At 30.7% G+C, this 144,179-nt stretch overlaps 4 protein-coding genes across 5 annotated transcripts; 2 read left to right on the plus strand and 2 right to left on the minus strand.

Moving 5' to 3' along the window:
* Positions 1-12,157: 12,157 nt before the first annotated feature.
* LOC135961200 (uncharacterized) lies at positions 12,158-12,877 on the plus strand. The gene has a single exon (XM_065512697.1). The coding sequence runs from the start codon at positions 12,158-12,160 to the stop codon at positions 12,875-12,877; it is 720 nt and encodes a 239-aa protein (XP_065368769.1).
* Positions 12,878-15,287: 2,410 nt separating this feature from the next.
* LOC135960424 (uncharacterized) lies at positions 15,288-15,785 on the minus strand. The gene is made up of 2 exons (XM_065511713.1): positions 15,609-15,785; positions 15,288-15,539 (listed from the first exon to the last, which is right to left on the minus strand). Exons 1-2 carry the CDS (start codon positions 15,783-15,785, stop codon positions 15,288-15,290), a joined length of 429 nt encoding a protein of 142 aa, XP_065367785.1.
* A 22,354-nt stretch (positions 15,786-38,139) lies between these two features.
* Positions 38,140-116,108, plus strand: GrlHz (Gustatory receptor-like Holozoa). 2 transcript variants are annotated; one of them, XM_065513736.1, is made up of 6 exons: positions 38,140-38,619; positions 66,903-66,965; positions 67,060-67,217; positions 67,300-67,678; positions 97,382-97,534; positions 115,246-116,108. In XM_065513736.1, the coding sequence occupies exons 1-6, from the start codon at positions 38,212-38,214 to the stop codon at positions 115,723-115,725; spliced, it is 1,641 nt and encodes a 546-aa protein (XP_065369808.1). In that variant the 5' UTR covers positions 38,140-38,211; the 3' UTR covers positions 115,726-116,108. The 2 variants fall into 2 exon arrangements, with proteins under 2 accessions (XP_065369808.1, XP_065369809.1); XM_065513737.1 differs by lacking the exon at positions 38,140-38,619 and having other exon boundaries at positions 66,843-66,965; positions 115,246-116,072.
* Positions 59,087-60,048, minus strand: LOC135959716 (putative nuclease HARBI1). The gene is made up of 2 exons (XM_065510744.1): positions 59,689-60,048; positions 59,087-59,602 (listed from the first exon to the last, which is right to left on the minus strand). Exons 1-2 carry the CDS (start codon positions 60,046-60,048, stop codon positions 59,087-59,089), a joined length of 876 nt encoding a protein of 291 aa, XP_065366816.1.
* Positions 116,109-144,179: the final 28,071 nt, after the last annotated feature.

A 144,179-nucleotide genomic window follows, 5' to 3' on the forward strand; every position in this document is an offset into this window, starting at 1 on the left:
GATCGAAGGTAGTCAACGCTTCTGGTGGGTAAAATAAACTGCAGTACAAAAAAAAGTTTGAAGTGATTTCACCATAGGTTACTAAGAGACACTAAAGTGAGTATTGACTTCATGCTATGTTACATGCGATATCAGTATACTTAAGCAAAAATAAAAATAAACTGTATGAGAATTATATTAACACAATTTGTAAAAAAACAGTTTGTTCGAATTACTCACAAAACGTTTAAAGTGACTACACTCTCGATTACTGAGAGACACTTAAGTGACAATTGTCTTCACGCTAGATTACTTGGGATGCATAAAGTAACCAATTGTCTTCTCTCTGCACTAAAAAGTACACACACGTGTCAAATGACCAAAATATATAAAATGGAGTCAGCCAAGTGATAAGACATTTGTGACAATTACTGTCTTTAAGGGATACATTGACTACTTGCTTAACTGCTGGGATATGTAAGTAGATATTTATATATGTATGTATGTAGGATTGCTCATGCTGAGATTTACACTCTAAAACTTAATGTTTTTTTGATCGCATTTTTTGCCTTTCTCCAACTTCTAATATATATGTAAGTTTGTAAGCTCTGAGAATTTAACATTTTTGTTTGGTAATATTATTGTCTTTTTTCTACTTAGACAATTTAATACTACTTCCAATGTCATTCAAATCTCCTTGATGAAAGTGCGTAATTTATTAAATGTGAGCAATTGACTTGCAACGCCAAAATTATTGCTTAACGATTACGCTTTGATCATATCAAAGAAAAGTGTCCATGAGTAAAGTAATTAGCTCGCATTCTTAATAAACAGTGTTATATAATTAGTTCTACATTAGTTTTCTTGATTAACATTTGATCAAACTATTTGAATTTAATAGAAAACAAAAATTCGGTTAATGTTCCTATATAGTGTTATCAAGAGGATAAAATTACTGAACAATTTATAAGCTCTAACTACACTCTAAACTACATTTTGCAAACTTTCTGGAGGGAAACACAGTCAGTTTCGAAAGAAGACCACACAATTAAAGTGGCTCTCAATGTCACCTTCAGTACCCAATAACATTACATAAAAATATATGAAAGAGCCTACACACGTGTCTGGAAAACATATAAGTGTCACAATTGTATGCCGGCGATAATTTAAGACCACATGCCTGAGATATTAAGTCTCACTAAAGCGCAGAAACCACGTGCCTAAACATCCAAATTGTATATAATTTTTCATCAAATCCATCGAAACCAAACATCACTACAACATCTATATTTTCGAAATAACCAAAATCAAACCTAAACTCATTAATTAAATCCTTAGCTAAATTTCCTAATTAAAACTATTAAAAATATGCAACACCTAACCTAAATTCGCTAATTCAAACTATTTAAAAGTAATTAAAACTTATTCTAAATTCACTAATTAAAACTATATACATTTTCTAATTAAAACTATATTATTAAAACCCTATTTTAAAATTGCTTATCGAACTACTTCAAATATTTACAAAATTTTTCTAAATTAAACTAATGAAATTTCAAAAAAATTATAAGTAAAACTACTTACTTATTATCAGGGAAACCGGAAATATGCTCTAAAAAAAGCGTTTTAAGCGCTTTAAATATGCGGTAAAAACTTTAAAATATGCTCTTAAAATTTAAAAAATATGCTCTTAAAAAAACAAACTTTTACATCATTTTTAACCAAAAAATATACTTTTATTTAAAAAAATCAATACAATTCATTTCTAAAATGGTAAAGTAACATAAAATAAACAAAAATAACATGAACTAAAACAAGTATAACAAAAAATAAATACAACATAAAAACAATAAGCTATGAAAAGGCCTCAGACGTATTTTTTGATGATATTTTATATAAATATAAAGTCACTTCTTCAATTAAGGTTATTATTGCAATAAATTACAAAATATTGACTTAAATTTTCAAATAAAAATCGTTGTCTATTGGATCTGAAAACATTTTTATACATAGAAAATGTTCTTTCGACATCAACTGATGTTGTAGGAGAAAATTTATAAAACAATATTTCATTAACACTTAGAACGGTTAAGTTTGAATTAGAATTAAAATTTGATATTTAGATGGCGCTATTATTAAAATAGTGCTTATTTTAATAAAATTCAATTTTGAATTTCAAACAAAGGAAGTAAAAATAAGTATGACAAAATTTGTTTTTGATTAAGTCAAAATATGCTATTAAACAGTAAAATATGCTCCAAAAACGCAAGAATATGACATAAATATGCACTAACAAATCGATGCCAAAATTCTTAAATAGTTCTGAAACGTGTAAATATCTTATCCAAGTGCTCGTTAGACTCACCAGAAAAAACATGCATTTGCATATTTTGGTTTCCCTGCTTATTATACTACATATATTATAATTTTCCTAATTTTAAAACCTCAATCAAATTGAATTACACAAAACATTTTTCATTATTATAATTTACTAACTTTTTTTTCCTAGTGTATATAATATACATACCTTATAAGAATATGAATACCTAATATATGAATTGAATTCTAACTAAACAAACTTTCTTTTCCCAAATTAAAGATTAAAGATTTTATAATAACATTATGTATTATAAAATCTAAAACAAATTGAATCAATAATCGTTATTCACATGTAGCAGAGATCAACAAAATTACAACAACACTCTTTGAACTGCTGGGCCCAACATCTCAACAGAAGTGGAACATGAAACATTGTAAGTGATTATGATTCTCTTTATTTAATTTCTTTTTAAGTATTTTTTTTTGTTTATTAAATTTATTTTGCATTTGCTTGTTGGTCCGATTCCCAATTGTACCTACTGTCCGAATTTTAAAAATATGTAAAACAAAAAACCAAAACAGTTCTCATTATAAATATTTTAAGTATAGATTAGTAGAGTAACTTCGGGTATTGTGGACTATGCGTCTAATGTGGACCAGTGTCTTTTTTCAGAAACTATTGAAGGTATGATAAAACTGATTTATCGTACATTTACAATTTGTTTGAAACGACAATTGCACATTTGCTTTCATGAGTAATTGTTATGTTGGCTTTTTATTCTTGTATTGAAATTAATGCGCGTGCTCAACATTTTTTTCGGCTCAAGTAAGAAACAAAATTTGGTACAGTTACTTGACAGAATTTAATGTTTGGTTGTTTTATATAGTTAAAGTTGACACGTAGTTTTGCATATATTTGGTAAGAATTTAAGCACATTTAGATTAATAGGTAAAAATCATTTTTTACCACTGTAACCCAAGTTCGTGTAATGTGGACCACTTAAATTACTTGATTATGTACTACTGGTCCATATTACCCGACAATAATTATGTACTTTGTAAGCAATCTATCTAAGCCAAGAACGCGACTTTTTAGTTTGTATTAATAAAAATATATTGAAATTAAATTTTTTAATCATTCATGATTAGCTGGTTCATGAATTTTATGTATTAAATACTAGTCCACATTACCCTCATATAGTGGTCCATATTACCCTCCAATTTTTTTAATGCTGGTTTTTTGGTTCCTTATAATATTTTCACATAAATTTTTTATCCTTTGACGGAAAAAATTTTCAACTTGCAAAAACAATTAGAGAATACATTAGCTAATTTATTGCTTCACATCTTTTTTAATATCCATATATATTGTGGCCAAAATTTAGAAAAAACAAAACGGTAGTCCACATTACCCGAAGTTACTCTATGTATAAAGCTCTCACTGAGTAATGATCATTTCTTTCTATTATGTTTTATTATCATTTTTCTCTTTTGTTTTAATAAACTTTTGTTAATATTGAATTTACGAATATGAAGATTTAAATTTTTTTATTATGGGAAGGATAGTTATAATAGATATGTGAGTATGAATTAAAAATAGTGTCAAATATAGGGACAGATTTAAATTGTAGGGTATCCAGTCTGTCGTAGGTGTCTGTGTAAACAGTAGGGAGGGAAGAATGTACCCTATATGGCATACAACCTAGCCATCGATTCATTTGTTTGAAATTGATTTTTTTATGTAATTTGCTTCTGTTTTTTTATCATACTCCATGGATATGGGAGTATGATATATGCTTACGCGGCCAAACACGGGTTAAGAATCATCATGTAGAGCTAGCGGGTCATCATTTTTCATGCCCCTTAATCTCGTTGTTGGTATGATCATGTATTTTTCCACATACTACAAATTTCAACAATTTTTATTATTCGAAAGAAACTTGACGGCGCGTAACAAGGCCCTATATATTAAGACGAGTCATACTTCTACAAGTGGTTTTGTTTCACTAAACTAAATTTGCACTTGTAGAATTGTAGAAAAAAGCTTAGGGTCGACGGAGACGCTCAGAAAAATTTTACAAGTTACAAGTGAATGATAAATTGAAATAAAATTTGATTTTTAACTATTTTTTAATAAAAATTAGTTAAAATAAACACAAAATCCAAAAATTTTAATATTAATTAGGATGTGGTTACATTAATATATATGTACAAGAACTTGTAATTGTAGAAATTGTAGTTTACAAGTGCAAAAAGCTACAAGTGTTGTGAATATCTTAATGAAACACAAACTAACTTTTTTTCAAAATGGGCCCTTTTTTAATTTTTTTTTTTTTTGCTCAAAAGAAAGCTTAGGCTCGTTCCTATAAGACATTTTTATCCCTTAGTGGGATGCGAGTGGGATATCTATCAAAATAAATGTTTTGTAACTCAAGACATACAATTTAAAATTAGAAATTTTATGTTTCTCCATATTTATGTCTGTTTATTTGTTTTTTTATTTGTTTGTTTATAAGGGAAAATACCACTGGACCGATCTTCCGATCCAGTTTGTACCGTATATTCCTCTATATTTGGAAGGAACAATAAGCGGCTTCATTATCGAAATTCGTATAAATTTTTTATCACTGCATGAAGTTTAACCGAAAATGGGACGTATCGGAAAAGGTGGTATGACACCTCCCACCACAACTATAATTGTGGAAGACTTCAAACTTTGTCCGAATGGCTAACTTATCATTTTACATACATAGTTTGGCTGAAAATGTTCGAGATTGACACCTCCCATACAAAGTAAATAGTAATTTTAAATATCTGGAAAACTGTAATTATGAAAGTCTTAAAATTTTACGTGATTCTGTTCATTATAAGTGCATGAGGTCTGACCAAAAATGGGAGAGATCGGAACTAGGGTTCTATAAGTCGATTGTTCGAATAATCGCAATTTTCCTGAAAAAAGTCGAAATCGACTTTTTGATCGGAAAAAAGTCGAACAATCGATTATGTTATCCCAAAGTCGAAAATAGTCGATAAAAGTCGACTTTTTCAATTGTTAAAAAAAAAAATGTTTAATTGCAACATTATACTAAAACTATTGCAATTTGGTACATTTGCATTTTTTTTAGTGTTTGCTAATATACCCAGAGGGAAAAAATTATAGGACTTCAGTTTTTAGGCCTTCTAAAAGGCATATTTACTCATTCTAAAAGATCCGATACTCATTCCACACTGCCTGCTCTTAGAAGGCGTTCAAGAAGCCCTATGAATTCCCTTCTAATAACAAGTGAGTAAATGAAAATAGCCTACATCAAAAATTAAAATACTCTGCATCTCTTTGATTAACTCTCTGTACAAATTTACAAAAATAAATTGCTTGTTGGCTACCAGCAGCCAGTGTTACCGTTGGAAAATTTCAGAAAGTCGCACAAAAACGGGATTTCTTAAAAAAAAGTCGCACAAAGGGGGATTTTGCCATTAAAAAGGGGCATCACTTTCAAAAAGAAGAAAAATAAAATAAAAATCAAAAAGTTTAAATGTTGTTTATATATTATAGTTACTTCTTGATAAGCCCATCACTTGGCACCCAGTTTTCCAAATCTTCATTCAACAAATTTTGTGCTGAAAGCATGAACTCACATGTGTCCACTTTTAGCCTATTTATTTTTCATTAAAGTTAATTTTGAAAATACTCTTTCAGTGGACGCACTACGTACGTAATAAAATAATATATGTAATTCATTTAAATTTTTTGTTGAGCCTATTTTGAAATTTCCTATTCTGTGCCTAAATTCTTCCAAATTAGAAATTCTAAATACATCCTCTATTTTTATTATACATATCATTGTAGTCCGAAATCAATTCAGAAAAGTTTATTTCCTTATTGGAATGAATTGCTGAGTTTGTGATAAAAATTTAATATCGCACTGGTTCCTCTAAAGAGCGTCAACTCAAAATTTTCCAATTATCACTATTTGCAAGAAATCGATATGCAGTGGTCACATCTACCCCCTGTAAAAATCTGCTATCATTTTCTCTACTCTTTCGCGAAAAAATTCAGTTGTATCCGGACAGTTGTTTAATTGTAATGTATTGAAAAAAAGTTTTTTGCTCTTTAGAGGAACCAGTGCGATATATTGGTTTTTATATCAATACTACAAGAAATGGAACATATCTCCGTTTCTTCCTCATGTCCAATATATATTTTTATTAGTTCTTTAACGTGTGAATCGCCCATAAAATCAATTTCTTCTATATTTATATTTATAATTTGAAAGTCAATTTTTTAATTAGGCTTAAGTTCATTTTTATTATAATTTATTTGTAATAATTCAAAGAATATCACTGAATACTAAAATTTTAGACAATTGGCAAATTGGAATGCATTTTCTACCCTGCCAAGGGCGTCATCAACAATCTTCATTGTCAAGGTCTATTTGTAAATATCATCTATTTAACTTACTATTATTAGGAATTAAAGTGGACTTTAGGTCTATCATAGACAAGTTAAAGTATACTTCTGACGCTGAAGTCGACTCTAAATATAAAACTAGCTGAAGTTGTTTTTCACTAGTTTAACAACAGCATCAGCTGTTCTTCGCCGAGTAAAAAAGTTCGTCACAAAGTAAAAAATGTTTAAGTTACAAGATATTGGTAGAGATTTTGCAATTATTGAACAGTTATCAATATATAAAAAAATTAGTACCAAAATATCGTAATTATTATTAATTAATCTTATCTTTTCCATTTTTCCACAACAAACCACTTTCTTTAGATGTCCCAGTTACTTTTATTGTTTACGTTTTTTGTATTTTTTTTTAATTTTGTATGTCAGCTGTTCAGCGTTGCCACTTTTCTGTTTTTTGTTGTATATTGTATGAAAACATTTTCTACATTTGCGGTGGCACCCAGTTAAAGTCGGTTCAATTTAAAACATACTTTAATTTTGACTACACAGAGCGAAAACTGCCTAGTAGAATCAAGAAGATGTTCTCTATGAAACGCTTTTGGGGTGAGGAGTATTCCGGCAGAAAGAAACGAAGATTTTTTAAAGAGATTCCTTATTATTTTCATGGTATAAACTTTTTTAATTTTTTCAATAAGTAAAACACATAAAATTAAGAAGAAAAGCTTGTTATTTACAATGTTTTTACTCAAATTCCGTTATTTTTGGCAACAAAAACACAATCCATAGAGAACAACTTTTTGATTCTATTAGGTTTTCTTATGAATTGCATGAAAAAAGATTTTCTTATTAATTTCATTAGTCTACCTAATAATTTTTTTCCAATAGGTACTTCTTATAGATTCCATTAGGCTACTTAATAAGCTGTTTTTTATTAGGTATTCTTTGTACAAGTGTTGCGGCGAACAACTTTTAGTTGAAAGTTGACAAGTGACAAGTAAAGAAGTGGAAAGAGATAATAAAACAATTTTTCTAAAAAATGTAATTAAATTTAAATAAAAAATTGAATTATTGACAGTGGATGTGGTTTAAATAATTAAAAATTATTTTTGTTTATTTATTGAAAAGTGTTACATTTGAATGTATTGTCAACAAAAAAAAAATACATAAAAAAACATAAACAATAATATTTTGAATAATGGGAGATCACAAAAGCTTAACGGAAAATATAGACATTTTTCCAATTTATAAATCCTGGGAACTATGTGATGAAACGTGTGACATTCTTTTAAATTTTGGAATTACATCAACAACCATATTAAAAAAAATGGAAATTGAAGACGTTGAAAATATATTCAAGAAACTGGACAAACAATATACTGGGGAGTTGATTAAATTTAAAGCAGGCCTAAGGGAATGGAGAAGAAATATTGTTCGTGCAAAATAATGTTCATAAAAAAAATATTTTAATTTAGGCATCTTTTCAGAACCTACCGTTCATATGTGAAAAAGAAACTTTATCTGCAAATAGTCGGATATTGGATTGGTTGGAAAAAATTTCAGAGAAACTCAGTAACTCAGGATATTCTGACTGCCCACTCAGTACACAAACGTCAGGAGACAATTCTATATGTGGTACTAGCCTTACAAACCTCCTTAGAAATACCGTGAAAGGACAGCTAGTACTAACTTTTAATGAAAAAAATAATTATCTTGACTCAAAAAATCAGAAGACTTTAGTGCACTGTATTATTGAGAAATATATTGGCACAAGATCCAAATTTACATACGCAGAAATGCAGCAATGGTCTTATGCTATCTGTGATGTATTTCCTAAAGAAAAACCGGTAAGAAATCTAAACCAAATTTTATTTAATGTACATATATTTTTATTAACAGTTTATGCTATCTGTGATGTATTTCCTAAAGAAAAACCGGTAAGAAATCTAAACCAAATTTTATTTAATGTACATATATTTTTATTAACAGTTTTGGCTATTCTAGGAAACATACTTTTTGAAACGGAAAGACGGGAAGAAAAATCCAACAGGAAAATTATTTTCTCGTTGGACTAATGTTGGCAGTACTGCGGAGGAAACTTTTAAAGATTTTGATAGCGGTATGGATATATAAAATTTCTTAAAGTAATATAGATATGTATGTAAATCTTTAAACATCTATCTTTCTCCCTCAAAGATAAATATTTCGAGCAAAAGTGCTGGCTGCAGCACAATTGCAGTCCAAGGGATCAGGTACTTTCATTCTGGAGGGAAACAAGGAAAATTAGAATGGATGAAATAAAAAATACCAGTTCTTTGACGAATATTTTTAAAGAATGGCCACGATACAATGATTTCTTGGGTTATGATCTTGTAAATATTGAAATTTATTTGTTCTGATTTAACTTAACTTTTAATATCTACTTTGTTTTGAAAAGGTCGATATAGATTTTGATTTTTTGTACCCAGACAAAGTAAATAAGTTATTCCTAAAGTTGGAAACTTTTTATAAAAAGCTGGTTAAAGTCTTTGACAATGAAATTAAAGACCGTGCATCAAGAGAATTTTACCTACAATATCTACGGAATGAAAATATTAATAAAGGTAAAATATTCTTTCAAATATTGACATATGTAAAATTTCGCATTTACTAATTTTTATAATTCTATTCAGATTGTAAGTATTGTATATGTACAATACTGCTTCACGCTTTGTTACAGCCACAACGTCTTAATAAAGAACATAAGCCTTCGATAGCCGATGCTCAAACAGACTTCGGCACGTTAGTACCAACTCTTAATGATATTGAACCAAGAATCCTGCAAATTGTTGAAATGTATGCAGAAAGAAAAGAAAGACTTCAGCCAAGAGTAATGGTTGTTGGACCAGATTTTTCTAAAATCTCTGATTTTTTCATATTTTGTGATGGCCTAAAGTAGAAGTGTCCTTCTTACATGAAATGTATAGACATTATTATAAAGTTATCCTACGTTTTTAATACTGAATATTCCCCGAAAAGCAAGCAAGTATGGTCATTTTTAGAGCAGTATTTTTTTGATTTGAAGTCTGAGGATTTTTCTTCTGTTGCAAATTTATTAAGCAAATTACAGTAATATTACATTCGTTTTTTCAAAAATGACTTTACTTGCTTGCTTTATTTGTACAAAAAGTTATTCAACTTCAAATGATCTTATAAAACATTTAAAATCAATTCATGGGACACCAGCAATATATGAATTTCGATGCGTTCAACAAAACTGCGATCAGATTTTTCTTAATATATATAGATACCAGAACCATTTAAAAAAACATAGTAAACAATTTGTTAACTTATCACTTTCGAGTTGTGAAACTGAAGCAATTTCTGAAAATCAACTACAACTTTTGTTGATTTTCCAGCTTTGACCAGCTTTGACGAATTCTGAATCTAATACATTTTCTGACAATCAAATGCAACTTGTACAAAACTTCACTTCTTCCTATCAAGAATCAATAATATCATTTCTATTAAAGCTTCACTCTAACAAAAATTTTTCTCGTAAGGACATAATTGATATTCAAAATTCAGTTACCAGTGTATTACAACACCAGTTTATAATTTCATAACAACATCTCTTAAAATCGATGATGGGAATTCTTCGCTAGTCGAAGCCATCTCTAGTGTAAATATTGAATACAATTTTTTAAAAAAACTAGAAAATCTTAATCTCTATAAACACCCACAAAAATATATTCTTAGCGAAGAACTTTCTGAAGTCGTTGTAAACAACAATCCCACTTTGACATCAGCAAAAACAGAAATTACGCTTGCAGACATTCCTTTTCAAATAAAGAAATATTTTGAAAGCAAAGGAGTTCTTAAATCATCGCTTCTAAATATTACACAATATTTAAAAAGTAGTTCTTATTCACATTTTATTAATGGCGATTTCTGGCAAAATTCAAACAAGGGTAAATTCAATGAAACATTTCCATTATTTTTGTATCTTGACGATTTTGAAGTAAATTACCCTTTCGGTTCAAAGTCCGGACAACAAAAAATTTGTGGCATATACTACAGTTTTCCAATCGTACCACACTTTCAAATAAGTAAACTTGCAAATGTATTTGTTGCAGGATTTATAAAAAGTAAAGATTTACGTGATAATGGAATCACTATTTCTCTAACTCCCCTTATAAAAATATTGAAGACATTAGAAGTTGATGGCTTAGAAATCAATGTAGATGGAACTAATTATAGATTGCTTTTTAAGTTGGCACAAATATTAGGTGATAATCTTGGCCTTAATACTGCATTAGGTTATGTCAGTTCGTTTTCAGCAAATTATTTTTGTAGGGTATGCAAGAGGAACAAACATCACACTCGTACTGATTGCTTTCAAGTTCCTTCTTCTTTGCGCAATATAAGTAATTATAATCGCGATGTTTTATTAAATAGTCCAGATATTACTGGTATAAAAAATGTGTCAATTTTCAATTCCTTGCCATGTTTTACTGATAATATTGCCTGTGATATAATGCACGATATATTTCTTGGAGTTTGTAAATACAATCTCTCGCAAATTTTAAATTATTTTATTTATACCAAAAAAATTTTTTGTATAGATACCTTAAATTATAGAAAGCAGATGTGAAACTGAAATTGGAAATATAAGTCCACCCATTCAGAAACATCATATAGATAACGCTACTTTTAAAATGAACGCAAAGCAGATGAAAACATTTTTCCATCGCATTCTTTTAATGATAGGGGATCTAGTAGATCCTGAGGATATGGTAAATAAATTCTTAATTTTGTTTGTTAAATTGCTTGATCTTTTGCTATTACCGAATTACAATGATATAACCTTAAATAAGTTGGAATTGTTAATTAAACAACATAATGAAATGTATCAAGAGTTATTTAAAGAACATTTGAAACCAAAATACCACAATCTTGTCAATTATCCTACAATAATTAAAAAGTTAGGTCCTCTTAAATATTTATGGTCATTTAGGTTCGAGGCTGAACATCAATTGCACAAGCAATATGTACGTAACATTACTTCTAGAACAAATGTCCCACTAACCTTAGCTATAAAGTCCTCTCTAAAGGCCGGATCACACGATTGCCGCAATGCACCAATTATTGGTATATTTTATACGTCAATCGTGTGATTTCACAACTTATTGGCTCATATGTCAAACCACAACAATATTGTGCTTATTTGGCCCAATCAAATGCAACCCTGGTGCGACAATCATGTGAACGCTTGATAGGCAACCATGCACCAATAAAAACGTTAAAAAAACACCAATATTTATTGTGTTCTAGTGCGGCAATTAAAGACGACAATACGCGCCAATAATAATTTTTTAAATCAATGTTTTTTTGTTGCAGCATTTATTTTCGTAAGTAAAATAAGTTTTTATTCTTGTATATGTATATTAAAATTTATAATTTACTTGCAGTTTTATTATGGAGTTGGATGACTGCATAGAATTTGATGGCATGAGCAATGAATTGGTTTACTGCTCCCTCGCTCATGAACCACAAACACCTGTGCCAAAAAAAAGGAAAAAACCAAGTGTAACATCATCTTGGACCTACAGTACCATTAATGGTTTAATTCAAGCTGTAGAAGAACACCCTTGTGTTTGGGAATACTCTATCCCAGACTATAAAGATAGGAACAAACGGGAGCAGGCTTGGCGCGAAATTAAAAAAAATTGTCCGGAGCATACGGTGGAAGATTGTAAAGCCAAATGGGCCAATGTGAAAACGGCTTTTCAAAATGTTAAAAAAAAAAATAAAGCAAAGTCTGGCCAGGGAGCTGAAAACAACCAGCCACATTGGCCGCATTGGACTGCAATGCAATTTTATAATCAACACAACATATTAAAAACTTCTTCTTCAGTGTCAACGTTAGATGTAGAAGAAACTCAGCCAGGCTGTAGTACGTCGCAAAATATTTCCCTACCTGAGACGGCAAATTCTTCCCTACCTGTGACAGCCAACATAAATAAAACTGACATGTTGCAGCTTGCAGTCAAGTGCTTAGAGGCGGAAGAAGACAATTGGTATGCAATAGGAATGTATTTGGCGTCACAAATGCGGGAAATTGCCAAGAAAAACATGCACATGCAACTTGTTAAAACCGTAATGGAAGCAACTTTGGAAGCAGAAGATGAGACTTAAACCTGAATAAAAAACTATTTCCAAAACAGATTGAATTTATTAGATATTGAATTGGTTTTAATTATTTTGTAATTAAATCAAGTGTTTCATGTGCTCAAAAACAAAATTTTCCAATATTTTCTACAACAAACATTTTTTTTTTTTTAAATACAATTTTCGTAATTGATATTGTATTTTCTATAATATTAAAGATCAACGAAAATTCCGTATTCAATTATCAAATTAATAAAAATTTTAACTGAAAATTTAGTAGAAAATATATGAAAATTTTGTTTTTAAGCACCTGAATACTTGATCCAATTACGAAATAATTAAAACCAGTTCAATAACTAATAAATATTAGAATTCAATCTGTTTAGGAAATGGTTTTTTGTGTGCATTTATTCATGTGCTCAAAAACAAAATTGTCTAATATTTTCTACTGAATTTTCAGTTATGAATTTGATAATTTTGATAATTTAATATACAATTTTCGTTATTGGTTGAATTTTAATAAAAAAAGTTTTTAAAAAATACAGTTTTCGTAATTGAAAACACTAAACAAAACTAACGTGTATTTCAATTACGAAAACTGTATTTTTAATAACTTTTTTATTAAAATTCAACCAATAAGGAAAATGTATATTAAATTATCAAAATTATCAAATTCATAACTGAAAATTCAGTAGAAAATATTAGAAAATTTTGTTTTTGAGCACATCAATACTTGATTCAATTACGAAATAATTGAATCAATTTAAATATGTGATAAATATTTGAATGTTTTAGAAAATATTTTTGTTTGTGTATGTTACGTTAGTTTATTAATTTTTAAGATTGAAGTGTTTGTTTTTATTTTTTGTTTTTTTATTATATTATGTGATAATGATAAATTGAAGTACAATATAGATTTATTTAAAATAAATCAAAATTAATTTTAATAAATTAAATGTTTGGGTATATAACTAAACTTATATTTTATTTTATATACAGTTATAGAAAAATAATAAAGTTTTAAATTTCTGGTAGGTTTTGTCGAGTACAACAAGAATCTGGTTTTGTAATTTGTAAAACATCTCGAAAATCGTGAGTTATTGGTAAAACCCCGGTTTAGACACCTTTTAGAAATAAAACACTGAGGCTTTTCGAATGGTATGTACGTCATTTAAGTAGTCTTAAGAATTTAAGGTATACTTTTTCAACAAAAACAATATATTTGTATATTTAAGATATTTATTTAATATTTTCATATTTTCGTTTATTATAAAATAGTAAATTTTTAAATTCGGATATGTTTTTGGAAACTATTTTATAATAAACGGTAATATCTATGAAAATATTTATTCATGAGTAAAGTGCATCTTTTTTTTAAAAATTAGCCAAAAATTCACTAAGTTATTAAACTTTTTATTGAAACAAAATTTTGTAAAAATGTTTGCATAATGTTGTCAGAATTAAAATAAACATTTTTTTTAGCTTTTTGAAAAAGTGATTTCATAAAAAGTGTAATGACTCAATCGATTTCTAGCCGACTTTTAAAAATTAAGTTGCGTTTTATTCATAAGTAAAGGTTTTAAATGGTTTCATAATAGTACGGTTCCTTATAAAACAGTGTCCAAAAACATCTCCGAATTTAAAAATTTACTATTTTATAATAAACGAAAATATGAAAATATTAAATAAATATCTTAAATATACAAATATATTGTTTTTGTTGAAAAAGTATACCTTAAATTCTTAAGACTACTTAAATGACGTACATACCATTCGAAAAGCCTCAGTGTTTTATTTCTAAATCAGATTCTGATTCTACTAAACAAAACCTACAAAAAAAATGGTACCACTTCATATTTGTTGGTAAATCAGTGTTGTTATATATATTTATATTGCCAGGGCAATTCACCAGTTGCTGACATAAAATATTTTTCAAGTTCTTCACGAATAGCCTTTGCTTCATTACTTATGTAAGAGCTTGGAGTATTTTCTGTTCCACTCACTTCTGTCAGTGGAAAATCATTTCTCCATGTCCCCGGAATGAAAGCACCGTTATCATCATACCGATCTGTAAGCTGCGATGTTGTGTAATTTATCTTTTTTTTTAACAAAAAATTGTGCAGGGCACAGCAGGCTAACGTTGTAGAAGTAGTTTTTCCCCATTTAGTTTAGAAGGACATGAAAATACTTGAAAGCGCTTTGCCATAATACCAAATACATTCTCTACGATACGTCGAGCTCTGGATAACCTGTAATTAAATATTCTCTGCCCGGCAGATAAACTTTTACCAGGATATGGTTTCAGCAAATGCTTCTGCATGCGAAAAGCATCATCTGCAACAAGAACGAATGGTACGGTTGCTTGACGACCTGGTAATGGTTTTGGTAGTGGCAAATTAAGATCGTTGTTATCTAGAGAACGTTGAAAGGAACAGTTTCAGAAAACTCCACCATCCGATACACGGCCATTGCAACCAACATCAACATATAAAAAGTTGTATTCGGCATCAACAACAGCCATTAACACTATACTATGAGTGCCTTTATAATTATAAAACGTGCTTCCTGAATTCGGTGGTGCCACCATTTGAACATGTTTGCCGTCAACCGCCCCAATGCAATTCGGAAAATTCCACAGTTTGTTAAATTTAAAGGCTACTTCGTTCCATTCTTCTTGTGTGGATGGTACCTACATACATACATATAAAAGAAAACAACTAGTTCAAATAAAAAACATACATATTTAGAAATGTCATACCTTTAAGTATGCACCTTTCAATGCTTTATAAATTGCATCACAAACACTTGGTACAAATAGTGATATGGTGTTAGGGGCTATACGGAAGAATACCGAAAGACTTTTGTAGCTATCTCCAGAAGCCAGAAATCGGAGAGTCACAGCTAAGCGTTCTTCAGCTGGAATTGCCTTACGCATATTTGTGTCCTGTTTTGCAATATATGGTGACACTAGATGCAACAATTCCTTAAATGTTTCATCATCCATCCTTATAAAATTTTTGAACAAAAAGTTTTGGTTTTCTACTTCTCGAAACTCCATTAATGTTTTTATATGAGCCATCAGTACTTCTTTTTGTGAGCCACTCTCGGACCCACATACTTCTTTTACGATTTCTTTTTTTCATTTTTTTCGTCTTCAAGTGCACACACGATAATTACAGCCGACGCAATTTTCTTTTTTTTTAATGAACAACTCATTTTTCCACAAATATATTAAAATTATTTATATTTTTGTAAACAAAACAAATCTAGCACAACAGCTGTTTCTCAAAGTTGCCATATACTAGAACAATCGTGTGAATCGTGGAATGCGGCAATTATTACCACTAAGCCGTTTTGCGTCAATTTACGACAATCAACTTTATGTACGATGAGGCAATCATGTGACTGCAGAGAATTTCTTTATTGGGCATCAATTCAGCACAATAAAAATTGTATAAAATTGGTGCATTGCGGCAATCGTGTGATCCTACCTTAAGATTTGCAAATTTCATTTTAAATAACGAATTCTTTCAGCATGAATTCTATTTTGAAGAAGTGAAGAATATTAAACCAGTTAAGTATTCAGTAAATTTCACCGATCTTCATTTGTATAAAAGAACGAATAAAATAGTTTTTCGTGGAAAAACGTTTAAAGTTAATTATATAGTCACTGTAACTAAAGACGATACCCTAAATATTTATGAAATTGTCGACTTTTTATGCAAAGAAGACAATATAAAAATGGTTGGTAAGAAATTTATAAACCTGAACTTTTCTCAAAGATTTCAATCTTATTTAATAGGAAATGAAACAGAAACATTTCATGTCATTGACTTGCTCGATTTTCTCGACGGTCGACGGTCCACCTATCCATTTTTACTTACTGAACAATGGACTTAATGTTATTCGAGTAAAAAACTACTGGTAATAATATTAAATTTTTATTTTTATATTAAATTACTTTCTAAGTAAATATATTTTATTATATTTTTAAAATATACTGTTAATAATACTTAATTTTTATTTCTAAGTGAACATATGAATAAGTAAATATAAGTATGAATAAAAATTCAATTATAATATCAAACAAGATCAAGAAGTATTATTTAAATAAACAAAGAGATAGCCTTACAGAATCAAGAAGAAAATCTTTTTGTAAAAAACAATAAGAAAGCCTAGTAAAATCAAGAAGAAAACATTTTTGAAAAAAACAATAAGAAAGCCTAGTAAAAATCGTAAGTTTTCTTCTTGATTTTTAAAAAAGGTTTTCCTTATAAAAATAATAAGAATTTCTTCTTGAAAAAAAACCATAGAGAAATCTTATAAATGTTGTTCTATTTTACTATGTATTTATTAGGTACTGTTTTCTCTGTGTATGGTTGCAAATTAATAAAAATCAGGTTTTTATTTTAAAGTGGAGCAAATTTGTTGTATATCCATTTTTGCTAAAAATTTAATGTGTTATGATTAGAGATGCTAATCGGGACATATTTTTGAAAATCCCGGGGATCGGGATTTGGTAAAGAATCCCGACCCGGGGTTTCGGGATTTTCGGGAAATCTAATATCCCGAAAATTATACGAAAGAATCGTACATAATCATGTCTTTACAATTGAAAGTAAATTTTTTATTTAGCAATTAATTTTTATTAGACACTAAAAAGCATACTATTGCATCTATGGTTTCGTCTGCCATTCTGGAACGAATTTTGTTTCCGACTGCTGCCGAAAAACATCTTTCACATTAAATCTTTGACATTGGCAAAACCGTTTGCAAATATTTATAACAATTCTGCAAGTTTTTTCCTCTTGTTTCTTCAGAAATAAAGTGATCTATTTCTTTTGCAAGTTGCAAATCTACATTATAACTTGGTTTCGTTATTGTTATTTGGGTTTTTTACATTTATTAATAATATCTTTTAGCCTTTGAGCAATCGAAATAATTTCATTTCGTTCGAGCACCTCATCTGAGATGAAATCAATTTCGTTTGAAGAGGATTTAAATTGAGTTTTGTTATATAACTTACAAAAAAAGGTGAAGAATTGATTTTGCAGAGCCCCATTCAAGGAAAACCAAAAATACCGCTTTCCTTTATTAACTATGTTGTAGCAGGAGTTGAGCTTAACAACTTTTCTGAACATCGCTTTGCTATATTCGGGCATGTATAATGTCAAAATGCATGAAAAAGGCACACAAAAATTACAATTTCCCCTATTTATTGATGAAAAACGGGATTTAAAATTAAAAATCCCGCGCTTCGGGATTTAGTAAATCCCGAAAACCCCGGGATAGAGAGAGTTGTTTATAATGAGTTGTCATATGAGCAACTCTACCCAGCGGGAAAAAGATGCAGTAAAGAGGCCTTCCTAAAGGCCTTCTTTTGCAGACACAAGGACTTCTAGCAGCATTGCAAAATCATTTCAATTTTACACGGCGTGTCATTGCGAGCCAAGGCCTTGCACACTGCTGTTAGAGGGCTGAGAGAAGGCCTACTTAGGAAAGGCTACTAGAAGACCTACTTAGCAAGGGCTTCTAGAAAGCCTAATTGGGAAGAGCTATTAGAAGGTCTACTTTGGAAAGGCTATTTGCAGGGCTGCTATATGGTCTTATGCCTGTAGAGGAATGTCATCTGGAATGCCCAGAAAGGTAGGACTACTGCAAAGCCTGCAAAGTCTTATGGATGGTCTACATGAGAAGGCATAATAAAGTGCCTAAAAGAGAAAAAAAGCAGTAGAATAAAGCTGAATTCACCCATGAGTTTCTGAAACATTTTTTTTTCGGAACAATTTTTTTTTTATATGTAGTTTGACGTTCTATTTTTGAGAGAGACTTCAAACTACATATATATAAAAAAATTGTTCCGAACAAAAAATGTTTCAGAAACTCATGGGTGAATTCAGCTTAAGGCATCAAAGGACGGCCTATGGAAAGTCGTGCATTTTCAAGTTTTATAGAACGTCTACCATGGAAGACCTATTTAAAGTCTTATTAGAATATCTAAAATAAAAATAAGAATTAAAATGAAGTTGTTTGTTTAATTTTTTGAAACATGATAATTTCTGATTACGTACATACTTAAAAAACAACAAAAATAAATAAGAAGTCACGTCATGAATGAAATAAACAAGATTGCGCCTTCGCTCTCTTAAAAAATTCTCTTAAGCTCAGTGACGTCAACATTGACTAAAACTGATTGTATTATATGAAAATTGTATGTGATTTATAATGGAAAAGTCAATAATTATATTTAAAAGTTATTTATGTATAATAAAATAAAATGTATTTTAGGTTTTATGTTATTAGACATATTTTACTTTATTAATTTTCAATATTTTTGCTATATTTTAGTTCACGATTTTGATTTTTTATTATTATCTTATATATAAATAGGCCACACTTTTTTTGTGGTACACTTTTAAGTATGTTATTGTCCAACAATATTGATGAAACATATATGGTTTAAAAGGTTATTTTTTTCTCTAGATTTGCAGAACGTCATATTTTTTTAAATTCTTTTCATAAAAGTGGTAAAAGGCGTTTAAAAGTGGTCGAATTTCGGCCACCGGGCGATCCTAGTTATTATTATTATTGCAATTTTTACTGCACACCACATTTTAATTTTTAATTAATTTTTTTATTTATTTTTCACTATTTGTATTGCAATTTCATATAAAAAGTAAGTATTTTACATTCAAAACATAAGAAAACAATCATTGCTGACGTAACGAAAAAAGAGTAAAAGAGTACACTAAAATAACGGAATTGTCGATGTCGTAATCTTGTTTATTTCATTCATGAAGCCACACCAAGCAATTTATTGTTGTAAATTTTGTAAAGAGAGTTAATCAAAAAGATTTACAGCCCAATTCTAAATATTCCCAGGGAATTAATATTTCCCAAAAATAAAAATTGTTATAGAAAACAAAGAAGAAGACTTTAGTAATTTAAAGACACAAAAACATATTTTGAAGGTATTTTTTTTTTATTTTCAAACTCCCATATGCATAAACAGTTTTTAAAATTATCAAATTTTGTTTTATAAACCAAAATTTCCATTCAAAATTTGTTATATAAACCTTTCACAAATTTGAAAACTGTTTATACATATGGGTGTAAATATATAATTGTACCTACATAAGTAAACATGTAGTTATTTTATAATATGTGCAGAATTTCATATGAATCAATTAGTATAATTTTATAGTAATTATTATAATTCTAAAAGAATTTAAACTCTGTATCAATCAATTTATTACCATTATACGGAGGTTAGCTAAAAACGAATTTATTCCTGTTCCCTGTTCGAAGTTTGGCTAAGCATGATCGGCTTAGTAGGAATGACCCCTCCCTTATAAAGGTAAGTTAAAGTAAAGCTTATATTTACATAAAAGGTTTAAAAATGGGTGGGATCAAAGCAGTGGAGTGGTATCTCCCATACAAAATTAGTTAGTTATTTTTGAATGTCAAGTGAATTGAAATTCAGAGATTCTCAAATTTTGTATGTGTTATTTTCGTATTTCCATTCATATTTTTTTAATTTTACTAGGGTAGGGGTAGCGAAGTCCACCGGGTTATGTTAGTAAATATGAAGAAGCAAAGGATAGAAAGAGAAAGCTACGGGATGCCAGCAACCCACTTGTTTTGCCACAGACTTTGTAAGACTTTGACACATGTCCGCTTAATATAGCTATAGCTCATTTTAATAACAAACACTTATCCTGCAACAGAAAGGGTTGCTACAGTTTGAATGTGATGCTGGTAAGTTTATGTTCTTTTTAATGACGAATAACTGATTTTTAAACAGTGAATGTTTTGTACAGGTTTGTAGTCATGACTTGCGGATTCTGTGTGTTGATGCCCCCAACCATGTGCGTGCCACGACTCTTATATTTGGAATTTAAGCGAGTTGCGAGCTTATCTTGAGCAAGAATACCTTATAATCGGCAGCAATTATTGGCTTCTTGGTAAATTTTTTAGTTACATCAGACTGCATTCATAAATTATTAATGCAGACGTTCTCTGGAACCGTGGATTCTGACCACTCATAGACCTCAGGATGGGTCCGTGGAGATAAAATTCAATGAAGCTAACTCCAAATGCCGCAATGTGATTGAAAATTTAGATACTTTAGCGATGTGTTACCCTTAGCTTCGCCGCAATATTTGTCCGATGCCCAAAATATTAGAAATAATGTGTATTCTAAATAAAACTACACATGTGTATATATTTCTTTAAATTTGCACATTTTATTATAAAAAAAATTAAATACAAAACAAAAATTATTTAAAGGGAAATAAATCTGTAACTTCTAAACGGATAGTCCGCTTTGAATTAAATTTGACACGCCCAAAGAGAAAATGTTGTCGAGTATACACTTAGTCGCATAAGTTTGCGTACAAACTACTTTATATATTTTAACAGGCTATTTTAGTCGTAAGTAACATCGGTAATCATTTGAAATTGGTTTTTATGTATAGATAAACATTTGAAAATTATGATAGGTATCTTCTTTTTGCATTTGCAAAGTTTGGTAATAATTGACAGCTTAAAAACAATGGTATGCTAACTTTTCGTGTATGCAAAAGTATGCGTACATAAAAATTAAAGCTAATTTGTAACTGTTTTTGTTATTGTGTGATACTACAATACTGCAGATGTTGTTTCAAACTCATCATAAAAGTGATTTTTGAAATTTTTTTGTTTCAAATTGGAATAAATTCAAGAAATGGCAAACAGAAAATTAATTAATGTAGCGAACGTAATATTATTATACATTTACGGAAACAAGAGAAAACTTTGCGCGAAATCGATCAAGTAGTTACGTACTCACTCCTCCATCCAGAGAGTGATAAACAATTTTAAAAATACTTGAATTTTTGTCCCAAAGCCTCGTTCTGGTCGTCCACCAAAATTAACTGAACGCGAAAAAAGGGTTATAATGCAATCTGTGAAGGAAAACCCAAAATTTATTGTATCGAAAATGGCTGAAAACTTAAATTCACAATTTAATAAACATGTGTCCAAAGTCATGTGTCACCAATGTTTTGATAGTTAATAGACAAAAAGGAATTGCTTTCACTAATTAACACATAAATATGCCTCCAGAGTTCTGGAAAAATGTTCTGTTCACGGATGAATGCAAGTACTGCATCAATGGCATAAAAAACCGTCAGTTTGTTTGGAGAAAGCCTTGTACAGTGCTTAGTCCCAAAAATTTAATACTAACAGTTAAGCATGGTGGTGGTACAGTGATGGTACTGGGGTACATGACAAGTGAAGGCGTGGGAAATTTAGAATTTATTCCATCGACAATGGATCATAAGGTCTATTTAGACATTCTAATGAAAAATCTTACCGAAAGTGTTAGCAAATTTGGCATTGAAGATGATTATATATTCCTGCAAGACAATGACCCAAAGCATACTACACACAACACAAGGCTTTGGTAGTTGCTTAATAAAACAAAAACAATTGGAAACTTCTCCGCAGTCAAAAGACCTAAATCCTATAGAACATTTATGGGATTTGCGGGAGTGAAAAATACGAAACCATGTAATAACATTAAAGGAAATGCTTCAAACAGTATTAACTGAGGAATGGAGAAATATTAGTTCCAAATACACCGAAAAACTGGTTTCATCTATGACAAAACGCCTTCCTGATGTTCTTGGTTGTCGGGGTTTTCCAACTAATTATTAAAATACAGTTTAATTTATAAAAATCAGTAATATTTAATTTTTATTTTTATATATACGCAAACTTTTGCTTACATGCGGAATTGAATTTTTTTATGAATTGAATTCTTATAAGTTTTGTTGATTCTTAAATATGCATTTTACAATGCAGTTGTGTTCTTAAATATTTAACAGTTTTATATAAAAAATTTCAAATGAGTAGCGTTTATTTTTATATCCAAAATTAGAGTATACTTTTAATTTTCGTTCTTGTACACAAACTTATGCGGCCAAGTGTAAGTTGGACCTCACGGACCCAGGATTCCCAAAGTATGACACCTCGGGTATGTTAAATTTTTATAACGATCCTATTTCTTCATTTGTGTTCCGATTTCATATGTATGTTCATAGAATCTCCTATCCACGTTTAATAATTATATTTTAAAAAATGTACAAATCTATAAATTTTCTTAGAGTTGAATTTTTTTGCTTGCAAAAATTTACCACTGATTTTACTACAAATTTTTTAATTGTCCTACGTACAAAAATATTGGTCAAAATGTCATACAATAATTGACTATGACCACAAGGAATTTATTAATAGCAGAGGGGGAGAATTGGATTCCGTTATAAGAAAAATCATACCAGTCAAGATCACACAACATAGCGTTGCATTTTTTTGCTCGCAACTGTATGTATATAGAAAAAATTAGAAAACTAAAACAAACAAAAACAAAAATAACTACTATATCAAGTACAATTACATAGTTATCGAAAGAATTTCCATCTGCTTTCGGTTTGTGTTTTTCGACCTATAAGTAATGATAAATTACGATTGTTAACACATTTTTTTAAAAAAATGTTTAATACTTACATTTTGTGCTACAACTCCCTTTGAATTTTTTGGGGAGATTTTTCACAAATTTTTTCACCACATTCTCTGGTGAAAAACTTGCAACTTGTCCAACAAATTTTTTTGTAAATAAACATATTTTCTCACATTTATACCATTATATTTTTATTATTATAAAATATTAGGACCAAATTTCGTATTTTTAGTTCCATTAGTTTCGGTCATATCATGTTATTAACAGCGGATGTTCGCTGAGGTGGGTCAACATATTTCCACATATCTTTGTTCACATATGTTTTACCGATTTTTCCAAACATTTTTGAGAAACTATGGTATGGTATTCAGGCAGCCGTCCAAAACCTTAAGTTTGTTCAGCTCACTTGGGACCAATAAATGTTCCATTTGTGATACCTGAAAGGAGAATAGAAACAGAACGGATGAAAAAGGAAAATAGAAGTTAAAGAAAAGGGAAATCTATAGTTTGAGTTATAGTGAAGTTAACAAGAGTAGAGTGTAAAGAAAAAGAAGAGGAGGAGAGGAGTTAAGAATTCAAAGAATTCAAAGAAAACGCAGACCATCATGGGATGGTTGATGGGTCCCTAGGAGGTAAAGTTTGCGTGACCGGTCTTATCAACCATCCGCTTTCCCTGATAAAGGCTTTCCGCTTTCCTTAGTTCCTTTACAGATAACCCAGAAAGGGTACTGACGAATCTCTCACCTAAGAGCCTAGCACGTAGATCACCCAGTGCCGGGCAGTTACAAAAGAAGTGTACGATGGTTTCTTCCTCGTTCTGACAACTTCTACAGAAGTCATGATGAGGTAACCCAAGTCTTGCGGCATGGGTCCCGAAAGTGCAGTGATCATCGCCACCAAGTTGCTCAGACGTATTCGTTGTAATCATAGTAGATACGACGTGCGTTTATAGTCCAACGCAGGCCATATCATCTTCGTAGTGGTACAAGTGGGTTCATTACCCCACCTTGCTTGGGCAAGTTCGTAATACGCGTCTTGTATCAATTCCTTGCAGGCTGATAACGGGATTCCACAGAGGAAGTCTATTTCGTCGTCTGACATCAAGGCTCCTCTTCCCGCCAAGTAATCGGCAATACAATTGCCCTCATTGTCCCTGTGTCCACGTACCCATGTGAGTACAACTGTCGAATGTCTCGCCATCTCATTTAAGGATGTCCGGCATTCCTGGACCATATTCGATGTTGTATAACCACCTACCAGGGATTTAATTGCGGATTTACTGTCAGTATATATACGGATTTGCCGCTCTTCTAATGGCCGATATTTCAGCCTGAAGGATGCTGCATCCATTTGGGAGCCTAAAGGATATTCTTATTCCGAATTCACGAATGTATATGCCCCCGCCCACTCTATCCCCTTTTTTGGACCCATCCGTATAGATCGATAGCCTCATTTCATATACAGGGAGACCATCAACAAGCTCCATACTGGATGGGATTGAGAAACCGAAATTCCTCAGGAAGAAGGGTTTGGGGGTACAGTAATCAATAAGATCAGGAAGATTTTGTAAGTTTCCTATTATGCAAGCATGTCCATAGGACCTGAAATTCCATGCGTTGCAGGCGTTGAGCCTAAAGGCCGTGTTTAATGCCAGTTGCCTGGCCATTATATCTACTGGAATCCAATTGAGTAGAGTAAAAAGCGATTTTGTCGCCGTAGTTCGCAATGCCCCTGTTATCAGGATTGCCATACGTCTCAATACCCTTTCAAAGAGTATGCGATTGTATTGGTTTAGTAACCGTATCGACTAGCCAATTCATGTTCCAGGGTCTAATACCCCATCTCGTGCCTATGGAATTTTTGCAGATATACATAGCCGTCATGGCCTTAGCTGCTCTTGCCTCCACGTTGAGTTTCCAGGATAATTTCCTGTCAAGTATAATACCCAGGTATTTTGCATTATCCGAGAGCGACAGTTCAGTACCGCTTAGTCGGGGTAGCGTAAAGTTAGGAATCTTATTCCGTAAAGAGAACAGTACAAGTTCAGTTTTACTGGGATTTACACTCAAACCACTATCGATGCACCATCGATTTAAAATTTCGAGTGCCGTCCCCAGTCTTAGTGATATCGTGCCCAAATGAATCCGTGAGACCGCCACCGCTACATCATCCGCATAGGCAACAGTCTTGTAGTTCAGGGAATCTAGTTTTCTGAGCAGACAGTTTAAGGCCAAGTTCCACAGAAGTGGAGATAGGACACCCCCCTGGGGAGTGCCTCTTTTGGCAGATCTGGAGATCGTGGTCGTTCCAATTTTAGAATGGATGATCCTATAATTCAGAAGGTACCTAACGAACCTAACTACTGATTGTTCAAGTCCTAGTGAATCCAGGGCTGATATTATGGTTGCAGATTTCACATTGTTAAATGCCCCTTCTATATCCAGAAAGGCGACAAGTGTGTAATTGCGGAATTCGATAGATTTCTCGATATACCCTACTAGTGAGTGAAGTGCCGTCTCAACCGATTTTCCCTTAGTATAGGCGTGTTGAGAGGAAGATAGTTATCCCTGGCCAACTGACATTCTTATATGAGTGTCAATAATTCTTTCCAGGGTTTTAAGCAAAAAGGATGATAGACTTATTGGCCTAAAGTCCTTTGCCTTGGTATGTGAAGCCTTTCCACCCTTAGGTATAAAAGTCACATTGCATTCGGTCCAGAGATTGGGTATGTAGGACCATGAGAGACAGGCTTGAAATATTGTAATCAGCCATGGTGTAACTAATTCTGCATTGTTTTGCAGGTCAGCGGGTATGATACCATCAGGACCCGGAGATTTGTATGGATCAAAGCTCCGAATGGCCCAGAGTAGCTTATCCTCGTTAATCTCAATTGAGGATGAGATTCTATCATGCTGTAGGGATTCATATGCCGTGCTAACTGGCAGGCTTCCCGGGAAGTGAGTGTCCATGAGTACTTCAAGAGTCTCTTGTCCACTGGTGGTCCATTTACCGTCCTGTTTCTGGATATAACCCTGAACGGTTGGTGATTTAGACAGAATCTTGCGCAAACGGCTAGTTTCAGAGGAGCTTTCGACGCCGCTACAAAAGTCCCTCCATGTCTTCCGTTTTGCATTTCTGACCAGATTTTTGAATTTATTCAGTGATGACTTATAAGTTGACCAGTCCCCTGATCTTTTAGCATCATTGAAGAGTTTGCGACATCTCGTCCTGGTGTCCGCTATTTCTGGTGACCACCATGGTGGTCGCTTTTTGCCTCTTTGTACAGAGGATGCACAAGTGTGCTTAGTAGCCATATTAATGGAATTCGTAAGTGTATCTACAGCCCTTACAATGTCCTCAATATCGTTGATTGTGGGAGGTTGGGGTAGGAGTTCAGATAGAATACGTCGATGCTCATCCCATCTTGTCCTCCTCCTATTTAAAAAGAGTTCAACCCTATCTGATTTCCTATTGATGGAGAAAACTAAATAACGATGATCCGAGAAGGTACAGTCATTTGAAACCTTCCAGTCTCTGATCATGTAAGAATGGCTTGCACTGACAAGCGTGATATCAAGAACCTCTTGTCTATTTGCAACTACAAAAGTAGGTTCTGAACCTCTATTGGTTATCACTAGATTATAATCCAATATAAAGTCTAATAGAAACTCACCTCGAGCGTTTGTATCCGAGCTTCCCCAGATAGTGTGATGGGCATTAGCATCAGCCCCTATGACCACAGGAGTCCGGGAGCGATTTGCAGCACTCATCATTTTCCTCACCAAGTTGTTAGGTGGTGGGTCGGCCTGATCATGGGCCATGTAGCACGAGAGGAGCTATATATTATATGACCTCGTCTCCCATACAGCGGTTACTGTATCCTCATCGCTATAATCATTTAGAATGAAGATATTAAGATAGTTTTTAGCCAATATGCAAGATCTAATTTTACCTGTGCCTTTTTTGTACAAAAGCAAATAACACTATAATCATAAATATGTTAAAATCGTTCAGTTTTCGAGATTTTATTTTTTAGTCGATTTAACGATGTCCTTCCGTACGTCTGTCTGGCTGGTTGTCCATGTATTTCACATAGCCCCCATATAAATGTCATCCAGAAATAAGACATTATCCGTCATAAATGCTTGATTTATATAGATATTAAAAAACATTTTTACAAATAAATTACACCAAAAAATTCAATTCATAATTGATCATAGCTTTCATATAAGGCTCTCTTCCGAAAATTACTTAAACGAGCATAAAACTCCAAAAAGTGTTGGTATCCCGAAAAAATTCAACACAAATATGTTTCATATAGAAATAAATTACGTGTCCTAATTTCCATAATTGGACATTTAAAGTGTCAGATGAAACAGAAATATTGAAGCAGAGTTTAACAAATATTATTAGAAAATAAAAGTTTTGAGAGCCGTTTGGCATTTTTTGAACTTAACACTACTAAATAAATACACATTTACCTGACTAAACTAAATATTTAAGAAAATGCTATCTTCATATTTTGCAAATATGTAGTTTTATTATTTTGGCTTAACATAAGTAGTTTTTTCGTTATTATTTGAATTATTTTGTTCTTAAAAATACTTATGTATTCAGAAATATCGTAGCCTACCAAAATACGACAAATATCGGAACAAACCAACCAAACTACCAAAAGTCAATTTGTTAACTTCAAACTACCAATTTTGGTCCAATTGGACCAAAGCGGCAACGCTGTTTGTATTTAACATTTACAACTACTTATGATCTCAATTTGTTTTATGTTATTTATAGGCTTTTACTCTCAAATTATTATTTTAAAATCAATCACAATTTTTTTCAAAATAAATTAAACTTTATTTAAAACAAATTAAACTATTTCCAATGTAAATTAAATATTTTGCATGTCTAATACAATTTCTTTAATTACGTATTCATCCTTTTTAATTTCAAATTCATTTTTTTAATATCAAATTAAATTGTTTTTTAAAAGTTTTAAAGTTTAATTTATTTTGAAAAAAATTGTGTCTGACTTTAAAATAATTTAATTTGATCCGAAAAACAGTTAATTTGAGAGTAAAAACCTATATATAATTTTTGTTTTTATGAAATATGTCTATATGAATTATAAAAGAATATTTCATAAACAAAAATGTTATAATTATAATTAAACAGAACTGAATTAAATTTTAAGTTATTATTATTTCTATACTTTAAATTAATTTTTATACGTTTTTCTTGTTTTGTTTTAGTACCCGTTTTTCAGTAAAATATTTTGATACCGAAAGAAAAAATCATTTACCATCCCTGGTACCTATACAAGATAAAAGCGCAAAATCAGTTGCGAAAGCTATATTTGAACATTTTATTCTTACTTATGGTCCGATGAAGACTTTCATTACGGACATGGGTACAGAGTACAAAAAATCAGTACTTAATGAATTGTGTAACCTTTTAAAAATAGAAAATATTACATCGGCTGCTTATCATCATCAGACACTAGAAACTGTGGAAAGAAGTCATAGAACCTTCAACGAATATGTAAGATCATACATATCCGTTGACAAAAGCGATTGGGATGAATGGCTCAAGTATTTCACTTATTGTTTTAATACTACGCCATCTACGGTACATGACTACTGTCCTTATGAGTTAGTTTTTGGTAAGCTTCCTAATGGGTTTCAACAATTTAATGAGGTTCAATCATTAGCTCCTGTATATAATGTAGAAGATTATGCTAAGGAAGTTAGATATAGATTAGAAGTAGCACATAAGAGGGCTTGAGAAATAATTGATAGGTATAAGATAAAACAGAAATTAAATTATGGCCCTAATTTTGTAAATCACGTCACCAAAGTGATATTTATGTGCAAAGCAAAAACAACATTTAACACATTTCAAAAATTTGTTTTATGTACAAATTATGAACCAAACAAACGCATAAAAATTCAAGCGTTGATTTGCCTTTCATAAATTGAAAATTGTGTACACAAAACAAAAACAAATTTTTAAAATGTGTGAAATGTTGTTTTTGCTTTGCACATAAATATCACTTTGGTGACGTGATTTATAAAATTAGGGCCTATGATAAGACATTGTTAGATTATACATTTAAAACAGGATATTTAGTTTTAGTTAAAAATGAAGCAGGTCATAAATTAGATCCACAATATAAAGGACCTTTTGAAATTAAAAATATAGATTTAAGAAATAATGTAACAATAATATGTAGGTAAGAAAAATAACAAAGAGCAAATAGTTCATAAAAATAGACTTAAGATTTTTAACAATGAATAGAATTAAAATTTTCCATTATAAAGTCTACGTAGACATATTTTAAGTTACCTATATATATTAGGGTGGCCCTTAATAAACGAAAGTTGGATTTTGGCCATTCTCACCCTCCAGTTTGGTGAGCATTAGTAAAAAAATCATCCTGAAAAAATTTTAGGTAAATCGGTTGGGGTTAAGACGTGCCGCAAGCCCTCTGAAGTTTTGAGATGCATTTACAAGGGGAAAAAATGCATTTTTTTCAGGTTTTGTAAAACTTTTGCCATTAAAAAATTACTTTTGTAATTTAATTTCAAAGAATCGAAATGTGTACGTAATTGTCGTTCTAATGAGACATAAAAAACTGAAATTGGTCAAAAAATGTGAAAGTTATTAAAAATTCGCCAGGCCATTAACGTGTCTCAGGCCACTAGAACAAGAAATGTAGGAACAAAATTAACATATTTTGAGTAATATTAAAATAAAAGCTCATTTTTACTTAAAATATGTTCATATTTACTTGTATATGAGTTTTTATCTTCGTAGGATACCGTTAACCTATTCTTAGGTATGAACAAAAAAATAATTTTTTTTTAACGGCAGTTTCAAAACTCCATTTTCAAATTTTTAAAAATTTTGTTAAACAAATTTCAGAAGTTTTTGATCATCTCATTGGGATTTATTAAGAATATAATAGGGAATAAAAATAAAAAAAAATTATGAAAATATCTCTTATAGTTTTTCCGTACCTGCGATTTAAATTTTGAAATTTTCGAGAAAAACCAATTATTTGTCAATTTTTGAGCCAATGAGTTCTATTTCCTTACTCTTATGAATTTTAAGCCAAACTTATTCAGAATATTATAGTCCAGATAATTCTAAATATACTCTGAAACTTCTACTAAAATCGGAAAATGCTAACCCTTAAATCGTGAAGGTCAAAGATCAAATTTTTCAATATTTGGAATTTCTCTTGGAAAGATTCCGAAATGTTCGAAATGTTGTATATTTTTGGGTCGATTTTGATGAAATTTAACAAAAATATAACATAAACTCTAGGGTTTATAATAACAGCACAAGAATGGAAATTAACGTTTAATGGCACTTGGGGTTAAAATGACCCCCAACTTTTAAAATCATAATTTTTTTATGGTTTTAGATGTTTGGGGTCATTTTAACACCAAGTGCTATATAGGGATAATTTTAATTTTTCTGCTGTTTTTGTAAATACTAGGCTTTGTGATATATTTTTGTTAAATTTCATCTAAATCGGCCCAAAAATATACAACATTTCGAAATCTTTCCAAGAGAAATTCCAAATATTGAAAAATTTGACCTTTGACCTTCACGATTTAAGGGTTAGCGTCTTCCGATTTTAGTAAAACTTGCACACCATAAGTAAAATTACCAGGATTATAATATTATGAATAAGTTTTACTTAAAATTTATAACATTAAGGAAATTGGGCTCATTCGCCTAAATATGGACAAAAAATTAGTTTTTCTTGAAAATCGCTAAATTTAAATCGCAGGTACGAAAAAACTGTAAGAGGTATTGACATAATTTTTTCATATTTTTATTCCCTATTTTGATCTCAATAAATCCCAATGTGATGATCAAAAAATTCTGAAATTTGTTTAACAAAATTTTGAAAAATTTGAAAATGGAGATTTGAAACAGCCGTTAAAAAAAATATTTTTTTTTGGCCATACCTGCGAATAGGTTAACGGTATTCTACGAAAACAAAAACTCATACACAAGTAAATACGGATATATTTTAAATAAAAATTAGCTTTTATTTTAATTTTTCTCGAAATATGTTAATTTTTTTTCCTAAATTTTTTCTTCAAGTGGCCTGAAACACGTTAATGGTCTGGCGAATTTGTAATAACTTTATCATTTTTTAACCAAATTTTCTCATTTATATCTCATTACAACGATAATTTCGTACACATTTCAATTCTTTTGCATTCAATTGCAAATGTATTTATTTAGTAGCAAAATTTTTAAAATATCTGAAAAATTTGCATTTTTTTCGAATTTTGGCGATAATACTGTTTTTGGGTCATTTTGACCCAAAGGAGATGCAGGGTTAACTTCCAAAAAAAAATTTTAATGTAATATTCATTAATATAAATAAATCTATACATTTCTAGAAAACAATGCAGAAATTTAAGGAGTTTCACCTATTTATTCCATATAAATAGTATAATTTTACATATATCTGAACTTTGACCTCGATGCGCGTCCTGAAATCGTTGACCGATTTGGCTCAAATTTTCAGCACTTAACATTTAGGCCTAGTGTCACAATATTCCACCCGGCACTCTTCAAAATATTAACAAAAAAATTTTTCCATACAACTGATTGTCACTCTAATATATATATCACTATATATCACTATATATATATATATTGTAATAAAATTTATTATTAAGGTTATTGTAATCATTTGTTAAAGAATGTCCATACACTTAAAAACTGTATGAACATTCTTCCGTAAAAGAGAGGTGTAGCATAAACCATATGTCAATTATACCGACAGAATATTGAAATGCAAAAGAAATAATATCATATTACAGAAACGATAAAAACAGTAAACACTTTGTGTGGTGTATTGATCGTCACTTCATTTTAATGTGATTCTTGCGTTCAATGTTCTGTCCAACTGCTACATTCTCCACTTTAGGTTAAAATGCAATGTAAGCAATAATTTAGTATATAACACTATGCAACAAATGAAGACTTTTGGAAAAACACAAGATCATGACAGTATAGGTTCGACTCTACTACCAAGGGGTAGTAAAACCCTATACTCAGTTTGTCCATTTTGGTGACCGATTTTTTTTTATGGCCCCCCAAAGTTTCTGAAAATTAGTTGGGCCTCTAAAAAAGGTGCCATTAGTTTTTGGTTAACAGTTAATTCAGACTTTGCGATACGGCTTAACTTTATATGGCAATAATATAGCAAAGAGCCCGCCAAATAAATTTTGTTAAAATTTGTTTCCAAAAAATAGCTTTTTCGTGCACTTTTAATGAAAAAATATAGGAAGAAATTTTTTTTTTTTACTTTTTTTAGAATAACTTCCAGGGACTCCTAATTTTTCAATAACAATATTTTGCAAAGTTGTAGCTACGGTAAATCTGAATAACTCTTGTGAACATATCAACGCAATCCGAACATATCTAGGCATTCTAAATAGCTTTCAAAAACCATTTTGTAGCTTAAAAATTTTAGTTTTTTACTATTTTTTGACTATAAAACAAAATTTGTTTGTTAAAAATGTATGTTCGAGTGTATACTTGCGCTGGAATAACGAAGAATGGGCAAATCATTATCGGTATGATCCGGGCGCATCACTTTATCCAATCTGGATCACGCAAGACCGGCTTGATGCAAGATATGAAAAAACATCAAAATTTTTGAAACTGGGCAAGGTTTGTGGAGCTTCTGAAGAGTAAATATAAGCTTTTTATATAAGTTTTTGATATCGGTGGAAACCTTATGACTTGAAGATTGACATTTTAGTGAAATGAATTAATTTTGTGATTTTTCGGACGTCATTTACCTTAAACACTAACAATATTATAAAATGGTGATTTTCCATCAAGAAAAATAAAAACTTTGAATCAATGTAAAATTTGAACAGTTACAGACATCACAATAAAATTTGGAAGTAATATAGATCTAAATGTTCTTAAGTCAATGGCATCACTAATGTTGCCATTCTTTGAAATTCCTAAAGCGGGGAAAACGTGTTCGAAAAACTGAGTTTTTTTTTAAAAATAGCCCACTTTGACGTTATTTACAGTATGATAGTAAAAACGTTTTGTACGTATGTAAACAATATATAGGGGTATACAAATATGATGAGCTTTTGAGGATCGGTACTTTGCGTTTTTAGAATTTTTTACTCAAACCTAAAATTTTGTTTCAAAATTGGCACAAGTTTGGATAGGGCTGGGGGTACAATGTCCGCTTAAGTTAGTCAAGTTTTACTTTATACGTCTTTGCATTAAGTTATCTTTCCAGATCATAAAAAATGTGTATAGTCCCGAAGAAAATTAGTTTTTTATAAAAGAGAAAATATGGGGACTTTTTTGGGAAAAAACTTAAAAAACACAAGCATACAAAATTGAAATATATAAAAAGATTCAAGTTTTTATGCGTGTAACTTTTTATATTGTTATCAGGATTATTTTATTTTCTTTAGAAATTTATCGCAAATATACGTCATATATAGAAAACAAATTTCGACCTTTCGTAGTCCCATCATATATAAAATACAAAAAAAAGATCGAGCATAATAAAAAAAAAAAAAAATTAAACCTAAATATCTCTTGAACTAAAAGAGATACCTACAGTTAAAAGCATATTTTTGTAGACTATCTACATTTTAAATTTCAGCTCATTCGGATCATAAATGGCTTTTTGGCGATTTTTCTAAATGTGTGACATTGAGGGTCCACTCACTGATCCCCATTCTGAACACCTCAGCCGACTAAATAATACAGCACAACATAGAAGTATGGACTTGATCATACTATTTTAACAAAAAATCTTTGTTTTAGCGTCAAAAAGTAGTAAAAACGAAAATTGTTAAGGTACAAAGTGATCTTTATGTGCTATTTAGAGTGACTAGACACGTTCAGAATGCATTGATATGTTCTCAAGAGTTGTTCAGCTTTACCGTAGCTACAACTTTGCTAAATATTGCTAGTGAAAAATTAGGAGACCCTGGAAGTTATTCTAAAAAAAGTAAAAAAAAAAATTTTCTTCCTATATTTTTTCAACAAAAGTGCACGAAAAAGCTATTTTTTGGAAAAAAATTGTAACAACATTTATTTGGCGGAATCTCACCTATATTATTGCCATATAAAGTTAAGCCGTATCACAAAGTCTGAATTAGCTGTTAACCAAAAACTGATGACACCTTTTTTAGAGGCCCAACTGATTTTCAGAAACTTTGGGGGCCTATAAAAAAAAATCGGTCACCAAAATGGACAAACTGAGTATAGGGTTCTACTACCCTTTGGTAGTAGAGTCGAACCTATATAGTCATGATCGTGTGTTTTTTTCACTGTTGCACTGTGTAATCAATGAAATTTTAATAAATGGACGCATTACCAACTCTGAGTTGTAATTTAGCTAGAGCAAAGTGGAATAGAAATAAAATAACTTTTGTTTTTTCTTCTCCTACAGTATTCCGAATCATCAATTTGGATTTAGAAGAAAACACAGTACTATCGAACAAACCCATAGACTTGTAAAAGAGCAAAAACATTTTTCTTTTAAAATTTCAATCATTTATATTTTTGAGTGATTTTCGGAAGTGGGCCTTATATGGGGGCTATGACCACTTATGGACCGATCACCATGAAATTAGGTCGTGTGATTTATGTCTATAATAAAGTTAAGTATGTTGAATTTGTGTGTATACCAACATTTTTAAGCGATTTATGCACGTTAAAGTGATTTTCGGAAGCGGGTCTATATGGGAGCTATGACTAATTATGGACCGATCGTAACAAAATTTGGTGACATGAATTTTGTGTATATAAAACTTATGTGGAGCGGAATTTGTGGAGATACATATATAAATTTAACATTTATGACCGATAAAGTCCAATTTCGGGAGGACATTTGTATGGGGGCTAGGTGAAATAATGGACCAGTTTCAATAGGCTTGGTCCTTGAGCCGAAAAAATAGTATGTACCAAATTTCATTGAAATATCTTCAAAATTGCGACCTGTACTCTGAGCACAAGGTTTACATGGACAGCCAGCCAGCCGACCAGACGGACGGACGGACGGACATCGTTTAATCGACTCAGAAAGTGATTCTAAGTCGATCGGTATACTTTAAGGTGGGTGTTAGACTAATATTTTTGGGCGTTACAAACATCTGCACAAACGCAATATACCCTCCCCACTAAGGTGGTGTAGGGTATAAAAATTAAAATACGAAAGAAAACTTTCGTATGCATTTAGAGAAACAGGCAGATAAGGCATTCATTTCGGGTTACAACACAAAATATAAATTCGCTTTTTGTTAGTTCTAGTGCGAGTCCGAAGATGAAATGAAACACGACTCGTCGATATGCGGGTAATCGATTTGACCAAATACAGCTAGAAGGGACTATATATTTTTGTTAATTCCCGCTGTTTTATATGCTGCTCTAAGCGTACAAACTCCTTACATACATTCAACGTATACATTGATGTCAAAGTTGATGGTGATGAGTTTTCAATTACATTTAAAACCGATGACAATTTTCATCTCCATTGCAAGATCGGGAAACATTGTTCTCATACTGCATCGACAAAACCCCATCGCAACTATCAATTATGCATTAAACACATTCAAGGCAACAGGCTACACGACTACACGAACACAAATTCTGCTGGCTGCAGTTGTAGTCGTGTGGCAGCTACTGAATTTTTTTTAAAAATAAAAAATAACAGTACAAAATTCCAAAGTAATTAAGATTGAAACAATTATTTTGAGTAAAAATATATATGTACATATGGTTATAATTAATTATGTACCTGTTATTAATTTATTTCAATATGGTTATCAGAAACTTCTCTTAATTAAGTAAAAAAATATATTTTTTAAGCACTAATTTTATTTACATTTTTTGTTATATTAACAACAATATTTCTGTTTTGTAGTTGACAAAAATAGAGATTAGCCTAATTCGGCTACATCGACATGAGTAGTCGTGTGGCCGTGTAGCTGTGCTGTCGTCAAAATAATCGTCTTCATATAAACGTGTGCATTTTATTTTTGACAGATTGAAGTTGGTAGCCTGCTGTCTTGAATGTGTTTAATGCATTAAGTAAAGTTGACTTTAGTTCTCTTAAAGTATACTTTAACCCATTTCGCTCCGAGATAAAATTTTTATTTATTTAAAAAAAAAAATATGTGATGTCCCGCATTTGCATGTAAATCATGGTTTTTACGTTTTATGAAACAGTTAAGGCCCAACTATAATATGCATAAGCTAGCTTAAGTTAATGTCAAAACCGAAGGAAAAGACTGTCAAATGCTTAAGAAAGAAACTTTTAGGTGGCCATAATGTACTTATGTGCATTCAAAAAAATTTAGCCCCATTTGCACATTTATGTGCAACACGTTGCTTAAGCTGACTTAAACTAGTGTATGCATATTATAGTTGGGCCTTTACATATGTTGGCAGTAATTCCTCATGTTTATTATTTTAATTTTATTTTTTTTAAATTTTTTTTAAAAAATGTCTATTCTTAGACACTTTTTTTAATTTAATGTAGTTGTAGAAATTTGCCCCTAGCAACGAGGGGGATGTTCACGTCAAGATATAGTGTTTTATTAGCTAAAAGATGAGACTTAACATGCATACAAACATTTTTCAGAAATTTCACCTTTTTCACATATAAACATTTTTTTGAAAAATTTAATTTTTACTGTTCGAAAAATCGAACAGCGGAGCGAAATGGGTTAATTTTGACTATAATTATAGGCCATTCTAAACATTTAAATTTGTTTAATTTATGTATGTACGTTTTTAATATGTACTTTCCTTTGAAATTTATAATAGGGGGAGTACTCAATGTATCTCCTAAGATTCAAAAAATATTTATAAAAATATTTTTTTTTCGAAAATTACAGTACACAGTTATGTTTTAATCAAAATATTACATATCATACATTTTTTAAGCAAAATCCGCGTCTATGGGTGATTAAGGGTTAAAATTTACACTTTATTGTAATTAATAAAAATATTAAAATTAGGTTTTAAACCACAGATGGACTTAAAAATAACAAATGCGTATATTATAAGGGTTTATTTATTTAATTCGCTATAATGTTATTTTGTTCTCCTTCGCTAATATTTTAAAAATGAACTTTTACTTGCATGTGTTTATACATAAAATTTTACGATAATAATACGTATTCTCAGCATTCAACAATTCACTTGCATGTGTAAATGCAGGGTTACACAATAAAATAAAATATACATAAAAGCGATACTGAGAGACAAAAACCTAAGTCTTGCAACAAGAAAATACATTGATTAACATGTTTCGATTTGTCAGCCATAAAGTATGGCGGAGAGTAAATATTTTAAATATATTTTACTCTTAGTTGCGCCACTAGTTCTACCCTATGGGTAGGCGATCATTTTACAACACACTACTGGGAGAGTAAAAATAAATAAAAAGAAAGAAAGGCTGCGATTCGTATCTCATATCAAACAAAATATATTTACATATTTACTTATATTTTTATTTTAAAGATGCAGTAAGTTACTGTCCCAATAGTGTGTCGGCAAATGTGATAGTCTAAAGGGGATTTAAATGCGGACGTTTGCTGATAAGAGAGACTGCCGGGTTATCACATGTGTATGTGTATATGTTACATATAAATTCACTAATTCAGCTTAAAATTTAATGAGAGTGAAAACAAAATAATAAAAATGCATGCGAATTTCTTAATATACATATGTAGATTCAGTTGAAAACGGAACATCTGAAGCATTTAACACAAAAAAAAAACATAATAAATACAATATTAAAAAAATCGGTACAAATAGTGAAATAAACAAAATGTTACGGACTAATGCTATAGTTACAGATTGGGATGGACAAATAACAGTTCTCGAACGTCAAGATCTTCCTTTATTATATAGAGACAACATAAATGAACAACAAGTAGACTCCATACAAATAAGAAATGGTATTGAAAATATTTCACAAACAACTTCTAAACCGACAATAAACACAGAAAATAGTATTGAAAAACAACGAAACATTCACAAATCTAGTTCTTCTTGTAATCACAATACAATAGATCACAGAGACGCAATCATCTACGGAGCCATTTCCGAATCTCTAACAGGAAGATATGGGATTCATGGTGACTTAGGTCAACCCTCATCCGCAAGAATTGGACCTTATTACCAACAAGCAATAAGCGGTTCTTCAATGTTGGGCGATAGTATTTCAGAAATTATGGTAAAGTGAAAAAGTAATAAATTAAGTGTAAAAAAATATAAATTTTTTTTTAAGTTTTATATTAAAGATACGATAAAAAAATGATATATTAATAGGACTTAAAGTTCGTTTATATAAGTTTTTTGAAAATAAAAAAACTCGTACTTTAGTTAAGGATTTCGAAAGTAATTCAAGATGTTTTCTGAGCAGTTTTTAATACTTGACATGAAGTTGATTTTGAATTAACTTCATTTTAATATATTAAGTATTCTTAATTTGAAAAAAATACTGCATTTATATTGATAATATACATACAGTTGCGAGCATAAAATATGCAACGCTATGTGATTTTCAACAGCACTGATTTTGCTCAAAAAGGTATCCAATTGTCAACATCTGCTGTTTTTATATTCTTATTGATCATTGGCAATTATTGTATGACATTTTGTCCAATATTTTTGTACGTAAGGATAATTATAAAATTTTTAGTAAAAAGAGTGGTAAAATTGTGCGAGCAAAAAAAATGCAACTCTACTGAAATTTCCTTAATTTTTAAAATTTTGAAAAAAATTGCTAAAAACTCTAACAATGTTGCATTACCATCATTTACTATTAATACAAAGAAATTTAAGGACATTAAAATTCAAAAGGATAAACATTTTATCCAAAAAACGCCATGGTCCTATTCCGTTATAAAAATTTAGATATACAGTGAGCCTCAAAAGTGAGTAAACAGCAGCGAATTTTTTGATTTTTTAAGATCATGAAAATCATTATAGTCCGACTTAAATCTATATTTTTCACAACCAAAGATATTATTCAAGCCAATCTCTATCAAACCGAAACTTTAAAATTTTAATCATGGATAAATTTTAGAATTTTCATTATCTTAAAAAATATCCAATAATTTTTGGTGTATACTCACTTTTGCGGCTCACTGTACATAATTAAGAATTGTGCTATGATTAGAGAGCCGAAATAATTTAGATGTATAGTTTTGGAATAGATTTTATTAAAATAAAACTAAAATGTTAGACATTGACATAATCAAGGCTATGTTATCTGATCCATGGAAGGTTACATCATATATTTGATGCTACCCAAACGAACACATGTGGACATTAATGGCTATTGTAACCTCTAAATGATAATTTAATGATGTAAATATAATAAGAAGAATCCAATCCAATAAACCATATATTATTTACAAACATAAGTTAAGCGCCTATGTTTTTCGTAGGAGGTCCTTTATACTTAAAATAGTGCAGTCGTATGATATGATGAAAGATCAATTAACGTAATTTTAATTTATTGGAGTCTGATAGTTTAGATCTGTTACTCAGGCCGTCTAGTCAGAGATATTTCCTTAAATATTAAATTAAAATAGTGAAAAATTGCGATAGCTTAGTAATCACGTAAGCTAAATATAGGATTCTATGAAATAGGAACAGAGTTAAATTTAATATTATTTACAGTTGTCTTCCTCTGTGTTGGAATTCGTTTACTTACCAAAATAAATGGATATTTGACTATGATTACATTATTTATAATTTTTACAGACCACATGATGTCATATGATTCGTTAATTCTGTAATCCTTTGTAGATTTCATATCCTTGAATTTATTAGTATTAACAGTAAATTACTGTATTGAACAGTATTATAGTTTTTATTAAATTTTTATAATTGTTTTTTTCAAAATTTTAAAAATTTAGTCAATTTCATTAGAGTTGCATTTTTTTTGTTCGCACAAATTTACCACTGATTTTACTAAAAATTTTATAATTTTCCTTACGTACAAAAAAATTTGACAAAATGTCATACTATGGCCTCAAAGAATACAAAAATAGCAGATGGGGAGAATTGGATCCCGTTATAAGCAAAATCATACCAGTTGAAGAATACAAAGCATAGCGTTGCATTTTTTATGCTCGCAACTGTACATACATATATACAAAATTCAACAAAACAATTAAATTGAAATGTTAGCTTTGTTCGAAAACATTCCTAGTAAAATAAGAATAAAAACAAGTAAGGAAGTATGGTCGGTCAAGCCCGACCATATAATACCCTACACTATGTAAAAGAGCAAAAACATTTTTCTTTTAAAATTTCAATAATTTATATTTTTGAGTGATTTTCGGAAGTGGGCCTTATATGGGGGCTATGACCAATTATGGACCGATCACCATGAAATTAAGTCGTGTGATTTATGTCTATATTAAAGTTAACTATGTTGAATTTTGTGAGTGTACCAACATTTTTAAGCGATTTATGCACGTTAAAGTGATTTTCGGAAGCGGGTATATATGGGAGCTATGACTAATTATGGACCGATCGTAACAAAATTTGGTGACATGAATTTTGTATATATAAAACTTATTTGGAGCGCAATTTGTGGAGATACATTTATAAATTAAATATTTATGACAGATAAAGTCCAATTTCGGAAGGACATTTGAATGGGGGCTAGGTGAAATAATGAAATAACTTTAAGGTGGGTGTTAGACTAATATTTTTGGGAGTTACAAACATCTGCACAAACGCATAATACCCTCCCCACTATGGTGGTGTAGGGTATACAAATATCTACATACATACATACATACATATGTATTTACTTTTTTCGTAAAATATTTAATACAAATTAAAATTTTTAAAACGATCCTATTTCTTCGGCTGTGCTCCGATTTCAAAACCATTACTTATATAGAATCTCCTCATCGAGCACTACAAATGTGTGTCATCGACGTTCGACTAATGCACATAGAGTCCAGTGAAGATTGGTCTGTAGCGCAGATAAATACCCCATACTGGCGAAAATAATATTGGCAAAAGAAGAAGGTAGATGGCCAGACCGCAATGAAATATCCGCCAAAAGTCTACTGGTGAAATCATATTGGGCCCTATGGAATAGTCTACAGTTGTTAAATGGCTGCTTGTACCGCATATGGAAAGTGCTGATGGTAAAACAGTGACAAATCTATTTGTAGTACCATCCTCTACAATAAACGAAGTTCCATGACGGTTCCAGAGGTGGTCATCTTGGTGTGACAAACACTTTGAAAAAGTTATAACAACATTTTTATTGGGTTGGTTGTCAGGAAGCAGTAGCCGATTTGGTAGCCAATTGTCCACAAATCATAGCAGCGAAGGGCCCAGTAAGCAGAAGTCGTGGAAAACTTCAGCAGAATAACTAAGGTGCGCCATTCGAGCGGATTGCAATGGATGTCGCTATGCCGGGAATCGTTACGTTCTAGTGGTTATGGATTATTTCCGCAAATGGCCAGAGGTATGTGTATGACATATACAATCAGGAAGCTAAAACGGTTATAAGCGTATTTGTGAACAACTGGGTTTGCCGCTATGGTGTTCTACTGGAGTTGCACTCGGATCAGGGTAGAAATTTTGAATCTGCCATATTTATAAGGAAGAAGAAAAACCAGAACAACGCCACTGCATCCTTAATCTGATGGCATGGTCAAAATATTCAATCGAACTCTGGGGGAATATTTTAGAAAAGTGGTCAGTGCACACCAGATGGACTGGAACAAACACACCGAAATTTCGATTGGCATACAGATCAGCTGTTCACGACTCAACCTGTCAAACACCTGCAAAAATTGTCTTCGGGACAGAACTCAAATTTCCTTGTGATTTAGAATTCGGTATTAATCCCTCATCAACAAATAATGAAAACACTTCCGAAGAGCAAGATGACCTTAACGAACTTCATGAATTTCGTACCCGGACGAATTGACAAGCGACAAAATAAAAGCCATATATGACCGAGCAGCGAATTCTGAAGGATTTAACGAAGTCCAGCTTTTACTGCTGTATAACCCACTACATAAGAAAGGACTGTCTACCACACTACTAACCCATCGGGATGTACCATACAAGAAATTACATGGCGTAGTGTACAGAATTCGAAAAGAAAAGAGCCTGAGATCTAATCTAGAACGACTAGCTGCATATGGGGAAAGTGAATCTATGCTTATTTGGGACGAACAGGCTTAGCGGGGGTCAGTGTAACGTAATTGTACTTGAATTTAAAAATAACTGTTTTAACGGCTAGTTTAAAGTTGTATAATACCTCTGAAACGGCAGTGCTTTTCAAACTTTAACATATCTGTGTGTATTATTAACATTGATGTGGAACATATAACATTGAATAAAAGCTTTGAGTTGAGCATAGTTTGTAAGTATGGCAACACTAAATGATTAACATCGAAAGCTCTAGAATTCGAGTATTCAAGTTTGAAGATCATTGTAGAAATAGAGCTTTCTAGATGGTAATGCAGCGCATATAAATTGGCAGTGAGAACGCCAAACGATTGAATTTAATTTGAAGAATCATTATAAAGTGTGTGTATTTCTACGAATTTATAAACGAGTACAAAAACACTGAGTGACTATTTAATTATGTTGTTGAAAATTTGAATAAATAAAGAGTTGTTACAATTTTAAACTACTAAACTTTTTTTTATTTGAATCAAAAGTATCCGGTTTATTTAAATTAAATAAACCTCCGTTTTTAAAAGGTAAAAACGTAACAATATATAAAAATTAATGAATGTCTGTTTATTTATTTGTGACTAATAGCAGCCTAAACCACTAGACGGATCCTCTTGAAATTTTTACTGTATGTTCCTCTATATCTGGAAGGAACAATAGGATACTTTTTATTTTGAAATTCCATGTGGGCGTGGGAATTCCCATAAAAAGTAAATAGTTATTTAGGAATATCTGGTGAATATGGTGAACTATTATTGTGAAAGCCGCAAAACTTCTTCAGTACCATTGAGCGCTTTTTGCTTCCCATACCAAGTAAATAGTAATTTTCTAATATCTGCAGAACTATAATTGTGACAGTCTTCAAACTTTATACGAATGAATTTCTTATCAGTGCATGAATTTTACCCAAAAATGGGATGGATTGGAACAGGGGGTGAGGACCCTCCCATACAAAGTAAATAGTTATTTTCGAATATCTGGAGAACTATAATTGTGGAAGTCTTCAACTTTGTCCGAATAGCAGCCTTATATTATTACATGGTTTGGATGAAAATGGGCAATGGTAAATGGTTTATTTCTTATATGTATATGAAGAACTATAATTGCAAAAGTATTTAAACTTTGTACGCATTAATTTCTTATCACTATACATATTTAGTCTGAAAATAGGCGTGATTGTATTAGTGGGCATGGCACCTATCATACAATGTAAATAGTTATTTTCCAGTATCTCGATAACTAGAATTGTGAAAATCTTCAAACTTTATGTGAATCAATTTCGTATCACTGCATGAAGTTCGTCCAAAAAATAGGAGGAATCGGAACAGGGGACGAGTCACGTTCCATACAAAGTAAACAGTTATTTCTAAATATCTTGGGAAATATAATTACGAGATTATTCAGATTTTGTCCGAATAGCTCTCTTATTAATTTACATATTTTGGCTTAAAATAGTCGGGATTGTATTAGCGGGCGTTGCACCTCCCACACAAAGTAAATATGTACATAATTTGGAATATCTGGAGAACTATAATGGTAAAAGTATTTAAACTTTGTATGAACCAATTTCATAATTTTTAACTATCACTAATAGTTAGTGGTAGTGTAAAATAATTCTCTAATTTTTTTAATGTTTAGTGATGAGTTGAAAAATATAAGCCTCACTCAATAATAGTGATAATGTAGTTAACAACAAAGAAATGTTTTACTGTATTCGTAGTTTAATTTAAGGAAAAAACGTAAAAGCGGTATATAAATACACAAATTACAATAAAAAGAGAAATAAGCAATTACACAGAAAATAATTAGCGATTATTGGCTTTAACTAAAACAAGCTTTTCGAAATTCGAATCACTTAATTTATTTCTCCGAGGAGAATCCACCATTCCACTAAAAGAAAATAAATGCTCTACTGGAGCAGAAGAAGCCAAAGGCGTGTTAAATTTAAAAAACATTTGCCTTATTATTGGATATTTTTTGAGACTGCAAATATCAGTGTCCGAGCTTAAAAGGAACGCACGTATTTCACTTTTTATGCCATCTTTCTGCACAAAGGTTGAAGGTCCTAATATTGAAGATGTTAATAAAAGTAATTTCTTCAATAACTTTTTCACTTACTGTCAATTTCCCCAAAATCTAAGAATCCTACATTATCAGTGTTTTTTTGTGTTATTATTTCTTCGGATGCTGAAAAACACTATGAAGCTTGCTCAACAAACATCTGTATATTTAATATTCTAGTTTAAACTGGAATAACTTCATGATCACTAATTTTGATTATATTAGTGCAAAGAAAATTATTGAAGCTTTTTTTAGTTATTGTTAAATTTTTTAACTATTTGAGTTTAGTGTTTATTTCTACACTACCACTCAATTGATTTATAGTTAAAAAAATATCAATATCACTAAAAAATATTAGTGACAAAAATATAAGCTTCACTACCACTAAAGCTGATGAAAATTAGTTAAAAATATATTTTTTAAAATAATATTTAGTGCTAGTGAAATATTGATTGCACTCAACATTTAGTGCACTACCCCCAACTCTGACCAATTTGTTATAATCGTACGGAGTTTAGCTAAAATAAGTACGAAAGTATGGTCGGTCAAGTCCGACCATATAATACCATACACTAAGTAAAAGAGCAAACAAATTTTTCTTTTAAAATTTCAATAATTTATATTTTTGAGTGATTTTCGGAAGTGGGCCTTATATGGGGGCTATGACCAATTATGGACCGATCACCATGAAATTAGGTCGTGTGATTTATGTCTATATTAAAGTTAATTATGTTGAATTTTGTGTGTTTACCAAAATGTTTAAGCGATTTATGCACGTTAAAGTGATTTTCGGAAGCGGGTCTATATGGGAGCTATGACTACTTATGGACCGATCGTAACAAAATTTGGTGACATGAATTTTGTGTATATAAAACTTATTTGGAGCGCAATTTGTGGAAATACATATATAAATTAAACATTTATGACCGATAAAGTCCAACTTCAGGAGGACATTTGTATGGGGGCTAGGTGAAATAATGGACCGATTTCAACCAGTTTCAATAGGCTTGGTCCTTGAGCCGAAAAAATAATATGTATCAAATTTCATCGAAATATCTTCAAAATTGTGACCTGTACTCTGCGCACAAGGTTTACATGGCCAGCCAGCCAGCCGACCAGACGGACGGACATCGCACAGTGGTATGAGAATAAAAAAAGATGGAAATAAATCTGTAACTTCTAAACCCTTACGCCGATTTGAATGAAATTTCACATGCGCTAAGAGGAAGTGTAGTCGAGTTTAAGTTTTGAATTTAGACCTCATGAGCCCACCAGGAGCGGGACCAGGATTTCCAAAAGTAGGACACCTCGGGTATGTTCAATTTTTAAAATAATCCAATTTCTTCGTTTGTGTTCCGATTTAAAAAAAATTACACATATAGAATCTCCTTATCGAGCACATTTTTATGAATGTAAATAACCAAAAAACAGGAGTAGGGTGGGTAAAAATGTTGAAAATTAAATTTTCAAATGCGAATATCTCCTAAGCTATAAGAGATAATTGATAGCTACAACGAGGTTTTATGTAGTGCTCGATGAGTATGTTCATTTTAAAAATTGAACATACCCGAGGTGTCCTACTTTCGGAACCCCTGGGCCCGCTCCTGGTGGGCTCATGAGGTCCACATTCAAAACTTAAACTCGACTACACTTCCTCTTTGCGCATGTGAAATTTCATTCAAATCGGCGTAAGGGTTTAGAAGTTACAGATTTATTTCCCTCTTTTTTTATTCTCATACCACTGTGCATCGCTTAATCGACTCAGAAAGTGATTCTAAGTCGATCGGTATACTTTAAGGTGGGTGTTACAAACATCTGCACAATCGCATAATACCCTCCCCACTATGGTGGTGTAGGGTAAAAATAGTCGGCATCGGAACAGTGGGTGAGGACCCTCCTAATAGTAAATTTTGAATAACTGGATAACTAAAATTCCGAGAATCTTAAAACTTTGTAAATTTTGAATATCTGGATATTTAAATTTACAAGATTCTTCAAACTTTGTCTGAAATTTGTTTTATAATTTTACGTAATTTGTGGCCATGGAACCAAACATCTACATATACAAACATATTTTTTAAAATTAATATGGCTGCTTTAAATGTTTACATTATTGTTCCTGTATGTCTTTTTATACGCGCAATTCCACCGTTTGTTTAAATATTTGAGACAAAAAATGGGAGTAGTAGACACGTAGGGCGTGGCACTTCCCATATAAGATATAGAGTCCATAAATTTTGTACGGTTATTCTACCATCAATATTAATATTTAGGACAAGAATGGACGGACTATCAATAGTGGACGTGGCACCTTCTACTCAAACTAAATACTAGCAATTCAACAACAAAATACACAGAATTGCAATTGTCACATCATTGCTTTTGCGCAATATTAAAACTGTATAGCCCTTTTTGCAACATGCATTCATTGCTGACATTTCGTCGTCCCGAAGTTATCTTCACGTAAGCCCAAAATTTTTTTTTGGGAAATTGAATTTAAAGTTTTTTTTTTTATTTTTATATTATTATTTATTTTCAACAACCTAGCCTATTGGCCATAATCGGTTATAAATTTCTACTTAAAAAAAAGTGTTTGATATTTCTGTATTATGTAGTGCTTGAAATTCTACATCGATTAGTATAAAAATTGGAGGAAATTTTTCAAATTATTGGTATTTTTAGCTCCAAAAATAAATTTACCATTTAGTTGTATACGCACCTTTTTACGAAATATTTATTAATTTATGGCACATATGTACGTGAAAATGTACTGATAAAAACTGCACAAATTTTTTTTCTCCAAAATTATCTTCACGTATTTTTCTTTTTTCTAATAATGAAAATATTAATTAAATTATATTTGTTTAATTAATAATGCTATAATTTTATGTTTTTACTTACCTTTTTTATCCATTGCCAAATTACAAATTTAAAATTCGCACTAAACAAACAAAAAAAACAAAACATGTAAACAGAAGAAAAAAAAACAAGAAGAAGAAATAAATAAATGTCAAACTGAATTACGAATGTTGTCGTGTAAACAGGTTGATTCGCAATCGTAATTCAAAACCCGAATTAAGTAATTCAGACTGCCGTGGAAACATGGCATTAACGTATATATTTAGTAAATTAAATAAACCACCAATATTTGTTTTTGTGTTCGCTCTGGAAATGTTATGTTCTAAAGTGTGTTTTTAAGCCGGATAGAACTTGAAATTAAAAATTCAGAAAAAAAGTAAATTTTAAGAAAAAAATATGATGATTTCGGGGATATGTCACCATGGCTGTTTTTGATGAAGCGCATTGTGGACGTCCAATTTTGGACCACTTTGGAATTGAATTGATGGTATGTCACAAATAACACGAACAATGTTGGCCTGCAAGGCGTCAATTGATACTGGTTTATCAGCATAAACCAGTGACTTCACGTGGACCTAGAGGTAATAATCGAAAATGTCAAATCGCTCGTCCTTGGAGGCCAATAGAGAGGTGCATTTCAATAAATCAATGGTTGCGGTCTCCGTTCAAACAAAAAATCATGGATCTGCAATGATCTCCATTGACCGCAACACGAGCTCCGGCTTCATTTCTGAAGAAATAAGGTCGGATGATGCCACCAGCATGTAAACCGCACCAAACGCTGAATTTTTCTGGATGTAATTGTTATAATAAGTTTGTTGTGGATTGGTCTTACTCCATATGTGGCAATTTTGTTTATTAACAAACCAGTTAAGCCAAAAATGAGCCTTATCGCTAAATGTAATTTTGCGATAAAACAGTCGTCAATATGTTGCATGAATCAATAACTGATTTTCAAAGTACGTTTATAATGATCTATTTACAATGATTTGCCAGAGTATTTCATTTTATTTATTAAGTCAATGGAAATACAAATTCCTTAGAGACTACGATTAAGTATGAAAATAAAATTAACAATTGGGGGATTCAAATGGTCTCCTATTAGGTCGTATTGTCATAATGTCATAAATATTTTTTTTAGTTTAAAGAAATTTTTTTTGGGTTTCAAACAAAAAAGTTATATACTAATAAACTTTTTGAACTATGTGTGTTTATTTGTGTCATTAAATAACACTTTTTTTGTTTGCAGCACACCAAGAATTTGTTTAAACTAAACAAATATTTTACATTATGACAATACGACATAATAGCAGACCGCTTAAAAAACGCCATTCATTATTAAAATTTTGGAAAATTTATTGCATGATTTAATGTATAATGATTTTATGTATAATGGTATAACACTAAAACGCCACCAAAGTAAGATAATTAAATAAAGGTTGTTGGCTTGACTAAGGTGCCATCTCACCACCAGCGGCGCTGCAACCTGCACTAATAACAAACATAACCAGTGTTGCCACCGAGAGAATTATAAATTACACATTGGTCACACCAAAATTACACATTCGATAAAAAATTACACCTGCAATTTAAAATAATATCATATTACCTAAATCTGCACCATTATCTTCGAAATGGTACGTAGATGATTTAAAATTAATTACTTTTTGTGTCAATGGGCAAATAGACCACTGTATTTCAGACTATTTTCACTTCCGGTAAATTAAATATACATTAGAGTGCCTTGTTTGTATCAAATAAAGTTTAGAATGTTTTCAAATTATTTCCAAAATATTTCGATTAAATTTTTCCGTCTTTAAATTTATAATTTTTGGGCGTACTCAATATCTTATTTGTGTCAAAATATCTAGGAAAATGTTATAGAAAGTTGCAACCATAGAGAATAGACATAGAGCGGAAACTCTCCTGTCAAAGACCTAACTCAGTTGTCATAAACCTAAGTGGTGAGAATGTATTAGTTGAAAAAACTATGTGAAAACAAAAACAACACTTGTATGTGTGATTATTTTGAGTAATTTTTTTGTTTGAGTTTTTTTCTAGTTTCCGCTCTATGTTTCTCTATGGTTGCAACACCAAGGTCTATGGATTAAATTTAATTTAAACATTTCACTCGAGATATGATTTTATTACATATTTAAGCTCATTGCAAATTTTATTCCACACATTTTCGATTGAAAAATAAGAGATTTAAGATCAGTAGTGCGATTCACGAACTTTTAACGAACCGACAATCGTAATGTTTATCGACATAAATAATCTCTTGCAGTAACGATAGTGTGATTCAGTAATTTATTTTTAACGATTGTTTAAGATATGACATCTCTGTCTACAAAATATCAAAATAAGCGAAAAGTAGAAAACCATTATTTGACACACAATAAAATAATTAACCAGTGGTGTAGTGAGTACAACGTTGACTAGCAATCGGAAGGTTATTGGTTCGACACTTGGCTGCGACTTACTTTTTTTTATTTATTTTTTTTAGTAAATACATAATTTTATGAATAATTCTACTAACAAAACAACTTATTTCCTTCCAAAATGTAAAGGATTACTTTTGGGACATCGCGAACAAAAATAATTACTTCTTCCAGGTGAATAATTAGTAGTATAATCTTCAAATTCCCCTATTTTTCAACTTATTTTTTTATATTTTATTGTAAATATGAATAAGTTAAGTAAACAAAATTGTGTTTCCATTATTTTTACGATAGTTCCAGCTACAAAACATGAAGATGACGAAAAAAAAATTGCAAATACACTTTATCGATTAAATAAACACAACTTAAATTATTGTCGCTAACATAACGAAAAAAAAACTGCTTTAAGTAACAGCTGACTTCAACCGACAGCGAATGTCGTTAAAAATGTTACTGAATAGCAAATCCGATATCAGTCTTCCACATTTACGTATTCTATAAACCATGTCGTCCAATTTCTTAACTGCCCTATGTGGTCCTTTGCAGTGATTCCTTAATTTGGATGACAAACCCTTATTACTTTGTGAGCTATATCTGGTTTTCATTTGGTCATTTATCATTTTAATTCGGCTCCGAACGAGTTCATGCATTTCTTTTTCTGCTGAAGCACCTTCACCCATCTTGGAACCCGGCCTGATGATCTTTTCTCTGCGGGACAGACCAAGCAATCCAACAGTTCCAACACCAACAAACCATTGTCTATACAATCCTCCACTTCCTCACGGGCCCATACCAAATCCTCTGCCTCAGTGCTAGCTCTTTTTAAAGGTGGCTCCTGTAATGCTTGATGATTCGCCAGCTGGTTATTTCTTGATGGTGAAACATATCTGGTTCGCTTTCTTGGTGCTCTACAGATTCGCTGAATATGACCAATTTTACCACAGTTATAACATTTAATTTTGGTTTTACATTGCTTCTCAGTTAAAGCCTCTACAACTGCCTCTTCTTGACATTGAACATTATTCAAGTCCGACACCTTTTTATCAATGCCATCCACTCTGTTGTTAATAACATCAGACACTTCCTGAATTTTCTTATCTGTGGCTCCAGAAGATTCTTGAAGTTCTGTTAGAAGTTTATCGTGGTTTACTCTGAAAGTTTCTTTAACTTCAGCTAACAGCTTCTCGTTATTTACTTTAAAAATTTCTCGAACTTCTTTAAATTGTGCCATCATAGCAGCAAACATTGTGCTTAAATCCATGCTGCTCGTTGTTGAACGTGTAGAAACATCCATTTCTTCCTTATACTCGAATTCGTAAGCATCGATGTCAATATCACGCCGCTTGAATTCGTCTATCAGCCTCTTCTGCAATTCTGCCTTATTACCTGCTGTTGGTAGCTCCAACTTACTCAATTCTTTCTTGAGTTGTTCAACTTCTAGTTCCTCAAACTTCATGCTTATTATTTTGCAATCCCACTTCTGACACCAATTGTTACGCTTTAACCTTTTCAAAACGCTGGTTTATTTCCTTTAAATAAACCGGATACTTTTGATTGCAAATAAAAGCCGTTTAGTAGTTTGAATATTGTAACAACTCTTTATTTCTTTAAAATGTACAACAACAACAGAATTAAATAGCCACTCAATGTTTTTTATACACGTTTAAAAATTCTCAGAATTACAGACACAATTTATAATGTACACGAATTTACTTGAAAAACACAACACACTTTAAGGCACTCAGATGATGTTTATTCGAAAAGCGTCTCTGATAAACTTTCTCACGACTCCAACCTCTGCCACTATTTATAACACTGCATTACCATCTAGAAAGCTCTTTAACTGTCAAAGTTCGAATATTCTATATCATACGCCATCTGTGGTGTACTTTCTACAATGCTCTTTAACTGATTATTCGAACTCGAATACAGTGTTGCCAACTTACAATCAAATCAACTGAAAGCTTTTATTTAACAATGCCCACAGATATGTTACAGTTTTACAGCACTGTTACTTGAAAGCATTATGCTACTTTTAAATCAGCCGTTAAAATCGTTATATTTGAATTCAAGTACAATTTCGTAACAATATTTAAGCCGTCTTAATAACTTAATATGCTCATTAAAATTGGATATTGGTTCGCCGGATTCTTTTCTGCCATTGGAATCTATCGATTTTGGCACAGAATTTGGAACGGAATTACAAAATATAAAAATGGAGGAATATGATGTAGAAATTTTAAAAGAAAATGGTTTTTTGTACTTAAAAAACTTTTAAAAGAAGTGCTTAAACAGTTACCAGAAAATATAACTCTTTTTAAAGTATGTAATGAATTTTCAATATTAATATGTGGAAATTTTCGGTAGTTCAAAATTCATTCATTAACTTTATTTAAATCCAAAATTATCTGCAGAGGAATATGAATTGTAATGGTCAAAATTAGCATATATCAATTAAACTTAGATCTTTAAAGGTGAAATTTCAACAAATTTGTTAGATTTTTGGCCACAAGTTAAAATTATTGCGATGCAGCTGGAATTGTTAAAAGCAAACTGAAATCTGGGAGTGAATGAATGTTTTTGTGTATGTATTTCATTTAATACTCAAACTCAGACATTTTGGAAATTTTCGGTAGTTCAAAATTCATTAACTTTATTTAAATCCAAAAGTATCTGCAGGGGAATATGAATTGTAATGTTCATAATTAGCATATATCAATTAAACTTAGATGCGATGCAGCTGGAATTGTTAAAGGCTTAGCATTGGCCGTTCTAAACATGTTAATTTTACCAACCAAATATGTACAGTGGTGGCCACCAATTTAAGACAAATACTTGAATTTTTTTCATCAACTGAATTTTAAGTGCGATAGAGCCAAAATAAAAGGACCTCTAAGGGTATGAAATTTATTATTAATGTTTCTAGTTTCTGAAAAATGTTTGGAAAAATCGGTAAAACATATATGGACAAAGATATGTGGAAATACGTTGACCCACCTCAGCGAACATCCGCTGTTAATAACATGATATGACCGAAACTAATGGAACTAAAAATACTAAAAATTTGGTCCGAATATTTTATAATAATAAAAATATAATGATATAAATGTGAGAAAATATGTTTATTTAAAAAATTTTTTTTTTTGGTCAAGTTGTAGAAAAATTTTATGTGTTCGTGGTGAATATGTATGAATTGACACAGTCGAATAAAACACACTTGTGTGTTAAAACAATCCTCATGCATACATATTTGTTGAAATATTTGAAAAAATAATTGACAATTACATGGAATTTAGCAAACAATTTTTGTCTTAAATTCCTGGCCACCACTGTATGTAGAATTCCAAAAAAAATATTTTGGCGACTTTTGGCGATTTTTCGTTTAGCTTTTGGCGATGGAGGTAAAAAAAATCTGACAACCCTGGATACAATTGAAATTAAACATTTAGCTAATGAAAATATATGTATGTAATTTTTAGTAAAGGTATCGGACTAAAAAATTAATTAATATTTTAGTAAAATTGTTTTTATGCTAAATTTCCAATTTTATTGATAAATTCACTGAAATTTATTGTTGGGGGATAAGCTAGTTCCTATGCGCATTTCACTGGTTGTTTAGGCCAGATCATCAGGAAACCTTTTCCTAAAAGGCTTTAGAAAAACTAAAGATATTATACAGATAAAACCATAGAGTGATTGAGAATTACAGACTCTCCAGCTTTATTTTTAAAAATATCAAAGCTTAAACAAAACACCAACAATAAACAGTGATTTTATCTTTACTTACATTTCCTTACTACAATTGGTAGGTTTCTTACCGACACAAACTGTAGTGTGTAAGTGAGTAAAGAAAAAACTAAAATAAAACAACTTGCTTTATTGTTTTCGCAAGAAAATCAAAATAAATTTAATAAATTTATCGTTAAAAGGTTAAAATTAATGTTTTCTGACATTTCTAGAATTGACTGGAATTTTGTCTATACCTCATTCATCGGCTAATGTCGAAAGAGTATTTTCAATTCAAAACATTACAAAAACAAAAGAAGGGAACTAACTTCATTGCAAAACATTGTCTAATCTTATTCAAACCAAAGATTTACTTAAATCTTCAAATACTTGCTGTTTCAATTTAAATGTTTGCAACAAATTATTATCGAAAAATACAGTGGTGGCCAGGTAATTAAGACAAAAATTGTTTTCTTAATTTCATGTGATTGTCAATTATTTTTTCAAATATTTCCACAAATATGTATGCATGAGGACTGTTTTAACACACAAGTGTGTTTTATTCAACTGTGTCAATTCATACATATTCACCACGAACACATAAGCTTTTTCTGCAACTTGACCAAACAATTTTTTTTGTAAATAAACATATTTTCGCACATTTATACCATTATATTTTTATTATTATAAAATATTAGGACCAAATTTCGTATTTTTAGTTCCATTAGTTTCGGTCAGATCATGTTATTAACAGTGGATGTTCGCTGAGGTGGGTCAACATATTTCCTCATATGTTTTACCGATTTTTCCAAACATTTTTGAGAAACTAGAAACATTAATAATAAATTTCATACCATAGGAGGTCCTTTATTTTGGCTCTATAGCACTTAAAATTCAGTTGATGAAAAAAATTCAAGTATTTGTCTTAAATTGCTGGCCACCACTGTACATAAAAATTGTATAATTGTATTTAACATTTACAACTACTTATGATCTCAATTTGTTTTATGTTATTTATAGGCTTTTACTCTCAAATTATTATTTTAAACCCAATCACAATAAAATACCAAAATCAAAATAAATTAAACTTTATTTAAAACAAATTAAACTATTTCCAATGTAAATTAAATATTTTGCATGTCTAATACAATTTCTTTAATTACGTATTCATTCTTTTTAATTTCAAATTAATTTTTTTTAATATCAAATTAAATTGTTTTTTAACTAAGCTTAATTTTTCTAAAGAACTTAACATGTTTATTTCATATTTTATTATTTATAAAATTTACTTAATTCTTATCAATATAATATATATTGAATATATCTTATTTAAATACTATTAAAAAAGCGATATTTTTATACATATGACAATTTTTTAATGCAAATGCTCTCCAGAAGCAGCTAGCAGATTCATTGTCATGTAACATAATAATTATTGCAATCTGATGGTGTTACGGAACGTTTAACAATTGTAACTAAGTTATTATTATATTCGATATCCGAAAGCAAATTCCGAGCACAGAGTTTAGTTTTTGAAAAAAATTTTCTATTGGATTCAGCATAGGAGAGTATTGAGGAAGAAAAACTAAAATATGACCAGACTCCGAAATTTTATCTTTCACTGCCTGTGTTTTGTGTATTATCTAGTATAAGCCATGCATCTGTGATATTGGATTCCTCTAATTTGTCGAAAAGTTCATCAAGAAAAGATACAAAAATATTAGTATTAACTGCGGAGTTTGCAATTACTTTGTGGTGTAAAATGCCATGTATGTATGTTAATGGCTGCGATGAGGGAAATATTTCGTTCTCTAACAGTGGGAACAATGACATGTGCTGGAGTATTTCTTTTAGATCTCGCCTTGTTTTTTCGGAGGTGGTAATTGAAACCGGACTCGTCAATGAATATTATTTTTTCTCTTATTTCTGGAGCGTTTTTAGCGAAATTCATTGCATACGGAATGCGTCGTTGAATCGTAGATTCACTATTTAAACGATCCATATTAATTGTGGCAGTTTTTAGTGTAATTTTCAAAGTTTTTAATTCAGTGTGTATGCTTGTTGCACTTAACTTCACATTGTGTGTTTCGAATTTTTCACGAATGCCTTTTAATGTTATACAAGGGTTGCTTTCGATTATCACCTCAATTTTGTCCAATATTTCTGTAGTCAATTTGAAATGACGTCGACCACCACGGTTTTTTGTGACAATGCACGCATCCTTCTTATAGCGATTAATAATTGAAGTGGTAAGGTCATTCCAATGTTTCATTTATCAAGTCTCTTGCAATTGTAATGGACAATTTGTATATGCTAGAGGAGCAAAAATTTATGTAGGTACTTATTCCAGGGGAGAATCTTGGAAATATTTTCCAGTTCGGTATAAAAACAAGACAGTAAGAGAAAAGCAATCAAAAGTTAAAAAAAATAATTAATTCTTAAGCTTTAATATGCTTTCGGATCCATACGTATAAAAATGTCGCTTTTTTAATAGTATTTAAATAATCTATATTTATAAGAATTAAGTAAATTTTATAAATAATAAAATATGAAATAAACATTTTAAGTTCTTTAGAAAAATTAAGCTTAGTTAAACAAGAATTTAAATTGATATTAAAAAAAATGAATTTGAAATTAAAAAGGATGAATACGTAATTAAAGAAATTGTATTAGATATGCAAAATGGTGAATTTACATTGAAAATAGTTTAATTTGTTTTAAATAAAGTTTAATTTATTTTGAATTAAACTGACTTTAAAATAATTTAATTTGATCCGAAAAACAGTTAATTTGAGAGTAAAAACCTATATATAATTTTTGTTTTTATGAAATAAAAATATATATAATATAATAATTATAATTAAACAGAACTGAATTAAATTTTAAGTTATTATTATTTCTATACTTTAAATGAATTTTTATACGTTTTTCTTGTTGTTTTATTTTAGTACCCTGGGGTTCAAAAAAGTACTATCAGTAAAATATTTTGATACCGAAAGAAAAAATTATTTACCATCCCTGATATAGGCATATTAATTGCCTGAGTGTTACTTCTCTTTTAAAAAAAAATATATATATATGGAGCATAAGATACTTTAGAGCGACTCCTGTGGGCCACAAAACAGAAATAAAATAGTATCGTTACTTTCCTTGATATTTTTGTATAAAAGAACTAACTTGAAAACAATTGTTCAAAAATTTTCAGAGCCGGGATATTCTCAAATTCAAGAGATTTACTCTGTACATAGTGTAATAGACCGATTACTAAAATTAAAAGAAGTCATGCCTTTAGATTCGATAACAAAATCAACCCAAAAAGTTCATTTCAATATCTCAGAAATTATAAGAGATATAAACCTGTCGATCGAACAGATCGAAAGATCTAAGAATTTTACCCCAGAAAATGGTCCTAATTAATTTTTTTGGATTTTGTGATATACGTGAAGATAAATCGTCAAACAAAATTGAAGCTATGTCAGTGGGGAAATTAAAAAAAAAAGTGGAAATAAATCTGTAACTTCGTAACGAATAGCCCGGTAGGTAAATAAAATTAAATTTTACTTTTCAAATGCGAATAACTCGTAAACTATAATAGATACGCCCATGTTCTGAAAAGCGCATATCGCTTAAAAATTGCGTTTTCGATTTTAAAACGCCGAACAGGTGTTCCGAGAAACGAAAACGCTAGAAATTTGGCGTTTTCGATTTGAAACCGCCAAACAGGTGTTCTGACAAACGAAAACGCTAGAAATTTGGCGATTTCAAACCGCTAGTGTATACTGAAACGATTTGGTATATTTTATTTAAACTGCACTTTAAAGAGGGAATTAAATGATGCACAATTAAAATTTAATATGTTTTATTTTTATTTTAAGAATAACCCGTAACATTTTTTCTCGATTTTAATTAAAAATATGCAATTTAAAAATATGCCGTGAATTTGTCAATTGTCTGTCTCAATTGTTTACTTATGAACTGGCGATTTATGCAAACAGCTGATCAAATTGATGTTCGAAAAAATGTAATGCTAGTGGCGTTAAATTTAAAATAAAGTATTTGGTTATTTCTTTCATAAGTTTTGATATTAATATTTGGAATTTATTAAGTACACATATTTATATTAAAACGTAAAAATGAACCCTTAATAAAAGTTCAAAAATAATTTAAAACCTGTATAAGTACCTTAAAACATTTACGAGAGCTAAAATATCATACAAGAACATATTTTAAAACCGGTTACTCGTGTTGAAAATTACCAATTATTCGCATGTATTTATATGTAACATCTCTAAATACAAAGAAGCATTTGCCGCCAATACTCTATAAATAAAATAAAGTCAAAAATTGCCAGTCGCCGTTGGACAATAAAAATTTAAAAAAAAATAAAATTTTAAAATTCATAAATGTAAGTACATACATAAACAAATATTTGTAAGTTAAATAATAAATCTTATTTTAATTAAAGGGCGCCACAAAAATCCGTACAGCAGTGCAAAATATTTGTGGAGTTTATGGAAAAACATCCAGATATTGCTAAAGGTCTCTACAAAGGCGATAGGGTCAAACTAGACAAATTGTGGAGCGACTTAACGGATCAGCTCAATGCCAGTGGACCGCCCACTAGAAATATTGCAAATTGGAAAAAGGTAACAAACTGGAAAAAGGTAACAAGATATTTTTAAGCCATTTTAAATTGTGTTTTTATTTAGATTTGGTGTGACTGGAGACGCAGCATTAAAACTAGACTAGGGGAAAACAAGATGTCATTAAAAAAGACGGGAGGGGGAGATTTCCAGCAGCACTTTTTGTCGCCAGTTGAAGAGCAATTGGCCGTAATATGTAACATATTCCACCCAGTCGAAGGTATTGCAAAAGCAAACTCTTTTTGTTCTGAGCCAAACAATATTGAATTTGAAGAGGATATGCTAATGGAAAACTCCACAATATCTGATACAATAGTTTTGGAAAGTGAAAAGCCAACATCATCGAAGAAACAAAGAATTTCAAATGTATAGCTGAAGAAATGGAGGCAATGAACAATAACATGAAGGAATACACTAGATACTTAAGACATATAGATAAAAATATGGAAGAAATTTGTTCTTTAAAGAAAAAAGAACTCTCTGAAATAAAAAGACATCACCTGGAGTTGGAAAAAATTGCCATGAGTCGCAATGAAATGAAACTAGAATTTCTGAAATTAGAAAAAATGAAGATGGGCATAGAAGATTAATTTTAAATTTTTTTGTGATGTTAATGATCTCTTTAATGTATTTTATTTATAACAGTTAAGTTTTTTTTTAATAAATGAATTGTTTATTTTTGTTCTGTTTTTAAAAAATATGTATTTATGTATATATAAAAAAAGTATATAAATTATTTTGATTACAACAAAGTCCTTGCAATATTGTCTCTAATTTCCGCTCCTGCGATATTGCTTTGTAATTGATCCGGCTCTTCTTCCACTTCTTCATGTGTAGTGGGAACTAGTTGATCTTGATCTTCTATAGGAATGTTATAATGTTTGCAAATATTGTGCAGAGCGCAGCAAACATTTACAATTTTTACTACTTTCGGCGGACTATAGGGAAGACACATCTGAAGGCTTCTAAAACGACTTTTTAAGTTCCCTATAGTCCTCTCTACTATATTTCTAGCTGATGAATGTACTAAATTAAATTTATGTTGCATTGAACCAAACACCGCTGATTTGTACGGCACCAAAACATAAGGTTTTAATGCATATGCAGAGTCGGCCAACAACCATGAATTACTGTTCCCATGGGAATACATTTCCGCATAGTAGGTGCTTGCATTGCTTAAGTTCCAAACAAAAGCATCGTGACATGAGCCAGGCCTAGTTGAATCCACACCGCGAATTTTCATTTGGTAATCACAAATCTACATATTAAGAATAAAAATTGATTACACTATATTCCAAAGAATTATCACATACATATATGTATGTATTTAAACTACATATTTACAATCAACACATTTAAGCTGTAATATCCCTTTCTGCAATAGTAATGTTCAGAATCTTGCGCAGGCTTTATAAGTCGCACATGGGTGCCATCTACAGATCCAATGACGCCGGGTATTTTGAATTTTGAATAAAAATGTATTTTAGATTCTCTTGCTTCAGATTCTGTCATATTCAACTTAATCCAATGTGGACACAGCCTCTCCTCAAGAATATTGAGTACGTTCCATAAAACTTTACAGAAAGTGCTACGGCCCATACTTATATTAATGTCATTGGCGATCACACCTTGAAAAGACCCGACTGCCAAAAATCTTAAAACACCAGCCAATCGCACTATTTCTGGAATTGAACTTTTGCTCATATGCCGAGAAGTTCCTTTCAGAATCATCAAAAATGCAGTCTTGTTTAACCGGTAGAGAGCTACAAAACTTAAAGTGCATAAACATGCTATGAAACCTGAACGTTTTGTCTATGTACTTATATGTGTATGTATGTACTTACGCTTGGTCTGGAATGTCCAATGGATTGGAAGAATCCCTTAGTGTTTTTTTTTTTTTAATAAACACTTCTTTATTTGTAGCTTTTTTAAAGCCAATACAGAAAGCAAGAACGCTGTAGGCATTTTAATTTAAAATTTATTTGTTTGTGTTTTTTTTTTAAATTTATTTGTTTGTTTATGTTTTGTTATGATAAAACATATGATTTCATTGTTCGAACACAACTTCGAAAAATAGCAAAACGAAAGCAAATCGCGTGGATTTCAGAACATGCTGAAATGCGTTTTGCGTTTTTCAAACCGTAAGCGATTTGAAAACGCTGCGTTTTCCAGAACATGGGCGATAATATATGGCTAAAACAATGTTTTTTGTAGATGCCGTCTAGTAGATTCCATATATATGAAAATCTGAAAATTTTCACGACCAATAATTCAGTATATCAGCTGTTATTGCATTGCAATGTTGTTAAAATACCGCTCAGTGTCAATGACAAAAGTATTGCAATAACAAACACCAAACACTGAATACCGCTACTATAATTCATATCTATCTGTATAATTGTAGTATGTAAAGTAGGCTGGGTCGAATTGTATGGACGATCAAAAAGTAAAAATTCATATAGCAGAAACGAAATTTACGGAAAATTCTAAGAAATTTTCCTCAAAAAGCCATAGGTCTAAAATCAAATCCTATCGCATTTAGTCCTTTATCCAATAAAAAAAATAAATACTGAAATATCATTGGATAAAAGACGAAATGCGTAAGATAAGATTTGATTTTAGACCTGTGGTTTCTTGGGGAAAATTTCTTAGAATTTTCCGTAGAATTCGTTTCTGCTATATCCGAAGATATAAAAAACAGGATCTTGATTTTAAAAAATAAACTGGGCAGCCAAAAAAGCTTACCGAGATGGAAAAGCTCCGTCACAGAATATACAGAAGTGTCAAATTTGACGTTTAAAAAACGCCAAATCAGATGTTAGGGCAGTTCTCATAAAAAGAGATAGCAATATATTTTGTACTACAATATCAGTGATGTGTTAAAGCAAAACGCTATATACAACACGAATTTGGTAGACAAAGAAATGTGAACAAAACAAACAAATAATTTGTAAGACAATTTTTCGTAGTCTGTGGCACAAAATTTTTTAAAATGGAAAATTATAAAAATGTGTTAAATGAAACAAAATTCTTGGTTGTTTTTTACATTTACAAAATAAAACTCCACATGTACAATGGCAATTAAAAGTGAAATATTACAAAAATAAATGATTGCATCAAACTAAATCGGAAAGAAATTGAATTATTGAGGCAGAAAATTAAGACTAAAACAAAATGAAAAGGGCAGTTACTAAAAATTAAACAAATATAGAACTATATTATTTTCTGTCTCGTGACGCCTCTGTATACTTTGTGTCTCCGTTTTGTTAGAAAAATCAAGGCTAACCCGCGCCTAAAATTGTTACTGAAGTTAAGGCGGAATTTGGAAAGACAGTTTCAGAAGCAACAATAAGTCACGCCATTAAAAATTTAGGGTTCAACGACCGTATTGCCCGAAACAAACCTTTCGTGAATTTAATGGCATTTTTCGGGCAATACGGCCGTTGAATAATCGGTTAAAATTTACTAAGGAGCATATAAAAAAATGTAAATTGGTGGGAAGACGTAATTTTCTCGATAAAAGCAAATTTAACTTATTTGGAAATGATCGACCAGACGGCTCGTTTTTTCCACATTTGTATTCAATTTCACAAAAATCAATAAATTTTAATTTTTTCTTTATTTGAAAAGCCGCTGTCACTTACGTAGACAATTTTTGTTTTCAACAGGTTCGTCCGGAACAGAACGGAACAGCACAGAAAAACTAACTACTTATACATGTTTTTCATGTACAAAAGAGAAACAGCTGATTCGGAACATAACAGAACGTAAAGACTAATTCTGCCTTGAATTTTGTCCGCAACGTTAAGTGACAACTAAAACAGCTGATATAATATATAGACAAAAATGCTACGTGAGCCAAGATAGCGTCGACGAGATAGCGTCGATTTTGGGAATTTAAAAAACCGGGAAGTAAAAATACCCAATTAATTGGAATTAAAAACTCAGCGTCGAATTAAGAAAATCGGGAAATAAAAATACACAATTATAAATAATATGGGAAGTGGCTTGGTACAAGCCATATATATTATGAAAGTAGACAGTTTTTGGAACATAATGAACCAATCGTGCTAAAAATCGTGTGATTGGTTCCAGAGAAAAATGACTTCCTCCAAAATAGCCAAAAAATCGTTGCTGATTTATTACGGGACACATGGGAAGTGGCTTGGTACAAGCCGTATATATTATCAAAGTAGACAGTATTTGGAATATAATGAACCAATCGTGCTAAAAATCGTGTGAATGGTTCTAGAGAAAAATAGGTTCCTCCAAAATGGAAACATGTACTTGTACCAAGTCACTTCCCATATTATTTATAATTGTGTATTTTTACTTCCCGATTTTCTTAATTCGACGCTGAGTTAAAAATACCTATTAATTAGGTATTTTTACTTCCAGGTTTTTTAAATACCCAAAATCGACGGCTCACGATTTTTGAAAGAGAATATTTATTATTTACAAAAAAATAAAAAATATAAAATTTTCAAAAAACATTGAACATTTTATAAAATATATATAAGTTTGTACATACTACGTTTATACGCACGGATTATTCGCAAATAAAAATATTTCAATTAGACAAATTTGCCGCATAAACAGTGAATTAATTTTCTATTTGCGAATAGCTACCTCACGAAAACAATTCCTGATTAACTACTCTATTTGCAAATAAGATTTTAAACATTGCCATATGTTTCAACGTTTTTATTAATTGAATTGCTGGACAAATATGAATTTAAGATTTTCATTTTTGCATTTAAAAAAATAAAAAAAATTTATCATATTTTTTTCAAAAACATTACTACCAAACCATAAACCATCCTGCACACAGTGGTTTAGAAACTTTTTTTTTGGAAATAATTCGGTTTCTTGGGAACTATTAGAGATATTGTTACGAAATTTCACATAGTTTGAGCTGAGGTGATTTCGAGTTGATTTACGTTTGTTCAGCTTCCTAGCTATAATGGGGGCCAGTGCGTAGCCCCTCAAAGTTGGTCACCAAAAAATCGCCAAAAATCCATTTATGATCCGAATTTTCCTTGAGAAGGTCAAAATTTATTTTTAAAATATCAGCTATATTGGCGATAAAATTTTAAATAAAATAAAAATAAATTGCGAACAGTTATCTCTTCCCTATAAAAAGTTATACGCATCCAAATTTGGAACTTGTAAAAACAGCCATATTTTTTACTTTTTTTCGCAAAATTTTTTTCTTTTGTAGAAAATAATTTTCTTCGGGACTATATAGAATTTTTATATGATCCGGAAAAATAACTTAATGTAAAAGCGTGTAAAGAAAAATTTGGCTCACTTAAGCGAACATATCACCCCCAAGACCTATCCAAATTTGGCCAACTTTAAAAAAAATCGGTTTGAGTAAAAAATCCACGGAAAAGCTCCATATTTGTATAACCCCATATGTTTCTTAAATACTTACCCCTATATGCATAAACAGTTTATAAATTTATCAAAGGTTTATGAAACAGATTTTGTATGGAAATTTTGTTTTATAAACCTTTGATAAATTTATAAACTGTTTATGCATATGGGGGTTACTAAGTATTTTTACTGTCACACGATAAATAACGCCACAGTAGGCATTTTTCTGAAAAAACTCAGTTTTGGAACTCATTTTCCCCGTTTTAGGAATTTCGGTATTTGAAAATAAAAAATGTCAAAAATTCGAAAGCCATTGATTTAAGGACATTTGAGTCTAAATTGGTTCCAAATTTTGTTATGATATCTTTAACCAATAAAATTTTCATTAAGTCAAATTTTATATTTATATTCGTGGAAAATTACCATATTATATTTTTTTAGTTTTTAATGTAAATGAAGTCCCAAAATTTTATAATATTATGTAATTTTACTAAAATATCAATCCTCAAGTCATAATGTTTTTAACAGTATCAAATACTTATATAAAAAGCCTTTATTTACTCCTCAGAAGTTTCACAAACCTTGCCCCCTTTGACAAATTTGTACGTTTTTTCGTTTGGATCATAAATGAATTTTTTGGTGATTTTTTTAAAAAATTTGAGACCTTTGAGGGGCTACGGACTGGCCCCCATTTTCGCTAGGAACGTAAATCAACTCGAAGTCACCTCAGCTCAAACCATGTGAAATTTTACAACAATATATCCAATAATTCCCAAGATACCGAATTATTTCCAAAAAAAAGTTTCTAAACCACTGCGTCATCACATAAAAACAAAAATTTTCCGTAATCAAAGTGACTTATAAACAGTGAGTTAGTTAATTGGCAAATAATTTTTATTTGCGAATAGGCTACGTATAAACGTAGTAACAAATGTATGTAAAAAAATTAGTTTATGTTAATTTTGCAAATGAATTCATAAGAAACAATATACGTATTTATAAAAATGTTCACAATATTATATTGACAGTCTAAATACAATAAGCACTGAAAATAACACTGAATACTACATAGAGATGAATGATATTTTCAACTGTGATTTAAACACCGAGATTGAAAAATCACTGTTAACAACTGTCACTGAATATATAGCAAATAACAGGTACATTTAAGTTTATAAAAATGTTCACAATATTATATTGACAGTCTAAATACAATAAGCACTGAAAATAGTAACAAAATCACCAAGTTGGTTTTTTTTCAAAAACAGCTGATACGTTCTTACGGAAAAACTAACTACAAAAAACAGCCTACATAACGGTACAGAACAGAAACGTTATAGAACGCAAAGACTAATGGAGCCTTAAGAATTACTTTAACTTTGTAATGACACTCGACTTACAGTAAAGAAATTAACGAACAATCTAATCGAGGCGACCATTATAACTGGGAAGTATAAAGATATATTGCTGCCACGTATTCCAATGATAACTTCGAAAATGCCATTTGATTTTAAGCGATTGCAGTTTCCTATTTGCTTAGCATTTGCAATGACAATTGATAAAGCTGAAGGTCTGTCTTTGCAAGTTTGTAGACTAAATCTAGAAAATCCATGTTTTTCACATAGACAGCTTTCAGTTGCATGTTCACGAGTAGATAAACCTACTGACATATACATATATCTATGCACCAGATGGAAAAACCAAAAATATTGTATAACCTAGGGCATTAGAACTACAAATAATTAAAAAAAATTGTATTTATTAAACATTAAATACAAATATTTTTTATTCTAAACCTTTCTATTTTATTACAATTCAATATAAATAAATAATGTACTTTATATTACATTAAAAACTAGACTAATAAATATATTGTAAATCATTACGGTACGGGTAGCGAAGCACACCGGGTTTTAACTAGTTACATACATATACAAAATAAATAATATAGTGGTTGTCAAGGCGTATTCATTATAAGGTGTTGTCGACAGCACATCTGATTATTTTTTGCGAATACTACAAACATAAAAACAACAAAACCAACAGGCAGACTCTGACAGTTCCAACCAACATAAACAAAATCAAATTGCATGTGTTTTTGTAAATTTTGTATTAGTTGTAGAATCGACACCACCTTGATTAATGTGAGAACAAGAATAACACTGAATACTACATAGAGATGAGTGATATTTTCAACTGTGATTTAAACACCGTGATTGAAAAATCACTGTTAACAACTGTCACTGAATATATAGCAAATAACAGGTACATTTAAGTCGTGCTTTCTTATTTTTTAACATCTGATAAATGTCGTTCTTTTATATTTTTCAATATTCATTTTGAAAAATCACTGGAACAACTGTAAGTAAAAGATATTTTTAATGTCATTCTTTTCCAACATACTGTTAAATGTCATTCTTTTATATTTTTAAACATTCACTGGTAACGTTTTTGAAAAATTACTCGAAACAACTGGAGAAAATGACAAGTACTTTTAATGTAATTCTTTCACATATTTTAACAAACTGTTAAATATTCTTCTATATTTTTCAACATTCACTGGTAACAACTGTTACAAATATGTATAGCAAGTAGCAGATATTTTTAAAGTCGTTCTTTTACAGTTTTGCATAAAATGAAATGTTAAGTAACATATCAGTTCTCTTACAATTTGTTTGTCTTTGTTTTTGGTTAACTAACATAAGAGCAGATTTAAAAATGAAAATAATATGTATAATGTATTATTGTTGGTATTTTGCTTAACATAGACAGAACGTGATCACGGTCAATGTTTAAAAGAACAGTGATTTATAAATCACGTTCACTAGAACGACGTTCTACAAAAATTACGGGATCGCTCATCTCTACTGAATACTAGTATCATTGGGTAACATGGGGACGAGGCGAATTGCAACAACAAAATATCAGACATATGATTTGTTTTATTTTTGTTTGACAAAACGGAGTGTCTCGTCTCGAGACAATATAATTTCCTATGGTTTTTAGTTTTTTTTTAAAAAACTTACATTTGGGCATCAGATTTTCTTCTCTATGTATTCATATGTATATGTTTATATGTTATACTATTTAAATATTTTAAATAATTTTATAGTTGAAAAATGTTTCAAAATGATATGAACAGTTCTTTTTGTTTTATACATCGTTGGAATTTGGCGCAGACAGACGACTATCAAAATGATCACGAACCAACATCAGCAATTCTCGATTACTGTAAGAGAAAAGTAAGTAGTTACCCAAATAAGTATCAATATATGTATGTATGTACATAAATATAGCAATTTTAATAATGTTATTTATTCAAATTCTATTTGAAAGGTGTTGCGTCCATACGTTGCTATCCTGTCATTGGTGGGATTAAATCCGATCTCAACAGATACAACCAAATGTCGAACATACTTAAGCTATTTGCAATGCTGTATTTTGGTAATTGTTTTAGTATTTGGTTATTTTTTGCAGTATTTATCAGCGTATCGGTAAGAAAAAAGTCAAATACAATATACATGTACATATGTAAATCAGTAACGTCATCTTCTTCACTATTTAATATATTTTCAGAGGTGATCGTGGTTTTTCTACGAATCGTAAACATGAGGAATCGATATTTGAATCAAAAAACGTATCAGCCTATACAATTGGTGAGCTGTTTTTTGGTTTTATAATACCCTGTTTCTTGGATATTGCTGGATACATTTCAGCAGTAATAATATGCAAATTCATTGATCACGAACAATTGCAAAACCTCATTGAACGCACATTTCTTATGTCAATGCAGCCAAAAAAACTATCTAGGGTTGTCTGGCGGCACATAGCGGCTGCGTTCATTCTGAATTGCTGCTTGTATGCATACTATGTGCCAGTGGTTTTTTTACAGTCACCTATTATTCAATCCAACTGGTTCGGTGTTTTGGAAACGGAATGGGAATTACTTGTAAAGGTAAAGAAATTTAATAAGATGAATTGATAAAAATCCTATAGTTGTATTTATGTATGTATAAACAAAATTTAGCATGGATTTAACATACGAGTTAATTGTAATGTATTTCTTATCCACTCTGCTAAAAGCATATTAACGAACAATCAAAGACTTGCTAAGTTTTGTGTCAAAGTACTTTTCCTTTCGTATTTTATATTTTTGTTTAAATATACACAGAATAAAATTACGACAAAACAATTGTCATATTAATTACCAAATTCGTCAATACAATTCATTTTTTAATTAAAAAGACACCAACAATCGATTTTGTAAATATAAAAAATAAAATTGTTACTTAAAGTTGTTAACACTCAACAATATTTTTTAACTATAAAATTGTCTTATTGAACAATTAATTGGTTAACACTCAACTATTATATTTAAATATTAAGATAATCATATTAAACAATTTTGTTGTTAACAGTTAATTTTATTTTTCGTTAATGGATTTAAAAGAAATCATTACTATTTTATTGACCTTTCTATACTAAGAAAAACAATAAAGGGTTTACTTAAGTGGTTCTTTATTAATAAACAAGTATTAATCTTGAAAATTACATTGAAAAAGGAGTTTTTCTTGATATTTCATCCCAATCTTATTGGCTAAGTTCTATTACTTAAGTCGCACAATCGTGGATATAATCGAACATGCATTATACATCAGGTATGACTTTGAATTCGGAAGAGGAGAATGCATTGAAGCAACGACACATGTGGTCGATGTATAATTCTTAATAATGTTGGATGGAATCTTGCATTTTATACAGATTTATTCAATGATGATCAATCGTATTTGCTATATTTCTTGCGAAGGGCCATTATATGCTCTTTCAGATTTGCATGTGAACCCTGTGGAAAGAATATCTCTTTAAATGATTTTTGTCCAATGTTATTCGATTAAAAGTTTTACAACAACTTATTTCATAAACATACCTTGTATATTTTTCTTTAAGAATTCGCGAAAATTTTCATTAATAACAATTCATATTTTATTTATAGATTTTTATTTTAAAATGTACAAATTAATTTGTCTTTTTGACATTTTTTAATTTATTTAAATGAAATTCAACAAATGAATTCTTGATAAAAAAATAATAAAAAATTTTAATATAACAATTTACAAATAAATTAATTATAAAAATTGTTACAAAAGTTAACAAAGTGTTTACAATTCTTTTTAATTATTTAAGAACTATTGTCATTTTTTTTCTGTGTACTAACATTTTATTGAGCCTTTTAAGAAACTTGACTATGTTTGGGCTTTTTCGAAATGAAAGAAAGGCAGAAAAGATGAATCTTTGCAAATGGAGAAGGTTAACAATAAACTTCACCCGAGGATGGTTAAAAAAATCTGGTGGCATGTCACCAGTGTTGCCAAAACTTTAAGACCATATCCCACCAGATTGCACTTAAAATAAATCCTGAAACCACTAAATCTTAAAATAAAACCACTGAATAAAACCGCAAAATTTTTATTTAACGATTTATGAAGCTAAACTGCTTTAAAATGTGTGCCAAAAACGTTATATACTAAAATTAATTAAGATCAATACATTAGAAATTATCATTTTGAGTATATAACTGAGGTACTAATTAAATTTAAAAACTTTCTTGAAATTTCATAATCGTAGCAGCACTTTTCATGATGACAATGGCAATTTTTAATAAAAATTAATTTGATTAAATTAAAATACATATGTTTTGCAAACAAGTTCTTAAGTTTGATTTTAAAATAGTAAGCTGACTAAAAACTCGCTCCACTTCCGCATTTGACCATGACATACAACAGCGATATACAAAAATGTACAATACATCGTTTTCTTATTTCTGATTTTTTTTCCATTGCATTAGTATTTTCGTATTTCAGTTTCAAACTGATAACCTAAGTAACTATTAGGCTTACGGCCATTTTCACAATGTACGATTAAAAGTTAACGTGAACTTTAACCGCAAGTTAGGCTAATATGAATTTCACAATGTACGATTAATTCTTAATTGACACTATTTAACAACAAAGTTGCTGTTAAATATAACCGAATAAATTTCGCCGGTTAGCATCTTAATTGTAAGAAATATAATAAAAGAACATGGAAAAACATTTATATTTTTGTAATATTTATAATTTTTAAAAGTGTAAAGCGAAGAAAAGTAAATTTTGCACGAGGTGATCCATATACCACCCGGATATTGCACTTACAAACCAAACAACAAATGTGCACTTTTCCTTATTGGTTTTCAGTAATTGTTGTTCAGTTTGTTCTGTAAATTTTACAGTTAGGTACCTTAATATTTTTGAGTTTTATACGTTTTTTTATTATACCACTAAGAAAACACAAATTATTATTTTTTATGCCGACTTTTAGACAATTTTTTATATTTCAATCTTTCATTACACTATTTTTCGTAAACAAATGTATGCATTATTGCCATACTTTCTACTGAATGCTTTGGTTAAGTAATCAAATGATGGTGAAACGTAAATCGGTAACCGTTGGTTAAATGGTCCCCGTTAAACAAACCGACAGTTAGTTAATTTTCCGGTTAAAATGAAATAATCGTACATTGTGTAAATGGCCGTTAATGTAATTTTGAAAACATTCGATTTGGAACTGTCTTTTTGTTAAGTCATTAAGTCGCTTAAAACACCATTTATCGATAAAAAAAAATATTATAAAATTTTAATTTTTAGTTTCGTTTAAGTAAATACAAGATATAAAAAAGAGCTAAAAACCGCCAACTGAAAATATTTTGCAGCTAAAAAAACCACTTAGCGTTTTTTTCACAAAAATACCCGCTAACGTTGAAAAAATACCTCCAGATTACTACAAAATTTCTCATGGTTGGAGCTGAGGTATTTTCGAGTTGATTTGCAGTTGATCAGTTTCCTAGCGCTAATGGGGGCCAGTGAGTTGCCCCTCAAAGTTGGTCACCTCGGATCTCAATTTTTTTAATAAATCGGCAAAAATCCATTTATCCGAATGAGCTGAAATTAAAAATATAAATAGCGCTTAAGAAGAACTACAAAAAATACGCTTACATGTGCAGGTTATCTCCATTAGTTGAAGAGTTTATTTATTTTTAATTTTTCACGATTTTTTTTGGTTTTTTAGGTATGGCGGGCCTACGGAGGGTCGATTTTTTTTTCTGAAATATGTATATTGGCTATAAAATTCTAAATAAAATAAAAAAAAACTTGCTAACAATTAACTTGTCCCTATAAAAAGTTAAACGCATCCAATGTTGGAACATGTAAAAAGTGCCTTATTTTTGAAGTTTTTTCCCAATTTTTCTTTTGTAGAAAAAAATTTTCTTCCGGACTATATACAATTTTTATATGATCCGGAAATTTTTATATAATACAAAAGCGTGTAAAGTAAATTTTGGCTCACTTAAGCGGACTCAACACCGCCAAGACCTATCCAAACTTGGCCAATTTAAATAAAAAATTAGATTTGAGTAAAAAATTCTAAAAAGGCAAAGCACCGATCCTCGAAAAAGCTTCATACTTGTATAACCGTATATGCTTCTTAAATATCTACAAAGTTTTTTTTTCTATCACACGGTAAATAACGTTACAGTAGGCACTTTTCTAAAAAAATTATAATGTGGTTTATTTAAGGATAATTGAGTCTATATTAGTTCCAAATCTTGTTATGATATCTTTAACCGTTAAAATTTTACATTAATTCAAATTGCATATTTTTCTCCATGTAAAATCACCTTATTATATTTTTTTTAAGTTTTTAGGTAAATAACGTCCCAAAACAAAGTGTCATAATATCCATAAGCAAAGTGACATAGTGTCCATGGACATTATGACACTACCGAAATGACATAATGTCCATGGACATTATGTCAATGGACACTGTGACATGTCACCAAAAAATCTCATATCGTGGTTGTGCGACAACCTAAAACCGAGCTTTTGGGTCACAGTGGGGAAAATGAAAAAAAATGTGCAAATAAATCTGTAACTTCTAAACAGATAATCCGATTTTAATAAAAATTTCCAACGACTATAGAAGAGGTGTTGCTGAGCCCCACCTTAGTGTTGAAAGTCCAAATTTAAAACTTGAGCTCAGCAACACCTCCTCTATAGACGTTGGAAATTTTATTAAAATCGGATTATCGGTTTAGAAGTTACAGATTTATTTGCACATTTTTATATTTTCATTTCCCCCACTGTGACCCAAAAGCTCGGTTTTAGGTTCTCGCACAACCACGATATGAGATTTTTTTAACCATCCTCGGGTGAAGTTTATTGTTAATCTTCTCCATTTGCAAAGATTCATCTTTTCTGCCTTTCTTTCATTTCGAAAAAGCCCAAACATAGTCAAGTTTCTTAAAAGGCTCAATAAAATGTTAGTATATTTAAATAAAAATATAAAATACGAAAGGAAAATTATCGCGTTAACCTTGAACTTATGACGTGAAAATTTTTGACATAGTGACAGGTGTGGTGTAAATTTTACACCTTATAATTTTTGCAAAAAATATTACTTTAAAAAAAATGTTCGTTAATATTTTCTTTTTAACAGTAAGATACAACAATTTTAATTTAAAAAAAGAAAACAAAATGTTATTTGAAACAAAAAATCAGGCACTTTATTTCGGAAGACTTTTTGATAAAACTTTAAAAAAATGGAGAGAGGGTGTAAAATTTACCATCACCTCATAAGTTAAAGGTTAAAAATGGGAAGCTGGATTTTGATTTTAGACCCATGGTTTCTTCGCAAACATACTTAGAATTGGGCCTTATTTTTTTATTTTCGATTTTTCAAAAACGAAGTTCAGTTTTGTGTTTGAGCTCGATTGGTTAAAAATTGGCGTGCCGCACGAGGGTTAAAGTTCGTGAGAACATTTACAAGGTGAAAAATGCTATTTTTCAGTTTTTGTAAAAATTTTGCCATTAAATAATTACGTTTGCAATTTAGTATAAAATAATCGAAATGTGTACATAATTGTCGTTGTAATGAGATATATGTAAATGACAATAATTGGTTAAAAAATGTTAAAGTTATTAAAAATTCCCCAGGCCGTTAACATGAACAAAATGGTGGCATGTCACAGTGTCCATTGACATAATGTCCATAGACATTATGTCACTCCAAAAGATGACATTATGTCCATGGACATTATGTCATTTTGGTAGTGTCATAATGTCCATGTGTAAAGTGTCGTAAAGTCCATGGACATAATGACACTTTTGTAGTGACATAATATCCATGATATTTAAAAAATAATTTAAGTATTTATGTTTTAATTTAACTTCTATCGAATTTACCGTTGTAAATTTAAAGTAGTAATAAGACGATAGCTGCGATCTTTAGTTATCTGTTATCTCAATTTTGTGGAGTTCAGACGTCACAAAGTTTAAAAAAGTAAAAGTGTTAAAGAAGTTAAAATGGGTAATGTAAAATATAAATATGAATTTAGGAATGAATTTGACAAAAAAAAGAAAGTTCTATCAAAAATTTAAGAACTTTCACTACAAAAAAATACTTTTTAATAATTTATTTACAAGAAAGGCTTTAGTTAGCGAAGCCGCCTGCCGCGTTCTATGGAGGAGAAAGTCCATAAGAGCGGCCGTAGGCCGTCACGCAGAAAAACTTTATTTGCAAAGACAAGTTTTTTTGCACTCAGTAGAATGGCGAGCAACTATTCGGCAACGCAGAAAAAGGTTATTCTTATTAGCGGCCTGTGGCCGCTCTTAGATGCTTTCCCTCCATGGAACGCGGCAGGCGGCTTCGCTACATGAAGTTTTCTAATATATGAAAATATAAACACTAGGATCTTGATTTCTTCCAAAAATTTTATAAAAATTAGTTTTTCTAAAAAAAATTTGGACATTATGACACTTTAAAAAGTGTCATAATAAGCATAAGCAAAGTGACATAGTGTTCATGGACATTATGACACTACCGAAATGACATAATGTCCATGGACATATTGTCACTTTATGGGGTGTCATAATGTCCATGGACATTATGTCAATGGACACTGTGACATGCCACCAACAAAATTAACATATTTTGAGAAATATTAAAATAAAAGCTAATTTTTACTTAAAATTATCCATATTTACTTGTGTATGAGTTTTTGTCATCGTAGGATAACGTTAACCTATTTCCAGGTATGACCAAACAAATTTAAGTTTTTTAACGGCAGTTTCAAAACTCCATTTTCAAAATTTTAAAAATTTTGTTAAACAAATTTCAGAATTTTTTGATCATCACATACACATTTCGTTGATTTCAATTCATAACATTTATAAATAATTTCCTAAATATTAAGATTTTTTCATATTTTATGTTTTCAAATTAAATCTAAAAGGCTTGAAAATATAATGTCAATTTTCATTTATATTTTTATGTTGTTGAAAAATGTTTGAAATTTTCTTGGAAATTTTTTTATTTATTTTTATGATTTTCAGCTACAAAATGAGAAAATATGCTCGAAATTGATTAAATTTGTTTATGGCGATGATATGCTTATTATTTATGGATATTTTATTATACACAGAAAAAAGAAATTCATAATTGGAATGAATTTTGTAATAAATATTATTAATCGAACATGACTTTTTTTTCCCAAACTTTTTCATTCAGAATAAGAATATGTTCATAAATATTATAAAATTGTTCATGACGGAAATTTTTATATAAAATTTTATAATAAATTGCATTATCTAATGAATATTTTAAGATGAATCAACAATATCTGAAACTTAAAAATATCATTTAATATACAGAAAAAAGTTTCAACATAAATATTATGATTTGATTTCATTGATTTTAATTCATAACTTTTATAAATAATTTCCTAAATATTAAGAATTTTTTCATATTTTATGTTTTCAAATTAAATCTACACAGAAAAATGAAGGCTTGAAAAATATAATATCAATTTTGATTTAAATTTTTATGTTGTAGAAAAATTTTTTATTTATTTTTATGATTTTCAGCTGCAAAATGAGAAAATATACGCGAAATTGATTGAATTTGTTTAAGGGAATGATACGCTTAATGTTTATGGATATTTGATGATATTTTTTAAGTTTCAGATATTGTTGATTCATCTTAAAATATTGGCCAATATATGGCTATTATGCAAATAGTTATGAATTAATTCATTAGATAATGCAATTATAATGCAATTTATTATAAAATATTATTAAATTTATGCAAAAAAAGCTAAAATTTCCGTCATGAACAATTTTATAATATTTATGAACATATTCTTATTCTGAATGAAAAAGTTTGGGAAAAAAAGTCATGTTCGATTAATAATATTTATGTATTACAATATTAATTCCAATTATGAATATTTTTTCTGTGTAGGGATTTATTGAGAATATAATAGGAAATAAAAATATGAAAAAAAGATGTCCATTCCTCTTACAGTTCTTCCGTACCTGCGACTTAAATTTTAGCTATTTTCGGGAAAAACTAATTTGTTGGCCATATTTTGGCGAATGATACCAATTTTCTTACTGTTACAAATTTTAAGTAAAACCTATACAGAATATTATAGGACAGATAATTCTAAATATACTCCGAAAGTTTTACTAAAACTGGACAACGTTAACCCATAAATCGTGAAGGTCAAATGTAAAATTTAGCAATATTTGGAATTTCTAAATGAATGGTAGAGAAATATTATATATTCTTGTGCTGATTTTAATGAAAGTTGCGAAAAATATATCTCAAGGTCTTGGATTTACAATAACATTGCAAACATGGAAATTAACCCTTAATAGTACTAGGTGTCAAAATTACCCTCAATTTGACTGTGTTTTCCTTATTTTAAAAGTTGAGAGTCATTTGGACCCAAAGTGCGCTTAAGTGTTAATTTATATTTTCGAACTGTTATTGTATATCTAAGACCTTGGGTATATTTTTCGTAACTTTCATTAAAATTAGCACAAAACAATAAAATATTTCGCTATCCTTTCATTTAGATATTCCAAATATTGCAAAATTTTACATTTGTCCTTCACGATTTAAGGGTTATTGTTGTCCGGTTTTAGTAAAAGTTTCAGTGCAGATTTATAATTATCTGACTTATAAGATCCTGTAAAGGTTTTAATTAAAATTCGTAACAGTAAGGAAATTTGTATCCTTCGCCAATATATAGCAAACATTTAGTTTTTCCAGAAAATCCCAAAATTTAAATCGCAGGTAGGGAAAAACTATAGGAGGTGTTGATGATCCGAATGAAAGAAGTTTTTGGATTGAACCAACGGTATTAAATTGTTTATTCACTAAAATAGCGAGATATTAATAATTATGGTACATAACGTAAATGTAGAAAGAAAAAACTTACATTTGTTGAGAGACTTCTTTCTAATTCAACAATTATTTTTATTTTATTCAGTAATAAAAAGCCAATTTGACCAAAATAATATTACATAGTAATACAATAAACCAATTATACAAATTTATATAAAGTAAAATTTTTAAAAACTCAAAAAACATAAAAATTATAGGCTATTTGATTTGATATAAAAATATTTAAACAATTAAACAAGTAAAAAATCCACAATATCACACCCCCGTGAATTGACTTAGGGAAATTCACCATTAGGCATCGTCCAAGTTTAAAAGTGCTAGTTTTGATGCAGGTCTTTTGAAAATACCATCGATAGTTTTAATATCTGCTGATCGCACAGTGCCATCACTACCGCAATATGTTTTTAGGATTCGCCCACGTCTCCATTTTGATCTTGGTTGATCTATATCGCATACAAGAACTATTTCCCCAACTTCCAATGACCTTGTAGGCAAACACCACTTTACACGGCGAGTTAGGTCAGGCAAGTACTCTTTTATCCAACGTACCCAAAAACCATTCTTTAAATTCTGAAGTATTCGCCATTGTTTTCGCATATTTAGCAATCTTTTTTCGAATTCGCTTCGAGTTTGAGTAGAATTTGTTGTTTCTAACAAAAAATGGTTTGGTGTCAACGGTTCCGGATCTTGAGGACTTGTGGGAATATGAGCTAACGGTCTCGAATTAACTATATTTTCTGCTTCGATCAATAGGCTTTGGAAGATATCTAATTTAGGTGCTACCTCATTCATTAATACAGCCAATGTCTTTTTTATCGATTGTACCAATCGTTCCCATGCTCCACCGGAACTGGGGTCACAAGGGGTATTAAAAATCCATTTTATTCCTAAGGGTGTTAACAATCGCATGATTTCATCATGATCCAAAAAATTTGTTTCATTTCTTAGTTCCTTTCTTAAACCCACGAAATTTCTTCCATTATCGCTACGAATTTGCAATGGAACACCACGTCGATTAATAAAATTTCTAAGACAGAGAACAAATGAATCTGAAGATAAGCTATTCACCACTTCTAAATGAACAGCTCTTACTGTCAAACAAGTAAACAAGGCCACCCATCGCTTTTCTGTACATCTACGTATTTTGATATCGAATGGTCCGAAGAGGTCTACTCCGGTATATGAAAATGGACGAACGAAAGGTGTTATTCGATCTTTAGGTAGTGTACCCATTTGAGGTTGATGAGGTCTTGCCTTTCTTAATTTAAATAGAGAGCATTTTGCTTCAACATTCTTCACTAGTCCCTATGACCTTTGAAAAGTTTTGATGACAATTTTTTTGATGATAATGATCAACGATCAGACGAGAGAAACGATGAGATTTCGGAAGTAAAATAGGTCTTCTAGTATATTCGGGAAGAAATGTAGCGTTGTCAAGTCGACCACCAACTGTAATGATGCCATCGTTATCTAGGTATGGATTCAGGGTCAAGAGCTCACTTGACTTCGGGATTGCTACAGATGATTTCAAGCATGCGTATTCTTCGGGAAATTATTTCATCTGAATATGTGGAATAATTATTAATTCCGCACGCGATTCTTCATCGACCGTTAATTCTCCATTTCTTTTAAGGTGTTTTCGGTGAATGTTGTCTAAAAATCTTAATATCCAAGCAATATGTCTTCGAACCCTTTAATATTTTGAAGAACGATTAATAACGTTATCAATTACGTCTACATATATAGTTGAGACCATAGCGAAATATTTTGTCTTTAATTCGTCATTTGATTTATCTTCTTTAGTTAACGTGTCGCAATGGATTGGCCACATTTCCTCTCCATCCAAAAGAAATTTTGACCCTTTTTTCCACCTACCTTCCGGATTGTAATTAATAGGAAATATAAATCGAGTACCTTTATCTGCAGGATTATTCAAGGTTGAACACCAATGCCATTGAGTTTCATCGGAACTTTCAATATGTTTGCAACATATTGTTTATATTTTCGATGATCTGAATATATCCATCGAATTACAGTATGTGAGTCGGTCCAAAATATAATTTTGTTTACACATAGTTCATGATAATTTATAATATTTTCCTTTAGACGAACTGCCATCACTGCAGCTTGTAACTCCAATTTTGGTATTGAATGAAAACGGAGGGGAGCACATGATGTTTTTCCAATAATGAATAAAATTTTAACACCATTTGGATATTTAATTCTCCAATATGCTACGACCGCCATTGCTTGCTCACTAGCATCACAAAAGATGTGTAGTTGTACTGTTTTCCCAATACAATCTTCAAAGTAGAATCTTGAAATTTTAAATTCCCTTAAGTTATTCAAATTATCCATCCAATTTTTAAATTTCACATAAATTTCTTCGGGTAATTTCACATCCCAGCCAGTACAGCATTTCCAAACTTTTTGCATTAATAATTTTACAAAAATCATAAAATCTGCAACGAATCCAAATGGATCAAATACAGACATTGCGATATAAAGTAATTCCCGTTTTGTAGGAATCCTTCTCATCTCTAAAACATCTTGTGGGACTTTATGAAACTTTAGCACAAATATAAATGTATCCGAATTTGGCATCCAGTGCATACCCAGAATTCGTTCGACAGTTTTATCGACGTCTACGGTGTCATTGTTATTTTGAATGTTTAATTCTTTGGCTACGATACTTGAATTTGTTAACATGTTATGCATTTCAAAGCCCCCCAGTTTGTGAATTTGTTTTACAGCTCGTACGATTTCTATAGCTCCTTCCTCGGTGTCAAAACAATCTACATAGTCGTCGACGTAATGCTTTTCTATTATACCTTTTACAGATCGCGGGTAATTTTCAATAAATGCTTGAGCATTTATATTTTTTACATACTGAGCCATTGTTGGTGAGCAAGTAGCTCCGAATGTCATTCTTTGCATTACATATGTTTTAATCGGTTTTGAAGGATATCCATCTCTCCATAAGAATCTTTGAGCGTCTTGGTCTTCTTCAATTACAATGACTTGATGAAACATTTCTTTCAAATCACCGCAAACGGCAACTCTTGATTGCCTGAATTTCAGTAGTACGGATAGAAGAGGTTGATTAATATCTGGGCCAGATAAAAGAGCTTTATTTAAAGAAACTTTATCTACTTCGGCTGCTGCATCGAAGACGAGTCTAAGCTTATTCTTGTTGGGATTCATTACACCAAAGTGGGGCAAGTAAAATGTTTTATTGGACCGTATCATAGCATCCTCATCCGACATAATTTTAGCATATCCCTTTTCTACATATTCATTTATTTTCGCACAATATTCTTTCGCAAAGGTTGTGCCAGAATCAAATCTTTCTCCACATCGTTTTGTTGTTTTATTTAAAATATCCAACGCTCTTTGATCTTCCTTTGAAATTAACGTCTTTACGGGAGTTCGAATGCCTAAAGTTTCTATTCCAAAATAACCTTTCATAAGATTTTCTATCTCTATATACGATTCACATTCTTTTTCTGATTTAAATACATGACAAGATACAAATCTATGTAGGGGCTGTTTTACTGTTCCGTATAGTATACTTCCTAACCTTGTCTTAGTTAAGATAGGTCCAGTTGGTGATAACATAGTAGGCGATTCGACACCAACCGTTAAAAATGCATGAGCTAAGCTTATGATCATTTTAGGCTTTACGTTCTCATAATTACGGAGAGATGTATTTGAGAAATTGAAATCATTATTTTCCTGAGGAACCATGGACCAATTTAAGCTTTGTCTAGGCAAATCCAGTTTAGATGTTACATAGACATTGCTCATATTATATTTTTTCAAATTATCTTCCATATTACTTATAGTAATATTTGCAATTCGCGATTGTTCACGAGTGATTTGATTATTTATCCATTGAAGTTCTAAAATATCACTATTACCCGTTATTCCCAATTCTTGAACTACATTTTCGTCAATCATTGAAACATTTGCTCCGTCATCAATAAACGCATAAATAACGACGTTATTCTTAGGGCCGTATAGTCTTACTGGTACGATTTGAAAAAGAATAGTATTTTTGTCACTATTAATATCGGTAAGACAACTTCGAGCACGAGTAGCGTTATTTTGTAATGTGCTACTTAGGGCATTGTTTTCAGAAGCTTCGGTTATAATTGGCGGGGAAGGGAGATCTTTATGCAAGAGTTTATGATGGGTACTAGCACAGGAATTTTACCGCATAATTTTTTCGAAAAACATTTAGCGGCTTGATGACCCTCTTTGAGACACCTAAAACAAGTTTTTAGATTTCTCACTTTTTCCCATCTCGATGCCAAAGGAAGTTTACAAAATAGTTCACAAAAGGCTAATGATTTACAATTTTTATTGCACACTTTGCATTTTTTACTTCAAGTGATGTACATGCATAATTTATACTTCCATTACTAATAGGAAGGGAATCGGTTACCATATTCACGATCTTTCTTATACCACCAAGCCAATTTGAAAAATCAATAATTGTAGGCATTTGTCCCATGTTTAAACATTTATCAGCCCATTGAAGACGTCTTGACATGGGCAACTTTAAAACAAATTCGCTTAATACCATTGGGTTCATCAAGTGATAATTTCCTCCTACTGATTCTAAAAACGTAGTCATGTTTGTAACTTTGTTAGCGAATACGATCAGATAATTAAGATCCGTCTCTTCTACCGGATTCAAGGAACGAATTTTGTGTATTTGTGACTTAATTAATTGTTCTGGTCGTCCGTACGTTTCTGCCAGAATATCGATAATGGAGTTAACATTTTTTGAATTTGCTAGAAGTGACTCAACTGTGTCACGAGCATCTCCTTCTAAAGATTCTCTAAGTCGGATTATATTATGGAGATCGGAATATTCAAATTCAGATGTTGAACTTTTGAAAGATTCGTAGAATGTTTGCCAATCTTCAGGTAGACCCGAAAACTTTGGCAATGCATATATTTTCTTTTGACGATTTTGAACAACTGTATTTACTGGATATAGAGAAGTAGCATTAACAAAGGGGATATTAGTAGTGGGAGGTTGTAGCACAATTGGAGGTTCAGTTTCAAAAGTTACGTTTGAAGTCGATAATACGTTTGCCGAAGTAGAAGGTTGTAATGTAATGGGTGGGCTATTTCTAACGTTAAGGTTTGGATCTGATATAAAATTATTCGGCCTTGACGTTTGAGCATTTAGTGGAGAAATGTGTTGGTCATTGTTGTTATGCGTAGAAATATTTCTAATTTCATTTGTTAACGATAAGATGGACTTTTGGGTTTCTAAATTATTTGACAATACCATAGTTTGTATGGCACAAATTTGACGCTGCTTCATTTCCACACTTTTGTTTAAATTTAATGTTACCTGTTCTAAGCATTCGGGTAAATTTAGTGATGGGCTTGGTTGGGAAGGTGTTAGTTGGTTTGCCTTGCAAAGTGATGTTGGGTTCGCCTGGGGAAATTCGTCAGATACAACGTTACTAGTTTCAGATGTACTATCTTCTGGAATATTGACTATAGAGCTGCTGGCATCGTTTGTTTGATCGTTGTGTTGTCGCTGGGGGGATCGTGTTAGTAGCATAATGAGTCGATTTCTCAGTTGCATTCGATTATTAGGTATATTTAAATCAATGGACCTTGCGAACAAGAGTGAACAAGATTTCTTCAAAATATCCCACGTCCTCACAGAAAGCCAAAAGAGGACTTAACAAACAGATCGGGACCAGAAATAGGGATTTGACAATTTTCAAGCAAATTGAATAAAATTGTTGATGATCCGAATGAAAGAAGTTTTTGGATTGAACAAACGGTATTAAATTGTTTATTCACTAAAATAGCGAGATATTAATAATTATGGTACATAACGTAAATGTAGAAAGAAAAAACTTACATTTGTTGAGAGACTTCTTTCTAATTCAACAATTATACAAATTTATATAAAGTAAAATTTTTAAAAACTCAAAAAACACAAAAATTATAGGCTATTTGATTTGATATAAAAATATTTAAGTAAAAAATCCACAGGAGGTATTGACATTTTTTTCACATTTTTATTCAATATTATATTCTCAATAAATTCCTGTGTAATGATCCAAAAATTCTGAAATTTGTTTAACAAAACTTTTAAAAATTTGAAAACGGAGTTTTGAAACTGCTGTTAAAAAAAATAAATTTTTTTGGTCATACCTACGAATAGGTTAACGTTATGCTACGATGACAAAAACTCATATGTACATATACATATTTTAAGTAAAAATGAGCTTTTATTTTAATATTTCTCAAAATATGTCAATTTTGTTCATAAAGTTCTTGTTCCAGACACATGTTAATGGCCCGGGGAATTTTTAATAACTTTAAAATTTTTTAACCAATTTTTATATTATATACATATCTAATAACAACGACAATTACGTACACATTTCGATTATTTTATATTAAATTGCAAAAGTAACTATTTAATGGCAAAATTTTTACAAGGACTGAAAAGAGCATTTTTTCCCCATGTAAATGTTCTCATGAACTTTAACCCTCGTGCGGCACGCCAATTATTAACCGATCGAGCTCAAACTTTTGACAACATTTTATTTATCCTAACCTTCGTTTTGAAACAGATTCTTTTTTTTTCATCATTTATTTATTGTATCTTCATTATTTAATGAACTAACAATAAGTGGTTCAAATCTTATATCTAATATTATTATTTAATTAGTCCAGCCAGTGCCGGACGAAAAAATTTTGTGTTCATGGTTGCTTTGGTTAAATTGGCATTCTTCCTTCTAGATTAGGTCTGCTGTGTCCCCCCTTCTTAATCGAGTGTGGCCACGGTTATCTAATATGTTGCGGGCCAGCGGGTTTGGGTGAACTTCAAGTTTTTTTAAATATTTTTGTACGTTTTTCGAGATTTCAGTTTTTACAATGGGCACGTTTAGATCTTTGTGTATATTCGCGTTTTTGATATACCAGGGGGCAACTGTGATCATTCTTAGAAACTTGTTTTGGCGTCTGAGGCCGTGCCCCATAACTGTATGCCATAACACCATATCGGTTTTATGATCATGTTATAAAGTAGAAGTTTACAATCTAAACTAAGCGTGGAGTTTCTGCCAATAAGCCAATTAATTTGAATTGATTTCAATTTCATTTGAGTCAACTTTGCATCTATATGACTTTTCCATGTAAGGCGACGATCGAGATGTATTCCGAGGTATTTCACTTCCGATTGTTAAATTATTGTTTGGTTATTGATATGAATAGGGGGGCATGATTCTCTACGCAATGTAAATGTAATGTGTGTACATTTTTGCTCGTTGACTTTAATTTTCCATTGTTTTAACCATTTTTCTAATTCAAATATGTGGTTTTGTAAGTAACGAGACGCTTCTTGAGGGTTTTCATGAATGCTTAGAATAGCAGTATCATCAGCAGATGTTGATGTATGAGTGCGATTGTTAGTTGGCATGTCAGACGAATACATCAAATATAAAAAAGGTCCCAGGATACTGCCTTGGGGGACTCCAGCTTCAATGGGTTGTGCAGTACTTAAAAAGTTTCCCTCTTTAACCTTAAATGTTCGACCAGTTAAATAGCTTTCCAACAGCTTATGTGTGTTTGTCGGTAAATTTTGACTCAATTTGTATATTAATCCAGCATGCCATACCTTATCAAACGCTTGAGAGATGTCGATGAAGAGTGCAGAACAATATTTCTTTTCTTCAAACGCTTTTCTCACCAAACCCAAGTATGGGTTTGTTCGATAGTACTGTGTTTTCTTCTAAATCAAAATTGATGATTCGGAATACAATTGTTTTCAGTTAACATCGGGTACAACTTGTTCATAAGTATCTTCTCAAATAGCTTTGATATATTAGACAATAGGCTGATGGGTCTGTATGATTCTACTTTTGTGTGATCTTTTCCCGGCTTGGGTATCATGGTAACCAGTGAAACCTTCCATTCTGGAGGATAATATTCAAGTCGTAATATAGCATTAAAAATAAATAGAATTATTTTTATTGCTATCCGGGGTAGCTCCATAAGCATCTTGTTGCTGATCTTATCCATACCAGGCGCTTTCTTGGGATTTAAATCAGCAATAGCATTTTCGATCTCTCGAATCTCAAAACGTAGCGGTACGGCGCTCCAAAATAGGGTGCAACAGGTGGCAACTCAATTGCTTCGTTTGATGTGTTCGGTGTAAATACTTTTTTTAAATGATTAACAAACAGATTCCCTTTTTCAGTATCATTTCTTGCCCAACCACCACTTGAATTTCGCAAGGGGGACTTACATATAACGGGTCTTTTAAGATTTTTTGTTGCTCGCCATAATGAGTAATCCGATTGCGGGGTTGCGTCCAGGCTTTCTAAATATTTATTCAATGATTCCACTTTTCGAAATTCTGAGCTTTTTAAGTCTTTTTATACAATCTTTAGTTGGGGGATTTTAGTTGGGGGATCTGTGCAATTGCCACTCTCTTCGAAATCTTTTTTCATTTAAGAGCCGTTCGACATCTGCAGAATTAATTCTATTATATCTGAATTGTCGGGGGGTTTGGGTAGCATGTTGAGCAGCCATTCTGAGATTTTTATCGAAATTGATAAGAGAGTGATCGATGTTTTCTGGTGTTCTTAGCGGTATGTCTACTGAGGTATTTTTTATATTTGAGCCAATTTATTCTTGTGCCTGCCATCGCTAAATTACCAGTCGGGGATACAATTTCTAGGGGGCTCAATAAAGTAATAATACTGGGTGAGTGATCTGAAGATAGTTCCAGCGAGGATTCAATTTGAATCATTTCTCTAGGGATATTTTTCATTACGCTAAAATCAATAACATCCGGTATTTTTCGTGGGTCAGTAGGCCAGTAAGTAGGTTGGCCGCTCGAAAGCACATGCAAACCCATTTTAGAAATTGAGTCGAACAAAACACGACCTTTAGGGGTAATCAGTCGTGATCCCCATAATGTGTGCTTAGCATTATAATCGCCAGCAGCCAGGAAACGGGGGCCTAGTGATTTAAAAAATCTATTATATTGACTTTCTGTAATTGAGAATCTTGGGGGTGAGTATATCGATGAAATCACTAAGTTTCGATGAAAATCTTCAAGACAGATTGTAGTAGCTTGAAGATAATCTTCGCAAAAATCACACATTAAGTAGTGTTTTATTCGAGCTTTTATTAAAATTGCCGAGCCTCCGCATGCTCTACCTCTGGGATCTTTGGTGTCATATATTACATATCCATTTATTCGAAAGGAACTTCTGGACGTCAAATGAGTTTCAGAAACCAGCATTACATCAATTTGTTGGTTTCTTAAAAAATATTCGAGTTCGTTTTTGTGTTGGCGTATGCCGTTTGCATTCCAAAATCATATTCTTAGGCAGTTTATGGTCTGTTAAGCACAGCCTGCAATAACATTGATTGCATCTTAAGCATTTCTTGCATCATGTTACTCATTGAGTTTGTAAAGTTATTTACCGATTGCACAAGAGTTTCTATTGTAGATTCTAGTCGGGTAAAATTGAAAATTGGCGTTTGCTCTCTTACCTTTGGGTTCATATTTTCGTTTTGGAGTTGACGGACTTGCGGCTGAGTTTGGTTGTTTCTAAGTACATTTGCATATGTTACTTTGTTGTCATATGTCTGTTGCAACGGGGGGTAGTTCAAATTGATGTTATTTAATGGCTGAGCGGGGAAAATCTTTGGTTTCTGGCTTTGTGATTTTTTAACAATTGAGTAGACAGGACAACCCCTGTAGTTTGCAGTGTGGTTACCTCCGCAATTGCTGCATTTTTTTATTTTAGGATCATCTTTAGATTTGTTACATTGGGATGTGTTATGCAACTCCCCGCAAATGACACATACTGGTGGCAATTTGCAATATGCCTTGGTGTGTCCATATTCTTGGCAATTCATACATTGAACGGGGCCAAATCGTTTGTGTGCACTCTAATAAATTTTCATGTAATTTTACTCCATTTATAGTAGGTAACATTTCTCCTACTATAATTAGGGTAAAAATACATGTTGTGTCTAAACTCAAAAATTTAAGCACATTGTATGTAAAAAAATAAACAAAAAGTGTGTAAATTTACCTATTTTTGTGTGTAAAAAATGTTTAGCAACATACCAATTTCATTTAAATTTGTGTCTAAAAATACATTTAAAATATATAAACTTACGTGCAATATATGTATGTATATATTTTATAATTATACAACACTCCCAAATCAAACATTTTATTTAAAAGTAGATTTAGTTAAATTAAAGGATATATGTGACATATTTTTTAAATTTAATAAAAACTTAACACATTGACAGCCATTTTTACAATTGGGGATAAAAATTATGAATAAATTGATGATACAATACAATAATCTTCTAGAAAGCAATCTTGAGACAAACAAATCGCATTAACTTTGGATACGTTACCATTTGGTCATTCTTCACTCAAAGTAACATGGAAACTTCATTTGTTTGGAAATAATATTGGAGAACTCAGTCGTAGAAAACCTCATTGCCGTCACATTCATGTACTACCAACAAATTGAGCTGATAAATTATATAAAAAGTTGTGTAGACCATAGACATTACGATACCTTCAATTACAATTTGAGAGGGATATAAACACTATATTTAATGTTCTTGTCAAGTCTCGGAGAAATTGTATTGACCTTAATCCTTATTTTGTCCATAATAACGTTCTTTTTAGGTAGTGCATATTGTCAACTAGATATTTTGCTCATCATATTAGTTCCATCATATCAAAGGTATTTTGGATCTTTACTGAAATGAAATTGTAGAAATGTCATCTATCAAACCAAATATTCCAAACCTACTCTTATGGAAGACGAATTATTTTATATCGAATGAATCCTCCATTGAAATCAAGTACTATACCGTTTTTGCAAAACAAAATTGTATCTTTTATTGTAAATCCACATTTGAATGGATTTCTTTAATTTTTATTCAGCTTTTTCACACATTATTTTAAAAATATATGAACATATATTTTTTGTTATATTTTTATTTTTGAAACAAATTTTTGACAATTTGTATATTATTTGTTTTAAGTACGATTACATTCTTTGTATCTAAAACATAACATTTACCCACAATGTATGTAATTTTAAATTTTAAATGTTTATTTTATTATAAACATGTTTCCAACATTGAAAATACTTATGTTTGGGTGTATTTTGGCAGATAAAAGTGTTTAAATTAATTTGATAAACATATTGTGCTTAAATTTACGCATTTTCTGTAATATTACAGGAAAAGTTACTTATTTTATAATAGTAAATTTACATGCATTTTTTAGAGTGTGGTTCTTCTACCGTAATTTTACGATGCAATAAGTACTTCAAGTTATATATGGGATGTGTTTCATTTTTTTCAGGTTTATGTCACCGGGTTCAAGTTCAACACGGAAGAGTGGTTGGGGTATTTTTTCGCGATTTCTAATATTTATCACATTTTTTGTCTTATAGCCTTTATCTTCTAAGCTTTGCTTTATTTCGAGTGGTTCAACATTACAGTCAATACCCTTTATTACAACTTGTAGACCCTTGCTTCCTTTCAGCTGATAAGTGTAAAAACTTTTCTTTTGAGTTTCAAAATATGTGTTTTAAATTTTTCCATACATTGAAGGTCAACCTTAATATACAGCATTATTCGTCATTCACGCTCTCATTCGTCATTCAACCCCCAATTACGAACTGAATTACATGATTCGCCATACAAAATTTCAAGTGCGAATTACCTTGTTCGTACGTAATTCAGTTTGAATTACCTTACGAATTACGAACAAATCAGTCTCATCTCTAATCTTTATCGAGTGTTTTGTCAATGTCAGCTGTCAAAACAAAAAGAAGAAAAAAAATAATTTCATATAAACATATTTGTATTAAATAAATTATTTAATTCTTTTTTCTAATAATGAAAATATTAATTAAATTATTTATTTTGTTAATTGCTATTACAATTTTATATTTTTTCTTACCTTTTTTCTCCATTGCCAAAACACAAATTTAAAATTGGCACCAAAAAATCAGAAAAATCAAAAGAAAACAAGTAAACAATAATAAAACAAGAAGAAGAAATAAATGTCAAATTGAATTACGAATCTGTCGTGAGAACGGGTTGTTTCGCAATAGTAATTCAGATCGTGTATTAAGCAATTCAACCGCTCGTCAGAACATGGTATTAAAGTCCATTAAGTTGACTATTATTTTAAATTTCGTACCATAAAACAAATTTCTAATGTGATTAATTTGTTTTATTATTTAAAAAAAAAAAGCTTTTTGTTTTGAACTTTTATGTACATTTTGATTTTAATTTTTTGAAATTTATTTTTTTATTTACATTCATTGAAAAAATATTAAAAATAAAGTCGACTTTAACATAAATTAACTTTAAAATTTCATTCATAATTAGGATGGTTGATTTTTTTATTTATAGATTTTTGGTAATTATTCGAACTTTTTATTTTAAGAACATATTGCATCTATTTAATTCCACTTATTTCGGATATATGTATCATGTTATTAACAGCGGATGCACGTATTATTTACTTATCATTAAATAAAAAATTTTTTGGAAATTCGAAACCTTAAGAGATACAAATTATATTTATTTTTTGGTACTTCTTTCATAAAATAAGTTTTTCTATAAATTGACATAGACATACGAATATTTTATTATGAGCTCCCACCCCGATACAGAAATTTATTTGAATAAAATTTTACTACCGCAATGGGGATAAAAAAGGTACCAAAAGGGTGTAAAACGTGAAAAAACATTTTATTTTAAATTATTAAGCTAATTTTGAAAAAAATTTAGCATTGGTTTCTGGATTCATACAAAAATTAACTAACAGAGTGTGGCTGACTTCATAAACGCAGTTTGCAAAGCAACACTGTAAAGAAAATCGTTTACAAGGCAAAGCAATACTTTATGGCAATACGGCTTTATCAAAATATGCAATGACATTTCAGTACATTTATGAACGCATAAATGTTTTTTGTTTTGAATTTAACAATTTGTAACTTTCCGTGAAATTACATATTTACATAAACAAAAATTAAACTTACCATAAATCCGCCATTTCTACTAAAATATTAAATTCTTGCTTCCAAGATAATTTTATAAAGAACTCACAAAAATTATTAAAGAATCATAAATAAAAACAATGCTCAAATTTGACAAATGTTGCGCATTGAAAATCATTGTCATGCAATAATGAACATACTACATTGCCTAAACAAAATCTATTGAGTTTATGAACACTATGATTTGCAGTGTTGCTTTGCAAACTGTGTATATGAAGACAGCCTGTAATATGGAACACGAATGTCAAGGTGTATATTGGGCCAAATCTGGGTAAACTGTTTGGTACTTTTTTTAAAACATATTTTTTCTTGAGCACATTCATACTATGTTCACATTTACAGAGTTAATCATCTCAAACGTGATTAAGCTCTAATCACTTCAATATCGAGATGATTGTCCATACATTTAAATGATTTGTTAATCACTTCAAATTGACATGATTAATAATAACTTTATTAATCACATAGGCGCATATTCATAAACGATCACCAAGTGTTAACTTTTTTAAGTACCTATTTAAGTTATTCACAATTGGTTACTTTCAGCACAATTAGTTAGCACTTAATCATGGGTAAAGTTGTAACTAAATGCCAACTAACAATACATTCAAAAAAACAGCTGATTGATTTCATTTTAATACATCTCAGTCGTAAGTTTTTAAGTGCAATCAGGCCCGTTTTAGTTTTTTTGCCTTCGACAATTTTGCGTTTTACTCTGGCACGTGTGTGATGTAAGGCTTCGTATAACGGTTCCTGTTTTACGTCGTTTGCACCAACCGCGTGTCTTTTAATTTGATAAACCCTGGTGGAGACCATTAAAACTCTTCGTTACTGGTGGAGTACCAATTAAAACTCATATCGTGAAGTATTTTAAGCGTTCCAGCTTCCTATATGAAGATATAGGTCGACTAGGGACTTACTTAAATCGTGTGGTATACCCTGGCTTTTTGGTTACGTACCCTTGCCATCAATTTTGAGAATTCAAAAAAAAAAAAAATTTAATGCATCTATACAAAAAGAAAATAATCTAGAGATGTTTTTTTTTTTTGTCAACAACATTCTATTGAAAAATTTAATTTTACGTGCCCTTATTTTAATTGATTTACATACAAACTATAACTATAACTTTTGTATGTAATTTTTAGAGAACAAAAATTGTTTTTTAATAGCTTTTTAATTAATTACAGTATATATCGATCAAAATATTATCGACATTTTGGCTGACTTCCAAAATGTTAGGTTAGGTTAGGTTCCATGGGTAGCCACTCTTCAAGCAGCTCACTTGGGTCCATTCAAAACTGATCCCATTGTGATACCCAAGGGGTAAACATCTTGGTATTAATTATACGTCCGTTGTTTCCAGGCTAAACCAACCAGATTCTCTGATGAAAGAGTAGATTCGTCTAAGACTTATCCTTGATAGCTCATCTAAGCATGATAGGAATGGTGTTCCGAAGATGCGTTCCCTCAGATTTATCAGAGCCGGGCATTGACAGAATAGGTGTGACACCGTCTCATCCTCTTCTTCATAATGCAGCTCCTACAGTAGTCATTATACCGTAGGCCCAATCTCCTAGCATGTGTCCCAATTATACAGTGTCCTGTAATGAAGGAGACAATTAGCCTTATTTGCTCACGACGAAATTCCATAAGTAGATTCGTCCTGCTGGCATCATATACGGGCCAAGTAGACCTCGTTGTAACACAGGAAGACTCATTGGTCCACCTGCTTTGTGCAGATTCATATAGTGTCCGCTGAACAGCCATCTTGCATATAGCAAGGGAAATACCAGAAAAGGGGTCGATCTCATCATCATCCATCATCGCCCCCATTTTGGCCAGTTCGTCAGCTATACAATTACCCTGATTACCATCGTGGCCAGGGACCCATATAAGCGTTATCCTAGAATGTCTCGCTATCTCATTAAGGGATACCCGGCATTCCTCGGTTAACCTAGATGTCGTAAAGACACCCGCTATTCCTTTAACGGCAGCCTTGCTATCGGTAAATATACATATATCACCAGATATTTGATAAAACCTCAGCCAGTTGGATGCACGTTTAATGGCCATAATTTCCGCCTGAAGAGCCGTACAGAAGTTAGGTAGCCTGAAATAGGATTTAATCCCATAGTTCTCAATAAAGAAACCACCACCGACCCTATTGCCCCTCTTTGAGCCATCAGTAAATACCCTTATGACATCATCAGGGGGTAAGAGTCCGCGCTGCCATGAATCCCTATTCGGGATCTTAATATGGAAATGCATATCGAAAAATGGTTTTGCGATGCAGTAATCGACATTACTATGTAAGTACCCATAGTAGTTCAGTATCTTAGAGTGCCCATGATCTTTACCATACCACGAACATCCAGCATTTAGTCTCACAGCAGAGTTGAGAGCCATTTGTATCACCATCAAATCAACTGGTAACCAGTTCAGGATAGTAAAAAGTGCCTTAGAGGGGGTAGTCCTTATAGCGCCTGTAATCAGTATCGCAATAGTCCTGAGAACTCGTTCCACAGCCTTACGGTGAGTAGCATTATCCAAGGCGTGCCACCACACCAACACTCCATAGTACAAGATGGGTTTAACAACTGCTTTGAAGATCCAACTGATACCCTTCGGCATAATACCCCAGTTTGTACCAATTGCCTTCTTACAGGAGTAGATGGCTACATAAGCCTTGTTAATCCTGTTTTGAATATTCAAATTCCAGGACAATCTTTTATCTAGAATGATGCCAAGATACTTCGCATTATCTCTAATCTCAAGACTGATTCCATTCAGTCTAGGTGGTCTGAAGTCATCGATCTTATACCTCCTAGTGAAGAGAACCAGTTCCGTTTTTTGTGGGTTCACACTAAGTCCACATGAAATACTCCACTCACTCAGTGTACTTAATGCTGATTCCATACAACTGGATATTGTATCCAGAAATTTACCAGATATAAAAACTGCAACATCGTCAGCATATGCGACTGTCTTGATCCTTCTGTTGTCCATCCTGATCAACAGGGAATTCATAGCCAAATTCCACAGAAGTGGTGATAAAACACCCCCCTGCGGGGTTCCACGATTGGCCACTTTTAAAACACTTACACCACCTAAAGTAGCACAAATGACTCTATAACCGAGTATCTTTTCGACTAGTCGGCGAACACATAGATCAATTCCCAGTTCATCCATCGCAGATAGGATGGCATCGGGCCTGACATTATTAAAAGCTCCTTCAATATCGAGAAAGGCAACAAGTGAATACTCCTTATGTATTAGCGACTCCTCAATGGAGCCAACTAGCGAATGTAGAGCTGTTTCCACAGATCTGCCTTTGGTGTAGGCATGTTGGGATTTAGAGATGAGTTCCGACGGAATGGTCATTCTCAGATATACGTCAATCACCCTTTCTAGGGTTTTCGATGGAAATAACATCTGATAGCCGCCCCAGAGGAGAACAGACGCTATCAGACAAAGGGAGGGTAGTTCTTAGTATCATGCTCAACGCGTGCCCTTCTGGAATGGGAGACCCTGCCAGAGACAGCCAACTCAAGTTAAACTGTCCCCTCCAGCATGGCCAACGCGAATCATCGCACTTAAGCCTCTACATCGCGTCAAGATGACTACCCATCGTAGAGGGTAGTTAGTTGCTTTGTATTTGAACAAAGTATACTGTTTCATAATGCCGGCATACAAAATGCTTACTGTGTATACTATTTCAAAATGCCGCCAATGAGTATTTTGAACGCAGTAAAAAAGCAATCACGCATCGGTTTTATAGTTGATGCTTTCTTTTATAATTTTTTATTTACGCACACAAATAAAAAAAGAAAAGAATATACACTGTAGGAAATGTCAATATTAAAAATGTGCTGAATCGCTATTGATTTTGTCAACAGTACTAGTTTCGAATTATACCCCATACAAGGCTTAGTGCTATAGACATTTAACATGTGCGTGTCATTGAAAATCCTCTAGTAACACTATGACTATTGACTTCCTATTGACTAGGTACTTCTCATGGATCCATATGGTGACATTAGAACCAGGATTTTCCTAGTACATTTCTATAACTTATGGAACTTTTCTGTAAGCAATGTCAATAGTAAATAGATGGTGTCATACTAGCGACATTTTTTTTTTTTTGTAATTTTTTTTAATATTAAGGCCTTCAAGCCGGTACCCAAACCAAATAAATTAAATCGTATACTATGTTTTAATGAGAAGTTTATTTAACAAAAATAAAACTAATAAACTAATTCACATCTCAAATTACATATAAATATTTATATTACATACTATATAAATTAAAAAAATGTAGCACAGTTTCTGTAGAAAGTGGAACCTCCAGCCTTCATCTTTTAAAATCCATAAAAGTTTACCATTATTTTAATTTCTCGCATAAACTCAATTTTGGCACAGCGAGCATATCAACATTATAATTTTCTCCTTCCTCTATAGCTTCACTGAACACTATTTCATTTCTTCCACTCAAAACTGTTTCACTATTTACACTCCTATTTTTAAATTAAACCGTTTAATTTTTATATTTTTAAACAAAATAATAATAATTTTAATGATTAAACTAACATTTTCCAAATATTAATAAAACCACGCACACGCTGTTTTTTAGTCAACCGGCTTTTTAATACTGAAAAAGAGAGAGCTATTGCGCAGTAGAATTTTTACACATAAATAATCAAACATAAATAATGTCAACAGCAGAGACATTGTATGGTGTACAATTAGTCATCAATACTGTTGACCAAGTCAAGCGCGAGTCAATACAGTTTAACTATAGACATTTTCTTAAGGAATATTGACAGGTTGTTGACAATGTCACTAGATATACACCACATCTTTTGTCTCTGTACTTTTTATATTGACACAGAAATGAAAGATTGGAGACATTTGAACTAGTACTGTTGACAAAAAGACATATGGACCCAGTCTGACTGCAGGGTACTTTTTGAACTTTCTATAATAATGGACCTAGAAACATAAAAATTAGAATATATGGACATAAGTATGTGATAATTAAAGGGGGAGACTTCATGGTACTTTTTAATTTTTTGAATGGTACTTTTTATAATTTCTTAACTATTGAACCTAGAAATATAAAGTAAAGCTTATATGGACCCGAGTGAGAATGAATACATAAGTGGCTGCTTTTTGGTACTGTTTCTATATTCTAATGGTGAGAATTCAAGGGGGAGGATTTTGATACCTTTTCATTGTTCGTATGGTACATAGAAAGATGTATTGCTAAAATATTATTTTTTTTTGTCAAAGCCTTTGCAAAAATATGTGAATTGTATTTTTTTCTTTACTTTCCTATTTTCTTATTTGTAGTTTTTTTCTTCCTTATTTTCCTATTTTTGTTTTCTGACATTTTTATCTTTACTTTCCTATTTTCTTTCTTTATTTTCTTATTTGTAGTTTGTTTTCTTTATTTTCCTGTTTTTGTTTTCTTATAATTTTATTTTCTGACATTTTTATTTTTAACATATTTTTTTCATGGTCTATACCAATTTTGTTTAAAAACATTTTTTTTTGTACCAGACAAAAATTTTACTGTTTTAAACTAATTTTTGTTGGAAATTATGTTTTAAATCCAAACAACTTTTTTATTTAATATCATATTTTTGCAAAAGTTCATGTTTTGAATTTAGAAATTTTGTGATAGGTCCTAATTCAAATAAAATTTTGTCTGATTGAGCAAATTTGAGAAAATGTTGGAATTACATACATAAAATATTGATAAATTTTATTATCAAAAAATATTTTTTTTCCTATCTGTTTCCCTCCCTTTTGTTTTTCAACGTTTAATTTTTTTATATTAAATTTTTTTAATTTTGGTTGGGGGAAATTTCTTTATTCACACAGTATGACAAGTTATATTAAATAACTTGCATTGAAAATAAAAAAAATTTAAATGAGAAATAAAATGTGTTGTCTATTCTTATTAAAAATTGCATTAAATTTTTGGATTTTATTCATTTTTTACCTTCTCCTGTAAAGTAACAAAAAAATCGCGTTACGCCTTTTTTTATATTAAGCCATCGATATATTAGAAATGTTTCATTTTGGTCAGAAATATAAAATTTAGTATTGATTACATAGATTTTAATGTGTTTAATTGGATTTAGTAAAAAAAATCTAAAAACTTCAAAATACGAATACGAAGTTTTCACCAATATATTTTTCTTTATACTAAATGAATGGTATATGATTGGGCACATCTGTATTTTTTTTTTAGATTTCAAAGAGTGCCGGGTGGAATATTGTGACACTAGGCCTAAATGTTAAGTGCTGAAAATTTGAGCCAAATCGGGCAACGATTTCTGAACGCGCATCGAAGTCAAAGTTCAGATATATGCAAAATTATACTATTTATATGGAATAAATAGGTGAAACTCGTTAACTTTCTGCATTCTTTTCTAGAAATATGTAGATTTATTTATATTAATGAATATTACATTAAACATTTTTTTTTGGAACTTAACCCTGTATCTCCTTTTGTTCAAAATGACCCAAAAACTGTATTATCGCTAAAATAAGAGAAAAATGCAAATTTTTCAGTTTTTGAAAAAATTTTGCTACTAAATAAATACTTTTGCAATTGAATGCAAAAGAATCGAAATACATATGTACGTAATTATCGTTGTAATGAGATATAAATGACAAAATTTGGTTAAAAAATTTTAAAGTTATTACATTTTCGCCAGACCATTAACGTGTTTCAGGCCACTTGAACAAAAAATTTAGGAAAAAAAATTAACATATTTCGAGAAAAATTAAAATAAAGCTAATTTTTATTTAAAATATATTCGTATTTACTTGTGTATGAGTTTTTGTCTTCGTAGGATACCGTTAACCTATTCGCAGGTATGGCCAAAAAAAAATATTTTTTTTAACGGCTGTTTCAAATCTCCATTTTCAAATTATTAAAAATTTTGTTAAACAAATTTCAGAATTCATCACACTGGGATTTATTGAGATCAAAATAGGGAATAAAAATTATGTAAATACCTCTTACAGTTTTTCCGTACCTGCGATTTAAATTTTGCGATTTTCAAGAAAAACTAATTTTTTGTCCATATTTTGGCGAATGAGCCCAATTTCCTTACTGTTATAAATTTTAAGTAAAACTTATTCATAATATTATAATCCTGGTAATTTTACTTATGGTGTGCAAGTTTTACTAAAATCGGAAAACGATAACCTTTAAATCGTGAAGGTCAAAGGTCAAATTTTTCAATATGTGCAATTTCTAATGAAAAGATAGCGAAATGTTATATATTTTTGGGCCGATTTTAATGAAACTTGAGGAAAATATATATTGGGGTCTAGCATTTACAACAACAGTGCAAAAATGGATTTTAACTTTTAAGAGGACTTGGGGTCAGAATGGTTGTGTTTTTCGTGATTTTAAAAGTTGAGGGTAATTTGGACCGCAAGTGCTGCTAAGGGTTAATTTCCATTTTTGTGCTGTTATTTGAAATTCTGGACTTAATATTATATTTTCCTTAAGTTTCATTAAAATCGGCACAAAAATATATAACATTTCGCTATCTTTTCATTAGAAATTCCAAATATTGAAAAATTTGACCTTTGACCTTCACGATTCAAAGGTTATCGTTTTCCGATTAGTAAAACTTTTAGAGCATATTTAAAATTATAAGGACTATAATACTATGAATAGGTTTTGCTTAAAATTTATAACTTTAACATTTTTTAACCAAATTTTGTCATTTATATCTCATTACAACGATAATTACGTACATATGTATTTCGATTCTTTTGCAAAAGCATTTATTTAGTAGCAAATTTTTTTCAAAAACTGTAAAATTTGCATTTTTCTCTAATTTTGGCGATAATACAGTTTTTGGGTCATTTTGAACCAAAGGAGATACAGGGTTAAGTTCCAAAAAAAAATGTTTAATGTAATATTCATTAATATAAATAAATCTACATATTTCTAGAAAACAATGCAGAAAGTTAACGAGTTTCACCTATTTATTCCATATAAATAGTAAAATTTTACATATATCTGAACTTTGACCTCGATGCGCGTCCAGAAATCGTTGTCCGATTTGGCTCAAATTTTCAGAATTTAACTTTTAGGCCTAGTGTCACAATATTCCACCCGGCACTCTTAAAATTTTTAACAAAAATTTTTTTCCATACAACTGGATGTCACTCTACTGTATATAGTACTTTTATATGTTGCTTATAAAACTTATAACTATTTTTTTCAGATAGCCCTGTTGGTAACATTGTCAGTTCAAAATTTAATTGAGATAATCATCTTAAGCAGCTATTGTATTGAATGTTATTTGTTGAAGGTCCATTTATTAACATTGTCGCAGAAGCTGTTGCTGCATTCTATAGATTCAGTTGAATGGATGAGGGTAAGTATACAAATTGAAATAAAACTGCACATCATTTTGATACCATCCTCCCCCTAGAATTTTTCTGTGGATTCTTCTAAATATTAGGATGATATGAAGAACATTATGCCGTACCTCATATAGGGTTGCATATGGCATTGAATAAGTTTGAAATTGGTACTTTCGGAACTACTTCTACGTAAGTGTTCTTCAATTGTTACTTTCGGTGGTTATTTTACACAAAATTATCAATATCTTGTAATTTCTTCGACTCGTTTATAAAATAAGTCTTATATTTATTGAAGAATTACTGATTTCTCGATTTTTAAATTTAATAAAGAGTCAAATCATTTGTTTACACTGTGCTAGTTGAAAAAACTGTCAAGCGGGGCACCCAGTGGGTTATGCTAATTCGCATAGGGTAACATAGAGACCAGACGTAATTGTCAGAAACCTAAGCCTGTTGTCAAAAACCTATCTCTGGCAAGAACAAAATACATGCTAGTCAATGTATTTGGTTTTTGTATCAGACATATGATTTGTTGTATTTTTGTTTGACAAATGGGAGTGTCTCGTCTCTATATATAATTCTCTATGCTAATTCGGGTATGCTGAATTCATTGGTGCTAACCGTTTTTTAGGTTAGCTCGTATTTTCGAGATATACCGTTATTTTGAAAATGGAGGAGGTTGCATAACACATATTCGCGTAACTCAAAAATAAAGTTCTAAATAAAACAAGATCTAAATGATTAATATCTGTATACAACTTTTGATTTTAGAAACAAAAAAGATCAAGCAAATATCGGCTAATAACATTTTAAAATTTGTTCCCACATTTTTACAAAAATCTTCTATAAATTTTTTAATTTTTAAAAATTGTATACATTTTTGAAAAGAAGACACAATTTCCTATACTTTGAAATATAATATATATATGTACAGTGCCGGACTTAAATATTCACACAGCATCCAAATTTATCTTTAATCTTCCATATTTTTTAAACGAAGGCCACAACTTAAGTACGGGTTTCAAAAAAAATATTTATTTACGTATAACTTATTGAAATATATGGAAAAAATAAACATAAGTTGGCACATTTCAGAAAAAAAATTTAACTAATGTTTCGAAGTTCGATTTTAAGGGGACAAAAATATTCACACAGTTTCTAATTTTTAATAGGAAAATAGAAATAGTGGAGTAGCCTATCTTTTTAGTGACTTCTTTTAATCGTCTTGGCATTGAATCGACAAATTTTTGGTGACGTCAGCTCCAATATTTTGCCATTTATGTAACTTCTAAACATAAGATAATTATTTTTCTGAAATGTGCCACCTTATGTTTAGTTTTTCCATATATTTCCATAAGTTATATGTATGTAAATAAATATTTTTGTTGAAATCCGTACGAATGTTGGGGCCTTCGTTTAAAAAATATGGACGATTAAAGATAAATCTGTATGATGTGTGAATATTTAAGTCCGGCACTGTATCTTATCTTTTCCACTAGTCAAATTTATAGATTCAAAATCAACAACAAACTGAAAGGTTAAGGCTCCATTAGTCTTTGCGTTCTGCAACGTTTCTGTTCTGTGCCGTTCTGAATGTTGTTATATTGCAGTTAGTATTTCCGTAAGATCGTATCAGCTGTTTTTAAAATAATAACCAAAAAAACTTGGTAATTTTGTTACTATTTTTAGTGTTTTTATACTCTGCACCATGAGTGGCAAGGGTATATATAAGTTTGTCATTCCGTTTGTAATTACTACATTTTTCATTTGCGACCCCATAAAGTATATATATTCTGGATCGTTATAGATAGCGGAGTCGATATAGCCATGTCCGTCTGTGTGTTGAAATCAACTTTCCAAATCCCCTAAATAACTTACAAACATGATTGATACATCAAAATCTCCGGAATTCTTCCGGCTCGGTTGCTATTTAAAATCGAGAAAATTAGTCCACAAGTGGCCGAGATATAAGCAAAAAACCCCAAAAACCCATGTATTTTGTTAGTGTTTCATGAAATCATGTACATATATAATAGCATAATAAAAAGAAAACAAAAGTTTAGTTGTGTGTATATATGTATGTAGATCAGCGTTGCCACTCATAAAATATTTTTCCTACCAAATTTCTAATTAAAAACTACCAAAACCTACCAAATTTATAATATTTGAGAAATGCTATATGGATTCGTTTCAAAATTAATAGTTAACTTAAAATTATATTATTGCTGCTATAAAATTACCCACACAGAGAAACCAAATTCGTGATGGCAACCGAATTTGTTGCCAATCGAATGATTCTACCTTAGATACCGAATTTTACAGTTGTGGGTAAACAATTTTAGAAGGAGTAACAAAAATTTGGTTATTTCAACCGAATTTCTTCTATATTAACTGACTTTCTGTTGAAAGAACCGAAAAATTCTATGTGTGCAACCGAATCATTTGATTGACAACAAATTCGGTTGCTACTACGAATCTGTTTTCTCTGTGCAGAGGAAGAAAGTTATTTAATAACACTACAATCATAAATATGCTAAAATCGTTCAGTTTTCGAGATTTTATTTTTGAGTCGATTTAACGATGTCCTTCCGTACGTCTGTCTGGCTGGTTGTTCATGTATTTCACATAGCCGCCATATAAATGTCCTCCAGAAATAAGACATTATTCGTCATAAATGCTTGATTTATATAGATATTAAATAACATTTTTACAAATAAATTACACCTAAAAATTCAATTCATAATTGACCATAGCTCCCATATAAGGCCCGCTTCCGAAAATTACTTAAACGAGCATAAAACTCCTAAAAGTGTTGGTATCCCGAAAAAATTCAACACAAATAAGTTACATATAGAAATAAATTACGCGTCCTAATTTCCATAATTGGACATTTAAAGTGTCAGATGAAACTGAAATATTGAATAATAACACATATTATTAGAAAATAAAAGTTTTGAGAGCCCTTTGGCATTTTTTGAACTCAACACTACTAAATAAATACACTAAACTAAATATTTAAGAAAATGCTATCTTCATATTTTGCAAATATGTAGTTTTATTATTTTGGCTTAACATAAGTAGTTTTTTCGTTATTATTTTAATTATTTTGTTCTTAAAAATTCTTATGTATTCAGAAATATCGTAGCCTACCAAAATACGACAAATATCGGAACAAACCAACCAACCAACCAAACTACCAAAAGTCAATTTGTTAACTTGAAACTACCAATTTTGGACCAAAGCGGCAACGCTGTGTGTAATACACATTGAGTATGTTCACCAATTCTATTTTGTTTCTTTGTAAATCTTATTCTCTAACAAAATAGAGAGAGTTGTTTATAATGAGTTCTCATATGAGCAACTCTATCATACGTTAACAGCACAAACACCCAACAACAACATTCTACCAAAGAATATAAAGTATAAAGAATGTGCGTTTTAACATATATTGGAATATTTTTCAAAAATATTTCATATCGCGGAGGGAAAGATAGAAGGTCTAATTAGTTTGTACGTTCCGTTCCGTAACGAATCAGCTGTTTTGTTTTTAGCATAGGGAAAGTTGTGTATGTCGTTAGTTTTTCTGTAACGTTGCCGTTCTGTTGCGGATGAATCTGTTGAAAACAGAATTTTGTCCGCAACGTTAAGTGACAGCTAAAACAGCTGATATCACATACACACAAAAATGCTATCAGTATGAAAGCAGTGGTGCCAACAGTTTTGAAAGGGTAATATTTATTATTAACAAAAGAAAAAAAAATAATATTTTCAAAAAACATTGAAATTTAATAAAATAAATTTCTTCTAATGTATGTAAAACAAATTAGTTTAAATTAAATCATTAACAAACAATATATGTATGTATTTATAAAAATGTTCACAATAATATGTTGACGGTCTAAATACAAAAAACACTAAAAATAGTAACAAAATCACCAAGTTTTTTTGGTTATTATTTTAAAAACAGCTGATACGATCTTACGGAAAAACTAACTACAATATAACAACATTCAGAACAGAAACGTTACAGAACGCAAAGACTAATGCAGCCTAGAAGGCCTGGTTAGTTTGTACGTTCCGTTCCGAATCAGCTGTTTTGTTTTTAGCATAGGGAAAGTTGTGTATGTCGTTAGTTTTTCTGTAACGTTGCCGTTCTGTTGCTGATGAATCTGTTGAAAACAGAATTTTGTCCGCAACGTTAAGTGACAGCTAAAACAGTTGATATCATATATACACAAAAATGCCAACAATATGAAAGCAGTGGTGCCAACATTTTTGAAAGGGAAATATTTATTATTAACAAAAGAATAAAAAATATAATATTTTCAAAAAAACATTGAAATTTAATAAATAAATATAAATTTCTTTTAATATATGTACTATTTATGTAAAAAAATTAGTTTAAATTAAATCATTAACAAAAATTATATGTATGTATTTATAAAAATGTTCACAATAATATGTTGAAGGTCTAAATACAAAAAACACTAAAAATAGTAACAAAATCACCAAGATGGTTGTTTGGTTATTATTTTAAAAACAGCTGATACGATCTTACGGAAAAACTAACTGCAATAAAACAGCATTCAGAACGGCACAGACCAGAAACGTTACAGAACGCAAAGACTAATGGAGCCTAAAGTCATACACCAGTGCTCATGCGTATTCCTAGTTGTCTCGTTGAGTGGACAACGATTACTAAAATGTAAGAGCATAAGAATACGTGTGATTTTATTTTCCACAATTGTGGTATGGGCTGCGCCAAGGCGAATTTATACAAGGTGGAGTCAGTCAATCAGCTGATTACTCTTTTTTCGCTTGTTTGGTTCTAACTCCTGTCAAAGCTTGTTTTTATACTTCAATATCTACATATTCTAAGCAAATTAACAAAATATTTATATTTTGCATAAATAAGTAAAGCCCTCCCTATTCAATTATCTACACTATATTTAGTTTTAATACATATTTGTTTAATTTTTAATTTCTGTTTTTTGACATTTGTTAAGACCATTTGTTGTTTTTGTAGAACTACCACTACCTTGTATAAATTCGCCTTGGGCTGCGCATTACTGAACAAAAACCTAACAACAGAATTTTTGTTTCTTACAATTTTTGTGCAAATAACCTTCTTAAAGCAAATGTGACTGATTGTGTAATTGTAGGGCAAGATTATGTGTTTTATTGTTGTACAGATAAAACTATATCAATTCGCACCGAAATGAAGATGCTGTTTTTATCTAAAAATAAAGGATTATATTAATATAAAAAAAAATTTAGCTGATAACCTTCGTTGCTCTCGCTAACTTTTTTTAATATTAGTCTTATATTAATATAAGTTTTAATATCATGTACATAAATAAATAAAAAAAAAATAACAACATAAACTGCCTTGTTCATAAAAAATATTTTATGTTTATTAAATCGGCATGGCCACACAATGCTTTTGGGGTCTTTTGCAAACCATTTTGAATATTTATTTCACAGCTGTGCAGTACAAATATTCTTATTAAAGATATTTAAATAGAGATTAAAATAAAACATAAAATTATAAAATATAAAATTGTACTTGACCGACATTTTTGCTTTTTAACATAAATTTGTTGATATTTTATAATAAATTGCATTACAATTGCATTGGATAATGATTTTGTGCAAATATACAATAGCCCTATATTAACCAATCATTCAAGATTAATCAACAAAATCTGAAACGTAAAAATAAACATAATTAAATATGCATTAACATTAAAGCATTTCATCTGCTTCAAAAAATGCAGTAAATTTCGAGCATATGTTTACATTTTGTGGCTGATAATCATAAAATATAGAAAATTTTCCCAGGAAAATTACAAACATTTTGAAACAACATAATTGAAAATTTAATATTTTTTGTCATGCCTCCTTATTATTTCAAAACAAAATATATGAACAAAATCATATTATTTATGAAACTATTTATAAATGTTATGAATTGAAAATCAATGGAAATCAAATCATACTTTTTATGTAGGAACTATTTTACTGCAGCTTTGAAACTGTAATCTATATATATAAAAGAGTAACGTTACTGTCTCACTGACTGACTGATTCATCATCGCACAGCCCAAACGACTGAAGCTAGAATCATGAAATTTTAACTGTGGGTTCCTCCCTCCCCAAAACGATCCGATAAGAAGGAATTTTTGGAAATTCCAACGTTTAGGGGGTAAAAACTGGTAAAAAAGTGTTTTATAAAATAGATTTATTTTAATTTTTTTGAAAGGAAAATTGTTGAGTATGAGTTGTTTTTCTTATTGCATGTTCGCAATGAGTTGTTTTTCTTATTGTATGTTCGCAAAATTGGTCATTAAGATATTGTTTTTTTATAACCAATTCAAATAACTGAAAAATATATCATGCCTGTAAAAATTATTTAAAAATTAAATTTACATTGAAAAATTTTGAAAAAGAAAACATCTTGTTTATGATGAGAAACACACTCGCTTATTAGACAATAAAATACCACAAAATGTTGGGAAAACCTTAATTGCTTAAAAATCAGATGCACTATAATTTCACTGCCTGGTTTTGAAAATAAATATTTTCATTTGGAAACTTATATTGAAACAAAAACAAATTTTAGTTTTTTTATTGTCGTTTCAATGTAAATTCCCAAACGAAAATTTTTATTTTACTTTCAAAAAACATGCTTTCTGCATTCCTCAGTTGTAGATAATAATGTAAATAATATTGTGGAGAAAATACTTTTCACAGTTTTCTCTTTTAATGGTATTAATGCAGGTCACGACATTGTAAGTACATACATAACAAAATTGTCTAAAAAATGGAACTATAATTCGGTGCGAATCGATATAGTTTAATTTTTACAAAAATAAAACACATACTCTTGCCCTACAATTACACAATCGGTCGCATTAGCTCTTACGTTGATTATTTGCACATAAATTGTTTGAAAACAAAGCACATTCAAGTAGAAAAATATCAAAAACCTGTTTTTAGCAAAAAAACAAAAAACACACACTTTGTGGATTTTTGCTCTCTTCAGTTCCCTAAGTAAGAACATAAACCAACAACAAATTGTCGTTGCAAAATTCGTGAGAGAAATTATATGAGAGCGGGTCGTAATGATACAACCCGCCACAAAGTAAATTAATAAAGTAGACTCAGTAGAACAGCTGACCATTTTTTTTACTTTGGTCTGAACTGTCAATTCACTTGTGGTTGTTGTGGCAAAAAAATACAACAAGTCCAAAAGCAAAAACAACAACAGGCAACTTTGACAGCTCAGACCTTAAACCAAAAACAAAATTGCTTGTGGTTTTTGTAAATGTTGTATTTGTTGTAGTACTGTCGCTACTTTATTAATTTACTTTGACCCGCCATAAGAAATTTTGCTTCTACATGACGCGCATTCTATATTATTTATATTCTTTGATTCTACATTGTAGAATGTTGTTGTTGGGTAGAATCTACAATGTGGAATGAAATGATAATTACAAATCAAACACACGCGTGCATAATTTGTATGTATTTGTGTGCGTTTGGTTTATTTTTTTTTATTTTTGTTGTTATTTTTTTGTTTCAACATACAATTAAGGTATACTTTGGTGAAGGGTATATAAGATTCGGCACAGCCGAATATAGCTCTGTTACTTGTTTGTATTTAGAGTCTAAATTTTAGACCGTCAACATATTATTGTGAACATTTTTATAAACACATATGTACATATATTGTTTGTTAATGATTTAATTTAAACTATTTTTTTTTACATACATTAGAAGAAATTTATTTTATTAAATTTCAATGTTTTTTGAAAATATATTTTTTATTCTTTTGTTAATAATAAATATTACCCTTTCAAAAATGTTGGCACCACTGCTTTTATATTGATAGCATTTTTGTGTGTATGTGATATCAGCTGTTTTAGCTGTCACTTAACGTTGCGGACAAAATTCTGATTTCAACAGATTCATCCGCAACAGAACGGCAACGTTACAGAAAAACTAACGACATACACAACTTTCCCTATGCTAAAAACAAAACAGCTGATTCGTTACGGAACGGAACGTACAAACTAATTAGGCCTTTATTCTTTTTTTTCATTTTTTGAAACAAAAACAAATTAATGTAGAATATAAAGAAGTAATCAATAAGCTTCTCAGCTAAAAAAATTGTAACTCGCGTAAACGAAATATTAAGATGATCTCCGCTAAACGTCCGTCTTTCATGACAGTCACGATCGAACTCCGGGGCTCAATGGTATTATGATACCAAAAAAGGAGAACTAAACCATACTAAGGAGTACTTTTTCGTTCTTCAAAATGGTACTTTTTGAATTTGCTATAATATTGAAAATATAATCAGGTACTATAATAATTGGTACTTTTTTTCTCATGGTACTTTTTATTATATTAAATTATATGTATACATATATTAGTTGGCTGATATGCTTCTGAGTAAATAAAGAATCGAGCCATCTATCTGGCTTACGGCCATTTTCACAATGTACGATTATTTCATTTTAACCGGAAAATTAACTAACTGTCGGTTTGTTTAACGGGGACCATTTAACCAACGGTTACCGATTTACGTTTCACCATCATTTGATTACTTAACCAAAGCATTCAGTATGGCAATAATGCATACATTTGTTTACGAAAAATAGTGTAATGAAAGATTGAAATATAAAAAATTGTCTAAAAGACGGAATAAAAAATAATAATTTGTGTTTTCTTAGTGGTATAATAAAAAAACGTATAAAACTCAAAAATATTAAGGTACCTAACTGTAAAATTTACAGAACAAACTGAACAACAATTACTGAAAACCAACAAGGAAAAGTGCACATTTGTTGTTTGGTTTGTAAGTGCAATATCCGGGTGGTATATGGATCACCCCGTGCAAAATTTACTTTTCTTCGCTTTACACTTTTTAAAATTATAAATATTACAAAAATATAAATGTTTTTCCATGTTCTTTTATTATATTTCTTACAATTAAAATGCTAACCGGCGAAATTTTTTCGGTTATATTTAACAGCAACTTTGTTGTTAAATAGTGTCAATTAAGAATTAATCGTACATTGTGAAATTCAAATTAGCCTAACTTGCGGTTAAAGTTCACGTTAACTTTTAATCGTACATTGTGAGAATGACCGTTAATGACATTGATATATGTAACAAAAACTATTAGTATTTTTTCGATCTTCGAATGGTATTTTTTGAAATTTCAATAATAATGAACCTATAAGCAGAAAATTAAACACATATGATCCTGGCCGAGTTAGAATCTAAACAAGCGACTCAGATACTTTTCTCCAACTAATAATACTTTTTGACTATTTTTATTCTGAAGCCATTATTGTAATACAATTTAAAGAAATCTTAAGATATTTTAATGGATTTGTTTTTAGAGAAATTAGATGAATCATTGAATGAAAAAGTTTGTTTTTCATTTCTAAATTTTGAATTTTTCTACTGAAAATTAATTAAAAATAAAAACCCAAGAATAATTGTCGGTTTCGGTTTTAGGCCTTGAAAAACCGCGGTTTCGGTTTCGATTAAAACCGAACACGAAACTCTAGTTTAAATAGTCACTGTGTTTTTAATACACACACACCCACACTTAAATTACACTTTATAATGTGCAAGAATGCAGTTGATGTTAACTCTTGAAATGCTTTTGTTTTTGAGGACTACTGATATTAAGGAGTTTCAAAGGTAATTCGGTCATTGTAACCATCACTATGGAGCATATTTCTGATTGTTTGTGGATGCAGGCTTGTATGAGTTTTGTAACAATTTATCTCGTATTATAGTTACATAGGAGCCTATTTTTTTATCAGCTTTAAAATAGTTATTCTTGTTATGGCTTTTTTGAACGTATTTTCCTACAAGTTTCCATTATTAAAATACGGGTTTATAATAGTTTGTACGTTGGTGTGGGGTTTTCCAATAACTCAAATGTTCTATGAGTAATTGAAGTATTAATTTACTAATATAGGCGTTATTTTTAGTCATCACAGGTTTTTTTTATAAATATCGCTCTTCTCACGAAAGCAACGAGAACAAAGCAAGTTTTATTATGAAAATAAAGTACTCTTTAAACACTATTAATCAAAAAAGCACCGATTTGTTTAATGTGCTGTTTTTCTATAGGAAACGAGTACTTTGAGTGGAAATTTAACATGTGTTTTGTTATTGTAACAAAAACAAAATACATGTAAAATGTCCATGTAAAGCCCTAACTTACATTTTACTAATTTTACAGGAGAAGGAAAAAACATGATAAAATAAAAAAAATATTGAGGTTTTCAATGCGAATGTCTCCAATACAATAAAAAACTAATTCATTTCTGTACTAATTTTGTGTGTACACACAAAAAAATATTCGAGGTAATATTACCTTAGCTGGCAAAGATAAATTATTTTTATATGAAACTAAATAAATAAGTTGTATTACCTATGCCAATAGTTAATTAATACAATACATTTTAACTAAAAACTATAGGCCTGTTCATTTACTTTCCCAGTAAATACTTGCAACGAGAGAATAAAATCAAAATTTACAAAATTACTCTCTTAAATTCTCAAAAATAGTAAAAAGCATAGACTAACATAGACCCGAATCAGCTGTTTTTAGCAACATGGCGGAGGCAAACAAAAAAAATTTACGAAAAATTAACAAAAGAAAATGTATAATAAACCACGGTAGATTTAAAAGAGGGACAAACATATAAATTTATCTTTCTATATCTCGTCTCACACACTCATCGATTTTTTACTACATTTTATTTTTTCTCTCGCTCTAAGATCTGCCTTAATGGTGGAATTGGAAAAAATGTTAAAAAAAATGTAAACAAAACCATACGGTTCGAAATTACTTGTTTGACAGCTGTCAATGGTCTCTTATCTGTAATAATCTGTGGTAAAAAGTAAAGGCTGGGTTAGCCGACCGTTGATGTAATGTAACCGTAATGTTGACTTAACGTAACACTTTAGTGCGATTATAGAACATTAAAAACGTGTCATATTCGCAAATAAAAATTAGGGAAAACTAAACAACTCGCTGAGAATTTACCTAAAATAGAAATTCATAAAAAAGCATGTTGCCTACATAATAACATTTTTATGAATGTAAATAACAGTGCTAGGTAAATTCTCAGCGAGTTGTTAAGTTTTCCCTAATTTATTTGACACGTAAAAAACACAAGGTAGACATGTTATATATCAATGGATAGAGGATTTTGTCTACTTTTCAAAAATGTATATAACTTTTGACAATTAAAAAATTCATGGAATACTTTTTTGAAAAATATGACAAAAAATGCTTTTTATTGAATTTTGCATAGAAACGAATTTTTCAAATTGAAATAAAATTTTTATTTATGAATATTTTTTAATGAAATTTCACAGTTATGTAGATTTTTCTATTTAAAATGGAAAAATAAAAACAAATTTTGAAATTTGTAATCAAGTATCCCGCAATTCCCAAAAAAATCTTGAAAAATCCCAAAAATGGGATTTTTTCGTTTTTTGGCTATAATATCCATAATAGGGGCTAGGTTATCGGAACAAGATAATTAAGAACTTATTGGGCCATCTAAAATAGGTTACTATATTTTGATATCGAGTATGCGATTTGAGAATTTTTGCCCTAAAGTTTAATTTTACATAAAAATTATAATTTTTTTTTTTCATTTAAAATATTTGACATTAATTTAGCTTTTCAAAAAGTATAAATTCATTATACATCCTCCTAGTAATTTTGTAGATAACTGAAAAAGAATAAAAGTACTTTTTCTAAAAAAAATTGCGAAAAATCGCCTTTTTTAATTTTTTTATATTCAAATGCATGTAACTTTGGACTCAGTCATGATTTTTAAACACTTCTTTCTTTATTTGATATTGATATCCATTGTTAATCCTATAAAAGAAAAATGGATAAAATCGGAGAATATTTGGAACCGCGGTCACCAAAAAACTGGTGTAGGGTGGGTAAAAATTTTGAAAATTAAATTTTCAAATGCGAATATCTCCTAAGCTATAAGAGATAATTGATAGCTACGACGAGGTTTTTGTATATATATTTTTTTTAAATCGGAACACAAACGAAAAAAATAGGATCATTTTAAAAATTGAACATACCCGAGGTGTCCTATTTTGGGAACCCCTGGTCCCGCTCCTGGTGGGGTCATCAGGTCCAAATTCAAAACTTAAACTCGACTACACTTCCTCTTTACGCATGTGAAATTTCATTCAAATCTGCGTAAGGGTTTAGAAGTTACAGATTTATTTCCCTCTTTTTTTATTCTCATACCACTGTGCGCTCTTGATTTTTGCTCTACTTGAAAGTTTTTTGAGTTTTCCAGTAACAATTGTTACTAACTAGTAATAACTTTTAGTTATTGAACAAAGCTTATGTTAATTCTACTATTGTTGTTAGTTATCTTCTTCGAACTTTTTTTTGTGTGTTTTTTTTTTTAAATTATTGTCAATTTAAAAACATTTACAAAGAATAACAACATTTATGAAGAAAAAATGTTTGTACAAATTTTATTTAATAAAATTTATTTTAATAATTGTATATTTTAAGCCTTTCTTTGCCAATGGGTTGATTTTCTGTTCAGATGTAAATCTCAGAAGCTGCTAATGCTGGAAAAGAGTGATCTTAGAGTACTAACGGGGCTATTTGCCAGAAATTGTGGTCTTAGATAAAATCAATTCGTTTCTTGGTAATTTTGATTCGGAACAATGTAGATATTGCATGATACGCGACTAGATCACTGACATTCGGAAGGGCTTTAATATCAAAAATGGAAATTTTCGTTCTCTCAACAAACAGGAGAATTTGTATCATAAGACGGGCCTTTTGTGATGAATTTAAGGACTGCACAAAATAGCCAATACTTCACGGACCATAGACTTCCCTAACAATAATCTACATACTTATACATATATATAAAATAAAAGGTATTTATAAATGTAAATAGTTTCAGGATGCATACATGCGAAATCATATTCCAATGAGAGTAACATGATATTGAGGAAAATAAACCTGCACTGAGAATTCGACTGTGTTATATTGTTGTGAGGATAATAATAATAACCTGCATTATCATGCAATCAGATTTAATGTTTTGGTTCTTTCTTTTATAGAATCTTGAAAACTTGAAGGGGTAGCAAAACATTTCTGAAAGATTGGATGGATGACTAAACTATGAAGGCTGTCATCGTTAAAATAACATTAATGTTTTCTTTTTATGAATAAATAAAGATAAATTAAATAAAAAAACAATATCATTGTTATTAGTACAATAGCATAGAAAAATAGTTAATTTAACTAAACAGATTTTATTACATAGATAATTTACCAAAAACAAAAGTATAAATTAGCTTTGGTATCATTTGTAATTTTGAAAAGTTTATAAGAAAGTTTAACAACAATTTTTGTTGAATTTTCGAACAAGGAAATCAACTAAAATTTTAGGCATATTTACTAAATAACTTTGTAAATGCCATTCTACCCTTGCGCTTGGTTGAATTTATACTATGCTTAGTTTTTTCTGAAACCAAAAGCCCTATCTTCATTAAAAAATATTAAATTTATTGTTTTTGTTTCTTTAAATTGCGCTGATTAATAAATTTTAAATAAAACTATTTTAAATTCACATTTATTAGGAACTTTATAATAAAGGACGATATTAATGCATTTTATTAATGAATAAAACATTATTACTGGTATGTTGTCATGAAAGTAATGGCAGTCTGCAGATAGCACCTTTTTTAAATCCTGTAGACGTTGCAATCAGTTAGCCTAGAGAAAACATGCAGTCAGAATTCTCCAATTCTGTCTGCTTGTTTTGCATTCAGCAATAGCATTCATTGAGTGTTCAGACATATTTTAATTTTCGTATATAAGTAATTGTGAAATTGTAGCATTTATTTCTTCTACGAACTAATTTTACACACATTTTACGAAATACAAAGATTATATTATCTATATATAGATAATATAATATATATAATAATATATATATATAAAAAAGAGTAACGTTACTGACTGACTGACTGATTCATCATCGCACAGCCCAAACGGCTGAAGCTAGAATCACGAAATTTTAACTGTGGGTTCCTCCATCCCCAAAACGATCCGATAAGAAGGGATTTTTGGAAATTCGAACGTTTAGGGGGTAAAAAAGGGTAAAAACGGGTAAATTCGGTAACCTTATATCTTCAAAACTAATAAAGATAAAAAAAAACTTAAAATAGCATGTTACTCCATTTAAAAAATAAGCTGACAGGTGTTTCGTACTTTTTGGAAATTCGACACTTTTAGGGGAGAAAACGGGTAAAAACTGTATTTTGGTACTTTTTTTGCACCCTATGTATCTTTTAAACCAATAAACATAGAAACAAATTTTAAATCGTATTCTTTAATTAACAAAAAATAAAAAATATAAGTTTGGTACTTTTTGGAAATTCGAACCTTTAAGGGTAAACATTGTGTTAATTTTTGGTACTTTTTCATAAAATATGTTTTTCTATAATTTGACATAGACATACAAATATTTTATTATGAGCTCCCACCACGTTACAGAAATTTATTTGAATGAAATTGTACCACCTCAATGGGGATAAAAAAGGTACCAAAAAGGGGATAAAATCGGGAAAATACATTATATTTGAAATTATTAAGCCAATTTTCATAATTTTTTTAACGTTGGTTCCTGGATTCATACAAAAATTAACTAACAGGGTGTTATTTGGAACTCGAGTACCAAGGTATATTGGGCCAAATCCGGGTAAACAGTTTGGTACTTTTTTTAAAACATATTTATTCTTGGACACAGATTTTAATATTTTGATACATGGTTGTAGCATAAACAATTTTGACAAAATGGAATATTTTTAAATTTCAAACTTGAGGGGTGTTCAAGTAAGAAAAGGGAAATTGGTACTTTTCTCCTAATGGTACTTTTTTAACATTTTAAATTATTCCAGTTATCGACATTAAAGTTAGCTGATATGTATTTGAGTGAAGTTAGTGTTAGGAATAGGGAATAATATTTAGGTACCAAAATGTGTGAACTGTACTATGGTACTTTTTTGTTCTGCTAATGGTACTTTTTTGAAATTTCTATAATAATGGACTTAGAAACATGAAATCAAACATATATGGTCCTAAGTGAGTGAGAATTCTAGGGGAGACTTTTTGGTACTTTTTTTCTTTATTGGAATGGTACTTTTTGTAATTTCTTCACCAATGAACCTAGAAACATGAAATAAAGCTTATATATAAACCGAGTGAGTGGGAAACCACAAGTGTGGGTTTTTTGGTACTTTTTCTATATTCTAATAGTACTTTTTTTAATTTTCTATAACTATGGACTTAGAAACATGAAATTAAGCATATAATATATGCTTATAATATATGACCATATTATGGTCATAAGTGAGTGAGAATTCTAGGGGGAGACTTTTTGGTACTTTTTCTTTATTCTAATGGTACTTTTTGAATTTTCTATAACTATGGACTTAGAAACATGAAATTAAGCATATATGGTCCTAAGTAAGTAATAATTCTAGGGGGAGACTTTTTGGTACTTTTTCTTTATTCGATTGGTACTTTTTGTAATTTCTTCACCAATGAACCTAGAAACATGAAATAAAGCTTATATGGAACCGCGTGAGTGGGAAACCACAAGTGTGGGCTTTTTGGTACTTTTTCTATATTCTAATGTTACTTTTTTGAATTTTCTTTAACAATGGACTTAGAGACATGAAATTAAGCATATATGGTCCTAAGTGAGTGAGAATTCTAGGGGGAGACTTTTTGGTACTTTTTCTTTATTCGAATGGTACTTTTTGTAATTTCTTCACCAATGAACCTAAAAACATGAAATTAAGAGTGGGAATATACAAGTGACTGCTTTTTGGTACTTTTTCTATATTCTAATGGTACTTTTTGAATTTTCTGTAATAATGGACATAGAAATATGAAGTTAAGCATATATGGTCCTAAGTGAGTGAGAATTCTAGGGGGAGACTTTTTGGTACTTTTTGTTTATTCTAATAGTACTTTTTTGAATTTTCTATAACAATGAACTTAGAAATATGAAATTAAGCATATATGATCCTAAGTAAGTGAGAATTCTATGGGGAGACTTTGTGGTACTTTTTCTTTATTCTATTGGTACTTTTTGTAATTTCTTCACCAATGAACATAGAAACATGAAATAAAGCTTATATGGAATCGAGTGAGTGGGAAACTACAAGTGGGTGCTTTTTGGTACTTTTTCTATATTCTAATGGTACTTTTTGAATTTTCTATAATATAATAGACCTAGAAATATGAAATTAAGCGTATATGGTCCTAAGTGATTGAAAATTCAAGCGGATACTTCATGATACTTTTTGTTTATTCTAATGATACTTTTTTTAATTTTCTATAGCAATGGACTTAAAAACATGAAATTAAGCATACATGGTCCTAAGTGAGTTAGAATTCTAGGGGGCGACTTTTTGGTACTTTTTCTTTATTCGAATGGTACTTTTTGTAATTTCTTCACCAATGAACCTAGAATCATGAAATAAAGCTTATATGAACCCGAGTGACTGGAAAACCACAAGTGTATACTTTTTAGTACTTTTTCTATATTATAATAGTACTTTTTTTAATTTTCTATAGCAATGGACTTAAAAACATGAAATTAAGCATACATGGTCCTAAGTGAGTTAGAATTCTAGGGGGCGACTTTTTGGTACTTTTTCTTTATTCGAATGGTACTTTTTGTAATTTCTTCACCAATGAACCTAAAGCCATGAAATTAAGCTTATATGGACCCGATTGAGTGGGAAACCACAAGTGGGGGATTTTTGGTACTTTTTATATATTCTAATGGTACTTTTCCAGTTTCCAAAAAATCGAAGAATTTCAAAACCGCGGTTTCGGTTTTAAAAAATTAAAAACCGATCGGTTTCGGTTTTGTGATAATTTATTAAATCTTAAGTATTATAGAAACAAAATTAGTTGATAATATAGGAAATGATATACAAATCTCAAATTCAAATTTGACGGGTTATGGTTTAGTGAATGCGAATTTAAAAGTGATAATCAATGGTACTATTTCCTTATTGCAATGGTACTTTTTTTATATTTTATAATAATAAACCTAAAAATTTAAAATTAGGAACACATTTTGCATTTTCTATAATAATGGACCCAGAAATATGAAATTAGACATTTACAATTAGATTCACAAAGTGAGACTTGATAGTACTATTTCTTTCATCTAATTGGGGTGGCGAAGCGCACCGGGTCAGCTAGTGTTGTATAAAAAGGAAGTAGTAAAAGTCTTTTTGCGTTTTAAATGAAACCGATATTTTTGGTCCTGAAAGTCTGATTTTTTTTGTGATGGTGTACTTTGGTATGGTAATTTGTTGTCAGTTAATGCGTTTTGCTTTTTAGGTAACGATATATTGTTGCCAATATTTCAAAGTTTTAAGGATTGCATTCAGTTAAATTCACCATTAAACTTAAAAAAAGGTTCGCGTGTTCATTATCCATAATTTAACTGATTTAATATTCGTTTTGTTTTCATTTTTCATATGTTGTTGAAAATTTGAGATTTATATTATTTGTCTGTTATTTTTAATTTGAACAAATGTTACACACATTAATTGTATAGTTTTACATAATCAAATATTTCTTTATTTTTAGGAAATCCTTCAATTTCGGAAATTACTCGAACGACTTAACAACAATGTGTCGTTGCCAGTGTCGTTCTTTGTGATCATGAATTTAACCTATGCGTTCGCTGGATTTGTTTATATGTTCAAAGACTTTGACTTCAATTACTGTGCCATGAAAACCGTAATTTTAAACTTTACAAATGTTTTATTATGGTTAATATTGGGGTTATTGCCTTTTTTTACTGCCGCATCGTTAACTCAGGTATGCCAATCAGTAAGAAGCAATGGTCATCAGATACGAATAAGACCATTCGTTTACCATAATACATCTTCAGAGGACCTTAATTCGATGTTGATATTTTCATCGACCCTGGATATGTCGGCTAAACTGTTTCGCATGCCCATACAATTCAATTACATTTGTTTTGCAGTTCTTATTATATCAGTTGTTATTTTAACATTGGGAATGTGTTTTAATCTTTCATTATTCGGTATTCCCAAATTGTAAAACAGTAGTTTTGACTTACCTGCCTTTCACTTAAGAGCATTTTGCATATAAGTTTTATTTTGTATATTTATTTTACCAAACTCCATATAAATTCGTTAATTTAAGTGCATTGTACCTGTGCATATCTGTACATTTAAGATAAGTGCATAATAATCATTGAACCATGTAAAAAATTAAATCAAAAAGAAAAAAAAATGTTTTTGAATAAAAAATTATGTTGTAAAGTTCTTACTAATTTTAAAGCTTCATGTAAATTATTTGCTGTTAGCTGCTTTTTGGGCAGTAAACTTAAATTCACTTACCTGCGCAAAATATCGTGCAAAAGTTGGTTGTGCAGGTATGTAGGTCAAAATTACTGTATTATAAATATATATGGGGGATTCATGTCAAGTGAACCAACTTTTGAAACCGGTGACTTCCGATCGGGATGCAATTTATCAGCAAGGTTAGTCCTATTGTATAGTAATTAAGAATGTCTTCCCTATCGGAAGACATCGGTTTCAAAAGTTGGTTCACTTGACATGCAATCCCCCATATCTATACATACATATATACATATACATTTATATTATTTAATATTATAAAAAAATTATTTAATAAATAATTAAAATCTATTTTCTTTTTTTTCTGGGGTTTCCTTTGTAACACATACCCCCATTTTCTCAATCTCTGGTTATTTTTTATTGTGACGATAAATTGACAGTTTTCATACAAAAAAAAATGTTAATTGTAGGTTTATCGTTACGAAAAATGATAACCAGATATTGAGAAAATGGGGGATAGAGTATAGGGAAGACATTTTAAAATTCTTAGACGATGGCCATCTGTATGTCTCTTGAAGGCATGATCGGGCCTAGAAAAATGGAACAGCATTTGTGAAGTATATATATTTCATGTGAAGATTTAAGACATTTGGTCTATATAGCAAAAATAAAATGAGTCATAGCTAATATTTGGTAAAGTCTATAATTTAAAATAAAGGCTATTTTTTAAAATAAAGGTTATTTTTAATTTAAAATTGGCAGTACTGTTTTCTCTAACAGCTGATTTGACAGTTCTCGGTTGTTTTGGGGTTAGTTTGTTTAGCAATTTATCATGAATAGACTTACGCCAGAGCAACATTTGCCAATTGTTCAAATTTATTTTGAAAATCATGGTTCAACTCATCGGTCATTACGTGTATTTTATGGTGTTCATAATCTTCTATCAGAGCCATTAATTCGTTTTTTCAATACGTTAACTAATAACGACAATACGCATCCCGAAGGACTCTTTACACAGATCAAACGATTGATGGTGTGCAGGTAGTGTACAGGGCTGTCAGATGTGGCGATTTCTCGTCAAACGTGGCGATTTTTCATTGCCTTTGGCGACCAAAATTTCCAATTGGCGACATGGCGATTTACAGACTAGTTGGCGATTTTTTTTAACAAATTATTTGTTTTTCTTGAAATATATACGGATTCTTTGGAATCGGGAATCTATCGATTTTGGGACAGAATTTGAAATGAAATTACAAAATATAAAAATGGAGAAATATGATGTAGAAATTTTAAAAGAAAATTGTTTTTTGTACTTAAAAAGAAATGTTTAAACGGTTACCAGAAAATATAACTCTTTTTAAAGTATATAATGAATTTTCAATATTGAAATGAAATGGAAATTTTCGGTAGTTCAAAATTCATTAACTTTATTTTTCAATCCAAACGTATCTGCAGGTGAATATGACTTAGACTTAGCATTCATTGGCCGTTCTTAATATGTTAATTTTACCAACCAGCAACGCTTGCGTAGAAAGGGAATTTCAATATGAACTTTTAGATTCATTGATAAGAATAGTATGTTATATGAATGTTATAAATAACTAATTCACTAGATTCAAACCGAAATAAATTGACTTTATATTATATAAAATTAGTATGTATTTTACAATAAAAACTCAAAAAAATTTATTTTGGCGATTTTTCGTCAAGCCTTTGGCGATGGAGCTAAAAAAATCTGACAACCCTGGTAGTGTAGATGATGCAAATGTGTCAATTCGTTATCGTGATCAACAATTAAACTTGTGTCCATCCCCTTTATGGACAATTTTGCGTAAGGATCTTGGATTACGTGCTTAAAAAATTCAACACGTACAGGAATTGAAGTCTCACGATCATCACCCGCTCCATACATTTGGTTCAATTTATTTTTGTTCAGTAATGAAGCACACTTTTGGTAAAATGGGATTTCAAAAAAACAGAATTGTCGAATTTGGATCGAAACATCATTACATGCAGAAAAACTCACTGCTTGGAGCGCTTTATGGGCTAATGGTATCATGATCCGACTTAAATCTTTTTTTCAGAACCGAATGTATTATTCAACTCAATCTCCAACAAACCGAAACTTTTAAATTTGTATCGATGGATAGATTTTAGGATTTTCATTATCTAAAAATCATATAATTTTTGGTGTTTACTCACTTTGAGGCTCACTGTATGTCATCTGACATCTTTGCCTCTAAATACAAACATCGTGTTAATCTCGCAAAAAAAAAAACGTTAAAACTATTTTTATATACCCCTATCAAGGCGAATTTATACAAGGTGGAGTCAGTCAAACAACTGATAATTTTTGTTTCGCATTTTGGTTCTAACAACTGTCAAAGCTTGTTTTTATATTTAAATATCTACATATTCTAAGCATATTAACAAAATATTTATTGTTTACATAAATAAGTAAAGCCCTCACTATTCAATTATCTACACTATATTAAGTTTAAATACTTATTTGTTTAATTTTTCATTTTGGTTTTTTGACATTTGTTAAGACCAATTGTTGTTTTTGTAGAACTGACACCACCTTATATGAATTCGCCTTGCTAGACGAGACGTAATTGTCAAAAACCTAAGTCTGTTGTCAAAAACCTATCTCTCGCAACAACAAAATACATGCTAGTCAATGTATTTTGTTGTTGTATCAAACATATTTTTTGTTGTAGTTTTGTTTGACAAATCGTAGTGTCTCGTCTCTATGTATAATTCTCTATGACTAGACCCAAGGTGCATTTAATAAGGTGCCATCGGCAGCACAGCTGATTATAGAAATAGCACGCACAAATGTCAAACTACATATATTAAAAAATATTCGCCCGTACGTCCGTATGTATATATAAAAAATAAGTGAATTCGCCTGTATTTATTTCAATTCGCCACTGCTGTCACCTTGTTAAATACGCCCAAGGTATATTAATTATAAGGTAGTGTCATCGGCGAATTCAGAATACCGAGCGAATTGGTTATATTTTTTTATATGTAGTTTGACATTGAGCCTGCATTTGAAGGCGAATTGGCTGTAAGGGAAAAATGTCAAAAACAGCTGACAAATAAATCAAAGCGAATTTTTGTTAAACAAAAAATGTTTATAAATTTGAATCTGTTTGTAATTTAAGTTCATGTTTTTAAAAATAAAACTAATATCGTGTAGTATTATTATTGGTTTTAAAACATAAACGAATTTAACAGCAAAACTATGCCTTTAAATAACTCCAAAATATACCACAATCACACAATTCCACTTTAATCACAAATTTCACATATATAAAATGAAAACAAAGTTTGACATTTACAAAATGTAAACAAAGTTTGACATTGATAATGCATTACGGCGAAAAATGAACATAGTAGCAAAAAACGATCAGCTGGTCTGATAACACTACCTTATAATTAATATACCTTGAATACGCCTTGACTAGACCTTTTTCATGGTAGTTGTAGTAAGTGTTGCCAATTTAGCCCTTTTTGGGCTAAATTTAGCCCTTTTCAATCTTGTTTTGCCACAAAAAAATTAATTTAGCCTTTAGCCATTTTTTTAGCCTTTTTATACCCCTCACCTTCGTGAGAAGGGTATATATAAGTTTGTCATTCCGTTTGTAATTTCTACATTTTTCATTTCCGACCCTATAAAGTATATATATTCTGGATCCTTATAGATAGCGGAGTCGATTAAGCCATGTCCGTCTGTCTGTCTGTTGAAATCAGTTTCTGAAGACCCCAGATATCGTCGGGATCCAAATCTTCAATAATTCTGTCAGACATGCTTTCGAGAATTTTGCTATTTAAAATCAGCAAAATCGGTCCACAAATGGCTGAGATATGAGGAAAAAACCAAGACAACCTCGATTTTTGACCTATTTATGGATATCTAATGATAGATATTTCAAAGACATTTGCAACGACGTATATAAGTTGGACCTACAATGGGTCAAAATCGGAAAAAAAAAATGTTTAACCCGAATTTTTTTTCAAAAAAAAAAAATTTAAAAAACCAAAAAAAAATTTTTTTAAAATTTAAAAAAAAAAAATTTAAATTTAAAAAAAAAAAAATTTAAAATAACAATCGAAAAATTTTTTTTCCACAAAATGAAAAAAACAACTAAAAAAAAATTAAATTTTGTTTACCTAAAAATATTTAAAATTTTGAAGTATAATTTGGTGAAGGGTATATAAGATTCGGCACAGCCGAATATAGCACTCGTACTTGTTTATTTTCATTTAGCCATATATATTTTGTAACAGTCGGGCTTAAGGTTGGGTGTTAAAAGAGACAGTTCGGTGTTCTTGTGCACCGGCTCCAGCTCAGATGGTGTGGGAACTTGTCTATACCTTGAAATTTGCCGAGTTACAAAAAAAATAATAAATAACACCGAAAATAATAAATAACAAACAAACAAAATAATCGGAAAAATAAATAATTTTCTGGTTGAGAGCACCAGCGAGTAGATCGAATAATCTCGCTGTTGAGGCCTATCTTACCCTCCCGCCTGTTAATACCCAAAAGGCCATATAAAAAAAATCGGATATTCCCTAATACAACAAATGTTCCTATAATTTATTTACCCCATTATTAATAAATATTCTATTCCATCACGAAATAAATACAAATTAAATTACAATTAACATTAACATTTTTAATTGGTTCATTTTTAGATGCAAATTTTAACAAAGAAAATAACTACTATATTATTTTTTTAATAGAAATATTAATTAAAATTGAAAATAGTCAAAAAAAAAAAAAAGTACCATAAAAAAAATTGTTTGTATAACGATATTAAGAAAAAAAAATTTCTTTATTACTCACCCTTTATCCGGACGATGAACAGAGCTCTCTTCACTTCAGGATCAGGATTTTATCAGTTGAAAAGTTAGAAACAATTATTATATACAATCTCTTTTTTTTATGGTATTACAGTAGAAATTAAATAAAACTAATTTAAAAAAAATTATTAAAAAGTATTTACGTTAAAAAAAAAAATAAACAAAAATCGATTAAGTTTGATTTCAAAAGATGAAATATTAAAAAAAAATTTGTCTTTAAAAAGACAGATTGAACAAACAAAAATGTGTCTTTAAGAAGACAGTTTAAACAGGAAACAAAACAAAAATGTGTCTTTAAGAAGACAGTTTAAACAGGTAACAAAACAAAAAATTTTGTCTTTAAAAAGACAGATTTTATCTTTAAAAATATAGTTATTTCAAGAACAATTCGTAAATTCAGCCTTCTATTCGATTCTCAATGTTTAGTGTTGTAGAATTCCTTTATCAAACATTTGAATTGGTATAATAGTCAAGGAATAAAAAATTTTAACGGCTAAACCAAGAAAATTTCACAATTAGACACTTCCTACAATTTCCAAAATATTCGTAATACCTACCAACAAAATTTGTTGCCGTTAGCTTTTTAAAATAGTACTATTGAAGGAAAGTATATAAATATACAAATTTCTTCTGTACTCAATCACCAAGAACAAAGTTTATTTTCTTATACTGCTCACTTTTTTTTAAAAATATTGTTTGTTTTATTTTCTTTATATTTTTTTTTTATTTAAATATTTAAACTCACACAACACAATTGAAACAAGACTGATAAATTTTCCAAATTTTCCTACGCCTTATATACACTAAAATTTACAACCAAGCCTGCTACCAAAAATTAAAAATTTAAAAATTCAAATTCAAAATAGAAAAGTAGAAAATACTACAAGTAGAAAAACTATATAGAACTAAAAATTTGGCTTAAATTAAAAAGGAACTGTTCTGGCGTCACAATTTACTCTAATGAAAATTATATATTTACTCTAATACTCTAACAAATTGGCAGGGATATTATGACAAAAATTAACTAAAAATGTTAAACAATTTAAGCACATACAAATTGTTGGACCTTCCATACATTAAAAAAATGCCATAACTAATATAGAGAAAATGGAAGTTATTTGAATAAAAATTGTTAATAAATATGTTAATGTTTTACGCGCGGGTCCGTGTGTTTATAAAATCATATATAGGGTTAAAGAGAATACATTTAACTTTATCTGGGCGATGTATTGACGTAAATATAGTACTTTAACAAATATTTTATAACACATGCCATGTAGTATACCGTTTTCAAAGACTGCAATGCAGCCAATTTAGAAAGAAAAATTTAGTTCATTATCGATAATAATTTAGCTATGATAATTTTTATCTGATGAAATATAAAAAATTAACTTTTTTCCAAATTTAAATTAAATATTTATGTTTACATATTTTGGCTACCTTAGTTTTGATATGATTACTAACTAAAATTTATGTTTTTGCCAATGAAAATCAATTCTGTCCGGCGACGTGTATAATTTTTAGAATATTTTTTTTTCTGCATTACATGAAAGGCATATTTGCCATATATTCACTTATTAAAATATTCTCCATCGATTTAGAAGTTATCACAAAGGATTACTTTATAAATAACTCTTATTTTCTTGCATTTGAACGTGTGTTATATTCATACATTTTTGTTTGTCTATTCGGCATAGCCAAATGTAACATTCTAAGTTGTTTTTTTGTGTCAAATGTATGTATTTTTTAATTAAAAATGTTAGCCCTTTTTTAGACTTTTTTCTAAGTATTTAGCCTTTTTGTTCACCATGAATTGGCAACACTGGTTGTAGTACAGAGATATAAATTTAAAATAAATATATTTTCTTGTTGCGTTGATGTAAATAGTATTATTTATAATACACCTACCATTCCACAGTGGGGCAGAATTAAAATTTTTTGCAAATAAATATGGCATTTCTAAACGGTTGGTCCGATCGGGACGTGGGTGTAGCCACGGAGTATTCGAGTTTAAGATATTAAAATGGCATTTCAAAATTGAAATTTTAAAATTTTGCCATACATTGGTCCGCTTTTTTAAAAATATAGGTCGTACTTTTGGACCGAATGGACTCGAATTTTTTATTAGTTATACAACTAAATTACGAATAACATACAAAAGATTTCAAAGCAATATCAATTATGGATCCAAAACTAAACGATTTTCAATTTAAATATTGAAAAAATAGTAGATTTTTGCTGTTTTTTGGGCGAAAAGGTGACTTAACTCTTTTTTTATTAAAAAAAACTTTCTTTAAGAACATATAACAATTTTATGTTTTTCTGAAAGACTTTACGGAGAACATTTTAATATAAATAACATGTCCTATTCTTAGAATATGTCGCCCCTACGCCCTTCGGAATTTGACCTATTTTTTTTATCGAAAATTCAACTTTGGGCCACATGTTCTAAAATCCCAAAGCTGGTATCAGAAAACAAAAAGCAGCTTTGGAAACCTTGATGTGTTCCCTATTTATCGCCATAGTATTTTCCCAGCCCCGAAGGAAATGTGGACCCTATAGTCAAAATTGTAAAAATACCATTTTTGGGATTTTCGCTCAAATTTTTAGGAATTGCGGGATTGCCTTTGGCCTTTTGACAAGTTTTTTTACAGCTTGTTATTTAGAATGACAAACATAAAAAACGTTAAAAATTTCATTGAGTTTCGTTAATAAATAAAGATTTTATTACATATTCATTGAGTTTCTAAAACTAAAATTTATATCAAAATTTTAATAGGATTGCAAATATTAGGAACAATTTGATCCACATTTATTCCAAGATATATTGTTTTGTTTAGATAAGTTAATTTTTGGTCTTACAAAAAAAAATTTCAAGTCAATATTTCAATTAGATTCGAAAAATCATCAAATCCTCGTTTTTCTTTCTTAAGAGACAGACGTGTTTTTAGCTCGCTCCGTATTTTTATTGAAATTAAAAGTGTTAAAGATATTTAAAATTAAAAATATATACAATATTTGGCGATTTGGACGCTTAAAGAAAAATAATAAAAAAACCATTTGTGCACCTAAAACAGTGTAAAAAAACAAACAAATAGTGAAAAAAAAAATTGTTCAATTTTTTTCTTGAATATCAAAAATAGATTTAAATTAATATGATAGTATGTTTGTGTTCCATTTCTTTTGATTTGAGTGAAAGAGCATATGAGTTCTCATGATGAGACTGCTAGGCACTCAAAATATTTGTAACCAAGTTTGATTAAAAAAATAACCAAAATACTAAAAAAGTAACCAAAAAAAAATTTATTGCAAACGTCATGTTTGTTGAAGTATGAAATTTAATTTTTTTTTAATACATTCTACACAGGTTTTTATACTTCAAGATTAATTTTATGTCAAGATTTCAACATTTAGAATATTATGAAAATAAATTCTTAATAGCAAAATATTCTGAAAAATCGAAAGAAATAATTTTTAATTAATTTTTTTTTTAAATATTTCAAAATTTTTTTTTACACAATTATTTTTACTGAATGTAAATCTTTTAATTTTTTTTAAATGTACTTTATTTTGTCTAATCTTTACATGAAATACCTGACTTAAACATATCTAATAGTGGCATAGATTTAAAAATATTACACTTTTGGTTTGTTGAACATTTTTCTTTTTAATTATCTTATTTACGTTACTGGCTACCACAGCAGCAAGAAAATTATTTTATCATTTTTATAAAATAAATTATTAATGAAATTTTTAATAAATAAAACGAATTGAATTAAAATATCATTGTCTAATGTAAATACAGTTTTATACAGATGTTATCTATGCATACGACATTGGTAGTTTTTATTAGAGTATTTATAATAAAATCTAAACCAATAGCAAAGGTTGAACCTAGCTAAATATTAAAAATAAACATTCTTGTTTAGAATTTTCGGAATACAACATTCTATATATCCTCAATAAAGCTAAAAGAAACATCCACCAGAATTATTATACTCAAAATAATCATATCTTTACGTAGACAAGTTTAAAGGTAACAAGTAAGAGAGCTATATTCGGCTGTGCCGAATCTTATATACCCTTCACCAAATTATACTTTAAAATATTTTTTTTTTAATATTTTTAGGTAAACAAAATTTAATTTTTTTTAATTGTTTTTGTATTCGCGTTACTGTGATAGAGATTGGACGTGTTTTATTTTTACTCCGAGTTAATTCGTTATCCTAATGTTTTTATCGGGAAATAAATATAAATTACACTTGTTTTTTATTAAAGCGAAAGGACGCTTATATTTTAATAATATTAAATAAAAAAAATCAAAACATAAACTAAAAGACAAATAAGAAAAGAAAATTCTTTATTTTTTTTTGTACATTAACATTAAATAAAGATCAAGAGTGTTAACTAAATTATTTACAACTACTCTTAAATGAGTCTCTTAAACGAAAACAGTGAGCGAAGGTTGAGTGTAAGCGGCAGAAATGCATACGTAACAGTTAATGCAGATGAAAAAAATATAAACAAAACAAACAGATGAATAGATGACAGCTTGTTTTTAACCTCCAAGCCTGTTAACCGTGCTCGTTCTTGTTCCCCCGCATTGTCAACAACTAATGATTGTCAAACAAAAGAAAACCCAACAGCTGTTAATCTGGAGTTACCAAAAAATACAAATACTTTATTTACGCCTGAAAGTATGCTAGCAATATCAGCTTTAGAAACGAAATCCACCACACCGACAACAATTAAAATTAACCCATTAAGCGGCGCTATACCCAAGATTAGTCAACCATTAAATAAAGATAATTAATCCCAAATACAGGTTGGAATGGACCGGTATGTTACAATATTAAAACGGGCACGAAGTCCCAAGTCTTCGAAAGCGGCACCCTTAGCTAAATTATATAAGGATAGTGAACCTGTTAGACTAAACAATGAAAATCGTTTTTCTATTCTGGAATGTGAAACAGATGAACCAGTAAATAAAATTACCTCTACAAAACCACCCCATATTTACTTGAGAGAAAATAATTAAAATTCACTGGTTCAGAGCCTGATCTCATTAATAGGAGAGAACTCTTTTAACGTAATCCCAATCAAGAAAGGCACGATTCATGAAACTAAAATACAGGTCAATAGTGAAAACGATTATAGAAAGGTTGTAACAGATTTTGAAACTCAAAAGAAAAGTTTTTACACTTATCAGCTGAAAGGAAGCAAGGGTCTACAACTTGTAATAAAGGCTATTGACTGTAATGTTGAACCACTCGAAATAAAGCAAAGCTTAGAAGAAAAAGGCTTTAAGACAAAAAATGTGATAAATATTAGAAATCGCGAAAAAAAACCCCAAACCCTCTTCCGTGTTGAACTTGAACCTGGTGACATAAACCTGAAAAAAAGAAACACATCCCATATATAACCTGAAGTACTTATTGCATCGTAAAATTACAGTAGAAGAACCACACAAACGATTTGGCCCGTCCAATGTATGAATTGCCAAGAATATGGACACTCCAAGGCATATTGCAAATTGCCACCCGTATGTGTTATTTGTGGAGAGTTGCATAACACATCCCAATGTAACAAATCCAAGGATGATCCTAAAATGAAAAAATGCAGCAATTGCGGAGGTAACCACACAGCGAACTACAGGGGTTGTCCTGTCTACTCAATTGTTAAAAAATCACAAAGCCATAAACCGAAGATTTTCCCCGCTCAGCCATTAAACAACATCAATTTTAACTACCCCCCGTTGCAACAGACATATGACAACAAAGAAACATATGCAAATGTACTAAGAAACAACCAAACTCAGACGCAAGTCCGTCAACCACAAAATCCAAATATGAACCCAGAGGTAAGAGAGCAAACGCCAATTTTCAATTTTACCAGACTAGAATCTACAATAGAAACTCTTGTGCAATCGGTAAATAACTTTACAAACTCAATGAGTAACATGATGCAAGAAATGCTTAAGATGCAATCAATGTTATTGCAGGCTGTGCTTAACAGACCATGAACTGCCTAAGAATATGTTTTTGGAACGCTAACGGCATTCGCCAACATAAAAACGAACTCGAGTATTTTCTAAAAAGTCATGAAGTTGATATAATGTTAGTTTCGGAAACACATTTGACGTCTAGAAGTTTATTTAAGATAAATGGATATGTTTTTTATGGCACAAATGATCCAAGAGATAAAGCATGTGGAGGATCTGGAATTTTAATTAAATCCCGTATCAAACACCATTCAATGTGTGATATTTGTGAAGATTATCTTCAAGCTATGACAATCTGTTTGGATGATTGCTACAGAAACCTATTAATTTCGTCGATATATTCACCTCCAAGGTTTTCGATTACTGAAAACAAATATGAACATTTTTACGAATCACTAGGACTCCGATTCCTGGCAGCTGGCGATTATAATGCTAAGCATTCTCACTGGGGATCAAGACTTGTAACCCCGAAAGGTCGCGCTTTGTTTAATACAATTTCTAAATTGAATTTGAATGTGCTGTCGAGCGGAGAACCAACATACTGGCCTACTGACCCAAGCAAAATACCCGATGTCATTGATTTTGCAGTTACAAAAAATTTACCAAATCTTAAAACTTCATTAGAATTATCCTCGGATCACTCACCCACCTTCGTTACTTTATTGAACCCCCTAGAAATAGTATTCCCGACTGGTCACTCTGCAATGTTATTAGCACGAAAATAAATTGGTTGAAATATAGAAAATATATATGCACACACAGTACAGAAAATATATCGCTAAGAACACCAGAAGATATCGATATCTCACTCAAAAATTTTGAACAAAACTTAAAACTTGCTGTTGAACACGCCACTCAAATAACCCAACAAATAAGATACAATAGACTCTATTCTGCAGACATTGAACAGTTATTAGCTGAAAAAAGAAGAGTTCGTCGAGAATGGCAACTCTACAGATCCCCTCAACTTAAAACGGAGCTTAGAAAATGTCGCAAACACCTCAGTATGCTTCTTCATAAACGCAAAACTGGTGAAAAATGAAATAAAAAAACAAGCGGAGTCATATTTGAAAAAGTTAGAAGTTCACCCAAACCCACTTGCACGAACATTAATGAGAAGTAATGGCTACATCCGACTAAGAAGAAGGAATCCAACAGACCTGCGCTGATGATAGGATCTATAAATTAAACATAATTTTTCGTCCAACTGTGGTGGGACTTAAATAAAAAATAATATTTAGATTTAAGATTTGAACAAATTATTGATAGTTCACATTATTTTGTGAAGATACAATAAATAAAATATGAAATAAAAAAAATTGTTTTTCAAAATTTTTTTTTCGAAATTCTTTTTTAATTTTTATTAAAAAAAGTTTTTTTCAAATTTTTTTAAAAAATTTTTTGATGAAAAAAAAATTCTGGTCAAAAAATATTTTTCCCGATTTTGACCCATTGCACAGTGGTTCCGCCCATAGGCCAAAAATAAATAAAACGATCACAAAATATTTAGACAAAATGCAAAAAAATTGTCTCTTAAATATCCAATCTTTTAAAAAATATTCATTTGCAAAGCGCAGCTGGACGCTGGATGAATAATTCAAAGCATAAGTGTATTTCAAAGCGTTCTTGCAATTGCTGTAGTCTACAAAATTAATTTATTTTCAATGGATTTTGAAGTTAAAGGTATGTATTTTATCTTTAGAAAATAATAAAAACTAACTTGTGTTGTAATTCTTGTGAAATTAATGTTTTAGTTAACCTATAAGTTTGTTACTTTTTTGTAAAACTTCATTATGTTTACTTAAAGTTTTAGTTGTGTTCTCCCAAGATTCCCCCGTAGGTTTCTTTTTCATTGTATTAATCTGATTCTTAAGATAATAAAAGTGCTGTAGTTTGTTGCGGAAATTTGCGGATGGCGTGTAATCTGTAATATACTAACCCGCTCCACAGAGGGATGGCTTCATAATTTTTTTTGCAAAAATTATAAGAGCGCTGCAATTTGACACAGAGAATTGTACGGACCAAACTAAGAAAAAAAATAAAATTTTATCAAAATCGACCACTCCCAACGCCCACTGCCCATACAATCCCTGGAAGAATTGGGCTATAAAACGAAAATAGTAATAAATATATTTAACAGAGACAAAACTCCTCAACCAATGTTTAGGGTAGAGATCCAGATGATAAACAACTAAAAGGGAATGAAACTCACCCAATATACTCTCTTCGTTATTTACTGAATCGTAGAATAACTATAGATGAACCTCTCAAGCGAAACCGACCTGTCCAGTGTGGTAACTGTCAAGAGTTTGGACACACGAGAAATTATTGTACCTTACGTACTGTATGTATTGCATGCGGAGACTTGAATTCTTCATCGCAATGTGATATTATCCAAAAGGGCCAATACGGCCAATTATCGGGGATGCCCAGTTTACAAAGAATTATTAAAAAGATTGAGAGAGAGGCGACAACAAAAGAGAGATGACTTTTTTGTTACATCTGCGGTTAACATAGATTTTCGTACACAAGTAAATTCAGTAGCCCGTAATAATGAAAATAAAAACTCTACGACAATGAATGCAAATTTCCCACAATTAAACACGGCTAAATCTGGAACCAGCTCTTACGCTGGTGTTCTGAAGTCAGATAATAAGCAGCCTAATATACCCCAAAATACGGGAGGGTTAGAAAACCTGTTACAAGCGCATACACAAAATATTGCCTCTCTTAATCAAAACATGACTAACATAATGTCAACCATGCTAAACAATACAAGAGCTTTTGAGAGCGCAGAACCAAATGCTTCAAATCCTCCTATCAAAAAAATGAGTTACTTGAAAATTTGTTTTTGGAATGCAAACGGTTTGAAACAACATAAATCTGAGGTTTATAATTTTATGATAAATAAAGACGTCGATGTGATGTTAATTTCTGATACTCACCTTACAAATAGATACAACTTTAATATTCCAAGATTTTCATTCCAAATCATCCCGACGGAAAAGCTCTTGGTGGTACTGGTATCTTGATTAAAAGCCGTTTAAAACATTATGCCCTAGATGAATTTTCAAAAGAATATATGCAAGCAACTTCCATACGACTGGAATGTTTATTTGGAAATATTACAGTGAGTTCAATATATTGCCCCAACGATTTTCGATGACTAAGGACAAATTTGAAGAAATCTTTGAAACTCTAGGAGATCGCTTCCTGGCATGTGGTGATTACAATGCGAAACATACATACTGGGGTTCACGGCTAATTAACCCTAGAGGAAGACAGCTCTACAAAGCCCTAGTTGACAGTTAGAATTGCCTGGATGTCATATCCCCTGGCCAACCAACATACTGGCCTACTGGTCCTAGGAAGATTCCTGACCTTATAGACTTTGCCATATCCAGAAATGTAGATCGAAATTCAATATCTACGGAAATATCTTTTGTTAAAAGGTTATTCGGGAATACAAAATTAGTATTTTCGTAAAATTGTTTTATGCTAAATTCCCAATTTTAAATTTCATAAATTCACTGAAATTTATTGTTGGGGGATAAGCTAGTTCCTATGCTAAGTTCACTGGTTTCTTAGGCCAGATCATCAGGAAACATTTTCCCAAAAGGCTTTAGAAAATCTAAAGATATTATACAAATATGACTACAGAGTATTTGAGAATTATAGACATTCAAGCTTTATTTGTAAAAATATCAAAGCTTAAACAAAACACTAACAATAAACTGTGATTTTAATTCACAAAATTAAGTGTCTACTGCCACCAAGTGCGCATCGATTGCTGGAGTCATACATATCAGACCGAGTTTTTAGAGTGAAATATTGCGATTATGTAACAGGAATTAAAGCTGGTGTTCCACAGGGAAGTGTTCTCGGACCAACACTTTATTTGATATATACTTCTGTCTTGACACTCAAACAGAATTGCAGACACTCAAGCTTTATTTGTAAAAATATCAAAGCTTAAAAAAAACCAACAATAAATCTTGATTTTATCTTTTCTTACATTTCCTTACTACAATTGGTTGGTTTCTTGCCGACACAAACTGTAGTGCAGGGAAGCGCAAAAAGAGAAATTGTAGTTTGTGTGCATGTATGGGTTAAAAATAAAAAATTTGCAACAACAGCAAGCAGCGTTGCCGCTTTGGTCCAATTGGACCAAAATTGGTAGTTTCAAGTTAACAAATTGACTTTTGTTAGTTTGGTTGGTTTGTTCCGTTATTTGTCGTATTTTGGTAGGCTACGATATTTCTGAATACATATGTATTTTTAAAAACAAAATAATTAAAATAATAACGAAAAAACTACTTATGTTAAGCCAAAATAATAAAACTACATATTTGCAAAATATGAAGATAGCATTTTCTTAAATATTTAGTTTAGTCAGGTAAATGTGTATTTATTTAGTAGTGTTGAGTTCAAAAAATTCCAAAGGACTCTCAAAACTTTTATTTTCTAATAATATGTGTTAAACTCTGCTTCAATATTGCAGTTTCATCTGACACTTTAAATATCCAATTATGGAAATTAGGACGCGTAATTTATTTCTATATAAAACTTATTTGTGTTGAATTTTTTCGGGATACCAACACTTTTAGGAGTTTTATGCTCGTTGAAGTAATTTTCGGAAGAGGGCCTTATGGTCAATTATGAATATAATTTTTTGGTGTAATTTATTTGTAAAAATGTTATTTAATATCTATATTAATCAAGCATTTATGACGGATAATGTCTTATTTCTGGAGGACATTTATATGGGGGCTATGTGAAATACATGGACAACCAGCCAGACAGACGTACGGTAGGACATCGTTAAATCGACTCAAAAATAAAATCTCGAAAACTGAACGATTTTAACATATTTATGATTGTAGAGCTATTAAATAACTTTCTTCCTCTGGGTAATTTTATAGCAGCGTACAGTATATATTGTGATATTTGGATCGCGATCCATTGAAATGGATCACGTAAAATGAGGTTATTCTGCGATTTGGATTGCGATCCATCAATACCGTATGCTACACGTTCAATAAATATCGCGATACTGGATCGCGGTCAATATATATTGAACGTGTAGCAGTGCCCTGTTAACTATTAATTTTGAAACGAATCCATATAGCATTTCTCAAATATTTTAAATTTGGTAGGTTTTGGTAGTTTTTAATTAGAAATTTGGTAGGAAAAATATTTTGAGTGGCAACGCTGACATCAAGCAACAGAATGAAATATTTGTATTTTTACGCTCTATTGTTTGCAACTAAATGAGTTATTTGTATTTTTACGCTCTTGCTGTGTGTTTTGTTTACTTTCGGGTTGTGTACGTGTAAATCAGTGATGTTCACGCCATACAACAATTGTTTGTATTTTTACGCTCTTGCTGTGTGTTTTGTTTACTTTCGGGTTGTGTACGTGCAAATCAGTGGTGTTCACGCCATACAACAATTGTTTGAAAAATTTACACACATTTGTTATGCTCTTTTAAAGACTTGTGGCGCACTATCGTCATTTTTTTTCAGAAATTTATTAAGCATTGTTGTTGGTTGTTTTTGTTCGAAGCATAGCAAACACTCGCGTTTCAATTACAATTGAACACAATAAAACAAAGTCAGAAATAAATACAAAATTTAAAAGAATTTCGGACTTACAATGTATATTTTTTAATTTTTTGCTTGAAATTTAAATTACTTCATTTAATAAATTGGTTTTATTTGACAAAAATTCTAAATCTAAACATTCTTCATTTTGTTATTATTTTAAGTGTTTGACATTATGTTTGCTGGGTAGCTCTCTCACGAATACATCATCATTTTTATTTTTGAACATCACTGGCAGGATTGGGAAAAAATCGTCAATATCCCGATAAAAAAGAAAAAAATCTTCATTTCGAATTTTAAAAATCGTCAAAAAAGATTTCTGACAGGAATTTTAAATTTATATTTAAAAAGTGAACGAAAACATCACATTTATCAAAAAACATTTCTTAAAATTGATGTTTATAAATAAGGGTTCACTAAAATAAAAAAATTAAAGCTCAATTTAATTATAATATAAGGTTTCATTCAGAAGTTTTTTTAAATAAACACATAAAATAGAATTTAATTTCTAAATCTCTGACATTACTTTTTAAAGACAATTTCATTAAAATATAGCACCACGCAGTAGGTGGTTCATTCGGAAGGTAATAATGCCTGAGATTAAAGCATAAATTCGAGCTTGGCGGCTTCAGTTGAATGGGGTAATGTCATTATATTCTGAATAAATTTTGTCAAAATAGAAAAAGTTGCTTTAGAATTTTTCCGTTTTATTTCAGTAATTTATTTACAAAAATTGATTTAAAATCTAAAAATTTTAATTGACAAAATTCAAAATCTAAATATTCACCAACAAAATGAGAAAATTCTTTAACTATTTCATAAAATAGTACCATATTTTCGTAATGCAGAAAATCGTAATTTTCGAAAAAGAAATCGTCAAATCGTCAAATTGCTATTTTTGAAACCAAAAATCGTCAAAAAGACGATAAATCGTCAAATCTGGCAGCTATGATCACTGGTGTAAATTCACGAAAATGTTCGTAATCTCAACAATATGAACGCCTACCAATGCAGTAGTGTGTAAGTGAGTAAAGTTGCCAGTTTAGTCTTAATGCACAAGCAACGGCAAATTTATCATTAAAAGGTTATTCGGAAATACAAAATTAGTATTTTAGTAGGGGTGACTGTCCACTAGAGTGATCCAAGATTGTATGGACGAAAAAAACTTTCTAGGTACAGGCCGTCCCCCCCTCTAGAAACGTTAACTGGTGGCGCAACGACGCCGAAGTTTTGAGGGGAAAATATGCAATTTTTTCAGTTTTTGTAAAAATTTTGCCATTAAATAATGACTTTTACAATTTAATTTAAAAGAATCGAAATGTGTACGTAATTGTCGTTATAATAAGATATTTTTTTTTTTTTAACTTTTTATTTATTTATTGAATCTGCCTATATCATTAGGCCTAACAATAAGTGATTAAATCTTATAACTAAAATTAAAACTAATTGCTCTCTAAAGAGAGCATTGTTTGATGGATGGACCACATCTTAGCGGGGTGGTAGATCTCCTCTACAAAGCCTTGATCTGGTTTGGCTCTGTGCGAGAAGCCGAGCAAGCGGATTTGGGTGTGATTGCAGTTTCAGTATATATTTATCGCGGACTTTCTTAAACTCATCCTTCACTAGTGGCACTTCTAAGTCCCTGTGGATGTTTTCATTTCTTATGTACCATGGTGCACCCGTCATGGTCCTAAGAATTTTCGACTGGGCCCTCTGTATAAGCTCAATACTGGAATTACTGGCCGTTCCCCACAATTGGATTCCATATGTCCAAATTGGTTTTAAAATGATTTTATACAGGGTGACTTTATAGTCCAGGCTTAACTTTGATTGGTCACTTATTAACCAGTGAAGGCTAGATGCTTTTAACTTCATGTGAAGTCTCTTGGTTTCTATATGACGGCGCCATGTAAGTCTTCTATCTAAGTGAATACCAAGGTATGTAACATAATAGGACTGAGGTATATTAACATTGTTAAGTGTGACAGGTGGACAGCATCCCCTCCTCAGTGTGAACGTAACATGTTTGCTTTTTAACTCATTTACACATATTCTCCATTTGTTTAACCATGTTTCAACACATCTTAAGTAGCCATCTAGTACACTAGATGCTATATATGGGTTTTCATGCGAGCTAATAATTTCGGTGTCATCAGCAAATGTAGAAATAGTCAATTCATCGCTCGTAGGCAAATCAGAGGTGTAAATCAAATAGAGGGTAGGTCCAAGAACACTTCCTTGTGGTACTCCTGCTCCAATCCTATATTCTCTTGTCACGTAATCATTGTACTTAACTGTAAATATACGGTCCGATAGATAAGATTCCAATAGTTTATGAGTAGATGGTTCAGCAAACATTTTATTTTATATACCAGTCCTTTGTGCCATACTTTGTCGAAGGCTTGAGCGACATCCAAAAATATAGCTGAACAATATTTCTTTAATTCAAAGGATTTTCTTATCTCTCCGGTTATACGATTAACTTGTTCTATTGTTCCGTGGCGTTCCCGGAAACCAAATTGATGAACTGGGATTATATTTTTCTCATGTAATAATGGTATGATTTTCTTTTGGAACACTTTTTCGAACAGTTTCGATAAGCAAGGAAGCAAGCTTATTGGTCTATAGGAGGATGGTACGGTCAAGTCCTTACCTGGCTTTGGTATCATTATTATCTGAGAAGTTTTCCAATTTGTCGGAAAAACTCCATGTTTAAAGATCGCATTAAATATTGTAGACAGCACAATTATTGCCACACTCGGTAGGTTTTTAATCATAGTAGGTGTAACAGAATCATTTCCAGGTGATTTTTTTAATATTATATTATCCTTGATTACTTCGTTAATGTCTTCTGGGCTTATATCTAATATGTCATCATTAGATAATGTTGACACAGGTGGCTCTACAAGTTCAAAAACAGTAGTTGGCGAGTTTGGTTGAAAGACTGTACTTAAGTGATCGGCAAATATTTTAGCCTTTTCCTCCGTGCTGCGAGCCCAGGTGCCGTCAGCTTTCCTTAAAGGGCTTTGCCCCTCTACCGGTGGCTTGATATTTTTCGTTGCCTTCCAAAGGGAAAAATTTGTGTGTTTGGTATTTGTTAAACTTTGAATGTAATTTCTATTTCTGCGATCCTCCTCTAATTGAAGGGCTGTTTTCAGATTTTTACTAGCAGCAGACAGCCTCTGCTTTGCAGCAGGTGATCTACTTTGTTGCCATTCTCTTCTGAGTTTTCTCTTTTCTAAAAGAAGTCGTTCAATATCTGAGTTGGAAATGTGCATATCAGTTTTAGGAAATATTTGACTCTTTGAATGATTTAGAGCCGATACAATTAATGACGTAAAGTCATTGACACTTTTATCTATATCTTCCTCACACTGAATACAAAGATCTGTGTGGATATGACTGCTTATATATTTCTTATATTTAAGCCAATTTGTTTTAAAGTAATATGTTTCAGTATGAAATTTTGAAATGTTAGTCCTCCCGTAATAAGAAACTATAATTGGGGAATGATCAGAAGATAAATCATATGACATTTCTGTAGATATTGAATTTCGATTAATATTTTTTGTTATGGCAAAGTCTATGAGATCAGGAATTTTTTTAGGATCAGCAGGCCAGTATGTTGGTTGTCCAGGGGACACAATATCCAGGCCATTGTTGCGATCAACTAATGCTTTATAAAGCTGTCTACCTCTGGGATTCATTAGTCGAGAGCCCCAGTAAGTGTGTTTGGCATTATAGTCGCCACATGCCAGAAAGCGACCTCCTAGCGTGCTAAAGAATTCTTCAAACTTCTCCTTGGTCATTGAAAAGCGTGGTGGGCAATAGATCGCGCTTATATTTAAATCTCCAGCAAAGCTTTCCAGATGAATGGATGTTGCCTGCATATAGTCTTTTGAGAATTCATCTAGGGGATAATGTTTTAAACGATTTCTAATTAAAATACCAGTGCCACCATGTGCCTTACCATCAGGATGATTTGTACAGTAGAATGTATAACCCGAAATATAAAAGTTATACCTATTGGTAAGATGAGTTTCCGAAACCAATAGCACGTCGATGTTTTTATTCTGCATGAAGTGGGATATCTCTGATTTGTGTTGGTTTAAACCGTTTGCATTCCAGAAACATAGTCTCAAATAACTCATTTTTTTGTTAAGAGGATTTGTATCATTTGGTTCTGCGCTCTTAAAAGCTCTTGTATTGTGTTTTGCATGGATGACATAAAATTTGTCATATTTTGATTAAGAGAGGTAATATTCTGGGTAAGCGCTTGCATAAGTGCTTCCAACCCTCCCGTATTTTGGGGAACACCAGGCTGCTGATAACCCGTTCTCAAAACATTGGCATAAGAACCTGCTACATTCTTAGGCTGATCAATTTGAATGGATTGTGAATTTAATTTTATTGAGGCTGCTTGCTTGTTCAATAGCGGAACCTCAGAATTGACTGGTGGATAGGTGTTTTCAAATTTGTAGGCTGGTACTTCAGATGTTTTCCCTCTTATTAGCTTTTGCCTCTCTCTCAATCTGTTCAATAACTCCTTATAAACTGGGCACCCGCGGTAGTTGGCTGAATGATCGTCACCACAGTTACCACATTTTCTTCTGAGACCATTCTTTAGGATATCACATTGTGATGAAGAATGAAGGTCTCCGCATGCCACACACACTGTTCGCAAGGTACAATAATTTTTAGTATGTCCAAACTCTTGACAATTGCCACATTGGACAGGACGATTTCTTTTAAGAGGCTCCTCAATGGTTATTCTACGATTTAACAGATATCGTGTTGAGTAAATTGGGTGAGTTTCATTTCCCCTCAATTTATTTTTTTCTGGCTCCAACTCGACTCTAAACATTGGCTGAGGAATTTTATCTTTGTTAAATATATTAACTACAGCTCTTACTTCGTAGCCCAATTCTTGCAGGGCCTCCTTGATATCATTACTCTCAACACTGGACTCTATGCCCTTAATGACAACTGTCAACCCTTTACTACTTTTCAGTTGATAGGTATAAAAATTCCTTTTATCATTCAAGTATTGAGAGATTTTTCTATAAAAATCCTCAGTGTATACGACTATTTTCATCTCTTGCACACCGCCTTTTCTTATTGGAACAATATGGAAATTATTTTGTCCAATGAGTTCAACAAATGTTTTGACCAAATTATTCGAGCTGGACTCACGCAGATATATTGGTGGTGGCTTTAATGATTTCTTTTCGTAAGCACCATCTTTTATACTCTTATTATTATCCTCGCTCAAGAGTGCGAAACGATTGCCTATCAATGGATTATCAACTATCTTCTGTTTCTTGACAGACGTTCCATTATTTTGGGGACTTAAATTTCTTTTATTAATACTTACATATCTAAGCATACCTGGTAGTACTGGTGATGTACTTATCTTTTTTTTTGGTATAGCGCCCTTCAGTGTACCATCATTATTAATTGTGGTTTGTTTAGTGTTAAAAATATTCAAACTCTCACTATTTTTTGTTAGTGGATCACAAGCTTGTTTATTAACAGTATTTGTCTGTGTTTTTAAAACTGGTATAGTTGTTGTTGTATTTAAATTTTTCATATTTTCTTTTATGCTTTGTTCTAAACATAAATTGGTTGGTGATATTGTTTGTGTATTATTTTGTTCGTGTAATTGTATCACGGGGGAACAAGAGCGTGCTCTCTCAGCTGGTTTGGCGGTTAAATAATTTTTGTTGTAGCTGGGGTCATTTATTTTTTTGTTTTGATCACTCTCCCCGTTAAGAAATATGTAGGCATTTCTGCCGTTCATACTGAGCCTCCTCTCATCATGAGAATTCATGTGCGCTTTTAAAACAAACAAAAGGAATTAACACTTTTTATTATTTTTTTTAAACCAGTTGTTTTTCTTTTTTTAAACAAAATTTCTTTTGCATATTTTTTGTATTTATCACTAGACACAAATATAATTTCAAAGCGTCCAATCGCTAATTTTTAAAATTTTTATTTGCACTAATATTATTCTGAATAGCTTTTACTTAAAAATCATTACAGTAAGGAAATTCTGGTCATTCCCCAAAATATGGCCAAAAAATTATTTTTTCTCGAAAATCGCAAAATTTATATCGCAGGTACGGAAAAACTATAGGAGGTCTTGACATACTTTTTTCACATTTTTATTCCCTATTATGTTGTCAATAAATCCCCATGTGATGATCAAAAAATTCTGAAATTTGTTTAACAAAATTTTTAAAAATTTGAAATTGGTGTTTTGAAACTGCTTTTAAAAAAATTTAATTTTTTTGGTCATACCTGCGAATAGGTTAACGGTATTCTACGAGGACAAAAACTCATATACAAGTAAATATGGATATATTTTAAGTAAAAATAAGCTTTTATTTTAATATTTCTCAAAATATGTTAATTTTGTTCATAAATTTCTTGTTCTAGTGGCCTGAGACACGTTAATGGCCTGGCGATTTTTTAATAACTTTAACATTTTTTCACCAATTTTTGTCTTTTATATCTTATTATAACGACAATTACGTACACATTTCGATTCTTTTAAATTAAATTGTAAAAGTCATTATTTAATGGCAAAATTTTTACAAAAACTGAAAAAATTGCATATTTTCCCCTTGTAAATGCACCTCAAAACTTCAGCGTCGTTGCGCCACCAACGTGACGTTATCCTATCATCGTAATATTTTACACAATGTGTTTCTACAATACATAGAACAATTCTAGAGGGGGGACGGTCAAAATTCGCAATTTTATTTTTTTGGAGCACTCTACTGTCCACCTATCACACTAACTAACATAAACATTCCACAGACAGATACTGTTATATACCTTGGTATTCACTTGTATAGACGACTTACTTGGCATCGTCATATAGAAGCCACTTCACTGGTTACCCAATGACCAATCAAAATTAAGCCTTGACTATAAAGTCATCCTGTATAAATGTGTTTTAAAACCAATCTGGACATATGGAATCCAATTGTGGGGAACGGCCATTAATTCCAGTATTGAACTTATACCACATAATATACAGAAGTGTCAAATTTGACGTTTAAAAAACACCAAATCAGATGTTAGGGCAGTTCTCATAAAAAGAAATAGCTATATATTTTGTGCTACAATATCAGTAGGGTTGCCAGACGGGCTTGATTGTCAAGCTTTTTCAATGCGTGTCAAGAATCAAGAAAAAATTTCATTTGTCAAGCTAAAAAGGAATTTTAGAAATTTTTCCATCAAATTAATTTGCCAAGTCAAAAACATAGGTGGATTTGGTTTCTTTTTCAAACTTTTGACAACTAAAAATATTTGTCTATTGAAAATGCAAATATTTTACGTAGAGTTAGCTTTTCAAAAAGTATAAATTCGTTATACAAAATTGTTATGAAAATTGTAGAAAATTTCAGCAGTATTTACTTACATTAATTATTTGATTGCTGTTACTAAGGCCCGTTTCATCAATGTATCGAAAAATCAGCTGTTTAATGTGGATATCGACAGCCGGAATATTTTGAAAAATTAATTTTCCTGCAAGTCTTCCAGTTAATTAGGCCTGGTATGATAAACTCTTTCAGCTTTCACTTGGAACTCATGTTCATCCTCCATCAACTTAATGTTAATTCCTTATTAACCTTTATGTCAACGTCAACATACCTGCTTATGTTTTGCATTTTTAAAATGCTGTAGCTCTGAGTTGGATAATCGGATCGACTTGATATCCTAGCCAAAACTGTTTTCCGCAATAGTCCCAAGTTTGGTTAACACTGCAGCCACACGATCAAGTTTTTTTTTATGTAAAATACTGTCAAGAATCTTGACATATACTGTTTGTCAAAATTTATAATAATTGAACGCTGTGACGTAGGCTGCACGCAACTTGAAAACAATTTTAGTACAAATTGTGCAAAAAAAATGTAATCAGATGTTTTCTTGATTGAAAATTGAAACTTCAACTTGAATGAGAATTGAATTGAAGTTCGTTTCAATTGTTAAAAATGTGAGTGTATTAGTAAAAAAATGTGAGTGTATGAAAACTTGAAAGGCAAAACTTTATCGTGTAACCCCAAGATATGATCACCCGTTTGGAAGATAAAGCCCATTTACAAAGTTGCACCCTTACGTCAACAGCATACATACATACCTGGGTATCCATTAGAGATGAGCGATCCCGTGATTTTTGAAGAACGTCGTTCTCAGTGAACGTAATTTATAAATCACTGTTCTTTTAAACAGTGACCGTGATCACGTTTTGTCTATTTTAAGCAAAATAACAATTATGTTAAGAATAATATATTATGTATTATTTGCATTCTTAAATCTGCTCGTATGTTAACCAAAAATTAATATTTGCTGATTTAAAAACTTTTTTTTAAAAAATATAAAAATAACAGAATTAAACAAATGCAACACAATTTTAAGAGAATTAACTGATATGGTACTTAACATTTTATTTTATACACTGTGTTGGAGATAAATAAAATTATGCACCTAAAAATAGACTGTTGTTACCAGTGAATGTTGAAATATATAAAGGAACGACATTTAACAGTTTGTTGAAATACGTAAAAGAATGACATTAAACGTACCTGTTACTTTCTTGTTTTGTTACCAGCGATTTTTTAAAAACGTTGAAAGATATAAAATAACGACATTTAACAGTATGTTGAAAAATGTGAAAGAACGATATTAAAAGTACCTGTTACTACAGTTGTTCCAGTGATTTTTCTAACACGTTACCAGTGAATGTTGAAAAATATAAAAGAACGACTTAAATGTACCTGTTACTTGCAATATTCAGTAACTGTTGTTACCAGTGATTTTTAAATCACAGGTATGAAAATATCGCTCATCTCTAGTATCCATATTAAAACGCATGCAAATATAATGATAAAATTGAAAAGTATAGTATTTCTTCAACGTTTTTACCCACCCTACTCCACATTTTTGATAACAGCGGGTCCAAATATATCCCAATTTTACCCATTTTTCTTTTATTGGACTAACAACAAATATATATGCCAAACAAAAAAAAGAGTTATTTTAAAATCGTGACGGACTCCAAAGTTATATGTATTTGAATTTAAAAAAAATATAAACGCGATTTTTCTCTAGTTTTTTGGAAAAAAAAAATTACTTTTTTATTTTTAAGTTATCTAAAAAATTTCAAAGATGATGTATTAGGAATTTATACTTTTTGAAAAGCTAACTTTACACTTAATATTTTAAATGAAAAAAAAATAAAAATTCTTGATTCGGAGGGGTCCAGGTCCATTCAAATAACGCCTATTTTTTATATAAAATTGAAATTTAGGGCAAATATTCTCAAATCGCATAGTCAATATCAAAATAAGGTAACCTATTTTAGATGGCCAAATATGTTCTTAATTATTTTGTAAAGGGTTCCGATAACCCCGCTCCTGGTGTGGATATTATAGCAAAAAACTAAAAAAATCTCATTTTTGGGAATTTTCAAAACCTTTTTAGGAATTACGCGATTATTTTTCTATATCTAATAGAAAAGGTATATAACTGTAAAATTTCATTAAAAACTATTGATAAATTAAAAAAAATATTTTAATTTGAAAAATTTGTATCTTTGTAATAACTCAATAAAAAGCATTTTTTGTCGTACCTACACAACCACTTTTTTCAAAAAAACAATTACTAAATGTAAGGTTAAAACCGGTTATCATAAAATGTTTGAAACTTTTGTCTATTTTTAACAAAATAAAAAAATAATACAGTAATTCCAACAAACGAGTTAGATATTAGCATTTGTATGCTAACGGCAGCCATTCACCATACAAAATATGAGCATACCCAGGTATGTTGACGTGCGTAAAGCAGTTCTGCTGCTGGCATAAAGGTTAAACTTTTTTTATAAAATCTATTTAATAAAGTCAGCTGATTGAATTTATCTGTAAAATAAATAAAAATTTGGCAGATGAGGTCGGGTTAGTTTTCCGACAGAATAGAAGCAAATGAGACATTGAGAAAACCAAATTTCTTTAATCTGCAGTTTTTCGTTGGGAAAAAAGATAATCGCCTAATGAGAAAACGGCCCTAAGAATACCAAATATATGTGGCAAAATAAATATGTAGATTTAAAAATTAACTATGCTTAATTTAAATTTTTTCAGTAATGAAAAGTCTGAATTAAATGCAATTTAACGTAGTTGTATTTTTAACTGTTTTATTTGAAATATCCTTTATATATCCTCTGTAAAATATTCATTGTTTAAATTAAATCAAATGAAAAAAATATATAATTTTCCTTTTTGTTAATTTAACTGAATTTTAAATTGTCAAGAAAAATCTAGTTTTTTTCTTAAACGTCAAGAAAAATCAAGCTTTTTCTTCTGAATGTCAAGCTTTTTACCGACTTCGATCTGGCAAGCCTAAATATCAGTGATGTGTTAAAGCAAAACGCTATATACAACACGAATTTGGTTGACAAAGAAATGTGAACAAACAAATACATTTGTAAGACAAATTTTTCGTAGTTTGTGGCACAAAATTTTTGAAAATGGAAAATTATAAAAATGTGTGTGTTGTTTTCGTGTAAATTTAAATAAAACAAAATTCTTGGTTATTTTTTACATTTGCAAAATAAAACTCCACATGTACAATGGCAATTAAACGTGAAATATTACAAAAATAAATGATTGCATCCAACTAAATCGCAAAGAAATTGAATTATTGCGGCAGAAAAATAAGACTAAAACAAAATGAAAAGGGCAGTTACTAAAAATGAAACAAATATAGAACTATATTATTTTCTGTCTCGTGACGCCTCTGTATACTTTGTGCTTATACAGAGGGCCCAATCGAGAATTCTTAGGACAATGACAGGTGCACCTTGGTACATAAGAAATGAGAACATAGTTAAATTAAATAGTTAAAGATGAATTCAAGAATGTCCGTGAGAAATACATCATGAAATTACGAAACCACCTGAACCCGCTTGCAAGACATCTCACACAGACCCAAACAAGATCAAGGCATCGTAGAGCGGATCTGCCGCCCCGCTGAGATGTGGTCCATATGTACATCAACGCTCCCGCCAGAGAGCATTTAAATCAGCAACGATTTTGTTTGGCCATTTTGGAGGAACACATTTTTCTCAGGAACCAATCACACGATTTTTAGCACGATTAGCTCATTTTGGCTTGTACCGAGCCACTTCCCGTTTCCCGTAATAAATCAGCAACGATTTTTTTTGGCCATTTTGGAGGAACCCATTTTTCTATGGAACCACTCAGACGATTTTTAGCACGATTGTCTCATTATGTTCCAAAAACTGGCTTCTTTCATAATATATATGGCTTGTACCGATCCACTTCCCACGTATCCCGTAATAAATCAGCAAAATAATTCTTCTCTGGAACCAATCACACGATTTTTAGCACGATTGGCTCATTTTGTTCCAAAAACGGTCTACTTTCATAATATATACGGCTTGAACCAAGCCACTACCCATATTATTTATAATTGTGTATTTTTACTTCCGATTTTCTTAATTCGACGCTGAGTTAAAAATACCCATTAATTGGGTATTTTTACTAACCGGTTTTTTAAATTCACAAAATCGACGCTAAATTGACTCACGTTATTTATCGTACAGATAAATTCAATCAGCTGACTGCTGCTCATAGTTTTTATGTGTTTGTGTTTTTGTAAACGAAATTAAATAGATTTTGTAAA

Source organism: Calliphora vicina, chromosome 5 (genome assembly GCF_958450345.1).
Source record: "Calliphora vicina chromosome 5, idCalVici1.1, whole genome shotgun sequence".
Lineage (NCBI taxonomy): Eukaryota > Metazoa > Arthropoda > Insecta > Diptera > Calliphoridae > Calliphora > Calliphora vicina.

Bases quoted from the DNA above. Each gene is read 5' to 3' on its own strand.
- LOC135960424 (XM_065511713.1), bottom strand. From the start codon at position 15,785: ATGCGTAAGGCAATTCCAGCTGAAGAACGCTTAGCTGTGACTCTCCGA. The intron at 15,540-15,608 runs GTATGACATTTC...GTATGTATGTAG, and splicing joins TGAAAGGTGCATACTTAAAG to GTACCATCCACACAAGAAGA.
- LOC135961200 (XM_065512697.1), top strand. From the start codon at position 12,158: ATGGAGTTGGATGACTGCATAGAATTTGATGGCATGAGCAATGAATTG.
- LOC135959716 (XM_065510744.1), bottom strand. From the start codon at position 60,048: ATGAGCAAAAGTTCAATTCCAGAAATAGTGCGATTGGCTGGTGTTTTA. The intron at 59,603-59,688 runs GTAAATATGTAG...CTTAATATGTAG, and splicing joins ACAGCTTAAATGTGTTGATT to ATTTGTGATTACCAAATGAA.
- GrlHz (XM_065513736.1), top strand. From the start codon at position 38,212: ATGTTACGGACTAATGCTATAGTTACAGATTGGGATGGACAAATAACA. The intron at 67,679-97,381 runs GTAAAGAAATTT...TATTTTTTTCAG, and splicing joins AATGGGAATTACTTGTAAAG to ATAGCCCTGTTGGTAACATT. The intron at 97,535-115,245 runs GTAAGTATACAA...CTTTATTTTTAG, and splicing joins ATTCAGTTGAATGGATGAGG to GAAATCCTTCAATTTCGGAA.